Consider the following 144,179-nt stretch of genomic DNA (forward strand, 5'->3'; position numbering starts at 1 on the left):
TGGCAAGTGGGAGGCCTTCAAAAGTGAACTCTTGGAGTACAGAGCATGTATGTTCCTGTAAGAATAAAAGACAAACCTAACGGCTTTAGGGAACCTTCGTTTTGCGAGATATTGAGGCCCTGGTTAAGAAGAAGCAGATGGTGCATAGCGCTTATTTGCAGCAAGTAACAAATGAGGTACTCACTTAAGAGGGAAATCAAGAAAGCTAAAAAAAGGCATGAAGTTTCTCCAGCAGACAAGGTGCAGGAGAATCGCAGGGATGTCTACAGGTATATTAAGGGAAAATGATATCAAAGGACAAAATTGATCCTCTTGAAGATCGGCATAGTCATTTATGCATAGAGCAGTGAGAGATGAGGTAGACCTTAAATGGATCTTTTGTATCTGAATTTACTTGGAAGTAAGGTCATAAACCCCATATATGAATTACAGAGGAGGAGGTACTTGCTGTCTTGAGGCAAATTAGGGTGCAGGAATCCTCAGGACCTGACAAGGTGTCCACTCAGACCTTGTAGGAGACTAGTGCAGAAACTGCAGAGGCTCTAGCGGAGATATTTAAAACATTCTTAGCCATGGGTGAGATGCTGGAGGACTGAAGGTTAGCTATTGCTTTAGAAAGACTCTAAGAATAAGCCAGGAAATTGTAGTCCAGTGAGCCCGGCATTAGTTGTTGGGCATATTATTGGTAGGTATTTGATTTATAAGTATTAGGATAGATAGGGACCGATTGGGGATAGGCAACATGGTTTTGTGAATATCAGGTCTGTCTATATCCAATCTTATAGAGTTTTTTGAGGAGGTTACTCAGAACGTTGATAGGGAAAAGCAGTTGATGATGGCTACATGGACTTTATCAAGGCCTTTGACAAGATCCCAGTTGGGAGGTTGGTCAAGTAAGTTCAGTCGCTCAGCATTCAGGATGAGGTAGTAAATTGGATTTGACATTAATGCATGACAGAAGCTAGTGAGTGGTCATAGATAGTTGCCTTTCTGAATGGAGGCCTGTGAGTACTGGCGTGCTGCAATGATTGGTACTGGGTCTGTTGTTGTTTGTCATATATAGTAATGGGTTGGTTGATAATGTGGTAAACTGGATGAGCAAATTTGAGGATGTGTCTTGATGGGGAAAATGTGGAGAGAATGTGGGAGAATCTACAAGCAGGTGTTGGAAATCAAAGATTCCAAATGCTTAAATCTGAAAGAAAATCAGAAAATGATGGAAATACTGAATGGGACACAGCATTAGAAACTGATGAAATATCATCAATCTGGATAGCAACTCTGTTTCTTTCTCCACGGAGACTGTCTGATTTGCTGGGTATTTCCAACACTCACTGTTTCCTGAGTTAGGGCTCACTGCTTAAAAACAAGGACCTTGCATTTAAGACAGAGAAGAACGATTTTACTTTTCTCTCAATAGGTTATGAGCCTTTGTAAATGTGCTTTTTAAGGGGCATGGAAAGAGAGTCTTTGAATATTTTTAAGGCAGAGGTCAAAAGATACTTGATGAACAATAGAGTAAAAGAATCACAGAGTCACATACCATGTAAACAAGACCTGACTGATCAAACTCTCATTCACACTCCCTTTTTATTCTCCCCACATGCCCATCAATTCAGTGCCAAATACCACCACTCCATTACACAGTCGGAGCAGTTTACAGTTACCAATTAGATGACCAACCCACTGATGTTTGGGACATGGGAGGAAATCACAGCAGCCGGAGGTCACGAAGAGAATGTGCAAACTCCACACGAACAGCAACCAAGGTCAGGATTGATCCTGGGTTCCTGGAGCCGTGAAGCAGCAGCTCTCCAATTGTGCCAAGCTGAGTCTACAGTTAAATCTGCCAAGATCTTATTGAATGATCCAACAAGGTTGAGAGACTAAGTTGTCTCCTCATATTTGTTATTCAAATGTTCATGCATGAATACAGTATGTTCATATAACCACTTCATAGTAATCAATCAATCTTTGACTATCATCATCTTATGGATGTGATCACACACTGGCTGGACATTAAGTGAAATCCCTTAGAATTTCTGAACATTTTATAAGATTGCTTAAGGGAGCCCTAAAACAATACAGGACAATTGCTTGACAATTAACAATTCCAGGGCTTACTCCATTGTGGGCTGTTTGCAATCCTCATGGATCTGCAGACTTCGATTGCCTGTTGCAAAGAGATACAAAATAAAATAATTTCTTTTGGAGCATAGAATCTGAAAATCTTCTAATGCAGCTATATGGTGCAAATTCTAATATGGTATACAGTGTAGAGCAAGCCAAATTACAAAATAAGCATGCGTGCATTGTGAATAACAATTTCAGCCAGTCAGTAGTCCTTGTACCCAATCAATGGACATTACAATTTGGCACTTAAAATGTTCTTTTCCTCTGAAAAATGTGATAAGGTCCTTGGCTCTATTTGTAGATTATCTCATTGAAATCTACTGCCAGTAACATATTGTTCTTACAATAATGGAAGTTTAATGATAGATTATAGTTCCTCCAGAAGTAGATTTTGAATTGTCTTTTGAAGTTATAACAACCTTGTCCATTGCATAAATTGTGAAGCATCTGTATTCTTACTTGTCACTCTTTGCTCTGTCTGCAGATGGCTATGCTCACTAAACTATTCCATATTTATAATTCACCTTTGAGATACTACTTAAAATTTGCTCTTTGATCAAGATTTGCTTGATTTCTTAATAGCTCTGACATTGCTTTGATGTTTCCAACTTTAAGTGGTCTCTGTGAAGTGCCATGAGCATTTTAATCCTATCCTAAGGGGATGGGGGGACATACTTGAATGTTGTGAAGCAAAAGCAATACAATTTATTTTAATATTTTTCATTTTGTCCCAACACAGCAGTGTTACTGTCCAATCTGTAAAACAACTGCTGCAAAATCTGTCTAATAGCACATCTCTTTAGAAAACCAAATTAATAATTTTTGGACTGGAACTATAGTTATCGTGAGAAGGAATTGTATTTGGTTCTCACTGTGATGTGCTCCGGCACAAAACCAAATCATTACACAGTGTTTTCTGCAAAATAGCAAAATAAGTAATGAAAGTTGATAATTTAAATCATTTGTGTGTGTTATTCTGTATTTAATATTTCAATAATATTGGAATCACCAGAATCAGAATCAGGTCTATTATTACCGGCATGTGTCATGAAATTTGTTAATTTAGCAGCTGCAGTTTAATGCAATACCTAATATAGAAGAATAAATAAATAAATAAATTCCTTCATTCAGTCATCCATTCATTATAGTATATGTATATTGAATAGAATAAAACTAGTGCCAAAACAGAAATGATACATATTTTTAAAAAGTGAGATAGTGTTCATTGGTTCAATGTCCATTCAAAAATCAGATGGCAGAGGGGAAGAAGCTGTTCCTGAATCACAGAGTGTGTACCTTCAGGCTTCTGTGCCTCCTACCTGATGTTAGCAGTGAGAAGAGGGCATGCCCTGGGTTCTGGGGGTCCTTAATAATGGATGCTGAATTTCTGAGACACCTCTCTTTGAAGATGACCTGGGTACTTTGTAGGCTAGTACCCAAGATGGAGCCAACTAAATTTATGACCCTCTGCAGCTTCTTTCGGTCCTGTGCAGTAGCCCCCTCCCCCCCCATACCAGACAGTGATGCAGCCTGTCAGAATGCTCTCCACGGTACGACTATAGAGGTTTTTGAGTGTTTTTGTTGACATACCAAATCTCTTCAAACTCCTAAAGAAGTATAGTCGCTGTCTTGCCTTCTTTATAGCTGCATCGATATGTTGGGACCAGGTTAGATCCTCATAGATCTTGAAACCCAGAAACTTGAAACTTCTATATGATTCATTTGACTAAGTATTATTGCTCATTTAGATGCTTAATTATGGGCTATATGTCAAAATGTGTTAATTACATATGTCATCGTGGTACCATGTGATATATGCACACCTCGCCTAAAGTAAAAACAAAGTTACATCCGCATTCTTCGAACTCCTGAATTTCCTTTGGATTAGTTTAATGTTTTGAAGTTACAAAACAACATTGGTGACAAGGTATTTTTAAAGTGAACCAGAGGCGGCTATTGATCTGTTAAAGCAGAGCAAGATGTTCAAACTAAAAAAAAAAGGTCAAGTTTTTTTTAAAAAGCAGCCTACCGTGTGGAGATGGTCTGAGTTTTAATACTGAGCTATTGGAACAATATTTTGAAGCCAAAGAAATACCCAATGAGAAGCAAGTTCATTCTATTTAAAGGGATACATTTTTTTTTCAAGTTTGACTGCTCCAACCAAGCCATCATAAATGAGCTTTGCTACTATTGTAAAAGTAATGCAGGAACACTTAGAACCAAAACCATTGTCGACTGCAGAACACTTCAGGTTTCATAAGATGAATCAAAAAGAAGGGGAGTCCATTTCAGTGTATGTGGCTGAATTGAAGAGATTATCTGAGCAACACTTACAAAATTCTGGAGGAACTCAGCAGGCCAGACAGCATCTATGGAAAACAGTTAATGTTTTGGGCCGAGACCCTTCACCAGGACTGGAAAAAAAGATGATAAAAGATGAGAAGTTTACCTGAGCATTGTCAGCTCGGTAATAGTCTTAGTGATGCAATAAGAGATCATTTGGTTTATGGAATCTTAAAAAAAAAATCAGAAATGGGTCCTAACTGAAGCACAGATTACATTCAAAATGAGCAGTGGAAATTGCTGTTTCAATGGAAACTAGAGACTGAGATGCAACTGAGTTGCTGTCAGGAATGAAAGTGAGCGTGAACAAAATTGCATCATCTTCCAAACAGAAACTGACCCAGCTGAACAAATTGTGCTATTGGTGTGGCAGGGGCTCACATATGCCAAATAAATACAGGTTTGTAGGTGAAACTTGCAAAAATATCCAACAAAGTAGAATTGGACCCTGGCTCAACCATTTCAGCCATTCTACAAAGTGAGTTTGAACAGCATTTCAAAGATACAAAAATGAAGCTTGCAGATATTCAAGTAAGAACTTACACTGGAGAAAAGATAACTCATTTGAGAATGATATTGGTGACAGTGAAATACAACAACCAACAAGACACATTGGGCTTGTATATGGTAAAAACAGAAGGAGCAGCATTGTGGGGCTGTGATTGGCTTAGACAACTGCAACTTTATTGGAGATCCATCCACAATGTGCATGCCACATCCTCTACAATGTAGTCAACTGAAAGTGAATTAAGAAAGGTATTGGATGATGCCACAACTGTCTCATGGAGTTTGGCAAACAGAGGGAAAACAGGTGTTGGTGCCAACCTCTATGCTTCTGGTTGGAAACCGTATTGGACCCTGGAGGAACCATGCTACTCAGAAGAATTGTGAAACTGATGGAAACAGTGAACCAACTACCACAGTTTTTGTGGGCAACGTATCTGAGAAAGCTTCTGATATGTTAATCAGGTAATTACTTGTGAAATGTGGCTTGGTTTTAAGCTGGAGGAGAGTTCATCAAGCTTCAGGAAAGTTGCAAGCATTCAACTTTTGTGAGTATAAAGAAGCAGAATCTACTCTGTGTGCATTTAGGTTATTGCATGAACGTCAAGTGGGTGACATAAAGCTTCTTGTGAAGGTAGATGCAAGAATATAGGTGATAAGTCAACTATAAGTCACATATCAGTAGCTAATACACTCAATTTTGTTTCTAACAGGGTTTATCTAACAAATTTAAAATTAAACACAGTGCATATTTTCCTCGCATGAATATAGTGATAGGTCAATTATAAGTCATAAGGGGGTTCCTTTTGTCCAGTCTATTCCGCAATTAAGTTTTCATTGCATTCATTGCCAAAAACTCTGCTTCGCAGCGATATGATGTTGGAAATGGAAGCAACGTTGATCCAGCCTTGACTTTGATCCAGAATGCCGGCAGAGGTGTTATATCAAACATACTTTTCAGCCCACCGTCATTTGCAAGCTCGAGGAGTTGATCTTCTTCCCGCGCTGACATGGATGATTCACCAAGGACATTCACAAATGGGTCACGGACCCATTCCTTTGCACGTCTTGGGTCATTTGCGGTTGGGAAGTAACGCTCAAACTCTGTCAACAGCGAAGATAGTTGTTCGTGCACCAGCTGTGAGCCTCAGTCTCTCCCAAATTCCCAGCTAATATTGGGAACATCTCAAATATGCCCCTGTACACTCGCTGTCCCCACAGTTCCAGTCTGGCTTTGAAAGCAGACACTTTATCTGCCAACTTGAAGACAGTTGTCATTCTCCCCTGAAGTGACAAATTGAGTTCATTAATCAGGCTGAAGATGTCACACAGATAAGCAAGTTTTGTTATCCACGCCTCGTCACTGAAGTGTGCTGCCAGTGGTGACTTTTTTCCTGAAAGAAATCTCTGTAGCTGCTCTCTTATCTCAAAAACCCTGGCCAGGGCTCTCCCCCTTGATAGCCACCTGACTTCAGTGTCTAAGAGAAGACGCTTGTGCTCCGCATCCATTTCCTCACAAAGCTGCTCAAACAGACGTGAGTTAAGGGCTTTTGCTTTGATGTGATTGATAACTTCAACAATGTCACTCAATACGCTGTTAAGATCAGGTGACATTTTCCGGCTAGCCAGCATTTCCCTGTGTGTGACACAGTGTGTAGAATCGCACTCGGGAGCAACCTCTTTGACTCGGGTAGTGAAACCAGACTCGTTAAGCCATTCCAACAGTTGTGCTTCGATGTCCTCTGCTATGTCATCGATTCTCCTTGAATCTGTGGTAACTGAAAGAGAAACCTGTGCCATCTTGTTAGCTGCAGCTTCTCCCAACAGTTCACGGCACACGTCCTTGGCAGCAAGCGGAATCAATTCTTCGCCAACAGTGAAAGGCTTCTTAGCCTTACCAACACGCTGGTCACTAAGTACGACGCTCTCAGAGCAGCAGCATTTGTGCAGGTGGTGGCTCTCAGCACTTGCTTCTGTCCCGCTTGCTCACGTTTTTTCCACTCAAAAAACTCAATGGGTTTGTGTCTAGTGCAGGGTACTTGGAATCAAGGTGCCAAAGCAGATTTGAGGGCTTCATTGCCTCATTAGACAGCTTGTCTCTACATATCACACACCGGTTGCAATAAAGCCATATTTTATGTACGACTCATCATATTTTCTGTTGAAGGAGACTTTCTTTTTTTTGCAGTCTCGGCCTCAGCTGTCTCTGCGTTTTCATCACCGTTAGGCCTTTTATGTCCCCTACCATCTCTTCCAAAGAAACTCTCAAGCAGCATTTGTTTTTTACTCATTGAGTGGTTGTAGGTTAATGACCCACTGATGTCCTCACGTGGATAACGATCTCGAGTGCGTTCAAGTTCAACAGTGCGTGACAGGGAATGAGGAAAGGTGCAGTTGACTCATATTGTTTCCTCGTGGCCCGGTAGCACATGCTTTGCGGCCTGGTGGTTGGGGACCGCTGTTATATAGAATACTGTGTATATAGTTAAACATGTGTTCTATTGAGTTGAAGTTTATAGCTAAGCAGGGAGAAGTGTTGTGTATTTAATATTTCAATAATATTTCAGTAATCTTGTATATGTTTGATTAAGCATTTCTGTTTGTTTAGATGGTTAATTACGAGTTATACATAAAATATGTTAATTGCATACATTACCATGCTACTAAGTAATACGCGCAGGCCTCACTTAAAGTAAAGACAAAGTTGCACCCACATTCTTCAGTCTCCCATGTTTCCTTTGAATTAGTTTAAAGTTATGAAGTTACAAACGTAACATATATTAACCAAATAAAATTCGTATTGGAAGCATAAGTTCTTTTTAATTAACATGGTAACCAGTTGTCTACAGACTAAAGCAATAGAAGGTAGTATTTGGTCAAAATAATTTCAAGTCTATGGAGAAAATGCTGATCTAGGTATCTGTAGTGATAGCGAGAGGGCATGGGAAAGATGGGCCAAGTGATTTCCTTCTGTGCTGTAAGTATTCCATGATTCAACAATACTTTCTGCTACTAACCCAACATGGAACATTGAGTCCAAAGACTAATTGAAACTGAGTTTTACTTGAATGACTGAGAGAAACTGGCAATACCTTTCAAATGTCCAAAGATATCTTGCCTACTTCGAGTAGTACAAATGATCACTAGCCCTCAGACACATGCAGAATAGGAGCCATTGATGCTGAAGAGAATGAGACGGAGGTTATCAACAGTCAACAATTGCCCTGAGGAGTGCAGAGCAATGAGGAGTACCTGTTTACCCCTCAAAGGCTGAAAGAATATTCAACCTCAACCCTATTAATTCTCCATAAAGAGCAAAGGGAGCATTGCTGGGACTCTCATCTTCTGAAGAGTATATGAGTTAGAACTCTGCCATAATGTCAGATTTTAGATATTCCATCCTTGAATAAGCAATGGCCCTGGAAGTTTTTGTAAACTACCAGGAAAGAAAAGAAAGAATGAGAAAAAAAGTCATTTTTATAGAGATGATAGGGACAATAATTGGAGAGAGAAAGAGAAAAAGAGAGAGAGATTGAGAGAAAAAGAGAAAGAGAGAAAGAGCAAGAGAAAGAGAGAAAGAGAGCAAAAGAAAGGGAAAGACAGAGAGAGGGAGAGAATGTGATTCTGAGTGATTGTGAGTGATTGTGTGTCTGTGTGTGTGTGTGTGTGTGTGTGTGTGTGTGTGTGTGTGTTTGTGTGTGTGTGTGCACTTGTACAGATACAGCTCCTTTACTTGGATTAAGACAGATCACCATGCCTAAAAGTAAGGGAAGAAGGGAGGACTCAAAGCCACTATAAAGTGATGGTTTCTGAAAATTCCACTACGCAGTATCTTGTGCTGGATAACAAGACTGAGGACCTAAGGACAAGATTGTCATATCATAGGGAAATGAGGAATTGCTGTGTTCTGTGTTTCTCAGATATATAACTCACTCAGGATATGCCAGATATGTTGGTAAGACTGAAGGGCTTCCAGTACATAGGATGGACCAGACTGCAGATTCAGAGAAGGCAAAAGGTGAGGATGTGTGTTTCATGATAAACTTTTTGTTGTAATGCAGTGGTCTTGTTGCATTCTTGTTCCTCTGATCTGAAACATCTAATGATTAAGTGCCAACCATTCTATTTACCAAGAGAGTTCTTCTCCGTGATCCTGACCACAGTTTACATACCACCAAGGGCCAGTGGTAAGCATGCACTTGAGGTACTGAGTGCTGTCATCAGCCTACCCTGATACCTTTCAAATTATTCAGGCTTTTTTGGAGAAATATCTGCCCAATTATCATCAACCTATCACCTGCAGCGCCAGTGTTCCCAACACATTCAACAACTGCTAGTCTTTGATTAGGAATCCCTGTCATTCCATGCCTAAACCACATTTTGGGAAATCTGATCTCTTCGCTGTCCTCCTCCTACCTGCATATAGACAAAGGCTAAAGAGCAAGGCTCCAAAAGTAAGGACAGCAAAGAGGTGGTCATTAGAGGCAGAACAGTGGCTACAGAATTGCTTTGAATTGGTGGACTAGGCTGTGTTCAAGGACTCATCAGAGGATTTGAACCAGTACGTTCTGGTTGTCATGGACTTCATAGAAGCAGTTGTAAATGTCTATGTTCCCACAAAATCATTCAGTTTTTGCCAAACAGAAACACTTCATGAACAGTGAGATCTGCAATCTGCTGAGGACTTTCTCCTCCTACAAAGTGAAACCAAGCAACAGACGAGGTACCTGGACAAGTACGAATGCCCTATGATGGTCAGTTGGCTGGAGTGTTCACCAATATCTTTAACCTCTCGCTTTAGCTGTCCAAGATACACACCTGCTTCAATTATACAGGTGCCTAAGAAGAACATGGTAACCTGCCTCAATTACTATTGTCCAATAGCACTTATATCCACTGTGATGAAGTGTTTTGGGAGATTGGTGATGAAATACATCCTACCTGAGAAGTGATTTGGATTTACCTATCGTCACAACAGGTTAACAGTATATGCCATTTCAGCCCTGGAATATCTGGACAGTGAAGATGCGTACATCAGGATTGCCTTTGTTGACTACAGCTTGGCATTAAATATGATCATCGCCTCAAAACTAAATAATAAACTCCAAGAACTTGGCCACAATAACTCTTTGTGCAACAGGATCCAAAATTTCCTCACTTTCAGACCCCAGGCAGTTCGGATTTGCAACAACATCTCCTTCACAATCTCCACAAAGCCGTGTGCTTACCCCATACTCTGCTCACTTCATGGTTATGATTGTGAGGTTAAGTAGAGGTCCAATGCGATATTTAAGTTTGTTGACGACACCACTGCTGTTAGCCAAATCAAAGGTGGTAGTGAATCAACATATAGGAAGGAGATTGAAAATCTAGCTGAGTAGTGCCATAACAACAAGCTTTCACTCAATGGCAGCACTCTTGTTCCTCCGATCTGGAACATCTAATGATTAAGTGCCATCTCAGGTAAATTCTTCCCACCATTGAGCACATCTACTCTGAGCGCTGTCGCAGGAAAGCAGCATCCATCATCAGGGACCCCCACCATCCAGGCCATGCTCTCTTCTTGCTGCTGGAAAAGAAAGAAGGTACTGGACACTCAGGACTCACACCACCAGGTTCAAGAACAGTTATTACCCCACAACCATCAACTAGAAGGGATAACTTCACTCGCCCCATCAATGAAGTGTTCCCATGACCTATGGACTCACTTCCTTATTTATTGCATATTTATTTACATGTATTATTTTGTTTTTATTTTCTTATTTTGTACTGTATTTGCAAGTTGCCTTTTGCACATTGGTTGTTGTCTATCCTATGGGGGCAGTCTTTCATTGATTCTATTGTGTTTCTTACATATACTGTGAATGCCCCCAAGAAATTAATCTCAGGGTTGTGTATGGTGTCATTTATTTATTTTGAACTTTGAACTTTGATATCTGTTAAACAAACCATTAAAGTGCATTGAGAGGTAAAGAAATAGCAGGAAAAATAAACAGTTGAAGACAGGACATCAACAACTGTAGCATGTAATTACAGCTGATTGGGAAGGATAGAGAAGGATTTATGATATTTGGGCTAATGTATTGATATCAATAAAAGCATGTTTAAATAGCACAGCTAAATATCTATCCATAAGCTTGATTTATGCCATTACTTGTTGTATTCAATCTGCCATTTGACTTGTTTACTTCGTAGCAGCTGCTGTGGTCTCAAACAATAACTTGCAATGACACCTTCAGCAGCTGAAGGCAAGGATGAACATTTTAAAGTGTTGAACTGCAAGGGAACAAACAGCTGAAATGCAAAGATTATTGGTCAAGAGAATTTACTGTAATTTAAATTTTGCAGGACTACTTGTACCTCACTGTTTTAGATATTAGAAGATATTGGTGAGTGAGCTTTATATCAGAGGTAGAAAAATTATTGGCAAAATTCCTAAGAGATAAGATTTTATGTACATCTACAGTGCAGGGTTTGATATGGGAGAGACAGTATAGCTTTATGTGGGGGACATCCTGCCTTAAAGACGCTTTTGAGGAGCAACTAAGAAGACTGAAGAAGGTAAGGCAGTAGATTTTATCTATATGGACTTTACAGAAGGCATTTGACAAGTTCCTAACATGGTAAACTGGTTAAAGAATATGGGATCTGAGGCAAGCTGATTAATTGGATCCAAAGAGGGCTGTGGTGGAAGGATAGAAGTGATCAATAGTGTTCTGCAGAGATCAGTGCTGGGATGCTTGTGTGACGGCATGGATGTGAAGGTAGCAGTTATGATTAGTAAGTTTGCAGAATACATGATGCTGTAGTTGGCAAGGTGAGTTGTCCAAGGCTACAGCAGGACATAGATCAGATGGAAAGTTGGGTGGAACATTGGCAGGTGTAATTTAACCCAGACAAATGTGAGGGGAAGTATTAAAGGGTAGGTGAGTTAAACAGAGGTTTGACATGCAGAGTAAATAGTGGAGCACGAAGGACTGTTGATGTGCAGAGGGACTTGGGGATTCAAGTCTATTGGACCCAGAAAGTAGTAATACAGAAAGAGGACTTATGGCAGGCTTGCCTTTGTAGGCAGGGGCATTGAATATAAAAGTTGGGATGGTATGTTGTCACTTTACAAAACACTAGTTAGATTGCACTTGGAATGTTGTGTGCAGTTTTCTTTGCCTCACTATAGCAAGAATATAGTTGTACTGGAGAGAGTGCAGAGCAGATTGACCAGAATTCTGATCAATGTTCTCCAATTCCCTGTATTGGAGAACTTTAGTTATAGGGAGGGATTTTCAATAGAGTGGACTTGTATTCCCTGGAGTGAGAGAAGCTTAAGAAGTGATCTGTATATAAAAGCCATAGAAAGGACAGATAGTCAGAATATTTCCCCTGTGAAGGGGGTATCAAAACAAGAGAATGAGGGGACAGAACTTTAAAGGGGATTTGAAGGGAAGTGCTTCCTCAAAGAGTACCTGATATCTGAAATGCACTGCCAGAAGAGTTGATGGAATCAGAAACAATCACAATATGTAAAAGAATTTAGACAGATATTTAATAGAAAATGCGTGGAAGGATATAGACCTACTGTAGACCATTTGGATCAGTGTAGACAGTGCAAAAGGTCTACATGTATGTGATGGGCCAACGAGCCTGTTCCAGCTCTGTGATACTATGTGAGAAAAACACTGAATTAATTGCAGAGCAATTAAAATAAGGTTTTGAGGTTACTACGACTTAAACCTAGACTTTACAGAGAAAAGCCACGATCTTTATATTGTTATGTTGGCTAAGTAGAAATATTGTCCTATTGAATCTGTACTAAATAGACTAGCTGTCTAGCCCAGTTGCAAACTCCATTCTAAAGTCACTGACTCCTTCCCCTTCACAAGAAACACTTCGTAACATAATCAAACTGTTCACAATTTTGGATTTACTTTCTAGCCCCAAAAGAGCTTCAGACCACAAACGTACTGAGATGTGCATCAACTGTTGCTGATAAGCAATAAACTTAATGAAAGATGATCATTTGGTGAACCCTGAAACTTGCTGGGTTTCCATTGTAACAAGTGCCCTGTGTTTGAATACTGGCATTTTTCAAGGGGCATGAGAGATGCACTGTTCTCAGTATGCTTACATAAGACTTAGGACCCTCTTGTCATGGGACACTGAGGGGCTGAAACCTATGTGAAAACTCTTGGGCTCATCACTCACTCTTGTTGTTGATATTTTATGTGCAATTCTGGATGCCAATCTATCTTTGTAGAGGATGTGATTTGTAAAAAAAAAATGAGTGAATGTCTGACAAGTCAATGACAACTTAACTCTTTCTGACCTTGTAGCATGTGGGGTCTGTTAACTTCTGTAGAATATTTGTTAGTGAATAAACACTGAGAAGGTCTGTCAAGTGGTTTGATAGTTGGATTAATGGGCTGTTTGTGGATTCAGGCTTATTGCTTATACTTGTAAACTTTAATGTACTTTGTAAGCCCAAGGAACGTTGAGTAAATTGCTTTGTGGATAGAAACCTGAGGGCAGTCCAGACCAACTTGCCCACCTCTTGCACTGCAGTCGGATTGAAAACTTGCATATGAGAATATGAGATAACGAGGACTGACCATCAAAATGTCTAATTGGTCTTTGAAGTTATGTCAAATGCTGTGTTAATGGACACATGTTGTTTGAATGGAAGAAACCAGACTGTGTTAATGGGTGAGAGTAAAGTGTTTGTCTGTCCTGTGGTTGCTCTGTACTTGTGAAGCTTGTGGATATATTTGGCTGTTTTTTCAGTTTTCTTTGAACTCCAGCTGGGACTGGAATTCCCATCAGTGCTTGGGACCAATGAATGATTTCATGAGCTGGAAATTGAAGCTCCCCTGGCAGCAACAAATAAGTGGTGACTAAGAATCTTGAGCCCAGAAATCTTTGTGACTTGCAATGTAATATTTTGCATGGTTTATTTATGCTACCTAAATTAGGCTTAAGTTATTTCATTGTGCTTGTATATTTATTATCACATCTCCTGGACCCTTGAATAGTTGGGTCTGAGTAACAGAGCTCATTGCAATTCTTCAACTTAAAACTTCTGTACCAGATTCTTAAAGCTTCACAATGGTTAAACTGAGGTCTATGTGAACATCTTACACAGGCACTTTTCTTCTTGGTCTCCAGTGTAATTATGTGCTTCCTCGAATGTGGCAATCAGAAATGTACAAAGGATTCATTTTGTTGACTCACACACAGTTTATAATCATAACCTCCTTTCCTTTATATTATATGCCTCTGTTAAAAATCTTGCATGCATTGTGAAGGACAATGAGTAACCATTTTATAAGATGTCACTTGCTGCGGTTCTCAATCTGACTGCAGTGCAAGAGGCAGGCAGGTTGGTCTGGACTGCCCTCCGGTTTCTGTCCACAAAAGCAATTTATTGAATCAGTGGCTCTGGTAAAATTAGACTCGGAGAAGATGGCTGTTCAAGTGACCATAGTATCTGATTCTAGGTTCTCTGTGTGGAAATCCTCCTGGCACGTTAGTTATGATTAATCTGCAGGGTTATTGGGTTATTTTAGGGCCAGGCTACTGTTGACTCCTCCAGAGGTCTCATGCTTTGCGGCAACTCACGCAACTGAATTTTAATGAGAGTAAATTCAGATCTACTTTGCCGGTTTCAATTTTCAGAATGTCAAAGTGATGATGAATAGCTGAAGATTAAAAAGCCAAGTGAGGATTTTCCAATTTGCTTTCATTTTACAAACTTGCAGAACAAAAGCTTGTCTGCGGACTGCTGCCAGAAATTCCTTGCCATTTATTAATGCTGGTGAATAGCATAAAAAGCATGAAATCATTCTGAACTTGAACAAGAATTGTGATTACTAATGGTGGTGCTGTTAATGAATTTAAGCTTCCAGGAAACAATGGAGTGAGATGTATTTTTCTGGCACATTCACCTCACTTTCAACTTCTCTGACAATTTTTCTCCATTATCTCTTCTCTGCTGATAATTCAAGCAGGGCATTACCACATTTATCAGTCTACTGGACTTGACCTTTCCCAGAGGCAGAGGGCTGAACAAGTTGGTCCTCCCCACCTAATTGACTAGGAAAGCAATATAAGAAAAAAAAAGTCTTGCCTTTTACAACATCAGGATGACTGTCTTTGGTCAGTAGTTGTCATGGTCCAGTTCGTGAAGTCCGCATTCCAGTTCACGGTCTGGTCCGTGGATTCCGTACTCCGGTTATTCCTTTTTTCCCTTGTTCCGTTTGGTGCCTTAATTGAGGCACCTGATTCTCATTTTGGGCTGGCAACATAAATAGCTCTGGGGTCCAGTGATTCCTTGCTGGATCGTCCTCGGCAGTAACCTTGACAGTAACCGCAGCAGTATCCTCGGCAGTAAACTTGGCAGTAACCTCATCAGTAACTTTGTCAGTAACCTCATCAGAATCCCCGTCAAGTTAACCTGCTGGAGTAAGTCAAGAACTGCTGTCTGTAGTTCCGGGGCCTAGTTGGGAGCTCGCCGCTACTTGGAGCCACTTCATGCCAAGATAAAAGAACTGTCTATCGTTGTGTGGTTTTGTCTCTTCGTGTCCTCATCTACGCTGGGTAGGCCCCGCTGTTTGCCACTACCTTGAGTTGGGAACTGTCTCCATGTTCTGTCCTCTGCTGGATAGGTCCGGCCATTTGCCGCAACCCTGTGGGGGAGCGGTCTCAGTATTTTGTGCCCTGTTTATAAGAAGAGTCCCGGCTCTATGTCCTGTGTTCAAGGAGGAGCCCCGGCTCAGTGTTCTGTGTCCTGTGTCTAAGTCAAGTCTGATCCTAGTCCAAGTCAAGAGTCAAGTTCCAAGTCCAAGCCGAGAGTCAAGTTCCAAGACTGGTCCAAGTCAAGTCCAAGCCAGCTCTGAGTCAAGTCCGAGTCCAAGTCCAAGCCAAGAGCCAAGTCTAAACCCAGGTGCCGAGTCCCAGCCAAGACCCGAGTTCCAAGTCATGAGCTGAGTTCCCTGTTGAGTTCAAGTCCCAAGTTCAAGTCCAGTATTGAAAGGCCTAGATAGAGTGGGCATGTCGAAAGTGTTTTCAATAGTGGGAATATCTAGTAGTAGTACGTAGTAGTGAATTCACTCAAATCAGGTATGATCTTCTCTTACGGGGTTGTCTATTGGTGGGTCCTCAAGAGGCTGTAGAGTCTGATCCAAGGTTTGCATATTGTGGTGCAGTGTGGACAAGAATAAGTGGTGGCTATGGTTAGTGGTTAGGTCTTTTGGTTGTTTAGACTCTCCTTTTGCAGCTGAATCTAGCACCAGAAGGCACAATATCAGAATAAAAGGACTTCCCCTTAGGACAGACACGGCGTTTCCATTTCTTAATACTGACTCAACCTGCAAGTTAACCTTTAGGGAATCCTGCACTAGGACTTCCAAGTCCCTTTGCACCTCCAATTTCTGAATTTGTTCCACATTAAGAAAATGATGTATGTCCCTATTCTTTCTACCAAAGTGCATGACCATAAACACTGCATTTCAACTGTTTCTCCTTTTCCCATTCTCCTAATCTGTCCAACCCCTTTTGCATAGTCCCTGCTTTGTCAACACTGCCTGTCTCTCCACCATCTTTGTCCACAAACTTGACCACAAAGATATCAATTCTGTCATCCAGATCATTGTCACATATCCTGAAAAGAAGCGAGCCCCCGTGAATGAAGGAGATACAATAGGTAATGGACATATACAGTAATGTAGGCATAATGGTCATGAAATGAACTGCACTTCATACCCAGGGAAATGCAGGGATCAGCACCAGTCGTGATATATGACCTTCTTTGACATCAAAAAACTCTGATTCTGCCAACTGAAGTCTGATCAGAGAAGAAATCCTTTAACGTTTGGCTGCCTCGGAAATTTGTCTCCATTCTATATGTGTTTCATGGTGACAGGTAAGCATCCTAGCATTCTGTCTAGATGCATCACCCTTTGGTGTAGCAACTGCTCTGCCCAAGACTGCAAGCAATTAGAGGGAGGTGTGCACGCAGTCCAGTCTATCATGAAAACCAGTCTCCACTTTATTGATTCATTCTACACATCTCACTGCCTTGGGAAAGCAATCAGTATAATCAAAGACCTTTACCCCTCTGGTCATTCTCTCTTTCGCCCCCTTCTATTGACTAGACAACACAAAAGCCTGAAAGGATGTACCACCAGGCGCAAGAAAAACTTATATCCCTCTGTTACCAGACTCATCAATGGACCTCCTGTGTGATAAAGATGAACTATTGGTCTGTCAATCTACCTCCTAATGGGCCTTTGTTTACCTGCAATGCACTTTTCTCTGTAACATCATATTCTAAATTATTTTATTGCTTTTCCTGTTTGTACTACCTCAATATATTTATGTTTAGAATGATCTGTCCGGATAGCATGTGAATAAAGCTTTTCACTGCATCTTAGTACATGTGACAACAGTAAATCAATTACTAGTTACCAAGTACTACTAAACCAATAGTCCTACAAAAGCCCTAATCACAATGCAGAGTGATATCAAACACACCAATATCATTATCCAACAATTTCCTTAATAATTCTCAAGGCATTAATGGACTTCAACTCAATAAGGCTTCAGGCTGGAGCAATGCTAATCTGCAGAACAAGGAATAGCAATGTTGAACAATGATCACCCAGCTTTGGTCATCAGTCTGCACAGGACACATGCTTATATGCAAGTCTGGAAGCCAAGCTCCAAATCATCACCAACTTGTTCACTATAACTTGTAAGAGAACATGTCCTAAACATGTCAAGATTCCTCTGTCATCTAACTCCAATGTATAACACTTCTCTAGACAATAAAGGCTCAGGACTAAACCCTGGAAAATAGAGACAGCTCTCCATATCTTGGGAGCCACTTCTTGGCAAAGGCAGATGTTGATGATGGAATTCATCAGTGCTTTCTATGCATCAGCACAAACTTTGGTCATCTGAAGCAAAAAAAAAGATTTTGAAATCAAAACCGCAACCCCAACACAATGCTCATGATATACTGTACAGAAAGATCCTTGTCCTCCAGTTTGCTGGAAAGTAAATAAAGTCTATAATTTGTCCTGATAATTTCTCAAATCACCAAGATTCACAGAGAATTCTCCAATTGTAGTATTGAAATAAATGCCCAGTTTATAGCAGGAATGGCAAGTGTCTTGTGAAGCAAAGAATAGAATATAATTATTATTTATTTTTAATTCATTTTCAGGATCTTGACATCACTGGCAAAGGAAACATTTATTACACATCTCTAATTGCCCCGTGAAGTTTGCAGTGAGCCACTTTCTTGAAATGCTGCACTCTTTTTAGTGAAGATGCTCCTTACAATGTTGTTGGTCTAAACCGGAGGTTCCCAACTTTATTTTATGCCATAGACCCTTACTATTAACCAAGGGGCTGTGGACCCCAAGTTGGGAACTGCCTGTTAATTCCTGAAACTCCAGTTCCAGGATTTAGACACATTGATAATGAAGGAATTAGAGATATATTCCAAAGCAAGATAGTATGCAACTTAAAAGGAAACACAGTGGTGTTGCTGGTGTTTCCATGCGTGGGTTTGGGAGTTGATAAGTTGCTTTCATTTAAATGAAAAATAATTACACAGTTATGTTAGATCATTAAACACAGGGCTGTCCAAAAGCATGCAAGCAATTATAGAAACATAGAAACATAGAAAATAGGTGCAGGAGTAGGCCATTCAGCCCTTCGAGCCTGCACCGCCATTTATTATGATCATGGCTGATCATCCAACTCAGAACCCAGCCTTCCCTCCATACCCCCTGACCCCTGTAGCCACAAGGGCCATATCTAACTTCCTTTTAAACATAGCTAATGAACTGGCCTCAACAGTTTGCTGTGGCAGAGAATTCCACAGATTCACCACTCTCTGTGTGAAGAAGTTTTTCCTAATCTCGGTCCTAAAAGGCTTCCCCTCTATCCTCAAACTGTGACCCCTCGTTCTGGACCTCCCCAACATCGGGAACAATCTTCCCGCATCCAGCCTGTCCAATCCCTTTAGGATCTTATACGTTTCAATCAGATCCCCCCTCAATCTTCTAAATTCCAACGAGTACAAGCCCAGTTCATCCAGTCTTTCTTCATATGAAAGACCTGCCATCCCAGGAATCAATCTGGTGAACCTTCTTTGTACTCCCTCTATGGCAAAGATGTCTTTCCTCAGATTAGGGGACCAAAACTGCACACAATACTCCAGGTGTGGTCTCACCAAGGCCTTGTACAACTGCAGTAGTACCTCCCTGCTCCTGTACTCGAATCCTCTCACTATAAATGCCAGCATACCATTCGCCTTTTTCACCGCCTGCTGTACCTGCATGCCCACTTTCAATGACTGGTGTATAATGACACCCAGGTCTCGTTGCACCTCCCCTTTTCCTAATCGGCCACCATTCAGATAATAGTCTGTTTTCCTATTTTTGCCACCAAAGTGGATAACTTCACATTTATCCACATTAAATTGCATCTGCCATGAGTTTGCCCACTCACCCAACCTATCCAAGTCACCCTGCATCCTCTTAGCATCCTCCTCACTGCTAACACTGCCACCCAGCTTCGTGTCATCCGCAAACTTGGAGATGCTGCATTTAATTCCCTCATCCAAGTCATTAATATATATTGTAAACAACTGGGGTCCCAGCACTGAGCCTTGCGGTACCCCACTAGTCACCGCCTGCCATTCTGAAAAGGTCCCGTTTATTCCCACTCTTTGCTTCCTGTCTGCTAACCAATTCTCCACCCACACCAATACCTTATATAAAAATTAATTGGTATTTAAATGTACTGAAGACATAGAGCATAAAAGAGAGGGAGATAATTAGGAATAGTGGTATGGTAAGATAACTGGATAAATCTTAAGCCACAATAAGGTGGTTCAGTAAGAAAAAAGTGGAATTATATACTGGCACACTTAAAAAAAGACAGTGTGAGACTGAGAGTCAGGAACGGAATCAACAATATTGTTAAATGGTTGTTGAAAAGCAGAAAACCACAAGTGCTGGAAATCTGAGAGAAAAACAGGAACTGCTAGAGCTGCACGGCAATACTGAGTTCATGACATCATGTAGGACACAGATAAGGTGAAAAGCCTAAGTCCATTCCTCTGGTCCAAAACTTAGAGGGCTTAGGTGAGGGGGTGCAGCAAAACTTAAAGAGGCACAATGGGCAAGTTTTTCCACACACAGAGAGTATTGCATATACAGAAGGGGCTGGCAAAGGAAGTGGTAAGGGAGGAGAGTCCAATTATGGCATTTAAAAGGCATGTGGACAACTACTAGGTTTAGAGGGATATGGACCCGACGCAGGCATTTGGGGGTAGCCCAGTTAAGCAATCTGGTGTCACGGATGTGGCTGAAGGGCCTGATTTCATGCTGTATAACTCTGTGACTCTGGGTCAAACAGCATCTGTGGAGAGAGAAACATAGTAAACATTTCTGGTTTAGAGGGCTGTTGATCCAAGACATTAACTCTGCTTCTCTTTCTAAAGATATGCCTTGCCTAGCCTAATCTGTACTCCCACTCTTTGCTATTGCTACTAGAGACTTTCTAGACAGAGTAGGGAATTTGCATAATGGTACCTAGAAAAGGTTGAGCAAGTATAGGATACAATTTTCATTCTTGACAGAATAAAACTAAGAAAGATTCAGGAGATCCCAGAATTATGTAACAACAAACTTAAATGATGATATATGTATATAAACCATGATCAATGATCATTGAACAATATAAATGTTGATAGAATCTTTCCTGGTTGATTGGAGATTATAGATTGTGATACATCACTGCCATATGTTTGCAGAGGTTGCATAGTTTTTGTGTTAAGGCTCAGACTGTTTTCACATGTGGAACTGGGACATGCACATTCCATCAAGGTATGACTGCCAATGTTCTGAATGGGCATCCATTCGATGTATCAATGAATCAAGCCACAGTATTAATGTTAAACACCATGTTTGGCTAACAACCTGTAACTGCAAAATATTTGTGAGGAGTTGTTCAATAGACATTGTTTTCCATGTAAACAAAATGTTTTAGAGATGTGTGGAAGAGATGAGTGTAATGTCATCTCCGATACAGGATCATCCAATATTGAATGTCAATAACTTACTACTGTGAGCAGAAATCAAGGATAAATTTCAAAATGAGTAGTTGGAGAGCACAAAATTACTGCTGTTATAGTGTCTTATGAAGAAGAGTAAAAGTTCTTTTTACTCTGAATATCTTGTACATCTTGATATTGTCATAGTGAGTTTTCATATTGTTTTAATAGTCTGAAATGCAATGGGACCCAGGGTATATTTACCCTTCTTTTCAAATCATCAAATTATAACATCTTGTAATTGTGTACAGAGGAAGGACTATCTGTATAGCATTGCCTTTATCTGAATGTGGGACTAGCCAGGACAACCCTAATAGAGAATATGAAGTTGAATTGCAGATAAGGACAAAGAACCTAAACCCAGAGAGAACATCTGTGGTAAAAAGTTTGGTAAAATGTTACGTTCTTACCCAGTTTCCAATGTATATGCGTACCATTGACAAGGCTGGCATATTGCCAATTTCTAATCACTCCCTGAGGAATGTGGTGATGAGCTGCCTTCCTGAACAGCTACAGTCCTGCTTGTCACAGTGGTGTTGAAGAGTGAGTTCCAAGATTTAGATATACTGATGACAAAAGACTCATAGTTTATTTCTAAGTCTGGACGAAGTGTGACTTGGATAGGATCCTGCAGATAGTGTGGTGCCCATCCACCTGGTACCCTTGTCCTTCTTGTTTTTGCTGTTTTGGGAGGTGTCGTCGAACTAGCCTTCACAAGCAAGGATAATACATATTTCAATGGTATACACTGCAGCAGAGTATGTGTGTGGTCACTAACCATAAGATATCCAGTTTCTGACCTGCTCTTGTCTTAGTGGGGTCTCAACAATGCTAGTGCCTTTGGATGGTAGAGAAGTGGTTGGATTCTCTCCTATCGGAGAGATTATTAACTGCTTCTTTTCTGGAATTAATGTTATATGTCACATAACAGTACATCCTGAATGTTGCCCAATTCTGGGTCTTCACTTCTCACCTTATGATTGAAGAAGAGTCTCAGGTGACGTAGTTGAAGAAGGTAACGTCTAGGACACTATCCTACCACCTGAGGCTGGGAGGGTCTATAATAAGCTGAGGCTGAGAGGACCGACCTCTGACAACCGCAGATGACTTCCTTCGTGTGAAGTATTAGTCAACACTGGAATATTTTTCCTTTGATTCCCTTGAATTGAGTTTCAGCAAGGCTCTTCGACTCACTGAAATGGTGCGTTGGTGTCAAACATGTCAAACCCTTACCTCACTGCCGAAATTCAGATATTTGGCCGATGTCAGCATGGCTAACATGGTAACATGGGCTGTGTTGAGGTCATGAGCTAAGAGTTCTTGACAAAACACAAACTGCACATCACAGATCTAGGTGCCACTTGTTAGCATTGTTGACAACCATTTCCATAAATTAGCTGATGATTGGGAGTAAACAAGATGGAAGATAATTATCCAGATTGAATTTGTCCTTTTATTGTGAACAGAATATACAGTCTGTAAAGTATTCTACTGGATAACAATATGACTGACAAATATAGGACAAAACAAATTGAACTTTGAGGCAGTGTAAAATAATTTACATATATTTTTAAATTCCGTGAGTCAGTCCAGATGCTTCATAATGAATAAAGATTGTTAAATAGATGAGTTTATCAGAAGGAAAATCTCTAACACAGATTATTCAACTTCACGAAGGAACAAATTAAAGAATGAGTTCAATAAATGACAGCCAATAAACGGAAAATGTAAACCCATGTTTTTAACTGAACAGTAATTGGTATGGAACAAGCAAGAAACTAAACCAGGAAGCAGGCCATGAATGGAGCTGGCACATTATCATGCTTGGAAAATGTGTGAAGATTTATTAAAACTGTGAAGGTGCCATCGGAGTATAGGAAGATGATAATTAATGACTATGTTGCATTAGTTAGGACATTCTATAGAATGAAAAGGACTAGCAAAGGTGCCATAAAGAGATCCTGATTAAACTTGATCCACGTATATTGCCTACAGATATGGTAACCTGATCACTGAAAGCTTTTAGTGTCGCCCAAAAGGCTACACACCTGAATGAACAAAGTGATTTTCCATTTTAAGAAAAATAAAAGAAGTTGGATAAGGGATAATGTTGAAGTTGCAGGTTTATGGATGGAACTGACAAAATTATTTGCAATAAGGATTCAGTTTGTAGGATGATATGTGAGTATTAGAAATATGCAATTAAGATTGGGGTAGAACATTTATGCTCACAATTATCATTTACCATACAAGTTAGCTAAGTGCCATTCAAACCAGCTGAACAAATAGAAGTACATCTGATTCTGATGTCAGTCCGTGAGCTTGATACTTGTACATTTAATGCACTCATTAAAATGCAGTTCTTCTACAAATGGCATGGTGCCATCTGTACAGTGCTGCTCATAATATAAAGGAGTGTAGTTAATGTGCTGTTTAATGTACACTCGTTCCAGCCTAGGTTTCATTTTAATTAAGCACTTTGGGTATAAGATATAACATAAAGCACAGAGTCATAGAGCACTACAGATCAGAAACAGGCTTTTGGCAGGCTGAATACTTATTTTGCCTTGTCCTGTCAACCCACTCCTGGACCATAGCCCTCCATACCCCTCTCATCCATGTACTTATCCAAATCTCTCTTAAATGTTGAAATCACACCCGCACCCACCACTTCTGCTGGCAGCTCCTTCCAGACTCTCACCACTCTTTGAGTGAAGATCGCTCTCACATTCTGCTTAAACATTTTACCTTTCACCCTTAACCTACAGTATGACCTCTCATTCTAGTCTCACTCACCCTCATACCTCTATCAAATTATACAGCTCATTTTCCTATGCTCCGGAGAATAAAGTCCTAAGCTATTCAGCCTTTCTCGATAGCTTAGGTCCTCAAGTCCCAGCAACATCCTTGTAAATTTGCTCTATACTCTTTTAATACTATTGATATTTTTCCTGTAGGGAGGTGACTAGAACTGCATACAATACTCTATATTGGCCTCACCAATGCCTTATATAACTTCAACATAGCATTCCAACTACTGCCTTCAATACTCTGATTTATGAAGGCCAATGTGCCAAAAGCTCTCCTTCCAAACCTTTCTATCTGTGATCCCAATTTCAATGAATAACGGATCTGTATTTCAGATCCCAAGTCCCTTAATGCTGTTATAGCTGGGTGGTTGTGGGGATAAGCTCCCACTATCTAATAAATGCTCCCCATGGCATGCATCTCTAATAGCCTCTGATAACTGTCCATCTCTTCACCTTCATGTTTGGCTCAGCTTAGTAGCCTGGAAGAACCGTTTCTACTGACAGGAGAAGGTGCAACGGCAGGTTACCGGTGCCTTAAAGCCAGCTGCTTCGGGCAGGTGGGGCTCATCAGCTGTGGTTAGCAGCTCATCTAGGAGAAGGAAAACTCTGGTCTCAAACGTCTGCTACCTTGTGGCTAAATCCACTCATGCGGACAGTTTTAGGAGCTGGGGTAAGTAATGCAGTCTTACTTTGACTTCATCACTGACTGGCAATTCCTGAAATGCCACTGGTGCCAAACTGCATCGGTCTCTGCCATTCCTTTGGATTCAACAGCTTCGTGGAGAGGGTGAGCCTGCAACATGGGCAACAGCTTGTTCTCCATATTGTACTATTCTGGCTTGCAGATCATATGGACAGCCGAGACAATAGCCACTGTCAACCCCAAACAACAGAGGGCCTCTTTCCAGATCCTTTTGTTCTACCACACTCCCCGGTGCCCTACCGTTCACTGTGTATGTGCTACCCTGGTTTGTTCTCCCAAAGTGCGAACCCTCACAATTGTCTGCATTAAATTCATTCTGCAATTTTTCAACCCATTTTTCCAACATGCCCAGATCTCGCAGCAAGCTTTGACAACCTTCCTTGCTGTCTACCATACCCCCAATCTTGGTGTCATTCACAAATTTGCTGATACAGTTCACCACATTATCAGAGTTTAGCACATTATTGTCCAACTTATTAATATAGTGAGATGCTAGTAAACTGTGATATCTAGAAGAATTTGGGCAAAAAGCAGAAATGTTTTAGAATAAGATTGGAAAATTGGTAAATAGGTATTGTACCACGTTCTCAGGTACAGTGAAAATTCTACCTTGCATACTGTTGACATAGATCAATTCATCATAACAATGCATTGAGGTAATAAAGGGAAAAAATAACCAAGTACAGTATATAAAGTGTTACAGTTGCAGAGAAAGTGCAATGCAGACAGACAATAAGGTACAAAGTCAGGACAAAGTAGATCGTAAGGTCAAAATTCTATCTTATGGTACAAGGGGACTATTCAATAGTCTTAGACAGTGGGATAGAAGCTGCCCTTGAGCCTGGTAGGAAGTGCTTTCAGGCTTTTGTATCTTCTGCCCAATTGGGATGGAAAGGGTGGGGGGAAAGGGTGGGGTGGGTTCTGATGGAGGAAAAAATGTCCTCGACTAGGTTCACTGTTTTACAGAGCAAACGAGAGGTGTAGGCAGTCCCTAAGGGGAAGCTGTTAGATAATGTATTCAAGACTGAGATGAATTGATCTTAAGGAACAAAAGAAATGGAGATCAGGCTGAAAAGTGGATGAAGTAAAGGGTCAGTCATAACAGGAGAGTGGGACAAACAACTCAAGCGTCTATTTCTAATTATCTTATCACTTAATTATGTGATCTATTTAATTCAATATGATATTAATGACACTTTGCAGAAGCATCATCAAACCAACTCTGACACTGAGCCATGGGAGATGAAAGTCTGATCAAAACATTGAAAGAAGAGAAGCACATAGTCATAGACATTCAGACAGTTAACCTGGCAGCAGAAAACACAGCTCTGAAGATGATCCAGAGGCCAAAATCAGAGGAATTCAGATCCCTTTGATATTCAACAAGAGGAAGCAAAAGACATTGGAAAGACATGATGGGATTGAAAACAAGAACGGGAATCTTAAAACTGAAGTGTTTTGCTACTGCCTTTGTAGTGCATGTATACAAAGCTATTCAGTGAGTTAAACATCTAGGCAAAAATCACCCGAGGCAGAAGCTTTCTTCAAGGTTTTTAATGAGATCTTACTTGTGAAACTGCAAAAAGTTAAGTAAAATACATATTAAATTCAATACAGAATCATTGCGCATCTGAATATGCTAATACTGTTGGTTATTCTCATAATCCGTGTTAACCAAGGTAATACACACACACACACACGCACACACACACACACACACACACACACACACACACACACACACAATATTCCATAATGGTGCCATGTATACAGGAGTAAACTTGTGTTGCAACAATAACTTACTAAATGATAAACATAATAATTCTTTCAAAGTATATCTACTAAATATTTACCAATGTGAGGAAAAACTTAAAACTCTCAGATATTGCTGCTTCAAGGGTAAATAAAGAGAGAATGGAGATGGATGTCTTTCCACCATGAGCTTCAAACTGAATCCAAATTATCCCATACAGGAAATGATATGAAGAACAGCTTATGTGCATACAAAAGGAGCTGTGCCTCCAGAGACCAGAAATCTCCTCCTTGCATTCATAGGATGTCAGGCTTAACTGTTGAAACTAAAAGTCAAGTGACCACTTCATTAAGTCTTTAGTAAAAGAAGGCTAGTCTTAGAGACTGGTTTTGAAAACAATCTTACTACACAATCTTTAATGGTTCTCACTTTGAAAGTACCGGCCTTGATGACGTTCCTGGGCTAGTTAACCATGAGGAGAGGGTGAGCTGATTAGCTTGCAGCCCTCTTGTGGTATGATCAACCGGGTTGAGATCAGGAGTTCATAATTCCATTGGCTCCTTAGAGTTGATCACCTAACACGTCGGGTCCTTTTCTATATAGAAGCATAGAATCTTCTTGTTTCATTAAGTAAATAATCAAGCACAACCTTGCTGTTGGTAAAGAGCTTGATATCATCTAGATCCGTGTCCAGCTCATTTGGTTTGCTTACGTGCAATCTTCTCTTTCATACAGATTCTGCCATTACATGCTCTGAAACGAGTTGGGCACCCATTCTCCAGGACATTCATCCTGAATGTGCTGACATGAGCCGGTGAGCACCATGGAGCTGACTTCAACAAGTATGGCCCAACTCAGGTCCAGTTGTTGGGGATAAGGTGCATTGTGCCACTGTTCACATACCTTATGTGCGGGGACAGTGTCTCTGCCAGGCAAAAGGAGAATCTCAGCAGAAGTGGGAAGATCTTGTCAGTGTAGCTTTAAGATGTGAGTGACTGTGCACAGCTTCAGGAGTTGGGATTTCATCCCTGTTGTTGGGAATGTGGTCACAGTCTCAATGAGGGTTGGAAATGGTAAGCAGATCTCCCCTCCTACTGACTCCACGACAAATCCACTGGCTCTCTTTCCAACAACTTCTGATGCTGCAGAGCATGTACAGCAAAACCAAACTGAAAATGTCAAAGAATGACACATTGCTCTGATCATCTAATAACAAAGTTTAAAGTACATTTATTATCAAAGTATGTATACTATATACAACCTTGAGATTCATCTCCTTACAGGCAGCCACAAAACAAAAAATTTCAAAAGAACCCATTTAAAAAAGACTGACGACACCTGATGTGCAGAGAGAAGAAAAAATAAATTGTGCAAGCAATGAAAGTAAGCAAACAGGATTAGCACAAAAATGAGTCCACAGACACGAAGCCCGGAACAGCCAGAACAGGCCGCAGCCTCAGTTCAGCACGTAACAGAGCCTGGAGCAGCCAGAACAGGCACACCCTCACCCTCAGCCTAAGCCTCAGCTCAGCACATAACAGGGCCTGGAGCTGTCACAATGGCGGGGGCATTGGGAGCAAGGGTGGACTCAAATGCAAGACACATCTTGTGAGGTTACTTGGATTTAGTTTATTGTTCGATACCAGGAGAGCTAGGCAGGAGCAGGAGTAGCAAACTGAACAGGGACTCAGGACTACTACTAGGCTGGGACTAGGGGTCTGGGCTAGGACTGGGAATTGGATCCCAGAACTAGAGGAGACATGAAGAGGCTAGGGTATGGACTCCGAGCCAGAGACTGGACAAGGACCCAATACCTGGGTCTTGGGTACTGGGTCCTTGCCTAGTCTCTGGCTCGGAGTCCATACCCTAGCCTCTTCATGTCTCGGACCCCAGAACCAGGCAAGGACATGACATGGGCTAGGGAGAGGAGGAACATGGGAACACCGAGCCTCGGTCTCGGGAGAGCAGGTACATGTAACCATGGACACATACACAGAACACAAAGCCGGGACCCCTCCTTGGGAACAGGACATAGGGCCGGGACTCATGACTCCTGCGGGGCAACGGCAAGATGGCCTGACTTACCCAACGGAGGCGAGGACAAGGCAACACAAACACCAAAGAACCAACACAGTTCCTATCTAGCTCCAGCGATAGAACTAGACCAAGGTGCAGGCAAGGGCTAGAGGCGGGAGGGGCAGAGAAGGGATTCAGACGGGGGGGTAGGACACGAATCACAAACCGCCAGGGCCAGGACTTCAATTGGTACTCAGATGCCGCCAGGGCCAGGACTTACTTGGTACTCGGATGCTGCCAGGACCAGGACTTGACTTGGTACTCGGATGCCACCAGGACCAGGACTTGGACTTGGATGTGGTACTTGGATGCTGCTGGAGGCAGGACATGGTACTTGGAACCTCCGGGTAGTGGCGAGCTCTAGACTCGGCCCAGGAATAGTAGACAGTGGCTCCTGATTCTCTCCGGCGGGTTAACTGACAGACCCACCTTGATGAGGAAACTTTGCAGGCTCGCTTTGGCGAGGTAACTGGACAGGGTTGCTCTGGTGAGGAAAGGCGAATCACCGGCACTCGCTTCGGGTGGAGACAAGGCTTGCTCCGATCAGATGACACTGGCACACCGTGATTTTGCAGACGCTTTCGCACCGAATGGCTGAAAGCCGGAGACTATAAACTACCGGTTCAGCCGAGTGTTAATTGCCTCTAATCACCAAAGCCGAGGGACATGGGAAAACAGGAAATCAACGGTCCGGATCGTAACATAAACAAGGTAAATTTAAAGGGACCCCGATCCGGACCAGGACAGGAGAAGCCGGAACAGGCCACAGCCTCAGTTCAGCACATAGTGTAAATGTCTCAGAGCTCGCTGACATGGAGCCTAAAGCAGCTGAACAGGCCACAGCTTCAGCCTCAGTGCAACAAAAAACAGAGTAAACGATACAGAGCAGCCAGTAGAACCAGCTCGACACTTGCCTCCGGTGCTGACACCCTGTCTTTTCAATCCATCTAACCAGTTGTTTAAATAGTTCAAACAGCGGGTCGTTCCTCGCTTTAGGACCCTGCTGGAGTGCTATGGTCCTGGTGCAGGTCGATGGGAGTGGGCAGCTTAAACAGTTTTGGCATGGACTCCATGGGCCAAAAGGCTTGCTTTTAAGCTGTATTTCTCTATGACTCTCTGATACGCTCAGGCCCTGAACCCCACTGCCACGTTTCGGCCCATACCCGGCCCCTCACATACGCCTGTAGTCACGTGCAAACAAGCTGCTAAAGAAACACACGGAGGCAGAGAGAGCTGAACTCAGAATGCCTTTACTGATCAAAATCGCGCACTTAAATCTCCCCTCCCATGGGCCCCTGCGACTCGCGGGGCGGATGTGATGTCAGACTGTCCCCGGAAGGTCCGCCCGGAGCGGGTAGTTCCAAATGCGCTACCGCGTGTCTGCCCGCGGCTCCTGATGGCGGTGAGGATGTCATTTTGGGTAGATGTTGACTGGACATATCTTAGAGCAGGAATTGTATTGGAATCCTTTGCTGCATATCTCTGAGCATGAAGAAGTAGCTACATCTGATGGAGGCTCAGCCGACTCCCTGCTGTGCTTTGCAGCAGGTGTGCAGGAACCAGCAGTAGCCCAAGGTGCTGTCCCTGAATGAAATGCTGATAATATATTCGGGTCTCTATTGAACTCTGTGCAGAATATGATAGCTTTGCAGCTTTTTGCCTGGTGTGCTGTTAAAGCACAAAGTTTGAAACGTTTAGTTATCGTTGAGAAATCAGCTTCGGACTGCAGGTGTTTTTTCTCTGAATCTTCTGCAGTTCCTTAAGGGGTGAGGTTTCCTCTGGGCAGGGCGTTGTCCATCAGGGTTCATGACTGAGTTTACTGCTTCAGTTTTGCTGACTGTGATAGGGGTTCTGGTTTTCTATGCTTTTTGCTGGAGACAGCTCTTTGAAAGACATTTCACTGGAAGATAAGAGCATAAAATTAGGGTCATTTCACATTTCTGCATGGTGGCAAACAAATTCTGCAAAGAATGAAAATGATGGACAGGGGATATGATGTTTCATTCTATACTTGAAACCACTATTTTTGGATATTGGTCAGCAGATTCTCCATTACAGTGTTTATTCCTCTTGCTGTCTCCAAGTAACTCAGCCCTGGTAGTAACTCATGTTTTTTTGCGGCTTGCTGTTCCAGCAACAGATCTACAAACTCCTGTAGCTTCTGTGGATCTTTGTGTGAGAGTTTTGGAAAATTATCGGGTCTGCTGAAGAGAGATTCTTCAATTGTCTCTAGAGAGCCATAGTATTGTTAGATAACAAGCCAAGCCAAGTTTAATGCACATGGAGCTCCTGTGCAGACTGGTTTGCCAAATGTGTGCCCTGGGATGGATGGAGGTTCAGTCTGTCCATGTCTGTGCAGATGGAGCTGGCAACAGCAGCAACATTTGAGTGAGGCCTTTGCTGTGATGGAACTGCAAAGAGTGTGTTGTGGGTTTTTGCTGACTTAGGTCTTAAATGTGAATAGCTGGACTGTATGAAAGGTAGGCTGGCTGTGTGGTATGGGCAACTTCTCCTTGGAGAGCTGGATGACTGTCTTTTTATAACAAAAATGCATTTGGACATATTCTTTAGTAAGATGCATTGGCTGTTGTGATGGAAAAGCATAACTAATTCTGGTTATGAACACACCACTGTCCAAGTCCGCTGCTGCTTCACACGACTTTACGTCTGCTGAGGCAGCTTCAGCTTTACGTTCTTCCTTGAGCACACCTAATGTAGACTCTACACTTGCTCCCTCCATGTCCATACATGCTTTCTCCATAGTCTCTATGGTGGTGTTGGTGGTGTTGTAGTTAGTGTAGAGGATTGTCGAAGATTGCAGAGAGATTGATAGGATGCAGAAGTGGGCCGAGAAGTGGCAGATGGAGTTCAACCCGGAGAAGTGTGAGGTGGTACACTTTGGAAGGACAAACTCCAAGGCAGAGTACAAAGTAAATGGTAGGATACTTGGTGGTGTGGAGGAACAGAGGGACCTGGGGGAACATGTCCACAGATCCCTGAAAGTTGCCTCACAGGTGGATAGGATAGTTAAGAAAGCTTATGGGATGTTAGCTTTCATAAGTCGAGGGGTAGATTTTAAGAGTCGCGATGTAATGATGCAGCTCTATAAAACTCTGGTTAGGCCACACTTGGAATACTGTGTCCAACTCTGGTCACCTCACTATAGGAAGGATGTGGAAGCATTGGAAAGAGTACAGAGGAGATTTACCTGGATGCTGCCTGGTTTAGAGAGTATGAATTATGATCAGAGATTAAGGGAGCTAGGGCTTTACTCTTTGGAGAGAAGGAGGATGAGAGGAGAAATGATAGAGGTGTACAAGATAATAAGAGGAATAGATAGAGTGGATAGCTAGCACTTCTTCCCCAGGGCACCACTGCTCAATTCAAGAGGACATGGCTTTAAGGTAAGGGGTGGGAAGTTCAAGGGGGATATTAGAGGAAGGTTTTTTACTCAGAGAGTGGTTGGTGCGTGGAATGCACTGCCTGAGTCAGTAGTGGAGGCAGATACACTAGGGAAGTTTAAGAGACTACTAGACAGGTATATGGAGGAATTTAAAGTGGGAGCTTATGTGGGAGGCAGGGTTTGAGGGTTGGCACAACATTGTGGGCCAAAGGGCCTGTACTGTGCTGTACTATTCTATGTTCTATGTTTGTTTATATCTATGTGAGCGTCTCGACTTTGTGCTTTGCGTAAGCAATTCTCATTCTGCCACTTTGGCTCTGGTGCAGGTCCGTGCTGCTGTAATGCTAATTGTCCATTCTTTTGAGCATCACAAAGACATGACAAATGCACCACATTCTGACCTCACTTCCAGGTCTTTGCGATTGACATTTCTCAGGTCAGAAACATTTTCATCGATGGTGTTCAAATGCATCTCTCATCCACGGGCAATGCCTTGGAAGATGAGTCATCTTTTCAGTCTACTGCCCTCACAGTGTGTACGTACAAAGCTATGCAACAACTTAAACACCTTCTCAAAAATCACCCGAGGCAGAAGATTTCCTCAGGATTTTTAATGAGGTCTTTCCTGTGAAAAGATATTGCTGTTGCAAGTGCAAATAAAGAGAGAATGGAGATAGATGCCTTTCCACTGTGTGCTTCGAATTGAATCCAAATTAACCCGTATGGGAAATTATGTCAAAAGCAGCTTATGTACAGGAAGTGATGTTCATACAAAATGTACCGTGCCTTTAGAGGCCAGAACAGTTGTTGAAACAGAAGTCAATGTGGATGAATGACCATGTGAATCGGGTCCATTACAGGTTAGTACACATGCACTAAAGACTGGACACAAAGGCCCAAATGTAGGAGCCTGACAAGTACTGGAATCAAGCTGGCATTAGGTGCCAGAAGCATGGAAAAGGGCTTCACAACAGATAATCTGAATTGAAGAGGTCATTGGACAAGGTAACAGGAGTAGAATGAAAGTAGCAATAGTATTACTACATAGTTCAAAATGTAAATCAAGGTCAAATGTCAAAGTGCAAAGAAGCTGGTTCAGCTTCACACTGGGAGAAAGATGAAGTCAATAGCTAGGTAACAGAATCTGTGTGGATGCAACAAAAAGGTAAACCATCAGGCAAAGCTTTTCATGTCATGTCTAAGCATGGGAGTACCGTTCCTGCCAGCTGAATTTCTCCAGCAATTACCAGGCTGCTGTCTGCTGTTAAACTCCACATGGAATTGAGAAAACCTGCACAAACATTATAATTCTTCAGCAATAACAGTGGAAAACATGCCTGATGAATCTGCTGTAGATTAACAAACCCTTTGATTTAAATGGACAGAAGAGACTGAGGAAGCAAATGAATTAACTTAGTTGAATTGGTTGAGTAGCATTTTTTTTATATTTGCTTAGATATGTTACTTGGTGGTTTTAAGTGATTTACTTCTTGTCTTAATTTCCAAAATATGTTACAATTTTTGATTGATTAATTAGTTCTCCCCAATGTCTGAATAAAAGAGACATGATGCAAATTTCATAGACTTTTTGAATTTTGACAGCAGTCGTAGCTGGAATTGTGGTTTTGCCACCTATACAAGGGGTTATTCTCAGCTCCTGCATGTGACGGGATTTGGTTATGTATTGTCCTGCCACTGGTCACTTTGGATTGGGAATGCACTCAGCATCAGTAGATTGAAGAAAATAAAGTCCATGGTTTCATTAAAATGCAAGAGGTAAATGCAAACGGGGGAAAACTCTGCAGATGGTGGCAAATATAAGTTGTGAACTGAAAGTTGGATGAACGGCATTAGAAGATACAGTAAGTTGTGTGGAGATATAGGGATATAGGTTGCTTAAGTGAGTTATCAAAAGGATCCCAAATGGAGTATAATGAATAACATTAAGAATAGTAAATCAGCATAGTTCTTAAATGTACAAGGTGTACAGTACTTTGGTAAAACCCTAGCTGGAGTACTGAAGGCAGTTTGGTTTAATGTGAAGAAGGATGTAATTTCTTTACACTGAAGTAATTGAATTGACTTTATTACTTACTGTACATCCTTCATATACATGAGTAAAAATCTTTACATTACATCTCTTTCTAAATGTGCAATGCACAATTTATAGTAATTTGTAAAAAATAGTATGTACAACAGGAGAGAGAATATAACATAGAAATACAATTGTATCAGCATGAATTAATCAGTCTGATGGCCTGGTGGAAGAAGCTGTCCCAGAGCCTGTTGGTAGCAGCTGGAACAGTTTGTGGTTGAGGTGGCTCAGCTCACCAATGATCCTTCAGGCCCTTTTTACACACCTGTCTTTGTAAAAGTCCAGGATAGTGGGAAGTTCACATCTACAGATGCACTAGGCTGGTCCGCACCACTCCCTGCAGAGTCCAGTGATTGAGGGAAGTACAGTTCCCATACCAGGCAGTGATGCAGCCAGTTAGGATACTCTCATTTGTGCCCTTGTAGAAAGTCCTTAGGATTTGGGGATTCATGCCAAACTTCTTCAACCATCTGAGGTGAAAGTGGTGCTGTTGTACTTTTTCACCACACAGCCAGTATGTGCAGATCACGTGAGATTCTTGGTGATGTGTATGCCGAGGAACTTAAAGCTGTTCACCCTCTCAACCTCAGATCCATTGATGTCAACTGCAGTTAGCCTGTATCCATTCCGCCTGTAGTCCATAACCAACTCCTTTGTTTTTGTGTCATTGAGGGAGAGGTTGTTTTCTTGACACCACTATGTCAGGGTGATGACTTCTTCTCTGTAGGCTGAAAGAAGTTTCACATCAATATTTTATTCCAGAGGACTAGAAAGGACCTCAAAGCAAGTAATCTCAGGATCACTTAAAATTCCATGTGCTAATAAGCACAGAAATAAGCCAATAGAATCATAGTCATATAGCCTGGTCCAAAAGGTCCACACTAACCACAATTCCCACCTATGCTGTCCTCTTTGTCCATATTTAGCCCATATCCTTCTAAATCATTCTTATCCATGTACCTGTGCAAGTACCTTTTAAATGTTGTCGAGGTACCGGCATCAACCACTTCATCTGGCAGCTCATTCCATATACCTCTGTCCCCTCTCACTTTAGTTCTTAATTCCCCAACCCTGGGAACAAAACTGTGTGCATTCACCCCATCTATGCCCCTCATAATTTTATACACCTCTACAGGATCATTTCTCGTTCTTCTATGCTCCACCCTGCCCAACATCTCTCTGTAACTTTGTCCATTGAGTCCTGATAATGTCCTCAGAACCCTCCACTGCACCCTTTCCAGTTTAGTGACATATTTTCAATAGCAAGGTGACCAAACCTAAACACAAAATGTTATATGTGGCTTTACCAATATCTGATGCAACTGAAACACAGCAAACCGATTTCTGTGCTTACTGACCTGATTGAGGAAGGCCAGTGTGTCACAGCCATCTTCCCTATCTTGTCTACCTACAAAGAGGGGTGGCAATTTATAGAGCTGATGGACGTGTTAGATTTCAGGGGAGTTGGAACCATTTCTGAGGAAGGTGGGACCTGTGCAAATAGGAAGGATTATATCTCAGCAGGACAGGGACACATGCCCTGTGAGAGGAAGGCGATGAGTGGGGATGCGTTCCTTGGGCATCTGAGGAAAGTTTAAGATTGCTTTTTTCCCCAGAGTTAAGGATAAGCAAATCGATGTCAGTGATCTTTACCTGACCAACATTCCGAATATCGAGGTCAACCAGATAGGCCTGGTCATGTTGTTTACATGGCCAACACCAGATATTTCATTTCAGGAGACTGTCAGACAGAGATAAAAGTTTAACAATGTGCTAATGCTTTCTTTAAGTGCCACATCTCTACCAACACCTAAGAATTTCCAGCACATGATTACCCAAAGTAGGGGAGGAGGAGGATTCGAAATGGTATTGAGAATCACAAGGTCATCTTCAGGAACACAGAATTTCTAAGGCATGAAAAGAGTACACCACCTCACAGATGATCCATTCAGCCCATCAGCCATCTCCTATCTCATCTGAGGAAGAGTCTAGAGTTCACACATTCAGTCATCTTAGAACCTGCAAAACCTGAGTGGAGGCAAATCATCTTTGATCACAAACAAATTTCTGAGAATAATTAAGAGAAGAAACTACCTTAGCAAGGGATAGGATTCTTAGAGAATTCAGGAAGGATAGAAACAAATCAGGAAGTGGAAGAAAAGTAAGAAGTGAAATAAATAGGTAGAAGAAATAACGACAAGCAGCAAAGGTGCTCAAGTTACTGTCAAAAGTTCAAATTCAAAGGAAATTTATGATCTAACTACATATATGTCACCATATACAACCCTGAGAGCCACATATGATATTCTTGTGGGCATTCTCAATAAATCCATAATAGAATAATAACCATAATGGAATCAATGAAAGACTTTCCAAACTTGAGCTTTCAACCAATGTGCAAAAGACAACAAACTGTGCAAATACAAAAAGAAAGGAATGATATTAATAAATAAATAAATAAATAAGGAATAAATATTGCGAACAGGAGATGAAGAGTTCATGAATGTGAAACCATAGATTGTGGGAACAGTTGAGTAGTGGGGTAAGTAAGTTATCCCCTCTGGTTCAAGAGCCTGATAGTTGAGGGGTAACAACTGTTCCTGAACTTGGTGTATTAGTCCTGAGGCTCCTGTACCTTCTTCCTGATGGCTCAGCAACACAAGAGCATGACCTGGGTGGTAGGGGTCCCTAATGATGGATGCAATTTTCCTGCAACAACGCACCATGTAGATGTGCTCACTGGTGGGAAGGTCTTCACCCACGATGGACTGGACTGTATCCACTACTTTTTGTAGGATTTTCTGTTCAAAGGCATTGGTATTTCCATATCAGGCTGTGATGCAGCCAATCAGTAAACTTTCCACCACATCCATAGAGGTTTTACAAAGTGTTAGATGTCACGCTTAATCTTCGCAAACTTCTAAGGGATTAGAGGCCCTTGCATGCTTTCTTCATAATTGCACTTAGGTGCTGGGCTCAGTATATGATCTGTGAAATAATAACACCAAGGAATTTTAAAGTTGCTGATCCTCTCCACCTCTGATTCCCCAATGAGGACTGGCTCATGATTCTTCGGTTTCCTATTCCTGAGTCAATAATCAGCTCTTTGGTCTTGCTGAAATTGAGTGAGAGGTTGTTGTTGTGGCACCACTCGGCCAAATTTTCAGCTCCCTCTTATATGCTGATTCGTCACCAACTTTGATTCAGCCTATGACAGTGGTGTCATCAGTAAATTTGAATACGGCATTGGATCGTATAAAGTGAGTAGAGCTGGGAGCTAACCACACAGCCTTGTGGTGCACCAGTGCAGATGGAGACTGTGGAGGAGATGTAGCCTTCTAATCTGAATTGACTGCGGTCTACAAGAGAAGAAATTCAGGAAGCAATTGTGTAAAGAGGTATTGAAGCCAAGGTCTTAAAGGGCAAGATTAAAGGTACACCAACCAAATTCATGCACCATTCAAAGCAATGCAAATAAATGAGATGCGCAAATTGAAGTAAACGAGTGTGATCTCATTCCAGTTCTGGTTATGAAGCTGCAAGTGACCAATGCTTGGAGGGGAATGTTAAAAGATATCGGACATATAACAAGGATAGCAATAAGGGTCAGTAAAAGAGGTTGTGCTATAAATAAGGAATACAGCCAGGCCTGTAGTGAGAAGTCATCCTGGCTTGACAGATCATGGTGTAAAATTAAAACCTTTTTGAGTGGTGCTATGAAGCAGAAAAATGAACTAAAATCATGGGTGAGAATTATTTACAGGCCATCAGCGAGAAGCTGCAACATTAACCAAATCAATAAATTAAAGATTAATATAATAGAATAGTACAATAATAATGAGGGGCCTTAATCTACGTATGGACTGAACGAGTCAAATTAGCAGTAATACAATGAAGTATAAAATTCATGCACTATATTTGGAATAATTTTCATGATCATTTATGTTGAAGAATGAACTCAATAAAATACAATTTTAGATCTTGTATTACACAATAAGAAAGAATTATTATGAAGGGGCCTTTGGAATACAACATGATAGAATTGAACATTGAGTTGAAAATTACACAGTTTAATTCAAAACTATACTCTTAAATTGGATCAAATGAAGGTATGAGCATTGAGTTGGCTGTAGTTGATCAGGAAATTGCATTAAAATCATAAGACCGTAAGACCATAAATACTGTATAGGAGCAGAATTAGGCCATTTGGCCCATCAGGTTTGCTCCACCATCTCATCATGGCTGATCCATTTCCCTTCAGATCCAATCTCATGCCTTCTCCTCATATCCTTTTATGCCCAAACAGTCAAGAATCTATCAAACTCTGCCTTAAATATACCCAATGGCTTGGCCTCCACAGCTGTCTGAGGCAATGAATTTCACAGATTGCCCGCTCTCTGGCTAAAGAAGATCCTCCTTAGCTCTGTTCTAAATGGACATCCCTCTATTCTGAGGCTGTGTTCTCTGGTCTTAGAATCCCGCACCATAAGAAACATCCTTTCCCCATCCACTCTGTTGGTTTTATGTCCTAGTTCTCATGAAATTAATGCTAACATTGCATTTACCTTCCTCACTACCAACTCGACCCACAAATTAACCTTTATTGAATCCTATGTGAGCACTTCCAAATCCCTTTGCACCTCACATTTTTGAATTTTCTCTCCATTTAGAAAATAGTCTACACTTTTATTTCTTTTGCCAAAGTCAATGGCAACACACTTCCCAACATTGTATTCCATCTGCCACTTCTTTGCCAATTCTCCTAATCTGTCTAAATCCTTCTGTAAACTCTCTGCTTCCTTAAAACTATCTGCCCTCCACCTATCTGCGTATTGTCTGCACACTTGGCCACAAAGCCATCAATTTTATTATCCAACCAACATACATCAAAGTTGCTGGTGAACGCAGCAGGCCAAGCAGCATCTATAGGAAGAGGCGCAGTCGACGTTTCAGGCCGAGACCCTTCGTCAGGACTAACTAAGGTTAGTCCTGACGACTGCACCTCTTCCTATAGATGCTGCTTGGCCTGCTGCGTTCACCAGCAACTTTGATGTATGTTGCTTGAATTTCCAGCATCTGCAGAATTCCTGTTGTTTGCGTTTAAATTTTATTATCCAAATTATTAACATATAGCATAAAAATAAACAATCCCAACACAGATCCCTGTGGAATACCACTGGTCACTGGAAGTCAACCAGAAAAGGCTCCCTTTATTCCATCTATTTGCCACCTGCCAATCAGCCAATGCACTATCCATGCTAGAATCTTTCCTATGATACCATGGGCTCTTAACTTGTTAAGCAGCATCACGTGGCATCCTGTCAAAGGCGTTCTGAAAATCGAAGTACGCAACATCCACCAATACTCCTTTGTCTATCCTGCTTGTTATTTCCTCAAAGATTTCCAACAGATTTGTCGGGCAAGATTTCCGCTTAAGGAAACCATGCTGACTACAGCCTATTTTATCATGTGCCTCAAAGTACCCCAAAACTACATTCTTAACAATCAACTTCAACTACTGAGGTCAAACGAATTGGCCTATAATTTCCTTTCTTCTGCCTCTCTCCTTTTTTGAAGAGTGGAATGACATTTTCAATTTTCCAGTCCTCTGGAACTATGCCAGAATTCATTGATTCTTGAGAGATCATTACTAATGCCTCCACAATCTCTTCAGTCATCTCTTTCAGAATCCTGGGGGGTAGACCAGCTGGTCCAGGTGACCTATGTATCTTCAGACCTTTCGATTTCCTAAGTACCTTGTCCCTAATAATGGCAACTTCACACACTTCTGCTCCCTGACACTCTAGAACTTCTGCATACTGTTAGTGTATTTCACAATGAAGACTTATGCAAAATACTTATTCAGTTCATCCACCATTTCCTTGTTCCCCATTACTACCACACCATCATCATTTTCCAGCGGTTGAATATCTACTCTTGCCTCTTTTTCACATTTTATATATCTGAAGAAACTTTTTGTATCTCTTTAATATTATTAGCTTGTTTACCTCCATATTCCACCTTTTCCTTCTTTATGACGTTTTAGTTGCTTTCGGTTGGTTTTTAAAAGCTTCCCAATCCTCTACCTTCCCACTAATTTAAAAAAGTCTGATGGAGAACAATCAATAGCTGTTATTTAAAGAAATCCTGTGTGGTCTGCAAAAAAAATTATATTCCTTTAAGACACCAAAAAAAAAACAGAAGGAAAGATGACCCATTCATGGCTAAAAGATAAAATTAAGAAGTATATTAAAACAATGCAAAAAGCTTATAAATTTGACAAAAAGCACCAGATCTGATAAGTGGAAGCAGTTTAGAAGCTTAGCAAAGGAAGGTCAAGAAATTTATTAAAAACAGGAAAAAGAATATGGAAGTAAACTGGAGAGTTATGCAGAAATGGACTGTAAGAACTTTCACTGGTCTTTTTTAAAAAAAGGAAGACTACCAGGAACAAATGTGAGACCTCACAGGCAGAGACAGAATAATACATTACAGGAAAAAGAAAATGCCAAAGAAATATAGGTCCTCTATGTCCATCTTCAGAAAAGAATGTGCAAATTCTAGAAAACTAGGTGAGAATAAGGAATTAAGGGAAATTGTCATTAGTTAAAAATAAAATACTAGAGAAGTTTATGAGATTGAAAGCAAATAAATATAATGGACCCAATGCTCTACATCCCAGAGTTTTGAAAGCTATAGAAATAATGGGTGTTTTAGTTAGCTTCTTCCAATGTTCCACAGATTCTGGAATTTCATAACCTTTCCTTCCCACATAGCCCTCCATTTTTCTATCATCCATGTGCCTATCCAAGAGTTTCATAAATGACCCTAATGTATCTGTGCCTACCAACAGCTGTGCCAGGCAGTATGGAAGGCAGTACAGATCTCAGAGTAGCCTTTGTGAACTGAACACTGCTGGCTCATGTAGTGATCACTCAATTTGTGTTTCTTTTCTCACCAATATGGAGAAGCCCATATTGTGAAACCTAATGCAGTACACTCGACTGGAAGGAGTGGATTTTTTTTTTAAATTTTGGTTTACCTGGAAAACCTGTTTTGATCACTGGATGGATGAAAGGGAAGTGTCATAAGGGGGGCGCTGGGAGCAGACCCAAATGCAAGACACAGACACTGAAGTACTAGGAAAAGGACTCGGAGTGTCAAGAAAGCAAGGGAAGTGGGGAAGAAAGGACATTGACGCAGGGCCTGGGCTAGGACATGGACAAGAAACACGGAACCCAGACAAGGAACTAGGAACAAGGAGCCCGGACTAATGACACGGAACTCCAGTCCTAGAACCTGGATCTTGGTTGGGACTCGGAACCGGAACCCGGGTCTAGGTTAGGACTCAGGACTAAGATCTTGGCAAGGACAGGATGTGGCTACAGGACAGGACGTGGAACTCCTGCACAGGACGAGGCACATGGACAGGACGGGAACACAAAGCCTTGACTTGGACAGGACGAGTTTCTAGGACGTAGCTTGGACAGGACGAGGGTCTTGGACGTGGCTTGGACAGGACAAGGGAACCCCAGCAACAGGCTGTGCAAGGTACTCCTGGGCTGGGCGAGGCATATGGACAGGACAAGACAAGAAGCCTTGACTTGGTCGAGGGAGACAGGAACGCAGAGCCTTCGTCATGAGAGAACAGGAACACAGAGCCTTGATCATGAGAGAACAGGAACGCAGAGTCTACACAGCGGAGGCAAGGGCACAAAGAGACGGTTCCCAACACAAGGTAGCGGCAAATGGCTGGACCTGCCTAGCAAAGGCGTGGACACAGAGACAGTTCCCAACTCAAGGTAGCAGCAAACAGCCGGACCTACCTAGCGAAGGTGAGGACACAAAGAGACAGTTCCAAACAATGAAAGACAGTTCCTTATCTTGACACAGCAAGGCCCCGGTCTTGCTCCGGCAGTTGAGCTTGACGGTGTTATGGGCAAGGACGCAGGTGAAGTTGCTCTCATGGTCCTGTCCATGATGTCCCCATTCCGATTCACGGTCCGGTCTGTGGACTCTGGACTCCGGGTCTTCCAGCTGACCCTTGTTTGAGTTAATCATAGGCACCTGATTCCCATCTTTGGGCTTGCAATATAAGTAGCCTTGGGGTTGAGCGTGGGTGGCTGTTTTTTTTCGTCAGTCCTCCTTGGAGCAACCTGCTGATGGAAGGCTAGAAAAACCATTTGTGATCTCTAGACCTGGTGGAGGACCACTGCTTCATGGAGCCTTGTTGCCACTCATTGGCGTAGTCTTTGCGGTATGAATTTGGCTGTTTCCCGGGCCAGCCAAGTGGCTGCCAGCCACTCCAAGCTAGGTAGGGATCTGGCTGTTTCTGTAGCCAGCTGAGGTTGCTGGCTGAACTGAGACTTGGAGCTACCCCGGAGCAGAGATGGAACTGTCTGTTGTTCATTGGTGTTTGTCTCTTCTTGTCCTCACCTCTGTGGGGGAAGCCAGGCTGTTTTGCTGTTGCCCTGTGGGGGGTCCTGTCTTGTCTTGTCTTGTCTTCGCCTCTGTGGGGTAAGTCAGGCTGTTTTGTAGTTGCCATGTGGGGGGATCTGTCTTGTCTTGTCCTTGCCTCTGTTGGGTAAGTCTGGCTGTTCTGCCATTACCTGACGGAGAGACCTGTCCCACCTTGGTGTGGAGAAGTTGAGTCCCGGCTTGTCTTAGGATAAGTCCTGGCTCTATGTTTATGTTCTGTCCTGTCTCATGTTAGTGCCGTATTAATGATGAGTCCCGGCTTTTCAAAGGACAAGTCCTGGCTCTCTGCTAATCTTCAGTTCCCATTCAGTCTCTCAGCTCCAGCCTCTGAGTTATCAGCCTCTGCATTTCAAGACAAGGATCCCGCAGCCAAGCTCCAAGAACCCAAGCTTCGAGGATTCCACAGCCAAGCTCCAACAACCCAAGCCTCGAGGATCCCGCAGCCAAGCTCAAGAACCAAGACCCCAGCCTCAAGGATCCTGCAGCCAAGCTCAAGACCCAAGACTCCAGCCTCAAGCCAAGCTCAAGACCCAAGCCCCCAGCCTCAAGCCAAGCTCAAGACCCAAGACCCCAGACAGCCTCAAGCCAAGCTCAAGACCCAAGACCCCAGACCCCAGCCTCAAGCCAAGCTCAAGAACCAAGACCCCAGACCCCAGCCTCAAGCCAAGCTCAAGACCCAAGACCCCAGCCTCAAGCCAAGCTCAAGACCCAAGATCCCAGCTGGCAGCCAAGTCATGTCCTTGCCTGGTTCTGGGGTCCGAGCCCAAAGCAAGACCCAGGTTCTGGGTCCTTGTCCAGTCTCGGGCTCGGAGTCCAAGCCTTGTCTCCTAGTCCATGGTTCTTAGTCCTGGTTCTGCTTTCCCTAGCCCAAGTCTGCGCTCTTGTCCCTGCTCCTTGCCTGAATCCTGTCACGTCCTTACTCTAGTCAAGTCCTGTTCCTTGTACTTCAGTGTCTGTGTCTTGCATTTGGTTCCTTTCCCAGCACCTCCATTGTGACAGTTGTAGGCAGGGCTTCAGGCGGAAGAGGAGGGAACAGTCAGCAACTGAAGCCGAATGCAGGAGCTATTTATGTAGTCAGCACAAAATGAGAAATCATGTGCCTCAATTAAGGCACACAACAGGACAAGGAAAAACCAGAAAACCTGGAATAAGGGTCAATGGAATAGACCGTGAACCGGAATGCAGACTTCACTGAACGGACCATGACTGGAAGAGGTAAAAGAACAGGCCTTGGGTTTCTTGTGACTGCATGGGAAATTTCCATTCAATGGGGAGAGCTTGGAGGGAAACGGTCTTTTGAGGATAGGGACTTTATTATCTATCTATCTATCTATCTAGTATCTGTTTGCAGCCATTGGCAGTACAGCAGGGACACAAAAGGACAGATTGTACTATGAGTAAAGCAATTATAAAATTAGCAGCAGAAGTATTTATTTCTAAATTCTGTAGAGTGTGGGAAGAGTCAGCAACCTTTCACCTTTCTAACCTGCAGAGCTCCTCTGCCCGCTTTGCCCATCCCTGAGATCGGTCTAATAAGATTTCTCAGAACTAGTGTTAACACCCTTCATCAAGCTGGGAATCAAGTACTGTACACAGTATTTCAGATGCGCACTGACTAATGCCGCATGTAACTGATGCATCACATCTTAACTGCAATAAATGGCGACATTCAGTCGATTTGCTGATCACCTGCGATGCCTGCGTTACCAAATAGCGTTCTAATTTCAGAACTAAGTTAAACATTGGAAGAAATTGGGAAAGGGGGGGAATAGTGAAGCACTTCAAAAAAAAAGAGACGCAAGAGATTGCACCTCCTGGAATTCGGATGAATACACAAAACGCCGGTATTGCTCAGCGGGCTCTGAGGAGTAAGATGACACTGAACGCTTCGGGTCGAATTCCAAACTGAGGGAAGATACTGTCCACTTTCCTCTCACGAATGCTGCCTGACCAGCTGAACTCCTCTAGCATTTCGTGTGATGCTTCAAACTTAAACACGACGCTGGAAATCTGACATAATGAATTAAGTTCCTTCTGATGACAGGTCGTCAACCTGAATCATCAACTCCGCCTCGCCTTCCCGCGGGCGGGCACTGGTTGCACCGCTGAGCGGTTCTAGTGTTGTTGTGTCCTTGGGTTTCCGGCATTGCGCTCACTGACCAGTTACAAGCGAGTGAGTGGGAGAGGGGTGGAGGATTTCTCCAGCAGGTGGCCGTGTTCCGTGCGTTCGCCGTAGTAGATGCTGCAAAACCAGCACATCCGTGCAACCACGGTGAAGTAACGCCAAGTGCTAGAGAGGCAAGACGCACGCGGAGAGCTCACACTTTAAATCTTGCCGCGGCCAAGGCAGGTCGCGCAGCAGAAGGGGAAGCAGCGGGACCACAGGACTCGGGGGAAGGGAGCGGGGAGGGAGGGAAAGGGAAACCTGCTTTAAAATCCAGAGCCGCCCCACATAGGTCAGGAGAGGTGGCTGAACGTTAAAGTCCAGGGCACAATGAGTGCGGAGGACTTCTCCCAGTCGGACTGGGGGTGGCTGGATTTTAACCAGTCCCTCAACGAGAGTGGGCAGGCGGTCGATCTCGAAGCCCAAGGGGTCCTGTTCCTCTACGCTATCCCGGCCATCTACGGGCTCATCATCCTGGTGGGGCTGATCGGCAACGTGACCCTCATCAAGATCTTCTGCACCGTGAAGTCCATGAGGAACGTGCCTAATATCTTCATCACTAGCTTGGCGCTGGGCGACCTGCTGTTGCTACTGACCTGCGCCCCGGTAGACGCCAGCAAGTACATCACCAACGAGTGGCTGTTCGGTCGGGTCGGCTGCAAACTTATCGCCTTCATCCAGCTGACATCGGTCGGGGTCTCCGTCTTCACGCTGACTGCGCTCAGTGCGGACAGGTGAGTTTCGGCAGGCTATCTCCCCCATACACCCTTTCCTACTGTGGAATGATGCTTCAGAACGGGGCAAGCCAAGCCCCAGAAAATGTTCCACAGAACAGCATGACAACTGGCCCTTCAAGCGAAACTATATCTCTTCTGTCTGTTCGTGAACTGTATCCCTCCATACTCTGCTAGTTCGTGCGACTGTTTAAACCTCTCGTAAACGCCACTATCCCATCTGCTTCCACAGGTACTCCCGACAGCCCGTTCCAGGCACCCGTCAGTCTCTGTGTGAAAAAAATCTTGTCCTGCACATCTGCTTTAAACTATCCCCTTTTCGTCTTAAACGGATGCCCTCTAGCATCTGGCTTTTCCAACCTGGGAAAAAGATTCTACTCCGTCAGTGCATCTCTTAGTTTTATAAACCTCGGTAAGGTTCCTTGCGCAGCTCAGACCCGCGTTCAGTTCCGGGTTCCTACTGCAGATTATCCCCTCTGCTTCGTACTTCCTACCACCTCTAATGCGTGTTTCGGTTCTTTCGAAAATACATATTGCTAAAGTACTTCTCCCACTGTGATGTAAGGGAGAGGTTGCTGAGAAACTTGTTGGCAATACCAAAACTCCATAAAATCTTATAGGAAGCCTCGGCGGTGCCATGGTGGCGTGTGAGGACAGGGGATGTTGCTTTTGAGGGGTAGATGTGTCCCAAAGATCGCAGCAATACTCGTGACAGAGGCCAGGGGCAGTGGGGGCAACAGGTATTTGCCTCGCTTTTTATTACAACCCACTGTCAGAGCAGTGTGCTCAGATATCAGAAGCAGATCGGAGACGCTGTTAAACAAACTAAGTTTTGGAATCAGTCCTGGTGTCTGAGTTCTGTTTCAAGCTGCTTGAGTCTATACCCAGTCCTATTATGGAGGTCTTTTTAAGGAATCGTGCACTCCCAGCCTGTAGCCCAGAATATGGACCAAGCGAAGTGCCATAGATGAAACACGTCGCCCTATTTGTTGCGTTGATATAAAAAATAATAACGCCAGTCTGCCGGCCTGCCTGCTCGCTTTACTTAGCATTGACTTGTTCCCGGACCCTCTGCCTCTTTACGCCGTCAGTGAACAAACAGAAATCATGGCCCCAGTCTGCGAGACACCGTGAAACCACAGTCCCAATTCGATCAATTTAGATTTGACCTCTTGAAATGTCAAGTTTTTCTTAACTCTGGGATGTGGATTATCTCTTTGAGTGAGATTTGTGAGAACATCATACTTTGTGGCCGCGGAACACACTCCTGCGCTCCAACTAATGTTTTGATTTCGTCACCGAACCTTGCAGTACAAGAATTACCGGAGAATCCCATCTGTTCGCCATCTGCCAACAGATGGGGAAGTGGCCTTTCGTGAAGCGTTCCTGTCGTGATACTGGTGGCTTAGCGGTGGGTGTAGGAACTTGCTCATGTTGGGCTATCTATGAAACCCAGTTAAGATAGTAAGATAGTGTAGTTACAATATAAGGTGCCAGTGGAAGTTATGAAGAGTATCTTCGTTAGGACCCTCTCCAGATATTTAGCCCTCTTTCCGGCTGAAAACGATGAGGTAAACGTGCTAAATGTGACGATTAATGACTAGTGCAAGTAGCCAAGGGGTGTTCTGCGATCTACAGACTCGCTTTCAAAGCTGCTTACATCTCATGTTCTCAGTATTATGTTTCATTTGCACAATTACTCTTCCTTTGCACATCCCTTGTTTGCCAGTCTTTGCTTATGTATGTTTTTCCATGTAAATTCTATTGCATTTCTTATACCTGCAAGGAAATGCATCTCAAGGTAGTATATGGTAGCATATACGTACTTTGATAATAAATTTAACTTCAACTTTGAACTCTCATATTTCAAAAAAATACATCAGCAAGAACGTTTAACTGCGGGGCAACTTCTGTGAAGAGTTCTCTGTAACCGAATATTGTTCATGTCTAACACAGTTAGAAATTTATAAACACGAGAAAGTCTGCAGATGCTGGAAATCCAAAGCAACGCACACAAAATGCTGGAGGAACTCAGCAGGTCAGGTAGCATCTGTGGAAATGAATACTGTAGTCCTTCTTCTGGGCTGAAGAAGGGTCTCCGCCAGAAACGGCGACTGCCTATTTCCACAGAAGCTGCTTGACCTACTGAGTTCCTCCAGCACTTTGTGTGATCAATAGAAATTTAAGTGCGGCAGGTGTGAAACTTATCACCGTCTGTCAAAGATCAGACTTACGCCTAACGTCTAGTGTGGAAAACAGAACACGCGTGGTGTCCAATTTCCCTGCCATAAAGCGCCGTGTTCATTTTGATTTGTTAGCTTGTTCATTTTCTTGTCCTAACAATTCATAGCTATTCACGTTCGCGTGCGAAAGTTTGCATAGGACACGCAAGGTTCCTCTCTGGCTAGTCGCATTTAGGTTTTGATAGAACACCTGCGTAATTTTCACAAAATCCGCAGTTTGAAATAAAATTTTGCAAAAAAAATGTCTTAGCCCAAAGAAACGAACTACAAAAGTATTGAAGCATCGCCCATCTCAACTCTCCGTCGGGATTATTATTCTCGCTTTGAAGCGGTGGTAGAATCCTAAACCGTGCACTTCTAATGACATTTCACGGAGTTAAGTCGGTATCTATCTAAAGGCAGATCTCCTCTCTTGCTCTAAGTCTATTCAGAGTGTAAATTGAGAATGAACACGGCCATACACCAATGAAAAAGGTTTTCAGATGTGTGCCAAGTGAAACGCACACTGGTAGTCCACTCCCCTCAGACTGAGGTGCATACCTCAACTTTAAGCCAATTGTTAACAGATTTGAAAGTACTGGAGGAACTCAGCAGTTCAAGCAGCATCTATGGAAATGAATACACATTCGACATTTCGGACTAAGTCTCTGCTCGAAATGCCGACAGTTTATTAATTTCCGTAGATGTTGTCTGACCTGCTGAGTTCCTCCAGCATCTTCAGCATCTCTTCCTATTATGAAAGCACCGAATTTACTATCAATGTTCTTACTGTTGGAAAACGGGTCACTGCCATCTGTGGTCTTAAAGTAACGCTGAAAGGAACGCTGTATGTGTTTCTATGCCTGCTTGCAACAAACTCCCAGCTATTCGCTCAGCCCGGGAGGTAGTGAGTTGAACATTGTTCTGAGGCCAACATTATATTTTTTTCCGAACTACAAACAGAAAATGCTGGAAGGGTTCAGCGAGTTTCAGATGTCCAATGTTTAAAGTACTTTGAAGTCTGGAACGGAGGAGCCACTGCATAGGCTCGCAAAAGTTTGCAGAAAGTTGTAAACTCAGCCAGCTCCATCATGGACACCAGCCTCCGCAGCATCCAGGACACCTTCAAAAGGCAACGTCTCAAAAAGGCGGCATCTATCATTAAGGACCTCCATCACCCAGGACATGCTCTCTTCTATATCCTAGTACCAGAGACTGAAGGCACATACTTAACGTAACAGGAAGAGCTTCTTACCCTCCGCCATCAGATTTTTGAACGGACGCTGAATCCATATGCATATCTCGTTTTTTATTGCTCTCTTTTTGTGCTACTTATTTAATTTAGTTTATATACATATTTCTTATTATAATTTAAAGTTTTTTAAAGATTTTGTATTGCAATGTACTGCTGCCGCAAAACAACAAAATTTCATGACATATGGCAGTGTACGAAAGCTGATTCTGATTCTGAAATTTCTGAATGAACAATGAGCCAACCCATGAACACTATCTCCCTATTTTTGCTTTCGTTTCGCTCTAATTAAAATTGTATACTTCATTCTTGTTGTATGCGTATGTTCAGCTGCCAGAAAGCAATGAATTTCATGCCATACCTGTATGTCAGTGACATTAAATCTGATTCTGAGTTGAAGTTGCTTTGACGTGGCATGGTTGAGCTTATGAGTTCATTGCGTTGCTTGTTTGGATCAAATAGCAGAACTGCGCGGCTATGGAATTATTACACTGACCATGTTTATAGACCTAGAATACAGGATGTTTAAAACAGAAGCATGTTAAAACATCGCATGCAAGATGCTGTTTTTTTGTGCTTGCTCAGATGCTCAGCCGACATAAGCAACAGATGTGCAATGACTCTGTGCTGGCTGATCTGAAACTACTCGGAGTATGAAATGACACCAATACTGCATAACCCCAGTACACTGGACGTCTTGCAACCAATATTTCAGTGCTTCAATCAACCTTAAGTAAGATTAAAGATCAGTTCTTTGAGAGACACTGTGAAACTCAGTCAGCAAGACAATTTGCTTCATCTGACAGAGTAGCATATTTCTCATGGTTTAGGAGACCTAAACTGGCCCTTTTTTGAGTTCGTTTTCTTTCCCTTGAAAGTGAAATACAATCTATAGGTAGATCAGGCCAGATTTTTAGATTCATATGCCCGTCACGTCAAATTGTTGCCCCTTAAAGCACATTGAGCCTGACATTGCCCAGTTCTCAGATATTTTCCTTATGTTGGTTATCTTATTTATTGAACTTATTCTGGAGATAACTGGGGGCCAAGTTTATAGTTTGTTATAAAGACGAATGTTAGCTTATTGATTGAATAACCCACAGCTCCTTCATGCATATAACCAGAGCAAACCAATTCCAAATAAACATCATACATCAAAGTTGCTGGTGAACGCAGCAGGCCAAGCAGCATCTATAGGAAGAGGCACAGTCGACGTTTCAGGCCGAGACCCTTCGTCAGGACTAACTGAAGGAAGAGTGAGTAAGGGATTTGAAAGCTGGAGGGGGAGGGGGAGATGCAAAATGATAGGAGAAGACAGGAGGGGGAGGGATAGAGCCGAGAGCTGGACAGGTGATAGGCAAAAGGGGATACGAGAGGATCATGGGACAGAAGGTCCGGGAAGAAAGACAAGGGGGGGGGGGTGACCCAGAGGATGGGCAAGAGGGACAGAGGGAGAAAAAGGAGAGTGAGAGAAAGAATGTGTGCATAAAAATGAGTAACAGATGGGGTACGAGGGGGAGGTGGGGCCTAGCGGAAGTTAGAGAAGTCAATGTTCATGCCATCAGGTTGGAGGCTACCCAGACAGAATATAAGGTGTTGTTCCTCCAACCTGAGTGTGGCTTCATCTTTACAGTAGAGGAGGCCGTGGATAGACATGTCAGAATGGGAATGGGATGTGGAATTAAAATGTGTGGCCACTGGGAGATCCTGCTTTCTCTGGCGGACAGAGCATAGATGTTCAGCAAAGCGGTCTCCCAGTCTGCGTCGGGTCTCACCAATATATAAAAGGCCACATCGGGAGCACCGGACGCAGTATATCACCCCGGTCGACTCACAGGTGAAGTGATGCCTCACCTGGAAGGACTGTTTGGGGCCCTGAATGGTGGTAAGGGAGGAAGTGTAAGGGCATGTGTAGCACTTGTTCCGCTTACACGGATAAGTGCCAGGAGGGAGATCAGTGGGGAGGGATGGGGGGGACGAATGGACAAGGGAGTTGTGTAGGGAGCGATCCCTGCGGAATGCAGAGAGAGGGGGGGTGGGAAAGATGTGCTTAGTGGTGGGATCCCGTTGGAGGTGGCGGAAGTTACGGAGAATAATATGTTGGACCCGGAGGCTGGTGGGGTGGTAGGTGAGGACCAGGGGAACCCTATTCCTAGTGGGGTGGTGGGAGGATGGAGTGAGAGCAGATGTACGTGAAATGGGGGAGATGCGTTTAAGAGCAGAGTTGATAGTGGAGGAAGGGAAGCCCCTTTCTTTAAAAAATGAAGACATCTCCCTCGTCCTAGAATGAAAAGCCTCATCCTGAGAGCAGTTGCGGCGGAGACGGAGGAATTGCGAGAAGGGGATGGCGTTTTTGCAAGAGACAGGGTGAGAAGAGGAATAGTCCAGATAGCTGTGAGAGTCAGTAGGCTTATAGTAGACATCAGTGGATAAGCTGTCTCCAGAGACAGAGACAGAAAGATCTAGAAAGGGGAGGGAGGTTTCGGAAATGGACCAGGTAAACTTGAGGGCAGGGTGAAAGTTGGAGGCAAAGTTAATAAAGTCAACGAGTTCTGCATGCGTGCAGGAAGCAGCGCCAATGCAGTCGTCGATGTAGCGAAGGAAAAGTGTGGGACAGATACCAGAATAGGCACGGAACATAGATTGTTCCACAAACCCAACAAAAAGGCAGGCATAGCTAGGACCCATACGGGTGCCCATAGCTACACCTTTAGTTTGGAGGAAATGGGAGGAGCAAAAGGAGAAATTATTAAGAGTAAGGACTAATTCCGCTAGACGGAGCAGAGTGGTGGTAGAGGAGAACTGATTAGGTCTGGAATCCAAAAAGAAGCGTAGAGCTTTGAGACCTTCCTGATGGGGGATGGAAGTATATAAGGACTGGACATCCATGGTGAAAATAAAGCGGTGGGGGCCAGGGAACTTAAAATCATCGAAAAGTTTAAGAGCGTGAGAAGTGTCACGAACATAGGTCGGAAGGGATTGAACAAGGGGTGATAAAACAGTGTCAAGGTATGTCCAAATAAGCATTCTTTAAAACATGTATGCTTCATTCGTACATTTGAGAAGCAGCTATGCAAAGAAACATCCTTGTGGAGCTATAGCCACTGATAAATATAAGATATTGCAATTCTCCTTTGTTTTGAATCCCAAAGCGCTCTGAGTTCAGTGTCATAGAGATGCAACCTTAACCCTGTCTGTTGTTCTGGATTCAAGACTGCTTACGGTGGGACGGAGATTGTTAGTTGCAGCTCTTCAGCTACATTGTAATGTCCTTTGGAGATCAGACTAAATCGAGTTCAGATCTCTGATAAATGTAAGTGCCCCCTTGGTACCCTACACTGAAACTTCCTGTCTTAAAGAAGAGCAGTGAGTCATAGAGCTGTAACACATTGAAACAAGCCCTTTGGCCCATTGAGTACATGTCAGTTATCACACACCAATTTAGACTAAACTATATTATTCCCATATTTTAGTTTTCCTTATACTTTCTGCACTTACCTACTCTAAAGATACCACTTTACCTACACTAGAGATAGTTCATAATGGCCAGTGATCCTATCAGTTCCACATCACTGTGATATGAGAGAAAGCTGGAAGCTTAGAGGGAACCACATGGTCATAGAGAGAATATGCATACCCTGGACAGACACCACGGAGATCAGGATTGAACGTGGCACTCTGAATTATTGACTCTACCAGCTGTGCAACTGTGCTGCTCTCACTTTTATCCCAGTCCCCAGTCCTGATTGAAATTTATCCCCGAACTAAAATTGGAAGCAAAGTACCTGATCTTTTATCAGGAGCTGTCCGGGGGAACTTGCTATGTAAAGTTGACAACTAAATTTCCTACATCAGCACTGTGGCTATACATTAAAAGTTAACCATCTGCCAGTGGATGCTTCAGAACATCCTGAGGTAGTGAAAGGCATGACATAAATGGGCAATATAGAACATGGCCAATTCAGTGGGAGTCGGTGGGAAATGTGCCCAGTACCTGTAAGATCATTGTGGTTGATAGGCAGTAAAATAGCCCAGCTTGTAGAGATGCTCCCTCATAGCTCCAGTGATCTGGATACGTTCCCAGCTTCCCCTGTGAGCTTTCTGCCTTTCTTCCCAACGTCAAAATGTCTAATATTAGAGCGCAAGTGTTTTAGATGAGAGGAGGGAAGTTCAAAGGAGATGTGCGGGACAAGTTTTTTATGCAGAGCAGTGGGTGCCTGGAATGTATTGACAAGGGTAAAAGTGGAAGCAAATTCAAATGAGGCATTTAAGAGTCTCTTAGATAGACACATGAATGTGCAGAGATTGAGGGGATATGGACATTGTGTAGGCAGAAAGGGATTAATTTAGTTGGGCATTTCATTACTAGGTTAATTAGTTCCACAGAACATTGTGGGCAGTAGGAATTGTTCCTGTACTGTATTGTTTGATGTTCTATGAGATTGTGCTTTCTTCCATGTGCTCTGCTTTCCTCCACATCTCAAAAATATGTTGGTTAATAAGCTATTTCAAATTGCCTCTAGAGTGAGTGTAAAGATGCTGTTCCCTTTTCTCAGCTCCTTTGCCTCTGCTACATCTGTTCCCAAGATGCGGCTTTTCATTCCAGGACATCAGAGATGTCCTTTTTCTTCAGTGAAATGTGTTTCCTTTCCTCCACCATTGATGCTGCCTTCACCCACATCTCCTCCATTTCTCGAACATCTGCGCTCACCGCATCTCCCTGCTGCCTTAGCAGTGATAGAGTTCCACTTGTCCTTACTTACCACCCGATGAGCTTCTGCATCCAACACTTCACCCTCTGCAACTTCCGCCATCTCCAGAGGGAACCTACCACTAAGCCCCTCCCCCCCCCCACCAGCTATGCGCTTTATGCAGGGATTGCCCCCTTTGTGATTCCCTTGTCCATTCATCCTTCCTCACTAATCTCCTTCCCGCCCTTCTGGCACTTATCCCTACAAGTGGCCTAAATGCTACACCTGCCCATACACCTCCTCCCTCACCTCCACTCAGGGCCCCAAACAGTCCTTCCAGGTGAGGCATCACTTCACTTGCAAATCTGCTGGGTTTGCCTATTGTGTCCAGTGCTCCTGATTTGGCCTTCTCTACATTGGTGAGACCTGTCATAAATTGGGGGACCACTTCATCGAGCACCTGCCAAAAACAGAACCTCCCAAAGGCCAAACATTTTAATTCTGATTCCCATTCCCATTCCCATTCCCATTCCAACCTGTTGGTGTTATATCCTGTACATTTCCTGGCCTGTGTTTCCTCTTGAACCTGCATTGTGGTTCATTGAGACACCTGCAATTACCCTTCCATTGGCAGCACCTGCTGGAGACTGCTTAGAAACAAGGCCACTCCCACTCCCTCTCTCCCATTCTGCAGTCAGCACTACCACACCACACATTAGCCTTTTCCCCCTTTACTTTAATTTTAATTTAATAAGTATCTTTTGTTTGTAATTCCTGTTGTAGCCTGACTCCTTTGTGTAACACTCGTCTATGGCCTCCTCTTCTGCTAAGATGGAGCCACCCTCAAAGTAAAGGAGCAATACCGTATTGTCCATCTGGATAGCCTCCAACCTGATGGCATGAATATTGATTTCTCCTGAGGGAAAAAAATCCCTTCCCCTCCTCTCTTCCTCTAATCCTCACTCTGGCCTTTTACCTCTTTTCATCTGCCCATTACTTCTCTCTGGGTCCCCTCCTCCTTCTCTTTCTCCCATGGTCCACTCTCCTCCCTATTAGATTCATTCTTGACCTTTCCCACCTACCTGGCTTCACCTATCACTTTCCAGCTAGCATCCTTCCCCTCCTCCCACCTTTTTATTCTGACCTCTTCCCCCTTCTGTCCCAGTCCTGAAGAAGGGTCTCAGCCTGAAACGTTGCCTGTTTATTCATCTCCACAGATGCTGTCTGACCTGAGTTCCTTCAGCATTTTGTGCATGCTGCTTTGGGCTTCCAACAGCTGCTGACTTTCTTCTGTTTGTGAGTGGTAGGATCTGGGAGGAATTAGTGGGCAGAATAAAAATGGGATGAGTGTAAATGGGTGTTTGATGGTTCACATGAGTTAGTAGTCGAAAGGACTTGTTTCCTTATATCATCTCCATCTCAATGGTAGGACACAGCTAAAAGAGTTCCTCTGGGGAGTGGCATTTTCCAGCTATCTTCAACTATTTGATTTCTGTATTACCTTCCCTCTGTCAGAAAAGCACAGCTAGTTACTTAATCACAGTGTTATCTGTCTCTTCTTTATATAGTTGGGCCATAGTGGATCCAATCACAGTGTGCCTTGCCAGCTGCCCTCATTTCCTGAGAATAGATAAAGAATGACAAATGGGATAAGTTGACATGTTGCACAATACCATTAGAATGTTAAGTGTACTTTCCGTCAAATGGAGCTTTTATCATGACTAATTCTTGATCAAAGAGTAAACATGACAATAAATTAGATAAATTGTCTCCTCCAAGTACTTTGAGCAAATTCAGTTGAAAACACTTCAGAGAGCAGATCCTGCTGTCTCAGCCTATAATAACTGGCATAATTTATCTCTGGCGTAATTGCAATGTGACAACATTTCTAACCTATAAAACAGGAGTGAGGTGAAGGTAACAATTTATTCATTTGTTTCAAATAGTATTGATATATTGTTTTGGTCTTTCATGCTCTATGACATGAGCCTTTAACTGAAAAATATGTGCTGTCTTGTTCCCAGCACTTGTCTGGTCTGCAGGGTCTAATACTTGTGAAAAGATAAAGTTGCCAAATGACCATTCAAAGGCAGTACATCGTTACACTCAGTTTGAAATTTGTTAAATGCTGTCTGTGACCATTAACCATCTTGACTTCCTCAGTACTGAGCAAAAGACTTATTTGTTTTAATTACCTGTCATCTGCCTGTTTTGTATGGAATTATAACATAATGCAGCTTAGAGTGGGGGAGAAATTAATGATGTCAAAACAACCAGCATTAGAACAATGCATGCAATTCCTGTTTATATTGACGCTTACCTTAATAGGGAAAGAAATGTAATATGGATGTGTGCTAATATTGTACAGTGTGGCCCCAGGACTGACAGTGTCTACTGAGAAAAATACACCAATCACTATAAGAGAAAGGAAGCATGAATGAGAATAGATGGCAATTTTGCTATCATTTTATGAAACACAATGAGCAATATAGGAACAGGAGGAGGCTGCTGAACCCCTTATCTGTCCTGTCACTCAGTGGCTGATCTGTGACCTCATTGTCCAGCCTTCCCTGGTGCCTTTTGCTAACAAAAATAAATGCAGTTCCACCGTTACTTCATTCTGTTCTCTGCTTGTTTGAAAATTACTGTTTATTTTCTTATTTTTCATTGAGTTCTCACGCAATGCTATCTTTTCAAAGCAATTATTTCCTGTTGTCACTAACTAGCTGCCTCATTACCATCTATTATGTTAATCCCGTTCCTTAGCAGTGGGCTGATTTGGAGAAATTTAAAATACTGTATGTGAAACATGACCTTTAAACACGGTTTCATTTTACTTATAAAGTTGCTTAATCAATTAGTCAAAGCTATCTGATGTTTCAAGATCTTTAAACTGTATTTACAAATCCTCTCCCTCTCCCTCTTTCCCCTTTCCTCATTAACCTAATCAACCAATAGCTTCATCTTCACTTTATCACCATGGCAAGCCTGGTCTCACCCAATGGGAGAAATTCCCTTTATTCTATTCATCCCTCCCTTTCTGCAAATTAAAACAAACTTGTTTTCTCTTTCTCAGTTCTGCTGAAGCGATTTCAACCAGAAACATTAACCCTGTTTTTAGTTCAGCAGTTGCTGCGTGGCCCACTAAGTGCTTTCAGTATTTTCTGATTTCTGTTATCTGCAGGTTTTTGATTTTTTCACTTTCAAGATCTTGCTAGGTAAACCTAAACAAAATCACCAAGAAGATGGGCTATATGTGAATAGGAGAAGTCCAATGATGTACATGAACCTTTAGAAATCTGCTTACATTGTGGGATCTTAATTGTGTGGGTACAGAAATGATATTTCCTCACATGGGAGAATCTAGATTTAGGAGTTGCTGTTTAAAAATAAATATATTGTTCACTTAAGACCATCAGACTATTAGTAGAGAGGGAATGTTTGACATGGAAGAATAAGTGTTGAAATATTTAATTCTTTTGATAGATTATGTTCACATAACATGGTAAAACTGGGATGGCCATGGGATAAACTTTAAACAAGGTTATCTAGTCAGTGAGGGAACAGGGGCAGTTACAGAGTGAGAACATTGACAAAAGAATGCAGGAATGGTGAAATGCAGAACAGGAGAACAAATCCAATAAGCTCAGGCTGGGCATGTCTTTCCCTCTCAGAGAGAGAAGGAAGGAAACATTTAAAAACTGAGTTAATCTCACTGACAGACAGACTGGGAAATCAAGTTGCCTGAAGTATTCCATACTGAGTCCAGAAGGATTGCCGTGTGCCCAACCAACATCTGAGGTGCTGGCGTTGGACCTCACTGTGGCAGTACAGGTGGACAATGGGTCAGAGGGGGAGTGGGAAGGAGAAATAAACTGGCAAGAAGTGCAAAGCTCAGGGTCACCACTGCAGACTGTATACAAGTGTTTCACAAAGTGATCTGTGTATGATTTCTCCAGTATAGTCTCCTATAGCTTTCAGTTCTGAAGAAAAGTTGCCGAACTGAAATATTGACTGTTTCTCTTCCCACAGTTGTGGCTTGACCAGCCGAGGATTTCCAGCATTCTCTACTCTAATTTTGTTATTTATTGCCTTGATTCTTGCCCTCTCAAATATCCAAGCCTTACAGTGGTAGTATTGAATTGATTGCACATTTAATAGATTCTGCGGTACATTACTCAAATGTGGTTGAGGATTGTAGGATAGTTTTTTTATGTTAATGATATCTCATTGAGAAAATTGTAACATTTAGATGTTTGATTTATAATGTCTGTATATTATAATAATGGCGAGTGCTGAAATGGGGAATAATACCATTTACATTATTCATTTTACGATATGGAATGCAAATAGTTTTCCTTTCTGACTCTCCAGTGTTTTGAGTCTCTGGCAGTTCTGATGCTGTGGATGGATAACAGAATGTACAATATTCCCATGCTAATCTTTCAGAACAGTGATTAGTCATGGGCAACATTCTCTCTAATAGATTAGGTACAGAAGTTGAAGCTTTATTAAATCTTTCCACGGTAAGACAAATCAATATGAGTATCTTGTTCTGCAGAGAGTTTTCGTGCAATCAGTATCTCTGCTGATTGCTATTAAAGAACAGTTGTTATTAGTGACAAGTATTTGTGGTTTATAGTAATCCATGCATTTATTTCATTGCTTCTTTAGTGTGCTGTCCATTTTAAATTGATGTGATCAATAGTTGTGGCTCCATTATAGATCCCTCAGAATATTTGGCAGATTCACATAGCACCAAACCAAGCTATTTAGCCCAATCAACCTGTGTTGATTCATTACATTTAATGGCCAATTTTAGGCTGATCAAACAAAATTTGCATTAATATTGTGGAAGATGAATATGTATGCAATGGATTTAGACTACTATGTTGAAGAGCCAGCTGGGGTTTTGGCTGTACAATAATGGGTACTGTGTAATGGGGTGGATTATTTGATGGTTTTGTTATTTGTGGTCCTTTAGGGAAGAGTGCTTGTGACAGGAGGGAATTCTTTATTAAGAAGAAAACTGAAGTATGTCTAAGATTATGGTTAAAAATCTTAACCAAGGAAATTATGAAGGGGTGTTGGCTCAGTTGGATTGGGTATTATTGAATGGTACTACAGTGGCAATGGCTAACATTTAAGGAACGAATGGAGAGAAAGCAACAATTATGCATTCCTTCCTGATGCTAAAATCCAAAAGGAAAAATAATCAAGCAAAATAATTTAAGCATTGTATTAAATCAAAGAGCAGTCATGCAAAGCTTTTTTTAAAAAGTAGCACATTTATGGATTGGGAGCAATTTAGAGTTCAGCAAACATGGGCCAAGAGATTGATTAAGGGAGCAGAATTAAATAGAGGAGTAAACTTGCAAAAACATAAGAAGAGACTATATCGTAAACAAAAAAAAACAATGTATATAGTCAGAAACAGAAGAGCAATTAAACAAATACCTTGGTACAGTATAGCCTTCCTGAAAGAGGACACAAGTGGCTAACCAGAAATATTGCAGAACCAAGAATCTAATGAAATACATGAATAAAAAGAAATAGTTTTTAAAGAAAAAAATATTTAAGAAACTAATAGCACCAAGCTGATAAAGTGCTAGGGGCTTATAACCTGAACTGCAGGCAGTACAACAGACAGACATGGAAACAGAGGATGCATTGGTTGTCATCTTCCAAAGTTCAATAGATTATGGCCGTGGTTCTATAAGAAGGGGTTGCTGTATCAAGGTATGGGGTAGGGCACTTGGAACAATGATGAGGAGAAGTTTCTTCCCTCAGGGTCTGATGATCATATGGAACTCTTTTTATTGACTGTTGTGGGCGTCACGTTGCTGAATGTATTGAAGAAAAAGAGAGAGTGGAAATATGAAGTAGCTGAAGTAAAAAGATTATCCGTGATCATGTTTACTCCTATTCCTACTTTTTTTTTGTTTCTGTGCTTCTATTGCAAGAGCTATTCAATTACCCGGCTGATTTGTTCTACCTCTTCAGTATTTTCCCCATCAAGTCTTTGTCTAATGACCTTCTGATGGTCAGTTTTTGGTATATTTCCCTCATTCTTTCTGGCAGACTACTCCAGATCATAACATCTCATGATGCAAGGGAAAATCTCTTCTCTTCCTATCTACGTCTGGAACTAATTACCTTAGATATGTAATATGAGAGATTCCCAGATGCTGGAAATCCAGAGCAACACACACAAAATGCTGGAGGAACTCAGCAGGTCAAGCATCATCTGTGAAGGATAATAAACAGTTGATGTTTCAGGCAGAAACCCTTCACCATAACCTTAGATCTGTGCTCTCTGATTATCAAGACTCTTGCCAGTGGAACAGATTCTTCCTATTTACCTTATCAAAGTTCCATATAAGTTTACATCTCCTCCCCCCTCTCTACCCAGTCATCTCCCCTTTGAAAACAATTCTAGTTTTCTAATCTGTCCATGTAACTTCCTTTTTTTTTGGCGTGTGCCTGTGTGTGCAAATCGGTGCATGCGCGTCTGTGCATGTGCGTGCATCCGTGATGATGTCTTTTTCATGACTTTTTTGACAAGGCGTGGAGCGACAGAGAGACTGTGTGGTGCAACACTCCTCACACAGACATTTTCGCAGTATTTTCCCTTTATTGTGTGAGGCCGAGTTGCGATCTTGACACTCAACCCAGCACGGATAGGAAAGTGTACTCGGGAGCAGACCCGACCAGTTTTGAACCTGGGAACCTCCGCTCCTAGGTCTGGTGCTGATGTCATTGTGCTACCAGCCGGCCCCCATGTGACTTCCTAATTCCAGTGTCAGTGTGGTACAGAGTAAAAGTGATGTTAGAGCCACATAAGACTGAACCAACAGCCCTGTAGCCAACAACACTGCGTGCGCCGTGCAGACATTGGCAGAGGACAATATCTGGAATCAAACTGGCAGGTAGACTGGAGGAGAAGGAACAGTGATATGCAGCTTCAGAGATTACATTGCAGCTGAAGCCAGACTCTGCAGTACCTTGTGCAGTGTGCTGAAAATATTGGGGATGGGATGGGGCGGGGGGTGCAGAGGAAAAGGGATTTAGAGAGGGAATTCCAGCAGACTGGTGCCAAAGTCACACAGATACAGCACTGAAGTAAAGAGCAAACAAGAGGAAGTCTGCAGGTGCTGGAAATTCAAGCAACATACAAAAACCGCTGGAGGAACTCAGCAGGCCAGGCAGCATCTTTGGAAAAGAGTAAACAGTTCACATTTCGAGCTGAGACCCTTCATCAGGACTCGTGCAAACAGGTAGCAGGATAGTAGTCCTGATGAAAGGTCTCGGCCCAAAACATCAACTGTTTCCTCTTTTCCATAGATATTGCCTGGCCTGCTGAATTCCTCCAGCATTTACTGTGTGTTGACTGAAGTAAAGGGATTGCCTAAGTCTCTGGGCAATTGGTATACACATATTCTAGCAGTATTCTCAGAACATAACACATATTTCTTTCTTTCTTTGCTTCTTTACATTTGTGTTAAACCATCTGCAGCAATTTTCTGTAGTTCTGCTGCGAATTGTGCTTTCTGCTCAACCAGAGCAGTCAGATTTATTCACCATTCATGTAAATTCCAATTAGCCAATGCTTCACAAATGGTCAGTGTAATTATTACCCGTGTTTTAATAGGTTAATCAGTCTTTAGGGAGCATAAAACTTCTAGCGGTCAAAGGATTACATTCTTGCAGCATTGTGATAACTTTATGTACAAATATAATGGTGTTCCGATTATGTTAGTTGACTGATGTTTCAGTTGTAACATGAGAACGTTAATACTGCTGGAGAGAACCTCTTATCGTGTTCGTATCAGTAATGCATCAATGCCAAAGCACAGCAGGCCCTTTTATAAGGCTGTCTTCAAAAGTTGTGGAAAATATGCCACTGTTAATGTTTGAATTCCCCTCACCATGTGTTTATGAGTCGTAGAATCATAAATTATACATGACAGATCTTACAACAATAAGTGCTGTGCGTTAAAACGGTAAGCATCAGGCCAGTGCTCGTGGAGATTGCACTTTTCTGCACACATTGTTGGTCTCAGAGAATTGCATTGCATTGCATTGTCGGGTCAGCTTCCTTGGTGCTTTTCTTATTGTTAGGATATCCAGGATTTAAAGGAGCAGCTGATGGAATGACGGTACTGAAGGAGTTCGGAAGGAATCCTTTCGGCATTAGGTGAACGGATCACTGCATATGCTTTCCATGATTCCTCCTGGGAGTAATAAATATTATAATTTGTTTCTAATTCAGATGAGGAATGAGGGTATAGGCAGTAATTATTGAACTCTTGCTGAGAAGCCTGAGAAGTTCCTTTTCTCCTTTAACTATTTAACCTGGTGAAACACTGACCACCTGTGAACTGAATGCATTGTGATCTATTTCTTTGCAACCATTATGATTTGTCAGGCACCATTTAGAATCTTGTTACATGTTGTTCATTTGTTCTTTTTGCAGGTATAAAGCTATAGTCAGACCAATGGACATCCAAACTACCAATGCTCTGATGAAGATCTGTGTGAAAGCTGCATTCATCTGGGTGTTTTCAATGCTGCTGGCTGTTCCCGATGCCGTTTATTCCGACCTGCATTCTTTCAATAACTCCAATATCAATAAAACTTTTAAAGCTTGTGCTCCGTATCCACATGGCAATGACTTGCATCCTAAAATCCACTCCATGGCATCCTTCCTGATTTTCTACATCATCCCTCTCTTCATCATCTCTGTGTACTACTTTCACATTGCCAAGAACTTGATCAGGAGTGCTTACAACATTCCAGCAGAGGGCAACCAGCACATATTGAGACAGGTAAGCCCACAGATTTCAGGTTGCTCAGTTCCAGATGGGATGCCATTGTATCTTTACATAATGAGGGCCACTTTCAGTTGGCACTGACAGTGTGAATCAATCAGTTCACTTGGACAAATCAATTTCTATTCACTTCAAAGATCACAGTAAGTACAGATGCTGCTTGCAATTAACACTTTGCACTATACTGTCGGCTTAGGTTCTTTGTGTGACCTGTAAGAGCTCTCATTCTCCTGAAAATGTCTCCAATGTTTTCTGCTGTTCATTCAGTTTGGTACAGCTGGCTGTGATTGTCAGCCTCTTTACTTGCAGACATCAAGGGGGAGATGCCTGGAAGACACATACCGCTACCCATTTCTATTGGAGAGTGCTGTGTGCATGGAAAATGGCACGTGTCCATGTGCTTAGAGAGAAGCTCCCAGGGAGTTTCTGGCACTTCTTGTGAGCCAGGCAAAGTCACATCTTCTCTTGACTAATGGCTGAGTAGTGACTGTCGCCTGATGCTTCAAGGTAATAGGCAAGATCTCTTTTGATTGAAGTGAGCCTGTGAAAGTACATAACAATGAGCATTCTCATTAGCTAACCCCAACTGGGTCTGTAAGCTATTAGTAAAGACTTCACTTATCTTGGGGAAAATAGCCTAGATTTAACAGATAAAAGCATAAGTAGGTTATTTAATAGCGTTTATAATAAGATCTTTTACTTCAGTGTTGTCTTCCTGCGGTAAATGCTACACTTGCCCATACACCTCCTCCCTCAACTCCATTCAGGGCCCCAAACAGTCCTTCCAGGTGAGGTAACACTTCAGCTGCAAAACTGCTGGAGTCGTCTATGGTGTCGAATGCTCCCAATGCATCGACAAGATTCATCATAAATTCGGGGATTACTCTGTTGAGCATCTCCGCTCCATTCACCACAAGCAGGACTTCATGATGGCTAACTATTTCATTTCCAATTCCCATGATGTGCCAAGATGAAGCCACCCACAGGGTGGAGGAGCAACACCTTATATTTTGTCTGGGTAGCCTCCAACCTGATGGCATGAATATCGATTTCTCCATCTGGTAAACAAATTTGTCCCTGCCCCCACACTTCTGTTTCCCATTCTGACCTTTTACCTCTTCTCACCTTCCTATTACTTCCCCCTGGGTTCCCTCCTTCTTCCCTTTCAACTATAGTCCACTCTCCTCTCCTATCAGATTCCTTCTTCTCCAGCCGTTGACCTTTCCCACCCACCTGGGTTCACCTATCACCTTCCAGCCAGCTTCCTTCCCCTCTCTCTACCTTTTTATTCTGGCACTTTCCCCCTTTCTTCTCAGTCCTGAACATGGTCCTTGGCCCAAAAAGCCAGCTATCTACTCATTTCCATAGATGCTGCTTGACCTGCTAAGTTCCTGCAGCATTTTGTTTGTGGTGCAGTAACTCTATATCCTTTGATGCCCTTTGCATTCTCAAACCTTGTGTGGAAGTTCTTATAGACAATTTGCTTCATCTCTGGTCACAAGTGAGTTTCTGGAAGACTAGAGAGTGGCTAATGTGGTACCACTGTTTAGAAGGGGTAGCAAAAACAAGCCAGAAAGCTGGGGACATGAGTAACAAAGAGAGGTTGCATCGGCTAAGGCTTTATTCCCTGGAGGGCAACCTGATAGAGGCATATAAGATCATGAGGGGCATAGAACAGGGTTAAAAGCACACAGACTTTTTCCCTGGAAGTGGATGCTAAAAACAAGAGAGTGTAGATTGAAGATCAAATTTAAAACAAAACATCAGGGGCAACATCTTGATACAAAGGATGTTGCGTATTTGGACTGAGCTGCCAGAGTTAGTAACAAAGGAGAACACATGAGCAACATTTAAAAGCCTTTCAGATAAGTGTATGGGTAGGAGAGTTTAGAGGGCTAAGGGCCAAATACAGGCAGATAGGACTTGCTAGCTGGGCAATATAGTTGGCATGGACATGCAGGCTGAAGGACACATTTACATGCTATATGACTCTGTGACTCTATTGTCTAAAAATCCATCAATCTCTGTCTTGAATAAAGTCAGTGACTGAGCCTCTGCTATCGTCTTGGGGAAGGATTTACCACCCGCTGGGTGAAGAATTTTCTTCTTCTCTCAATCCTGAATAGCTAGCCTCTAACTCTGAGACTGCTGCTTCAAGATGGCCCAGCTAGTGACAACATCATTTACCCTATTAAGCCCTGTAACCATTTTGAGTATGAAAATGAGATCAGCTCTAACTTTGCTAAACAGAGTACAAGCCTTGTCTGCCTAATCACTTATGTGATAAACCAAGCAACACACACAAAATTCCGAAGGAGCTCAGCAGGCCAGGCAGCATCTATGGAAAAGAGTAAACAGTTGATGTTTCAGACTGACAACCTTCCTGGTCCTGATGAAGGGTCTTAGCCCGAAACATTGACCTTTCACTCTTTTTCCACGGATGCTGCCTGGCCTGCTGAGTTCCTCCAGTATTTTGTGTGTGTTGCTTGGATTTGCAGCATCTGCAGATTTTCTTGTGTTTGTGATAAACCTGCCAGGAATCAGTCTGGTGAACCTTTGCTGTGGTGTTTCTAGTTTGCAGGGAACTACTGTGTTCTGCTACTTGTTAACTCATAGCATACCTCTTTCAAAATGGTGGTGCATCCAGTTGTAACTGTTATGTTTGTTCTTAATAAAGACATCTTAATGTGGGTTTAATGATACAACATTTTATTTACAGAATGACTTCAGCTCAACAGTGAGTTTGTGTGACCAGCTCGTCATCATCATTTCTGGTTCTGTAGTGAACCAACTACATTGCCCACTGTGAAATTAAGTTCTTTTTGTGCACACACATAATAGCCCATCTTCCTCCTTTAAAGAAAAACAAACAAAGGACTGGTTGGCATCTATCTGTCTCAAGGGGCAATGGGTGATGATCATCATCACAAGCCTGGGCAGAAGGTATGGAGATCCTGAGATGCCCTGTCATCAAGATCCCCTCTCAGCCTCACTAGTGTAGTCCAAAGGAAAGGTTTAGAAGCAATATCTTTGGCACCAGCTTGGCTGCAGGAGCTGCTGGAAGGATATTCAATGACGTCCAGCTGCCTTACGGGCTCCACTCCAGACTTGCTGTCTGGGTTTATTTCCGTAGCCTTCATCTTTCCCGAGGCTGCCCACAAGGCAAAGGGGCTATTAACCCTTAGCTGAGGGTCTGTTTCACGAGAACCAGGGCGTGTCCACACACCTGTGGGCTAGCGTGCTATGTTTGCAAGGGCTAGACTTCCTCCCTGCCCTCTCTAGTTCAGCCTGAGTTCAAAAGGAGTTCAGTTTCCTTGTGTCACCAGTGAGGAGGCACTACATGAGGCTTGCTGTTGGATAAGCTTATGTACTGGAAGGGGGAGATGTACACATTCAGTGCTCCTTTTTGAAAGACTGCTAGCCAGTGGAAGCTGAAAGTGAGAGCGATAAGCACTACCCACTGCACTACCATACTAGACACATCGCAACAACCATTTTGACACAAAAGACTTTGTCCTTCTAAACCTTAAAGGAACAATAATCCTTTCCAGCAAAGATACATGTATCTGCATTAACTTCAATCGTAATGAGCAAATTCAGTCCCTTATTCACTCGAGAGCTTTCAATCAGTCTCTGAGGTGGTTTGATGATCCATTTTGGTCTGCTATTTGTTTTCACAGATGTACTGAATTAATATTAGTGTCTTTCTGAGAACTCTTATCAACGTGTTCATTTTTTTCACATCCTTCTGACAAGATCCTGTCCATTCATCTCTCATTCTTGCTGTGTGACCATAATTTGTTCCATATGGGGACCAGACGGCATCCATATGATCAGTGAGTCTTTGTACAAGTTCTAACTGATTCTGTCTCAATTCACAAAGCTCCTTCTGTTGATTGTATATCATAGATAGCAACTCTTCCTGCTGGTTTGTGTTGAACTGTTGGTATTGTTGTGTCTTTAGGAACTGTCTGATCTCCTCATCTTTTTATTCTTCCTTTTTAACTTCAGAGAGAATCATGGAGATATTTTTGATTTCCAGGGTTTAATTGGAAGTTAATCAGAGACAGATTTTGAAGAGAAGAATGCATAACTGGGGTGGTGGGGGTCCCTGATGATGGATGCTACTTTCCTGCAACAATACTACACATAGATGTGCTCAATGATGGGGAGGGCTTTACCCGTGGTGGACTGGGCCGTCTCTGCTATTTTGTTTTGGAGGACTTTCTGTTCAAGGGAAATGGTGTTTCCATGCCAGGCTGTGATGCAGTCGGTCAATATAGTCTCCATCACACATCTATAGAAGTTTGTCAAAGTTTTAGATGTCTTGCTGAATCTTCGCAAACTCTTGAGGAATTAAAGAGTCTGTGGTATATTCTTTATGTGTTAGGCCCAGGACAGGTCCTCTGAAATAATAACACTGAGGAATTTAAAGTTGCTTACCCGCTCCACCTCTGATCTTTTGATAAGGACTGGCTTATGGACCTCTGGTTTCCTCATCCTGAAGTCAGTAATCAGCTCCTTGGTCTTGCTGACATTGAGTAAGATGTTGTGTTGTTGTGGCACCACTCAGCCAGATTTTTGATCTTCCTATATGCTGATTTGGCACTGCTTTTGATTTGGCTTACAACAGTGGTGTCATCAGAAAACTTGAATATTACATTGGAGCTGTGTTTAGCCTCACAGCCATAAGTGTAAAGCAAGTAGAGCAGGGGGCTAAGCACACAGTCTTGTCTGTACCTGTGCTGCTTGAGATTGTGGAGGAGATGCTGCTACCAATCCAAACTGACTGGGTCTGCAGCTGAGGAAATCGAGGATCTAATTGTAGGAGGAGGTATGGAGGCCAAGGTCTTGAAACTTATTGATTAATTTTAAGGGGATAATGGTATTGAATACTGAGCTGTAGTCAATAAAGAGCATCCTGTTCAGATGTTCCAGGTTTGAGTGAAGAGCCAATGAAATGACATCTGCTGTGATATGTTTCATTACCAGCCTTTCAAAACACTCATCACTGTGGACGTACATTCTACTGGACAACAGTCATTGAGGCAGGTTTTCACATTCTTCTTCAGTACCTGTATAATTGAAGACTGCTTGAAGCAGGTGGGTACTTCAGACTGCCAAAGTGAGAGGTTAAAGGTCTCAGTGAACACTCCAGCCTGTTGCTCAGCACACATCATTAGTACTTGGCCATGTACTCTCTCTCCTGAACGCTTTTCATGGCTTCACCCTCCAGAAGGCTGCTTGCACGTCGGTCTCACTGACTGGAATCACGGGACCATCAGGGGCTGAGGGAGCTTATGATGATTCCTCTATGTTTTTCTGGTCAAATCAAGCTTAGAAGGCATAGACAATGCTGGAGGAACTCATCAAGTCAGTCAGCATTTATGGAAAAGTGTAAACAGTTGATATTTTGGGCCAAGACCCTTCATCAGGATCTGTTTACTCTTTTCCAAAGATGCTGCCTGTCATGCTGAGCTGCCCCAGCATTTTGTTTGTGGTGCTTTGGATTTCCAGCATCTGCAGATTTTCCTGTGTTTGTGTTTTAAGGCATAGAGCTCATCTGGAAGTGAAGGCCTATTGTCGTCTATGTTGCTTGATTTCACTTTGTGAGAGTTGATAGCATGTACTGTAAATCCTGCCACAAATGTTGAGCGTCCTTCATTGATTCATGTTTAATATGGAATTGCCACTTCGCCCATGAGATGGCTTTTCAGAGAACGTACCTGGACCTTTTATAACTTTCTTGGTCACCAGACTTGAATGTCTCTGATCTGGGCCTTAGCAGGTTGTGGATCTCATGGTTCATTCAGGGCTTCTGGATGAGGAAGACGGAATAATTTTTTGGGAACATGCTAATCTGCACTAGTTTTGGTAAACTTCAATAAATTCACTGACCACTGTTATGCTAATTCCTGCATACCAGCCACGATTAAACAAAGGGACATAAAGACCTGGCTAGAAGGAGCAACCTCAACTTTGTGGGACTGTTTTGAAAACATGGACTAGAATATGTTGCGGCAGGTGGCTACCTACGACCATCACATTACCATCGATGAATATGTCTGATCTGTGACTGGTTGTATAGATGTGTATTGCAACCATCACAGTTATGTGAAGGCATATCAGAAGCCATGGCTGACTGCAGAGGTCTGGGGTCAGCTGAGAGATCAGGGTGCTGCCTTCAGATCAAGGGATGAGACACCTCTCAGGTTAGTATGAGCTATGCTTTCCCATGCCATCAAGATGGCAAAATTAGATTACTCACGGAGAATATACAGCCATATCTGTGAAACCAGATACATGAGACATATGTGGCAGGGCTTCCAGACTATAACAGACTACAAGTCTACCCTGCACATCAACGAGAGTGACACATCTCTTCCTGATAAGCTGATAGTTTTTTTAATGCTCAGTTTGATGTATGGAATGATTTGCCAGTGAGGAAGTCCTCCCCCTCCTCCCCACCCCAAGGAACAGTCACTCATTTTGGCCGGAGCTGATGTGAGGAATCAACACATAGAAACATAGAAACATAGAAAATCTACAGCACAATACAGGCACTTCGGCCCACAAAGCTGTGCTGAACATGTCCTTACCTTAGAACTACCTAGGCTTACCCATAGCCCTCTATTTTTCCAAGCTCCATGTACCTATCCAGGAGTCTCTTAAAACACCCTATCATTTCCGCCTCCACCACCACCGCCGGCAGCCCATTCCACACACTCACCACTCTCTGCATAAAAAACTTACCCCTAACATCTCCTCTGTACCAGCTTCCAAGCACCTTAAAACTATGCCCTCTCATGTTAGCCATCTCAGCCTTGGGAAAAAGCCTATGACTATCCACATGATCAATGCCTCTCATTATCTTGTACACCTCTATCAGGTCACCTCTCATCTACCGTCGCTCCAAGGAGAAAAGGCCGAGTTCACTCAACCTATTCTCATAAGGCATGCTCCCCAATCCAGGCAACATCCTTGTAAATCTCCTCTGCACCCTTTCTATAGTTTACACATCCTTCCTGTAGTGAGGCAACCAGAACTGAGCACAGTACTCCAAGTGGAGTCTTACCAGGGTCCTATATAGCTGCAATATTACCTCTCGGTTCTTAAACTCAGTCCCACGATTGATGAAGGCCAATGCACCATATGCGTTCTTAACCATAGAGTCAACCTGCAAAGCAGCTTTGAGTGTCCTATGGACTTGGAACCAAAGATCCCTCTGATCCTCCACACTGCCAAGAGTCTTACCATTAATGCTATATTCTGCCATCATATTTGACATACCAAAATGAACCACCTCACACTTATCTGGATTGAACTCCATCTGCCACTTCTCAGCCCAGTTTTGCATCCTATCAATGTCCCACTGTAACCTCTGACAGCCCTCCACACTGTCCAAAACATCCCCAACTTTTGTGTCATCAGCAAACTTACTAACCCATCCCTCCACTTCCTCATCCAGGTCATTTATAAAAGCCATGAAGCGTAGGGGTCCCAGAATAGATCCCTGAGGCACACTACTGCCTCCATGCAGAATATGACCCATCTACAAACACTCTTTGCCTTCTCTGGGCAAGCCAGTTCTGGATCCGCAAAGCAATGTCCCCTTGGATCCCATGCCTCCTTACTTTCTCAATAAGCCTTGCATGGGGTACCTTATCAAATGCCTTGCTGAAATCCATATACACTACATGCATAGCTCTACCTTCATCAATGTGTTTAGTCACATCCTCAAAAAATTCAATCAGGCTCGTAAGGCACGATCTGCCTTTGACAAAGCCATACTGACTATTCCTAATCATATTATGCCTCTCCAAATGTTCATAAATCCTGCCTTTCAGGATCTTCTCCATTAAATTACCAACCACTGAAGTAAGAATACAGTTAGATCTAAACTAACTAAACTGGATGGCAGTGAGGGAGCAGTCTGTTGGGGTCATTTACTGTGTTTGGACCTCCTCCCTCACTACCATCCAGGACGCCAAACAGTCCTTCTAGGTGAGGCAACACTTCACTTGTGAGTCTATTGGGGTCATTTACGGTGTTTGGTGCTCCTGGTTTGGCCTCCTGTACATTGGTGAGACCCGATGTAGATTGAGAGACCGCTTCACCGAGCATCTATGCTCCATCCGCCAGAACAAGCAGGATCTCCCAGTGGCCACCCATTTTAATTCCACATCCTATTCCCATTCTGATATGTCTATCCATGGCCTCCTCCGCTGTCGTGATGTGGCTACACTCAGGTTGGAGGAGCAGCACCTTATATTCTGTTTGGGTAGCCTCCAACCTGATGGCATGAACATTGATTTCTCAAAATGCCAGTAATGCCCCCCCTCCACCATTTTACATCCCCTTTGCACTCTCTCACTTCATTTCACCAGTTAACTTCCCAGCTCCTTGCTTCATCCCTCTCCCTCCAGGTTTCACCTATCACCTGGTGGTTCTTGCTCCCCTCTCGGCACCTTTTAAATCTACTCCTCAGTTTTTTTCTCTAGCCCTGCCGAAGGGTTTCGGCCCGAAACATCGCCTGTACTTTTTTCCATAGATGCTGCCTGGCCTGCTGAGTTCCTCCAGCATTTTGTGTGTGTTGCTAGGATTTCCAGCTTCTGCAGATTTCCTCTTGTTCGTACTTCCAATCCAAGCTTGATAGTCACTCTTGCCATCCTGTTCTGATACCCTCTCCTTCTGATCTGTAACCACTACTCGCCTGCTCCACCAACCCCAGGCATCTCACACCTCAGTCTTCTACACAGGCTAGGAAGAATTCTACTGATTCTCTTCCTGTAATTCAGAAGTGGAGACTGTTGCAAACTCCCAGCATTAACAAACACTAAAGTCACTGACACAAAGATATTTATTAGCTCGTTACCAGAACCCAAAGTAAATAGTCAAGTTAAAACGAAATCCCAAAGATGACCATGGTAGGAGCCATGTTGTGAAATGCAGGCACAGAAATGTGTTTATATGGAAGTGTTCTGCTTGTTGTGAAGATAAAACTTTGCACTGTTTATAATGAGTGGGCTCATGCTGTTGTTAAAATAGCCTTGCTAAGAAACTTTGTAGGCTTTTTAATATTTTCCGAGCAACACCCAATGCATTTCCACCCCCTATGGTTGTGTGAAAGCACTTTTGAGACAATCACATTAAGTAACAGCCGAGTTTCAATGAAACTTTCTGCTCCTATATAAATCAGATGGAAACAAAATTCCAATCAAACAATCTTTGTATTTATACTATTTGTCTTTTTTGCACATTGGTTGTTTATTAGTGTGTGTTTATGTTTAGCTTTTCAGTTCTATTGTATTGCTTTATTTTCCCGTAAAATCCTGCACAAAAATGAATGTCAGCGTAGTAAACATTGATATATATGCACTTCAACAATAAATTTATTTTGATTTTGATCTGAACCACTTTCAGAGCATTCCTGCTTCCAAGCTAGTAACTGGAATATGTCATTTAAAGTGAAAAGTTCAACATTAAACTTTAAGTGGATTCTTATTATGACATCGCAGGTTTAGGCTCAGCTAGTTAGAATTGTCAGGAGTTATGTTCAGCCATGTGTCTGGGATAGTACAACTGCGACTGACCTAGCTGATGGTGACATGAAGACTTGTTTATCACATGCAATAAAACAAACCAAATGTTCTTACATTTTGTCTCTGAGTCATGACTACAGCTGTTTTATTATATCAAAAATGTTATAGTGCAACAATTAACCTAATGCTTAACAGGCCTCAGCCATGGACAAGCATAATAGTCCTTAAAAATATCCAGCATTATTGTATCACATGTATGCTGTACGGTTTAGGCTAATTACCTCAGGAAATACCTTTAATGATCCTATTTGCTGTGTTAGAAAACTTAGTGCACTGAGAATTACAATAATCCACAATCCAGTGTACAAAGGGCAGGGAACTAACGAATTTGTGAATTTGGAATTTTCTAAGCAGAGTTTGCTCACCTAAAGGAAGTCATCCACATTAACTTGTACATGGTCCAGAAGCAGCAGGAAGTCATGACAGTCTGCTCACCGCTCTCTTCCAGCTCTCTGTCTTGTTACAGCAAATCCACATCAGTCAATCTCTTCCGTTGGGACTTTGGATTCCGGTGCCCGAACGCCTTGATGGATTCCCAACCCGATTCCACAGCTTCCTGTCCCAGTGTGTCTTGCACTCTGAGCCGCAGCCAACTCTGTGTTCTATGGACTGAACCAAGATTGCCTTCATCATCTCTCTCTTGACTGGGCAAACTCTGATCTGGCCCACGCTAACTGGGAAATAAAACTACCACCTACAAGAAACATGTGGAACTCACCATTGCGATGTGCTAGATTTTGGACCATCCCAGGTGGATCGGGTATTTTGCCTGCATCAAGTCTCATGCTTGGTGCTGAGTTACACCATGGAATTCAGGACCCTCGTGGCAGAGTGTATCTGCAATGTGGAAGCATTGCTAGCCATGGCCTCCCGGAGCACTTGAAAGGTGAGCTGTTTACCCAGGATATGCCCACCAACATCGAAAGCCGCATCACACCCTCCAAATTGACAAACACCTTATGGGACAACCCTCTATATCACCAGCCAGAACCCCAGTTGCATTCTCAAAATCGTTTCAGGTTGTAGGACCTTTATCAGTAATGCCTCTAGAACCCATGCAGATAAGGAGACTCCCTGAACCCCCCCACCCCCACCCAAAGAGCATAAGTGTCAGTGAAGAAACACCTCGGACACTTTACTGTGGAGCAGCTGATCAGCCACGCATCAAACGGCCCCTGCATCCCAGAAAACGGAACAACCAGGTAGAGACAAGGCCCCTTCTATCTAGTAAGCTTCCGCCCCCCACCCCCCCAGATCCTCGTTCCAGCACCATAGCCCAACTCACTTCTTCTGCCCTCCTCCACACCTCGACAGCTTTATGTGCATAGGAGGCTCCGGTAGATTCGGACGCTGCAGGCAACTTTTTGGATCAGACTCTGTGTATGCAGCTTGGACTCTCTACCAAGTCTACCTCGCGCTCCATCTGCATCGCAGCTACTGAGAGACATCCCTTGAGATTTGAGATGGTCAGAGTGTACAAAGAGTCTGTGCATGTGAGCATTGGAGAGCACGAGTCCATCCAATTCCTCCTGATTGACTCACCCAACACTCCTCCCATCTTAGGTTACTCCTGGCTCTCCACTCACGACCCTCATTTCACCTGGTCATCCAATTCATTACTGAGTTGGGGACCCACCGGTCGGCAACCTCAGGTAACTAACTTCACCCTGTAAATCCGTAGAGGCTGGGGAAACCCTTGACTTCACCAATCTCCTGCAGGAATTCCAGGATTTAGCCATTGCCTTCAGTAAAAGGGAAGAGAGAACCCCGCAACCTCACAGACCACATGAATGCGTGATTGATCTCCTCCCAGGCACCACACCTGCCCAAGGTCGTGTTCTCCCTCTCCCCTCCTGAAACCAAAGCCATGACTGACTACATCACCGAAGTGCTACATTATGCCTTCATTCGACCATCCCAATCCTCAATCTGTGCAAGGTTCTTTATTGTCAAAAAGAAAGACGGAGGTCTTTGTCCCTGCATCTACTATTGCGGACTCAACAATTGTGCTACCCTTTCTCCTTGATGGACAGTGCATTCAAAATTTCAGAATTTCCAACAGTCCAGCCTTTTTCCAAGCCTTCATTCTTCTGAGATGTGCTACACACATACGTGTTTGTCTACCTCAACGAAATCCACATTTTCTCCAAGTCCCCAAAGACCACGGCTGTCATGTACGTTTATTGGCTGATCGAAAACACTGAGCTCTTCCTGATTTGAATTGATCACCAGAACCTAATGTCCATACAACAGACCCGCCAGCCCAACTCACATCAGACTCACCGAACACTCTTCTTCAAGCAATGGAACTTCACCATCTCTTAATGAACTGGGTCCAAGAACACGAAGGCAGATGCCCTGTCACAACAGTTCAAGCCAGTTGAAATGGAGGTCAATCATCGGCCCATCATACCATCCTTGCAAGTCCTCGCCCTGATCAACTGGGATCTTAAGAACCTGATCAGCCTCTGACCAACCTGTGTATATGCTAGTGGCCATTCACTCTGAGGCAGTTCAGTGGGCCCACTCTTCATCCTTCTCTGACCATCCAGGCATATGACAGACCCTGGATTTTCTGCGATGTCAGTTCAGCTGGCCCACCATGATCACAGATATAACTCAGTTCATCGCTGCCTGCCCAGTTCAATTACTCCAGAGACCCTCTGGGCTCTTGCGGCCTCTACTGGTACCTCAGCATCTGTGGTCACACATTGCTATGGATTTCATCGCGGGCTTGCCACCTTCTGATGGGGTCATGGTGATCATGACTGTGGTGGACTTGTTCTCCAAGGCAGCCCATTTCATTGCCCTCCCCAAACTTCCGTCAGCTGTTGAGACGGTAGATCTGGTTCTTCAATATGTAGCTCATCACCGAGGCTTCCCTGAGGACCAGGGCTCACAATTTAGCAACTGCTTCAGTCAAGCCTCCTGTTCTGTCCTCCACAACTCAGTGAGTTTGTCCTCTGGCTATCATTTGCAGACCAGTGGGCAGTCAGAAAGAGTCAATCAGCAACTGGAGAAATTTCTGCAATTCTTTGCCACCTCTAAACCTTCCACATGGAAGAAGTATCCACTCTGGGCCAAAGTGTCCCAAACTCTACATACCTCCTCTATAATGTTCTTCTCACCCTTTGAAGTGTTTCACAGCTACCTACCCCTGTTGTTCCCCATGGAGGAGCTAATGGTGGAGGTACCATCAACCAGGGCCCTGGTTTGCCACTGTCAGGAGGCTTGGAAGAGGCACGGAGGACCATCCTAGTTGCCAGTTCAACTTCCAGTGGTACCCAGCCAGAGTACTTCAGTCTAGGGACCGTGTCTGGCTGTCCACCTGAGATCTGCCCATGTGCACCGGCTCTCAGCCTGGTCTATCATTCAGAATCACACCTACCTTCCACATGTCGTGCCTCAAGCTCATTGTCTGTGGACCACACAACCCATCTGAGCCTGCACTCTGGAACCTAAGATGATGGAAGGTGATCCAGTGTACACAGTTCACCACTTGATGGGTGGGGTGCACAATACCTTGTCAACCTGGAAGGTTATGATGTGAAGGAGAGACATTGGATACCATTCTGTTTCATCTTGGATCCATCGCTCATCAAGAAGTCCCACTGGATCCATCCAGATCATCCTGGGCCATTGTATGCCTGCCATGGGGTGGAGTGGGAGCTGGTTCCTGTCAGGCCTGCACAGGCAGGCACCTCCCAGTCTCCACCCAGCTAACCGCAATCATCCACCATTCATTTCAATCTCATCACCTGCAGCCTATTTAAACCCAGCTCTCATCCACAGTTGTTGTTCACCACCGAACCAGCTAGCCTGAACTAGTTGCTCCTAGTCTTCAGTTACCTTGTTGTGTTAAGTGTCTGTTTTCTCGTGGCTTGTTATTTTGCAGTTTAAAGTGATCCATCACTGCTATATCATCTCTGCTGCTATGTGTTTGGGTCAAGTCTCCTCTACATTTCCTAATAGATTCATTGTAGGGGGTTAGCCTAGTGCTGACATTTTGTCCACCTCATCTGCCTCTTCAGGTGCACAAAATGTTATCACCAGGCCAACCCCTATGATTTTATATGCAGCAATTAAATCTTCCTTCAGTCTCTTCTGCTTCAAAGAAAACAAACCCAGCTTATCCAGTCTTTCCTAACTACAGATTTCGAGTCCTGGCAACATCCTCATAAATTGCCTCTCCAGTGCTGCAATGAGTAAAACTGATGCCTCAGCTTTCCAGCCACCTGGGCAGTGTGGAACTTGCTCATTCGCCATGTTACTGGTGGGTTTCCCAGCATGCTCCATTTCCCTCTCACATGCAGGTTGTAAAGTTAATTGGCCACTGAGATTGCTCCTAGTGTATTGGTTAGTGATGGAATCTAGGGAGAGTTTGTGAGAAGAAGGGGAAAGTAAAATGGGATTAGAGTAGGACTGGTAGAAGTGAGTGCTTAATTGACAGTACAGATGTGCTAAAGGTCTTGTTCTCATTCTGGGTAAGTTTATTATTCAATTCCACCACAGCTTTCTTATATTGTAGTGACCAAATTGATATGTAGCTCTGGAGTATTTCATTTTTTCGGTACACCTATGGTGAATGGAAGGAAAACACATGGAGCTCTCTTCAGAACAAAAAACTCTTCATCTATTTCTAATTTCTTCCCGGTCATCTTGTTGAGTGCCACCAGTGAGGCCAACATTTGCCTTGTGTTCATGTTGGTATTACGTCATCTACCTCTCCTCTGTTGTATGTTAAATGGATGGCTGGTCAGAAGTAACACCCCGGCAGGATGTCTCGGATCGGGTCCTGAATATTCTAAAGGGGGAAGGTGAACAGCCAGTTGTCTTGGTACATGTTGGTACCAATGACATAGGTAGGACAAGGGAGGAGGTCCTGAAGAGAGATTTCCAGGAGTTAGGAAGGAAGCTGAGAAGCAGGACCTCCAGGGTAGTAATCTCGGGATTGCTACCTGTGCCACGTGCTAGCGAGGGCAAGAGTAGTAGGATCAGGCAGATGAATGCGTGGCTGAGAGACTGGTGCAGGGGGCCGGGCTTCAGGTTCTTGGATAATTGGGATCTCTTCTGGGGGAAGTATGACTGGTTCAAAATGGACAGGTTACACCTGAACCCGAAGGGGACCAATATCCTGGCGGGAAGGTTTAAACTAATTTGGCAGGGGGTTGGGAACCGGAATGATAGAGCGGAGGAAGGGGAAAACAGAAATAAATCTAAGATAGTGAGCAGTAAAGATGTCAGGAAAGACAGGCAGGTGATGGGGCAAATGTGTAGCCATTGGGATGAGTTGAAGTGCAATAAAGTTGCAGTGAAATCGAAGTATCAAATACTGGTCTTAAGGTGTTATACTTAAATGCACGCAGCATAAGGAATAAGGTGGATGATCTTGTTGTACAGCTACAGATTGGCAGGTATGATATTGTGGCCATCACTGAGACCTGGCTAAAGGATGCACGTCTCTGGGAGCTGAATGTCCAAGGATACACGGTGTATCATAAGGATAGGAAGGTAGGCAGAGGGGGAGGCGTGGCTTTATTGGTAAGAAATGATATTAAATCATTAGAAAGAGGTGATATAGGATCGGAAGGTGCAGAATCTTTATGAGTTGAGCTAAGGAATAGCAGGGGTAAAAGGACCCTGATGACAGTTATTTATAGGCCTCCAAACAGCTGCAGGGATGTGGACTACAAATTACAACTGGAAATAGAAAAGGCTTGTCAGAAGGGCAGTGTTATGATAATTGTGGGGGATTTTAACATGCGCGTAGATTGGAAAAATCAGGTCGGCACTGGATCTCAAGAGAGAGAATTTGTAGAATGTCTGCAAAATGGCTTTTTAGAACAGCTTGTTGTTGAGCCCACTAGGGGATCGGCTGTACTGGATTCGGTATTGTGTAATGAACCGGAGGTGATTGGGGAGATTGAGGTGAAGGAACCCTTAGGATTGAGTTCACTGTGAAATTAGAAAAAGAGAAGCCGAAATCTGATGTGTCGGTGTTTCAGTGGAGTAAAGGAAATTACAGTGGCATGAGAGAGGAACTGGCCAAAGTTGACTGGAAAGAGACACTGGCAGGAAAGACGGCAGAGCAGCAGTGGCTGGAGTTTATGCAAAAAATGAGAAATGTGCAAGACAGGTATATTCCAAAAAAGAAGAAATTTTCGAGTGGAAAAAGGATGCAACTGTGGTTGACAAGAGAAGTCAAAGCCAAAGTTAAAGCAAAGGAGAGGGCATACAAGGAAGCAAACATTAGTGGGAAGACAGAGGATTGGGAAGTTTTTAAAACCTTACAAAAGGAAACCAAGAAGGTCATTAAGAGAGAAAAGATTAACTATGAAAGGAAACTAGCAAATAATATCAAAGAGGATACTAAAAGCTGTTTCAAGTATATAAAGAGTAAAAGACAGGTGAGAGTAGATATAGGACCGATAGAAAATTATACTGGAGAAATTGTAATGGGAGATGAGGAGATAGCAGAGGAACTGAACAAGTATTTTGCATCAGTCTTCACTGAGGAAGACAGCAGGATACCGGACACTCAAAGGTGGCAGGGAAGAGAAGTGTGCGCAGTCATAATTACGACAGAGAAAGTACTCAGGAAGCTGAATAGGCTAAAGGTCGATATATCTCCTGGACCAGATGGAATGCACCCTCGTGTTCTGAAGGAAGTAGCTATGGAGATTGCGGAGGCATTAGCGATGATATTTCAAAAGTCGATAGATTCTGGCATGGTTCTGGAAGACTGGAAGACTGCAAATGTCACTCCGCTATTTAAGAAGGGGGCAAGGAAGCAAAAAGGAAATTATAGACCTGTTAGCTTGACATCGGTGGTTGGGAAGTTGTTGGAGTCGATTGTCAAGGATGAGGTTACAGAGTACCTGGAGGCATATGACAAGATAGGCAGAACTCAGCATGGATTCCTTAAAGGAAAATCCTGCCTGACAAACCTATTACAATTTTTTGAGGAAATTACCAGTAGGCTAGACAAGGGAGATGCAGTGGATGTTGTATATTTGGATTTTCAGAAGGCCTTTGACAAGGTGCCACACATGAGGCTACTTAACAAGATAAGAGCCCATGGAATTACAGGAAAGTTACATATGTGGATAGAGTGTTGACTGATTGGCAGGAATCAGGAGTGGGAATAAAGGGATCCTATTCTGGTTGGCTGCCAGTTACCAGTGGTTTTCCACAGGGATCAGTGTTGGGGCTGCTTCTTTTTACATTTTACATCAACGATCTGGATTATGGAATAGATGGCTTTGTGGCTAAGTTTGCTGACGATACGAAGATAGGTGGAGGGGCCGGTAGTGCTGAGGAAACAGAGAGTCTGCAGAGAGACTTGGAAAAAAAAACATCTTAACTGCATTAATACGACCAATCAAAGTTAAATATAAGGGAAACCATTTAGATGAAAGTTGAGTAATATGGTCTATTAATGGTAAAAAGTTAGTCTTAAATAAATCTTTATGTTTACAAGTAATTTTAATCCCAAGATATGAAAAGTAATTATTAATCAATTTAAATGGAAATTTATAATATAAGGGAAGATGTTTATTAATCGGAAAAAGTTCACTCTTACTAAGATTTAATTTATAACCTGAGAAAAGACCAAATTGTGCTAATAACTCTAAAACAGCAGGAATGGATCTCTCAGGATTAGAAATATATAAAAGTAAATCATCAGCATAGAGTGATAATTTATGGGATTTTTATATGTGTTTCAGGCATTACCAATTTTCGTTCCTAAATCTTTTTTTGATAAAGTTGACTCTAAAATTTCTTCATTTATTTGGCAGAACAAGAATCCGAGACTGGGTAAAATACATTTACAGAAAGCTAAGAGAGATGGAGGTTTAGCATTACCTAACTTTAGATTTTATTATTGGGCTATTAATATTCGACATATGAAATTTTGGTTACTTGACCGGGACATACTATTTATTCCTAAATGGGTAGCATTGGAATTACAATCTGTTCAGGGTTATACACTTGGTTCTATTTTAGGTTCCTCTCTTCCTTTTGATTCGAAACGTCTTAAGCAGGTCTCTAACCCGATAGTTAAATATGCTTTGCGCATTTGGTTTCAATTCAGAAAATTTTTTGATCTTAATCAATTCGGGTTAGCGATTCCTATTTTAGGTAACATATTTTTTCCTCCCTCTTTTACGGATCGCGCTTTTCAAACTTGGAAGACTAAGGGTATTTTACGGTTTTTGGATTTATTTTTAGATGGTTCCCTTATGTCTTTTGAACAATTATCTAATAAATATAACTTATCAAGAATACATTTTTTTAGATATTTACAAGTTAGAAATTTCCTAAGTACTATACTTACTTCCTTTCCAATGCTTCCTCCTATATATATTTTAGATTCGATAATTAACCTTAATCCATGTCAGAAAGGTGCATCGGTTATGATTTATAATATTATTATGAAACTTAGGAAAGCTCCATTTGATAAGATTAGGGTAGATTGGGAACAGGAATTGGGGCTTACCATTTCTGTGGATGATTGGGGGCAGATTTTACAATTAGTTAATACTTCCTCTATTTGTGCTAAACATTCCCTAATTCAATTTAAAGTGGTTCATAGAGCACATATGTCCAAAGATAAGTTAGCGCGTTTTTACTCGCATATTAATCCTTTCTGTGATAGATGTTCGGGGCAGATAGCCTCTTTAACTCATATGTTTTGGTCTTGCCCTACTTTGGAAACTTTTTGGAGAGATATTTTCAATATTATTTCTAAGGTATTAAATATAGATATCTCTCCTCACCCTATTACTGCTATCTTTGGACTACCTAAAATTTCTAGTAATCTTTCCCCTTCAGCCCGTAGAATGATTGCATTTCTTACTTTAATGGCGAAAAGATGTATTTTACAACATTGGAAAGAGCTTAATGCTCCAACTACCTTTTTTTGGTTTTCTCAGACGATTTTATGTTTGAATCTGGAGAAAATTAGAAGTAACCTTTATGATTCTTCATTTAAATTTGAACAGATTTGGGGACCTTTTATTCGATATTTTCATTTAATGTAATATTTACCCTTCTTGTTTTTTCTTCACTGTTTTAATGGAGGTCGGGATTGAGGACGTGATTTTAAGTTTAACTCTGTTTAGTTTCAAGTTAGCCCATTGCTTTGCTTTGCTTTTAGTTAGTTGCACGGTGGGTTTTTTTTTTGGGGTTTTTTTTTTCTTTTTTTTCCATTGATATATATAAAATCTAGTATACTATTATGTTATCTTGGTTTCTTATGCTTAAATTACATTGTTTGTAGTATTTTCTTTTTGGTATTGTTATCTTTTGGAATTTTATTATACTTTAACATTGTATTAATGTTTATATGGCTTACCTTTTTTGTATACTTACTCAATAAAAAGATTTAAAAAGAAAGAAAGAAAGAGACTTGGATAGATTGGAAGAATGGGCAGAGAAGTGGCAAATGAAGTCAATGTTGGAAAGTGTATGGTTGTGCACTTTGGTAGAAAAAATAAATGGGCAGACTATTATTTAAATGGGGAAAGAATTCAAAGTTCTGAGATGCAATGGGACTTGGGAGTCCTCGTACAGAATTCCCTTGAAGTTAACCTCCAGGTTGAGTCAGTAGTGAAGAAGGCGAATGCAATGTTGGCATTCATTTCTAGAGGAATAGAGTATAGGAGCAGGGATGTGATGTTGAGGCTCAAAAAGGCGCTGGTGAGACCTCACTTGGAGTACTGTGGGCAGTTTTGGTCTCCTTATTTAAGGAAGGATGTGCTGACGTTGGAGAGGGTACAGAGAAGATTCACGAGAATGATTCCGGGAATGAGAGGGTTAACATATGAGGAACGTTTGTCCGCTCTTAGACTGTATTCCTTGAAGTTTAGAAGAATGAGGGGCGACCTCATAGAAACATTGCGAATGTTAAAAGGCATGGACAGAGTGGATGTGGCAAAGTTGTTTCCCATGATGGGGGAGTCTAGTACGAGAGGGCATGACTTCAGGATTGAAGGGCGCCCTTTCAGAACAGAAATGCGAAGAAATTTTTTTAGTCAGAGGGTGGTGAATCTATGGAATTTGTTGCCACGGGCAGCACTGGAGGCCAAGTCATTGGGTGTATTTAAGGCAGAGATTGATAGGTATCTGAGTAGCCAGGGCATCAAAGGTTATGGTGAGAAGGCGGGGCAGTGGGACTAAATAGGATAAAATGGATCAGCTCATGATAAAGTGGCGGAGCAGACTCGATGGGCTGAATGGCCTACTTCTGCTCCTTTGTCTTATGGTCTTATGGATACTGTCGGTTTAATCCACAGGTGTCATAACAGTGCTGCAGGTAGTGCTGCTGTCCCACAGCTCTCCCAGAACTCTTTGGAATATGAAGTAACCCTAACAAAATTTGTGAGTGACAATGCGCTAGGCCTGTTTCCTGCAGTTACAAATGGGTTTGAAGTTGTTTTGCAGACTGCTGTCCTAAAACCAGCTCAGAGTTACAATCATGCTGTTGTTTCTTTAAATAAGCTGATTAAAATGAGGGAGCTTAAGTGAACAGAAATATTTCTGGCAGCGCGAGTATGAAATCATGTAGTGGAACTCTGATCCCATGATGTGAAATGTTGCTCTGCCCTTTATTTCGACTTGTGCCTGCCTTCTGCATGATCCACAACAGTGTACAGCCAGACCCATTCGATGGTTCGCTTCACAGTGGCAGCACACTTTGATACAAACCTGGGCAAAAGCATTCTATGGGACTCCAGGTCAATCCCGAGGAACATACCTCCCGGTGGCAAATCAAGGCACAGTACTGACACATAGCACAGAAACAGGCCCTTTGTTCCCATCAACCCCCCATTTGCACTGATCCGACATTAGTCCTACATGAAGGGACTAGACACAGAGGCCGCCCGGCCTGCTGAATTCCTCCTACAGTTCTATTTTTGTTACATAAACCCTGTCTTAGTTATTCCTTCACCCCTGCCCCACCTGACTCCCTGATTCGCATCACCTCTCCCAGAGTCTTCCTCTCATCTACACATATTTACAATGGCCAATCCACTCATCTTTAGGATGTGGGAGGTAACTGAAACCTGCAAAGGAAAAACACTTGGTCATATGGAACATGTGAACCACAGTTGGCTCCTCTGACTAAAGGCAGAAGGGGTTAACTCTGGCCTCAGCATTTAGAGGGCAGAAACAATTCAGCAATTTACTTAATTTGCACTTGATCATGTGTTGATTAGCAGCTAGTATGCTGTAACCTTTATATTAAAATGTTATTAAAAAGCACCAAGGTTAAGGTTATCACTGTATAAATATTGGAAGCTATTTACACTCGAATGAGGGTTGAATATTATAAATGCAGATGGATTCAATTGCTATGAAATCCCTTTGTGGAAAACAGATGGAAAATCAGTACCTTGGAGGGGTAAACACAGCATTCTCAATGTTAAATACAAACGGAAAATGATAAAGTAACTCAGCAAGTCAACAGCTTACCGATGATTTGACTTCAGACTTCCTGTATTTGCAACTTTGTTTTGATTTTTCACTCCCAAGGTTAAGTTGCACATGAAGAGTGGCAATTTTAGTTGTAGGTTCTGAACCCCTTATACCAACTTGAAGGTTCAAACTTGAGAGGACTGAATTCACTGTCAGTATTCCGAGACTGGAGATTAAGGGGAATCTGCAGGGCTCGTCCTGCCTTTAATAGGTTGAGTTTCCTCTGTTTGGACTCATCTTTTTTTGTGACAGTCCATTCCTGTGTACCCCGTGAAGCTACAGAGCACTGAGCAGGCTGACCCTCGCCACCCGCCCAACAGGCAAAGGGGGAGAAATCTCTGAGTGGTGAGGGGTTATATACGAGACTCTGTCCTGTGTGAGCTTGTAGGACTAGATGATTCAATTTCTTTGATAAGCAGATCCTAACTCAGGTCATAGTATAGAGATCTTGAGCTGGGGCTTGGTGGGTCGCAAATGCTTCCCAGGGGTCATCAAGTGGGCACTCCCCGCTTTAGATATTTTGTCAGTTTAAGCCCACTACATCTCCCGAGGGATCAACAGTGCAACCCGGCATCCCAGGTGCACCCCCCTTCACACCTGGCCATCCATGGGTCACTTTAGGGCCCAGGTGCCGTCACCCCTCTTCATCCATAAACAGTGGCTACTTCGTTCGGTTACCTCTGAGAGTTCTTTTATAGCTTGCTGCTGGCCCTGGCCTCAGACTCCCAATCCCTTCAGCAATCTGACCACGGAAGTAGCCACAAATCTGCACCTTCCATCCACACCAGCTCAGCGTATCTTACACGTTTCCGTTCATATGGCTCGCAGACTGCACCTTCCCAGGGCACTGTGAGCTCTGAGATTACTACAGCCTTCAGACTGCTGGACCACAGCACCAAGTTTGGTCTGAGTGTTGTAGTGGCTATCTCTGGGGGAAATATTAACCTTTTGCCAAAATCGACAGGCATGTCCCAGTCATGAGTAGGCTCCAGTATGCCTGACACCAACCGTGTCACTGAGGGTGGCACTGACTGCTCTTGACAGACAAAGGTGATGGTGGTTCTTCCAGTCATATGGGGGTTAGAGTTGTGGTTCAGCCTTTGCTTCTCCACAATGGATGCCAAACATCTGAGGACCTGGTTGTGTCTCCATGTGTACCTTCTTTGAGTGAAGTCTACTTTGCAAGATGAGAGGATGTGCTTGAGGTTTGCTGTTCTTCCACATAGTGTACAAGCTGGGTCTTCACCGGGCCATTGGTTTAGATTTTTGGGAGTTGAGAGAACATCATAAACAGCTCTTACAAGGAGCTAATCCTTCTTCCTTCCTTTTCCCTTAAGTCTTTCCAGCTGAACCCTCTTTTCTCTTTTTTCTCTTTTCCCAGCTTGTCCACTGTCCCTGTTTTGCCTGAAACACTGCTCTTGCATACCTCGTCAGCTCCCCCTGTCGCTGCACTTCTTCCACCACCATAGGTCGCCTTTGCTTTTGTGTTGTGCCAAGACCCCTTCTTCCAGATTGGACCTGGCCCACCATGTCTGCAAACCCGAGTGCTGCTCTTGCCTGTTTTATTGACTCTGCTGGACACCACTTTCTCCCTGCTAAGGTCCTGAATGTAGTATCCTGGACAACACTGTCATGAGATTTACCCTCACCTCAGCACACTTGAAATCTTCGGTCAGCCCCATGACAGGCAACTCCAGAGCTCCTTTGCCATACAGGTAGTTGTTACTTAGCGATCTGGGTAGGCCCACCCATTTCTTAATGAAGGAACTAACTGACCTCTCCATCATTTCAACATGAGTGATGGGAACCTCATACAGAGTCAGTGGCCACAGCACCCGAGGGAGCAATCAAAAACTGAAGGCACCAGAGCTTGAGGTTTCCTACCAGCAAGGTGTTATCGATAGCTTTAAGCCCTTTGATTATTTCTTCTCTCAGCAGTTTCACTTGATTTGTATCACTGAGGTTTATGGCATACCAATGTCCCAAGCTTTTAACTGGCATTTCTGAGGCAGTAGGAATTACTTTCCCATCCTCATGGAACTTATAGTCAACCAGCCTTCCCTATAGAAATGCTTCTTGACTTCTTGGTTTTAATCATCATTCGGACCCATCTGATGTTTGAATGGAGCTTCTGAAGCAGCTGTTTGGTACATGGGAAGATAGTTATCAGGATGGTTAAATCATCCATAAATGCCCGGATTGGTGGTAGGTGTAGTCCTGACCTCAGTCGTTCTCCTCCTACTACCCATTTAGAAGCTCTAATGATTATTTCCATTGCCAGAGTAAAGGCCAGTGGAGAAATGGTGCAGCCTGCCATCATGCCCATCTCCACAGTCTCCAGACTGTGTTGTACTCTGTGGTTATCAATGAGAACCAGAGATCTCGAAAGAAGGCTTTGACCAGGGTTGTAACACATTCTGGTACACAGAAAAATTCAAATGAAGACCACAGGAGGTTATTTGAGACTGACCCAAAGGCATTGGCTAGGTCTAAGAACAAGACATGGAGGTCCCTGCTTTCCCTTTTGGCAGATTGTATTTGCTGCCAGATTACACTTGTGTGTTTCAAGCAGCCAGAGAAACCCGGCGTCCCTGCCTTCTGCACATGTACGTCAATTGCATTGTTTTTCTCCAGGTACGAAGACAACCTTTGTGCTATGACACTGAAAAATATTTGCCCTTCAAAATTTAATAGATTTATTTGTTGAAGCTGTCCAAGTTCTGAGGAATATTTTCCTTTAGGAATTAGAATTCCACCTGCTTGCCGCCATGCTCTAGAAATAAGTTTATTCTTCCAAATCGCCTTCATTTGCTTCCATAAGAATTTCAGAACTCATGGTGCATTTTTATAGAGTTTATATGGAACTCCATTTGGCCCTGGTGCTGAAGCAGCCCTTGTCCACTTTACTGCTTTTATCATCTCATTATATCTGGGGGGGGGGGGGGTGTTGGGACTGATGTGGAGGGTGGATGGGTGGCATATCTGAAGGCATGGAGATGTGTTCGGCTCTCAGGCTGTCTGAGTATATCAATCAGCTTCAGGCGATCTTCCAACTCTTCCTTCTACATCTTAGCAGTTCCATTCTTCTGCTTTGTGAAAATGCTTCCCGCGAACTTTTAAGGGTCCTTGGGGGTGTTGTGGATAGCGTCGAGGTCTGTCAGAGGTTACAGCAGGACATCGATAGGATACAAAACTGGGCTGAGAAGTGGCAGATGGAGTTCAACGCAAGTAAGTGTGAGGTTGTTCACTTTGGTACGTCAAATATGATGGCAGAATATAGTATTAATGGTAAGACTCTTGGCAGTGTGGAGGATCAGAGGGATCTTGGGGTTCAAGTTTATAGGACACTCAAAGCTGCTGCACAGGTTGACTCTGTGGTTGAGAAAGCATATGATACATTGGCCTTCATCAATTGTGGGATTGAGTTTAGGAGCCAAGAGGTAATGCTACATCTATGTAGGACCCTGATCAGATCCCACTTGGAGTACTGTGCTCAGCTCTGGTCACCTCACTACAGGAAGGATTTGGAAACTATAGAAAAGGTGTTGGCTGGATTGGGGAACATGCCTTATGAGAATAGGCTGAGTGAACTTGGCCTTTTCTCCTTCGAGTAATGGAGGATGAGAGGTGACCTGATAGAAGTGTATAAGATGGTGAGAGGCATTGATCATGTGGATAGTCAAAGGCTTTTCCCCAGGGCTGAAGTGGCTAGCACGAGAGGACACTATTTTAAGGTGCCTGGAAGTAGGTACAGAGGAGATGTCAGGGGTAAGTTTTTTATGCAGAGAGTGGTGAGTGCGTGGAATGGGCTGCTGGCGAAGGTGGTGGCGGTGGAAACGATAGGGTCTTTTAAGAGACTCCTAGATAGGTACATGGAGCTTAGAAAATTAGAGGGCTATGGGTAACCCTAGGTAATTTCTAAAGTAAGGACATGTTCGGCACAGCATTGTGGGCTGAAGAGCCTGTATTATGCTGTAGGTTTTCTATGTTTCTATGTAGAATCATGTCCGGGTGCATTCCCTGACAACTCACTCACTGTCGAATGGTTCTGAATTGTTCATAAAGCTAGTCATAGCAATTTAATAGTGGTCAGATTTGAAGCGGATGGTCAGGCAGATCCCTGAAAATCATCACCTGTCAGACAGCACAATTATGGCAAATAAGTAAAATGTTTAATCTCATGATGAGACTACTTGATCACTGACTTCAGAAAAAGTATCTTAATTGTCTAGGTGGCTTAATTTTATTCCTTCTGTTTTTTTTTTGCAGTGTGTGATTTATTATTTACAATGCTTAGCAACTGTATTTCCTTGGCAATACCAAGATCTCCTTCCAACAATAAACCTACGTTTTCTTTCCTTCTTGCTCTGAGATGCTGTGAAATGTAATTCATGTGTATCTTGTCATATGTAAGGGTCCGATGCGTACTAGTACGCCACAGTAGTGTAGAGGTTGGCATGACACTATTATAGCTCTGGGCATCGGAGTTCAGGGTACAAATTCAATGCTGTCTACAAGGAGTTTGTTCGTTTTCCCCATGACTGAATGGGTTTCCTCCAGGTGCTCTGGTTTCCTCCTATATTCCAAAGACATATTGATTAATAGGTTATTGTAAATTGTGATTAGGCTAATGTTAACATAGCAAACATAGAAACATAGAAAATAGGTGCAGGAGTAGGCCATTCAGCCCTTTGAGCCTGCACCGCCATTCAGTATGATCTTGGCTGATCATCCAACTCAGAACCGTGTTCTAGCCTTCCCTCCATACCCCCTGATCTCTTTAGCCACCAGGGCCATATCTAACTCCCTCTTAAATATAGCCAATGAACTGGCCTCAACTGTTTCCTGTGGCAGAGAATTCCACAGACTCACCACTCTCTGTGTGAAGAATTTTTTCCTAATCTCGGTCCGAAAAGGCTTCCCCTTTATCCTCAAACTGTGACCCCTCGTTCTGGACTTCCCCAACATTGGGAACAATCTTCCTGCATCTAGCCTGTCCAATCCCTTTAGGATTTTATACGTTTCAATAAGATCCCCCCTCAATCTTCTAAATTCCAACGAGTATAAGCCTAGTCGATCCAGTCTTTCATCACATGAAAGTCCTGCCATCCCAGGATTCAATCTGGTGAACCTTCTTTGTACTCCCTCTATGGCAAGAATGTCTTTCCTCAGATTAGGGGACCAAAACTGCACACAATACTCCAGGTGTGGTCTCACCAAGGCCTCGTACAACTGCAGTAGTACCTCCCTGCTCCTGTACTCGAATCCTCTCGCTATAAATGCCAGCATACCATTCGCCTTTTTCACCGCCTGCCGTACCTGCATGCCCACTTTCAATGACTGGTGTATAATGACACCCAGGTCTCATTACACCTTCCCTTTTCCTAATTGGCCACCATTCAGATAATAATCTGTTTTACTGTTTTTGCCACCAAAGTGGATAACTTCACATTTATCCACATTAAATTGCATCTGCCATGAATTTGCCCACTCACCCAACCTATCCAAGTCACCCTGCATCCTCTTAGCATCCTGCTCACAGCTAACACTGCCACCCAGCTTCGTGTCATCTGCAAACTTGGAGAAGCTGCATTTAATTCCCTCATCTAAGTCATTAATATATATTGTAAACAACTGGGGTCCCAGCACGGAGCCTTGCGGTACCCCACTAGTCACTGCCTGCCATTCTGAAAAGGTCCCGTTTATTCCCACTCTTTGCTTCCTGTCTGCCAACCAATTCTCTATCCAGATCAGTACCTTATCCCCAATACCATGTGCTTTAAGTTTGCACACTCACCTCCTGTGTGGGACCTTGTCAAAAGCCTTTTGAAAATCCAAATATACCACATCCACTGGTTCTCCCCTATCCACTCTACTAGTTACATCCTCAAAAAATTCTGTGAGATTCGTTAGACATGATTTTCCTTTCACAAATCCATGCTGACTTTGTCCGATGATTTCACCACTTTCCAAATGTGCTGTTATCACATCTTTGATAACTGACTCTAGCATTTTCCCCACCACCGATGTTAGGCTAACCGGTCTATAATTCCCCAGTTTCTCTCTCCCTCCTTTTTTAAAAAGTGGGGTTACATTAGCCACCCTCCAATCCTCAGGAACTAGTCCAGAATCTAAAGAGTTTTGAAAAATTATCACTAATGCATCCACTATTTCTTGTGCTACTTCCTTAAGCACTCTGGGATGCAGACTATATGGCCCTGGGGATTTATCTGCCTTTAATCCCTTCAATTTACCTAACACCACTTCCCTACTAACATGTATTTCCCTCACTTCCTCCATCTCACTGGACCCTCTGTCCCCTACTATTTCCGGAAGATTATTTATGTCCTCCGTAGTGAAGACAGAACCAAAGTAGTTATTCAATTGGTCTGCCATATCCTTGCTTCCCATAATCAATTCACCTGTTTCTATCTGTAGGGGACCTACATTTGTCTTAACCAATTTTTTTCTTTTCACATATCTATAAAAGCTTTTACAGTCAGTTTTTATGTTCCCTGCCAGTTTTCTCTTAAAATCTTTTTTCCCCTTCCTAATTAAGCCATTTGTGCTCCTCTGCTGGACTCTGAATTTCTCCCAATCCTCAGGTGAGCCACTTTTTCTGGCTAACTTGTATGTTTCTTCTTTGGAATTGATACTATCCCTAATTTCCCTTGTCAGCCACGGGTGCACTACCTTCCTTGATTTATTCTTTTGCCAAACTGGGATGAACAATTGTTGTAGTTCATCCATGCGATCTTTAAATGCTTGCCATTGCATATCCACCGTCAACCCTATAAGTGTCATTTGCCAGTCTATCTTAGCTAATTCACATCTCATACCTTCAAAGTTACCCTTCTTTAAGTTCAGAACCTTTGTTTCTGAATTAACTATGTCATTCTCCATCTTAATGAAGAATTCCACCATATTATGGTCACTCTTACCCAAGGGGCCTCTCATGACAAGATTGCTAATTGACCCTTCCTGATTGCTCAATACCCAGTCTAGAATAGCCTGCTCTCTAGTTGGTTCCTTGACATGTTGGTTCAAAAAACCATCTCGCATACATTCCAAGAAATCCTCTTCCTCAGCACCCTTACCAATTTGGTTCACCCAATCTATATGTAGATTGAAGTCACCCATTATAACTGCTGTTCCTTTATTGCACACATTTCTAATTTCCTTTTTAATACCATCCCCAACCTCACTACTACCTTTAGGTGGCCTGTACACAACTCCCACCAGCATTTTCTGCCCCTTAGTGTTACGCAGCTCTACCCATATTGATTCCACATCCTCCTGGCTAATGTCCTTCCTTTCTATTGCGTTAATTTCCTCTCTAACCAGGAATGCTACCCCACCTCCTTTTCTTTCATGTCTATCCCTCCTGAATATTGAATATCCCTGAATGTTGAGCTCCCATCCTTGGTCATCCTGGAGCCATGTCTCTGTGATCCCAACTATATCATATTCATTAATAACAATCTGCACTTTTAATTCATCCACCTTGTTATGAATGCTCCTTGCATTGACACACAAAGCCTTCAGGCTCTCTTTTACAACACTCTTAGCCCTTACACAATTATACTGAAAAGTGGCCCTTTTTGATTTTTGCCCTGGATTTGTCGGCCTGCCACTTTTACTTTTCACCTTACTACTTTTTGCTTCTACCCTCATTTTACACCCCTCTGTCTCTCTGCACTGGTTCCCGTCCCCCCACTGTGAACTAACCTCCTCTCTCCTAGTCTCTTTAATTTGATTCCCACCCCCCAACCATTCTAGTTTAAAGTCACCTCAGTAGCCCTCGCAAATCTCCCCGCCAGGATATTGGTCCCCCTAGGATTCAAGTGTAACCCGTCCTTTTTGTACAGGTCACGCCTGCGCCAAAAGAGGTCCCAATGATCCAAAAACTTGAATCCCTGCCCCCTACTCCAATCCCTCAGCCACGCATTTATCCTCCACCTCATTGCATTCCTACTCTCACTGTCGCGTGGCACAGGCAGTAATCCTGAGATTACTACCTTTGCGGTCCTTTTTCTCAACTCCCTTCCTAACTCCCTATATTGTCCTTTCAGGACCTCTTCCCTTTTCCTACCTATGTTATTGGTACCTATATGTACCACGACCTCTGTCTCCTCACCCTCCCACTTCAGGATATCTTGGACACGATCAGAAATATCCCGGACCCTGGCACCAGGGAGGCAAACTACCATCCGGGTCTCTGGACTGCATCCACAGAATTGCCTATCTGACCCCCTTACTATCGAGTCCCCTATTACAACTGCCCTCCTCTTCCTTTCCCTACCTTTCTGAGCTACAGGGCCAGAATCTGTGCCAGAGGCACGGCCACTGTCGCTTCCCCCGGGTAAGCTGTCCCCCCCAACAGTACTCAAACAGGAGTACCTATTGTCAAGGGGCACAGCCACCGGGGTACTCTCTATTACCTGGCACTTCCCCTTCTCCCTCCTAACCATGACCCACTTGTCTACCTCCTGTGGCCCCAGTGTGACCACCTGCCTGTAACTCCTCTCTATCAACTCCTCACTCTCCCTGACCAGACGAAGGTCATCGAGTTGCAGCTCCAGTTCCCTAATGTGGTCCCTTAGGAGTTGCATCTCGGCGCATCTGGCGCAGATGTGGACGTCCGGGAGGCTTGGAGACTCCAGGGCCTCCCATATTCGGCACCGAGAACAACAAACTGCCCTCACACTCATACTGCCCCTCTCCTCAAATAACAAAAAAATGAATACCAAACCTTCCTCGCCTCGCCCGTTTCCGCCTAAGCCTGTTGAGCCGAAGGCCTTAAGCCTTCACTCTGCTCCCGGCTCACTCCGCCGCCCGCAAACTACGCTGCCCGCTGTATGAGGCTCTGTTCCTTTTAAATTTTCCGCTCTTCACTGCCCGACATCACACGCCTGCACAGTCCTGCCTCTCTGAACGCCGATGGGAAAAAAACCGAAAAATTCTAAAATAGCTTCCTCCGCACTCCCGCTCCGATTCTCAGACTTCCTTCTTCGAATTAAACCCGAAGCAGGATTTCTGTCCTTTTAAATCTTCCACGCTTCACTGCCCGCCATCACACGCCTGCGCAATCCCATCTCTCTGAACGCCGATGGAAAAAAAACGGAAAAATTCAGAAATGACTTCCTCCGCACTCTTACTCCGATTCTCAGACTTCCTTCTTCGAATTAAATAAGTGGGTTGCCGGGCAGCAGAGCTTGCTGGGTGGGAAGCACCTGTCCTGTGCTGTATCTTTAAATAAAACAAATAATGAATATAATGCAGAGGGTCTTGTCTAATACAAAGTACTGGAGTAGAATCTATTGCACGAAAGTTCCAGTTTAGTTTAGGATGGAGAATGAGTGGGATTCCCCAGGTTCCCCCATTTCCTCCCACATTACAAAGACTTGTATGCTGTTAGATGAATTTGCCACTTTAAATTTCCCCTAATATGTGGGCAAGTGAGAGAATCTGGGGCAGTTGAAAGGTTAGCTTTATTTGTCACATTTACATTGAAACCTACAGTGAAGTGCATCATTCGTGTCAAATCAAATCAGCGAGGAGTATGCTGGTCAGCCTGTGAGTGTTGCCACTCTTCCACAGCTAACGTAGCGTGCCCACACCTCACTAACCCTAACCGTGCATCTTTGGAATGTGGCAGAAAACTGGAGCACCCAGAGGAAACCTATGTGGTCACAGCGAAAATATGCAAACTCTTTCCTTGCTATGTCACTCTATAATTTGCCTTCCGACACAACCAACTGACAGATGACACAATAGCCACAGCTCTACACACCACCTTTACGCATTTTGAGAAAAGGATGCTTATGTGAGAACGCAAACAACAGGAATTCTGCAGATGCTGGAAATTCAAGCAACACACATCAAAGTTGCTGGTGAACGCAGCAGGCCAGGCAGCATCTCTAGGAAGAGGTACAGTCGACGTTTCAGGCCGAGACCCTTCGTCAGGACTAATTGAAGGACGAGTTAGTAAGAGATTTGAAAGTGGGAGGGAGAGGGGGAGATCCAAAATGATAGGAGAAGACAGGAGGGAGAGGGATGGAGCCAAGAGCTGGACAGGTGATCGGCAAAGGGGATATGAGAGGATCATGGGACAGGAGGTCCGGGGAGAAAGACAAGGGGGGGCTGGAACCCAGAGTATGGGCAAGGGGTATAGTCAGAGGGACAGAGGGAGAAAAAGGAGAGTGAGAGAAAGAATGTGTGTATAAAAATAAATAACAGATGGGGTACGAGGGGGAGGTGGGTCATTAGCGGAAGTTAGAGAAGTCAATGTTCATGCCATCAGGTTGGAGGCTACCCAGACGGAATATAAGGTGTTGTTCCTCCAGCCTGAGTGTGGCTTCATTTTTACAGTAGAGGAGGCCGTGGATAGACATGTCAGAATGGGAATGGGATGTGGAATTAAAATGTGTGGCCACTGGGAGACCCTGTTTTCTCTGGCGGACAGAGCATAGGTGTTCAGCAAAGCGGTCTCCCAGGCTGCATCGGGTCTCGCCAATATGTGTGAGAAGGCTGTTCTTGGACTACAGTTCAGCATTCAACACCATATTTCCCTCCAGTAAGCTCAGAGACCTCGACCTTCACCCTGCCTTGTGCAGCTGGATCCTAGACTTCCTGTCAGATCGCCAGCAGATGGTAAGAGTGGACTCCCTCACCTCTGCCCCTCTGACTCTCAATACAGGAAGCCCTCAGGGCTCTGACCTAAGCCCCCTCCTTTACTCTCTGTATACCCATGACTGTTTCGCCACCCACAGCTCCAATCTGCTAATTAAATTTGCTGATGATATTAGATTGATTGGCCTACATTGATTATCTCAAATAATAACAAGGCAGCCTACAGAGAAGAAACTGTGACCCTGACACAGTGGTGTGAAGAAAACAACTTCTCCCTCAGTGTCTCAGAAACAAAGGAGCTGGTTGAGGACTATAGGGGGAATGGAGACAGGCTAGCTCCTATTGACATCAGTGGACTTGGGATTCATTTCTATTTTTATGCTCTTTTAACTGTCCTGTTGCACATACTATTTATTGCAAACTACTATAAATTGCACATTGCACATTTAGACGGAGATGTAACATAAAGATTTTTACTCCTCATGTATGTGAAGGACGTAAGAAATAAAGTCAATTGAATTCAATTCAAACTATGATACTATAGTAAACACAAAATACTCTGCAGATGCTCGGATCAAAGCAACACTCACAACACGCTGGGGGAACTCAGCAGATCGGGCAGCATCCGTGGAAACGATGAGTCGACATTTTGGGCCGGAACCTGACGAAGGGTTCCGGCCCGAAACGTCAACTCATTGTTTCCACGGATGCTGCCCGACCTGCTGAGTTCCTCCAGCGAGTTGTGAGTGTTGCTATGATACTATAGTACTTGATCCAAGCTCCACCCCAACAAATTTTTGCTGAGGAGTTTGACTACCACTTAAACTTGTACAACTATTTTTGTTCAATTGCTGCTGGAAGCTTGAAGGGAAATTGTGAAAAATATTGGGGTATTTTCTGTCCCTAATTGGGATACAATTCATTGTCAAGAGCCAACCATCCTATTAACACTTATTTCAGAAATTTTCAGAAAATGTCAATAAAATGTATTACTCCTGGCGTGCTCTATATTACATTATAGAATAAAACCAGAAAAACCAAGATTGTGCTGAATCATTGTTTGAGTACTAAACCTATGTGTGTCTGTGTTTGCATCTCTAGCCAAGCTCGTTCTTATTAGCCCCACACCATTCAGCATCAGGTTAGACCATTTCAGCAAATATCCACTTCTCCATTCTCCCGCATTCTTTCCTATAAGTAGATACTTGATCTACAATTTCACTTCTGCAAAGTGTGAAAATGCATAATGACATGTATTTACAGATTTGTACACCATTAGGAAGCAGCAAAAGTTTCCAGAATTTTCTCCCACTCCTTGCTAAATGATCCTGAGGGCTTTTGCAAAATTCTATCACCACTTTTGCTAAAGGCAGCTGACAAGAGGTGCTTTGCTTTATATAGCTTGATAACTCAGTGGTTTGGGATTTATACATTCGCAAATCAGAGTTTAAGTAGCACCTATCTATTTCTTATTTGTCACATTAAAAGAAAAGCTTGATGTCTTTCACAAACACAGTGCCTTAGGCTTATAGCCAATTAGGTAATTTTTAAAAAATGTAACTGCACTGTAATGAGGAAACATAAAAGCTCATTTTTATGCAACTGGATCTGTAAGATATATTGATCTATAGAAGACTAGAATTTTGGCACAACACTGCGATTTGAAAATAATTACAACAGCAGTCTGTGCCAGAGATGTCTGGGACACCAGCAGAAAAACAGGTGGAAACAAGTAAAAGGTTTGCATGTTCACACCATTGGCTTTTCAAGGCATATTTCTATCTCTCTGAAGTACATATGTTCCCTGCCTTTGAAGTTTATATTGACATGATCCATATAGGTATTTTGAAATAAAAGTTCACATTGAACATTAAAATTTAAGGATTTGATGTTCAGCAGGGGATGTGGGTTTCAAGAAATGCCAAATGTGCGGCAAAAACAAAGAAGAAAGATGGGAATTAAATGAGAGATTGTCAACAGGTCAGGTACCACCAAGTTAATCTTTCAGTCTGAAAGATTAACTCTGCGCCCCTCTCCACAGGCACTTCTAGGCCTCCTGAGTATTTCAAGCATTTACTGGTTTGATTTCAAATAGAGATAGGATAATTTTAGCTGTCAGCCCAAAGCCAAGGCTTGAGTAATCTGCCCAGGACTGACTGGAGCAATTTAAATAAGTTTTGTCAGGAAAGATAGAGAACAGCAAACATTCTGTACTGGTAGTGCAAATTTAATATTGAATCATCCCTTCACTTAATGAAACCAAATGCATTGATGAAAGGCTAAAAGGGTATACGGATTTACAGCAGGAAAAATGTTTCTTTCAGAAGCTGTTATTTGCTGGTAGAGGGAATCTACTAAAGCAGAAAAATATATTGTGACATTTCTGACAGAATTATTCACATTGGGTAAAGAATCAAGCTCATGAAAAAACTCTTCTCAAGCTTCCAGCTGGGTACAGATATTATTTATAACTGATGTTTCGATGACCAACATTGCCATCGGAACGTCGGTTAAAATCAATACCTCTACCCTGCCGGAAGCCTGAGAAGAGTTTATTTGTCAGATATGCTGGGAAAGCACTAGATTATTTTCAATCAAGCCCACAGTTAGCAAATAGCTATAGAAAGTGTTTATTTCTACATAAATTAAGTTTTTAAATAGGAACTGAATATATTGGAAGCACTCAGCAGGTCAGACAAGACCCAGGGAGAGGGATAAGTAACCTTTCAGGTCCAGGACTGGGTCCCAGGCCTGAAGTGTTTTACTTTTTTACCACAAATGCTGTCTGACATCTTGAGTCTTCTTCTTGGGCCCTCAGCTCCCAGTGGAGCTTAGACCATTGATGACCTCCCGTCTCCATCATCCAAAGTTGATGGTGCAGTTGGAGTTCATCAGTGTCTCTGGAACCCATTGGATCCATTGTACAGGGTACTGGCCTATACAGCTTCAGTAGAGCCCTGTTGACCGGCCTTACCCATTCCCACCTCTCGTGATGGGGACATAGAGTTGGACTTTGAGAGGCGACATGTTGAGTGCTTCAAGCCTTTTCTATGTTTTATTTCAGATTTCCATCATCTGCAGGTTTTTAATTTTGATTCTAAATTGTTATGTCAGAACCAAAGTTTGCAGAATAGAAATGCACAAATTTTAACAAGTGGTAGGGCAGCTGATAAGATGATGAAATACTGTATACCTGGCTTTCTAAAGAAGGGTCCTCCCAGCAAAATAGGGAAATAATAGTACAGATCCCCAACTCACTGGTGAGACCTCCACAGGACATCTGACTTTGAGAAAGATGTTGTAGTCTTGGGCAGGCCACGGTGATATCCATTAGAGATCCAAGGGATGCAGGAGTTTGTCTCAATATGTAAAGCTCAGCGAGTTACAGTAAAGTTATAAAAAAAATCACAGAGCAAGGTGCTTAGGGGCACCTGAGAAGGAACAGGAGACGAAATGAAGCATAAACCATAGCCAACAACCAGATTATGTAGAAGTTATCTCTTTGTTGCATGCCATACTGTCTGCAAATTAATAACTGTCTTTGCTTTATTACAAATGTATCTGCAAACTATTTAATGTTTTATTGACTGCAGTATGCTTTTGGAATGTCCTTAGTTTCAAAATTTGTTACATGTTTACATGTTATTTCATTATTAAAAATAAATGGTTGGAGCCAAGTATGATAGGCTATTGTGTGTATGGCTATCTTATCTGTAGCTATCAAGGCCTGTTATGTAGATCTTTTAGATTTATGCTTCAATATGAAATATTTGTGTGAATTTTCCAAGTCAGTATTTGTGGCATATACAGTAACTGTGAATTCTTGAGAATTGCCCTTGAGAAGAATGTGGTGAGTGCCTTTCTTGAAGCAATACAATCTATCATTAGGTAGGGAGTTCCATGCCTTTGACCCAGTCACATTGAAGAACATGGACATATTTCTAAGTCAGAATCATACAGGATATGAATGACAATGGCTAAGAGAAAGTAATCCCTTGCATTTACTGTCCTTAATCTTCTGAGCCGTTGAAGTTACAGGTCTGTCAGGTGCTGTCAAAGAAAGCTTGGCAAATTACTGCAGTGGATTTTGTAGATGGCATACAATAGTGGTGTGCTAGTAGTGAAATGAGTGAATGCTCTACCTGCTGCCTGGAATGCCAGTCAAATGGATCGCTTGGCCTTAGATAATGTAAAGTCGCTTGAATTAAATTTACTTTGCAGCCTCTGTGCCAAGTTTAGATTAAAGCTAGAACATTATTACATGTGACCCTGTTCATCAATATTAACTTTGTAAAACTCTGTGCCAAGAGGATCAGTGAGAGTTTGTAGCAACTGAAATTCCAGTACCCAGTCAGTAGCACTAACTGCATTGTACAGAAGAGGCAGTGTATAGTATGTAGCCCCATAAGTCATTTCCATTGGCTTTAGTTGCTGGCAACATTGAGATGAGGGTGCATGTATTTCTGAGTGAAGAAGACAGTGAAGCAATAAATTAAGATTTCTTCACACAGCAGGATAAGAAAGATAACATCCCTCAGGCATCTGCATTCAGTGTTTAGTTTTTCCTCTTCTTGTATGGATGAATTCCATGTCTAAAGCTGCACAGAGGAATTAGGATTAATAGGATAAGGAAGTATCAAAAGACAATAGAAAGATTAATTGAGTGGGTAAATGGAGGTAAATATGGATATTCATGAACCCATTCACTTTGAATAAGAAAATATTTACTTCAGATGAGAAATCAGAAGCTCAAAGTTCAAAGTAAATTTATTATCAAAGTACATATACATCACCAGGGTATACTACTCTGAGATTGGATGCTAAACTGTGTGAAAACAGAATTAAATGTACTGTACAAAATGCTGGAGGAACCCAGCAGGTTAGGCAGCATCTGTGGAAATGAATAAACAGTTATTTTACTCATAAAAGTTTCAGGCCAAGACCTTTCATCAGGACTGGAAAGGAAGTGGGAAGTTGCTAGAGTAAGAAGGTGGGGGGAGGGGAAGGAGTACAAGCTAGAAGGAGTTAGGTAAAGCCAGGTGGGTGGGGGAGGGTTTGAAGTGAGAGGCTGGGAGGTGATAGGTGGAAAAGGTAAATGGCTGAAGAAGAAGGAACCTGATAGGAGAGGAGAGAGGACCATGGGAGAAAAGGAAAGAGGAGGGCCACCAGGGAGAGGTGAGAGCCATGTGAGGAGCAGAGATGAGAGTGGGACTAGAGTGGGGAATTGAAGACGAGTGAAGGGAAAGGAGAAAAAAAATGAGAAGTTAGATAAATTGATGTTCATTCCATCAGATTGGATGGCTACCTAGATGAAATATGAGATGTTGCTCCTTCAGTCTAAGATTGGCCTCATCATGGCAGATGATGTAGGAATAGGAATGGGGATTTGAACTAAAATAGTTGGACACTGGGCAATCTTGCTTTCTGCAGATGGAGTGGAGGTGCTTGACAAAGTGGTCCCTCAATCTACATTGGGTCTCACTGATATAGAGGAGTTTCATTGGGAGCACTGGATACAATAGATGACCCCATTAAATTCGCAGATGAAGTGGAGGGAATTTGTGCAGATTTGTTGGAACATTCAGTGGCTTGAGATATAAACATGTAATAGTTGTATTAAGTCTATGCGGCAAGCAGATACTTTATATAGTTCTCATCTTCCTTACTGATACGCATGACTGCATAACTTCCATGACTGGTAATACTGACCTGTACTTGGCAGTGCAGAATTTTGCAATATGTATCACATTTTGATATTTAAAAGATTAATCTGCATAGATCCGTAAGTTTACTACTAACTACATCAGTTACTGTTTAAATAGGTAACGTAGAGGCATAGAGACTCATCCTATTATTTACTTCAGTCACAGTTAACCTCTCCATCAAGACCATGAATTCACCTTTGCTCTTATTCCCTAATGTACATAGCCTATGGTTAGTCTCAGCCATACCCTTTTCAGTGGCGCTTTCTATTATTTTTTAATGTCTATGAAGTTTTCATGATTCTTATAGTGCCAGTGGGGTTGTTTGTGGATGGGGAAAAATCTTAGAAGTCAATTTAGCCCGTATGCTAAGGGATGGAAGGTGGGAACACAGGACTTAAGATCAGCACCTGAACATTCATTCCCTTGAACATGTTCTCGTCCAACTCAATTTCCACTTACTAGGTTACATCTAATTTCCCTTCTGACCCATAAGCAAATGGGTCTATCAGTCTTGGTTTGGAAAATAGCAAATATTTCATTGTCCCAAGGAGCAATTTTTTCACAAAGAAGATGGTGAGTATATCGAACAGCTACCAGAGGAAGTGGTAGCGACAGGTACAATTACAGCATTTAAAAGTTATTTGGATGGTTACATGGATAGGAAGGATTTAGAGGGATCTGGGCCAACTGTAGGCAAATTGAATAAGCTCGTTTATGTATCATATTACAAAGCACACAGTAATATCTACCTTAAATACAGTATACCAGCTACATATACACAGCATTTACACATCCCCAATAGTAAAGAAATGGAATATTCTGCCATATACTGAGGGAAAGGCGAACCCTCGTGTGTGTGTGTGTGTGTGTGTGTGTGTGTGTGTGTGTGTGTGTGTGTATGTGTGTGTGTGTGTGTGTAAATGTGCACGCATACAGAGTATGCTTACCAAGCACTCTCTGGCGCTCTCTCACAGTGTCCATGACATCGGGACTTGTTTTAGAGTCACAGAATTGTACAATACTTCAGCCCACCACCCCCATTCTGATTTTTTAGTCTATCTGTGCTAATCCCATTTGCCTGCATGAGGACCATATCACTCTTGAAGGCTGCTACTTTCCATTGTCAGTACCTATAGTTTATTGAGTCAGTTTGAAAGTACTCGTATGAAAGTAGTTACTTCTGATCTTTTCCCCCTTAAGGCTGTGTTAAAGTAATCTCTGTTGTCTCTTGATCCTGCCATTTATGGTTAATTTACTTGCTGCCTTCTCAATTCAGCCTTCTTTTGAATCCCATGCAGAACGTTTGGATATGGCCCAAGTGCGAAGAGAAAGAGAGAGAGACTGAAGTGGGTGGACAGTTCACTGTCTTTAATGAGAACTGTTGCAGAATTTAAAGGAAAAGTAAAGCAATAAACTCTAGGCCAACAGGGCTGTTAACTGAAACTCTCAAACTGAAAGTAAAATGCTAACACCGCGACTGAAAGCGGGACCTAAATGCAAAATGAATACTGCTCCTTTCCAGCGTCAGTTAAAGTGGTAGTTCTCTTTCCCAGACAAGGATGAAAGTAAGTGAAGAGTGTAACATTGCTATGTTTTTGGTCAAGTCTTGACAAGCCTACAACGAAAAGAAGGGAGTTAAAATACCGCCATAATTAAACACTAATTAGCTGGAACTTGCGTGCTCACGAGCGCAATTGCCAAGCCTGTTGCGGGACGCGTAGACACCCGCAGCAGAGTCCGTGGCTGTGACATTGGTAAAATCGCAGTTGGACACTGCTGACAACTTTGATTTCCTTACCCAGAAACAATATGTTAGCTCTTGTGCAAGTGCAGAAAATATTCACCAGACTGGTTTCTGGGATGTGGTATCTGTCAGACTGAGCATTTGCCTGCCTGAGTACCTTTTATTGTGATCATATGACATTCTTCAAAACTTCGCTGGAGTGCAGAAGAATGAGAGGTGACCTCATCGAAAATTGCAAAATTGCTCGAGGTTCAACTGAGCACATGAATATCAACTAGTCTATTGTAAAATTTTATTATTTTCTATTTTATTGAATATTTATATTTTGGTATGCCAAAGTGTATATAGACATGAAAACATATTTCAACAAATTGAAACTAAATCCTTGATCTTGGTGGTTGCTGTCTCAAAGGGTTAGGACATTTAAATTTGAAATAATGAAGCATTTCTTCTTTTGCTTCTTTGAACTGTCCTAGCCTGGAGGGTTTTGAAGGCTAAGTCACTGACTACATTCATAACATATTGATTGATTTGGACATTGGAAGAAGCGGGGGAAAAGTGCTGATGCAGATGATCTTGTTGAACAAGGGAGAAAGTTCATGGAACAGAATGGTTTATCCTGGCTCCTACTTCTTACTTTCTTCATTTATAATAACCTGTGAGAGCAAATGCATGTAGAAGATTGATCTTGTGTTGGGAACTAAACATTCAATTTTCCAGCTGTAGATGGAAACTTGATCTACTCAAAATTCCACTGTCAACCAATATACCTAGAGCTCTTCAATTCTGGGGGTGAGGGAAGGTCGCTTGCTGTTATTCCTCCTGGGGATTCTTTAGTATAAAATCTTGTCTTATAATCAATTCTGCAGAGCATCTGGGGATGTTGCAATTCAATACTCAACCTGTGCATTTAAGGTTTTGTTCATGCTCAAAGAAAGGATTTTTATCCCGACTATGATTTGTCTTGGAAATAATTTGCCTTGGAGATAATTTGCTTTCATCTGGCAAGGGCATCATGTGTTCTAAGCTTGGTTCAAAGAGTTGAATTCAACTTAAAGTATTTTTCTGTCCTTTTTTAAACATTCACTTGTAGGATTTTGTGAGAGTCAGTTTATGTGCTTAATAAAAGCCACAGCCCTTTACTTCCATTACGAGCAAAACAAAAGCAGTTGCCTTACACTGACATCATTACGTCAGACATAGTCTATTAAAGTGAACACAACAACTGAATGATGGTGTTTGTGAATTATGGAGAACAGTTTCTATTATCAGCAATGTGTATCATCTGTCATCCATTATATTACCCTACAACTTTCATCCTGAGTTAAGAACATGCTCCATTAGGTCATTATTTCATTTCCCAAAGCAGCTGTTTCTGTCTTTTTGAATCAATTAGCCAAATTAGTGCAATTAGTATGAAAATGTAAGCATTTTTAAGTCATAAAGTCCACACCACATAGTACTCTGATTGCCTTAGTTCAATTCATGCAGCATCCTTAACTGTGAAATTTACAACGTGCTGATCTGTGCTGCATTTTAACCTGACTCTCAAACTCCAGCCCCCTTGCCACATTAGAGCAGCCTTCTCAGTGACAGCCTCACATTATGGAGAACCACTTCTGGTTAGTTGCCATAAGAAAGTTTCTGCTCTCCATTGTACTGTTAGAGCTGGGTGAAAAACAGCTCTCATGGACCTAGCGATTAATGACCTCCACCTAGGAGCTATTTTTACCAGAAGATTAAGTGGGCAAAGTACAGTCAAGGTGAAGCTCACGATGAGTGCTTTGTGGAGATTTTTGGTCTGGCTTATTTTTCTGGACTATTTTCTGACTCTGAGAGTCAGAAAGTTCATTTGACAAAGCTCGCTGGAGTTCATTACTTCATAACACAGATGTCATTTTGGGTCTAGTCTACAAATGTAATCTAAAATTGACTGATGGGAGATAACATTCCACAGCTGCCCCAGTAAGAGTTATTAGTAAACCTTGGTTTAGTTGATACTTTAAGAATTAGTATTCCTATCACAGATTTTTCATTGACAGCAGCATCTTTAGGGGATTCAATTAAAAAGATCAGTGTATCTGATTCACAGCCAATCTTATTTGTTTCATCTATTCATTTTAATGAGGACAGCATGTGCACTGTGATTGAATGTGCTGAACATGGGACCCAGCGACAAGCCTCCCAGCCCTGTCAGTCTATTCCACTGTTCACTTAGATCAGTTTACCTGTAATTCAGCATCAATTATCTTCCTTTGGCCCATGTTCCTCAGTGTTAAAATTCTCCGTGTTGAAATTCCAAATTCTTGCTGCAGTCACAGTCTTCAGTAAAGAGACAGTTAAAAATCTTGTGTGAAAATTTGTTTCCTGAATCCACGCATGAATAGGCTAATGTCCTCATTTTAATTATGTTGTATCTCATTCCTGAAACCCTTAGTGGAGGGAAATGTCTACCCTACTGAATCCTTGTAATGTTTTAAACACTGAACTAATCACTCTACTTTCTTATACTTAAATAGACAACAACACAAGTTTATGCAGACTATTTATCTACTCTGCATTTCATGTAGATGAATTAACATGAAACAGGAACAGAGACTATTAGGATATAGTGCTTCTGGCACAGAATTTAGATTGCCAGCAGCATTCATTAGCAGATGCTGCATCTTTCTTTTATATTCATTTTCAGGATGAATAAAAATCAGCAAGACCAGTGTATTTCCATTTTTACAACCATGTTTTTTCCAATTTTCCATTTTTATTCTTCCAACTATTGCATTACCACCAGGAACATCTAATCTCTCTCCAATACCAAGATGACTTGAGAAAACTGAAAGAATTAATGTGGCGGTTAAGTAGTAGGTTAAGGTCTGTTACCCGTAAAATGTGCCACTGAGGGTAATATAGGATATTCAAGAAGGCCAGAGTACACAAAAAGAAACTGAGGCAAAAAGCTCCGGATAAAGGGTCTTAGACTGAAACATTAACTATTTACTCTTTTCTGTAGATGCTGCCTGGCCTGCTGAGTTCCTCCAGCATTTTGTGTGTGTTGCTGAGCCAAAAAGGTGACAGGCAAAATGACAGAACGAGAGAGTGGAGACACTAGGGACTTAAGCCAAAAACAACTAACTGGAGAAACCCAGATGGTCAGGCAGCATCTGTGGACCGCTGGAGGACCTGGAGGTTGTAATGTCCTCAGATTCTTTATCTATTTAATTCTTTTACCTTGCAGTTTCTCCCCCTTTTATTTTTTTTTTCTGCATTACAGGACTTGCGAGAAATTCCCATTCACATTGACCTTTCCTTCAATACTCTCTCCACATAAAACTTCTCTGTCTCTGAGCTTATACAACTCTGAAAAAGCATATTGACCTGGAATGTTAACTCTATTCCTCTCTGTGTAAAGACTGTCTGGCCTGCTGAATATCTTCAGCAACTTCCTGCATTTATTTAAGATATCCAACAAGCTGAAATTGCTTTTTTTAAAAATTAACTTATAACTTATAAGTTAAATACCCAATTGATGAAGGTTGAATAAGATATAGGAGCAGAATTAGGCCATTTGGCCCATCAAATGGTTGGCCACTTTATTATGGCTGATCCATTTTCCCTCTCAGCCCCGATCTCCTTCTTCCGTATCCCTTCATGCCCTGACTAATCAAGAATCGATCAACCTCTGCATTAAATATACCCAACGACTTAGCCTCCACAGCCACCGGTGGCAATGAATTGCACAGATTCACCACTCTCTAGCTAAAGAAATTTATCCTTATCTCCATTCTAAAAGCACTCCTCTCTATTCTGAGACTGTTGTTATGAGATGCTCCCAACCACACCAGCTTCTGGGATATAGACACTTTAATTCTCCGGAGTATGGATAGCTAGCAAGGTCCCTTAAAGGATTCAGGATGTGCCCCTGCTAACTGGCAATCATGTTTTGGGCTCCAAGAATTGAGTATTTAAAGAGCACCTGAACTGAGGTTCGGTGCTCAATCGTAAGCCTTACTCATGATTCCATCTAGCATTTGTTTTGTGCTCAGTCCTCCATCCAGTTTGATACTGTGTCTCGATCCTGGCTTTGGATACTCCAGCATTTGGGGCCAAACCAAGGACTATTGTCACAGTCCATTAAGCCAGTATGGAGCCAGAGGAATATCAGAGGCTTTCGCCTGCTGTGGCCAACCACAGTGAGAGAATTTCCAGACAGAGCCTGGAGATTCATGACCTGCAGGTAGACTTCTGTCAACTTTTGCAAGAAGGATGTCAGAGTCACTCAGGAGAGCCAGTCAGTCTCTCTGCGGAGCCAGTACGTTGAAGAGATTTGACAGTGACTGGAATTCTTGCCGTAGCTTCCTTATCCAATGCTTATTAGTGTTTGAATTCCAGCTGTCCCAGTTCCCTTTGGAGAGCAGAAAATTGGCCTTCATTATCTCACTTCTGTATGGGAGCGCCCTGGCCTGGGCCACTGCACATTGGAAACGTAGGTCAGAGATTTGCTCGGAATCGGAGGAATTCTTGGCCGCCATGAGGAAGGCATTCCATCACTCTGCAGTAATCAGCCAAGCATCAGACTGCCTGATTCAACAGGGTGGATGGTCAGTGCTAACTACGTGATCGAACTTCGGACCTTGGCCCAAGAGAGTGGCTGGAACAGGGAGGCCTTGGGCACTCAACACTGCCACAGACTCCGAGATGAGTTGAAGGTTGCCCGTGCCTTGGGCGAGCCAGTAGAGAACTTAGAGGTCCTGGTCGATCAGTCCATTCATCTCAATAATTGCCTGGCAGAGTGAGAGTGGGACTGCTGCAGCTGGCCGAAGAGAGCTGGTCCAAGTCCTGTTGAAGTGCATCGCAGTTCCACTCACTAACTGTGGACTATGACCAGCCTGTCTCCTACTCAAGATCTGTCGAGCCTATGCAGTTTGGTTGCACTAGACTCACCACCAATGAGAGGTCCTGGCATCGGAATCAAGGTAGCTGCTTTTAACATGGGGAAGTGTGAATGTCCCAGGCTGCATCCACTGGGAAAACTGCTAAGACCATCCTGTGTCAGGAGGTCTATGACAGTATCAGCCACTATGCCCAATCCCACTGATTCTGGTTTCATGCTGAAGGCAGAGTTCACCTCAGGTAAGAACCCTTGGCAGGTGAAGGCTTTTGTGGACTCTGGGGCAGCAGGTAATTACCTGGACTTAGGAACCGCATCTTGGCTTGACATTCTGCTGTGAGAGTTGAGCTAGTCCATGCCTGCAACTGTGTTGGACGGCCGCCTGCCAGTTTCGAGGCAGATCCAGCAACAGACTGGGGTTTTGTAGATGACGATAGGGGATCATGTGGAGGACATTAGTTTCTACACCATTGACTCACCACTAATACCCCTGATCCTCGGGTATGCTTGGCTATCTCAGCATAAACCATCCATGGACTGGAGGGAGGGGAAAATCATTGTTTGGTCCAGTCATTGGAAGAGGTTTGTTTGCGGGGTGGTGTCGGCCCCCCCAGACTCTCCCGAGACCGATAACCAACAAGGGGCCAACCTTCAGTGCGAGGTAACCTGGGGCCTTCTGGAGACCTAGTCCTTCCCTCAGGAACAGAAAAGCCAGTCCCAGCAACGGGACTGTGCATGTCCCATCCCAGTCTAGTCAGGATCAGATGGAAACTAGAGAGAGGGAATCTCTAGTTGAGCAGAGGACCGAACCGAGGAGATGCCTGAGCAGTCTCGGAAAGTTGCAGCTAAGCCTGAGGAATCCAACGACTCAGTCTCGAGGAAAGGAAAGGTTCTGATATGCAGATCCTTGAAGCCTATTCCCAGGGGAACTGAGACCATCTGTCTGCCTCAGTGCTATCACCTGAGGATACAAACAGGGATTTGGTCTCTGATTTGGCCATTGTTTCTGTGAAAGTGTTTTGAGAACCTAGGGAGGGAACTCAGAGGTCTGTTGAATTACCTCCGCTACCTAAGAAGCCTCAGGAGTTGTCCTCAATGGAAGGTCCGGACGAGACTGCAGAACCCAAATCAGTCGAAATTCCTTCTGCCTGGAAGGACTTGGAGGAAATCTTCAGTAAGGGAAAGGCCTCGACTCTTCCACCGCACCGATCCAGCAACTGTCCTATAGACCCACTGCCTGGTACTTGTCCTCCATAGGGTCAGTTATAAATGCTCTCAGGCCCAGAGAGAAGCTCAAAGGGAGAGTATATAAAGGATACTCTTACCATGGGCTTCATTTAGCCCTCCAACTCAGCAGCCGATGCAGGCTTCTTCTCCATACAAAAGAAAGATGGAAGCCTATGGCCATGCATTGATTATTGGGCGGGGGGGTGGGGTTGAACTGCATAATGGCCAAGAATCATTACCCCCTTTTACTAGTGAATAGGGCCTTCAAGATGCTCCAAGGAGCAAGGGTATTCATGAAGCTAGACCTGCAGAGTGCATAAAATCTGGTTTGTATGAAGGAGGATGATAAGTGGAAAACAGCATTCAATACACCAAGGGGACACTATGAGTACTTGGTTATGCCCTTCAGTCTTGTGAACACTCCAGCAGTCTTTCAAGCCTTTATAAATTTCGTGTTCCAGGATACGCTCCATAAGTATGCCTTTGATCACTTGGATGATATCCTAATCTTCTCGAAGTTCATGGAGAAGCATGTCACTTACGTCAGAGTTACCTTAAAGAGCTCTATCATGGAATTTATGTTAAGCTGGAGAAGTCCAAATTTCACGTGACGACCTTTTTATTTTTGGGTTTCATTATCTCCGATGGCAATCTCAAGATACGCCTTACTAAGACCCAGGCAGTTAGAGACTGGCGTCAAACATCCAGTGTCAAACAAGTCCAACGATTCATGGGGTTTGAAAACTTCTACTGGAAGCTCATCAGGAACTTTTGCTTGGTGGCAGCTCCACTGACAGCACTAACTAAGAGATCCGCGGGTCCTATTATCTGGACTGCTGAAGTGGAGGTTGCCTGTGCAGAGCTTAAGCAATGGTTCCCATCAGCTCCCATTTTGGTTTCTCCTAAACCGGACCTTCCATTCCTTGTGGTGTTGGACACTTCAGACATCGGAGTAGGTGCCATCTTGTCTCAACAATCACCTTCAGACTGTAAACTATACCATTGTGCGTTCTTCTCCAGGTGGCTATCCCTGGCAGAGAGAAACTTGACATCAGGAATTGGGAGCTTCCTGCAGTTGTTAGCCTTGGTGGGATGGTGTCACTGGCTAGAGGGGGTTAAGAACAGTCTTCCGCATCAGCTGTTCATCCGTCTCAGATACTCCAGTGGGGACATTCATTGAGGATGACCACTTACCCAGAGATTGCCAGGACCCTTGAGTTTATCAAGAGGAGGTATTGGTGGCCTGGAATGATGAAAAGGTTTCGGCAGTACGAGCAGGCATGTTAAATGTGAGCCTGGAACAAGGAGCCCCCTATCCAACCTCAAGGGCTCCTCCACCCCCTACCTGTTCTGGAAAGACCAAGGGTGCACGTCTCTATGGACTTTGTCACGGGTCTTCTGCCATCTAAGGGGAAGTCGGTCATCATGGTAGTTGTCGATCAATGTTCAAAAGCCTGCAAGTTCATTGCCTTTGAGAAGCTACCATCTGTGGCAGAGATAAGAATCCATTGATTCCCAGTGGACATTGTCTCAGATCGTGGTCCACAATTCACATCATATTTCTGGCTGATTGGGGCCACAGCAATCTTTCCTCTGGGTTTCACCCACAGTCCAACGGCCGGAGGAGCAGACCAACCACGATTTGGAATGTACCCTAAGATGCCAGGCCTCAGAAAGACCTGATGAGTGGAGCGACCATTTGATGTGGGCAGAGGTTACCCACAACCCCTTGCAGCATTCAGGGCATGAGGTATCGCCGTCCGAGTGCCAGTTTGGTTATCCTCTGCCTCTCTTTCTGGAAGAGGAGGCTGAGGTTGGGGTCGGTCTGGACAAAGTCTCTTCCAACACTGCAAACAAAAATGGATTAGGGCAAGGGAGATTTTGCTGGCCTCTACTTGGAAGGCAGAGACCAAGGTAGGCCAAAGGAGAAGACAAGAATTTGCTTTGCAGCCGGAGCAACAGGTCTGGCCGTCCACTCATGATTTGCCTTCTCGGGAGGAGTCTAGAAAGTTGGCATCCAAGTTCATTGGACCCTTCAAAGTCCTGAGGAAGATAAAGTCAGTGGCTTGCACATTGCAGCTCCCCAAGACCCTAAAGATCAATCCCACCTTCCACATCTCTAAATTAAAACCTGTCTGCACCAGCCCCTTAGCCCCAACACCATCAGCCCTGCCACCTCCCAAGTTTATTTATGGTGAACAGGCCTTCACAGTGGACTCGCATACTGTTTGGGATGCTCAACAATACCTCATAGACTGGGAAAGATCCAGACCCAAGGAGAGATGCTGGGTGCCTGAAAGAGACACCTTGGATCCAGCTCTCATCAACGACTACCATCACCGCCCCTCCAAGCAGCCAGCGCCGTCAGCAGTCAGCTGTAGGGATGAGGGTCCTGTTATGAGATGCTCCCAACTGCACCAGAATCAGAATCAGGTTTATTATCACCGGCATGTGACGTGAAATTTGTTAATTTAACAGCAGCAGTTCAATGCAATACATAATCTAGCAGAGAGAGAGAAAAAAAAATAAATAAATAAATAAATAAATTACATGTATTGAATAGATTTTTTAAAATGTGCATAATCAGAAATACTGTATATTAAACAAAAGTGAGATAGTGTCCAAAGCTTCAATGTCCATTTAGGAATCGGATGGCAGAGGGGAAGAAGCTGTTCCTGAATTGCTGAGTTTATCCCTTCAGGTTTCTGTATCTCCTACCTGATGGTAACAGTGAGAAAAGGGTATGCCCTGGGTTCTGGAGCTCCTTAATAATGGACACTGTCTTTCTGAGACACCGCTCCCTAAAGATGTCCTGGGTACTTTGTAGGCTAGTGTCCAAGATGGAGCAACTAGAATTATAACTTCTGCAGCTTCTTTCGGTCCTGCACAGTAGCCTCACCATACCAGACAGTGATGCAGCCTGTCAGAATGCTCTCCACGGTACAACTATAGAACTTTTTGAGTGTATTTGTGGACATGCCAAATCTCTTCAAACTCCTAATAAAGTACAGCCGCTGTCTTGCCTTCTTTATGACTACATCGATATGTTGGGACCAGGTTAGATCCCCAGAGATCTTGACACCGAGCAACTTGAAGCTGCTCACTCTCTCCACTTCTGATCCCTCTATGAGGATCGGTATGTGTTCCTTCATCTTACCCTTCCTGAAGTCCACAATCAGTTCTATTGTCCGCTGGAATTCAGATGCTCGAACTTTCTGGAGTATGGATGGCTGGCGCTGTCCCTTTAAGGGTTCAGGACGGACCCGCTAATTGGCAATCATATTTCAGACACCAAAAATTGAGAATTTAAAGAGCACCTGAGCTGAGGTCGGTGCTCAATCGTAGGCCCTACTAGTGATATCATCTAGCGTTTGTTTTGTGCTCAGCTCTCGATCCAGTTTGATACCATATCTCGATCCTTACTTCGGACACTGCAGCATTTGGGTCCAAGCCATCTCCTTCAAGGACTCTTCTCACAGCTGTGTCCTCTGGTCTTAGACTCCCCCACCACAGGGAGCATCCTCTCTACATCCACTCTATCGAGGCCTTTCAACATTTGACGGGTTTCAGTGAAATAAGCCCTCGTTCTTCAGAATTCCAGTGCAGGCCCAGAGGCTATTATATGCCTTCCTTTTCAAACAATCATTGCATTTCTTCTTAAAAGCACAATTAAATCTTTAGCTTTGGCCTCTGATATTCTCTTTTTTTATGTGGCTGCCCAAGAGCATGTAAGTGTGTGTTCAGTAATTTTGCTTACTCCCCAGTAATGCGATATTATTTAAAATCTACCACATCTTCTTAAAAGCATTGTGTTTCTATTACAGAGCAAATACTGTATTCATGGGTTGTGCACAGGCCTTATAATGAATAATAATTATCACAAACATGAACTAAAATATTACAAAATTGTGATGAAACGTCTTTTGTTCAGCCACAGTACTGAGCCTTATTCTACATCATAGTGACTGACATTGCAACATGGTTCTATCAAAGTATACCTGCATGTGTGTAGTACTGTGGAAAAGCTTCTATCCTAGATTTCTGAGATCAGTGTTCAAAATATTCACGTTTTGTGGGATTGGAGTTAAGGCAAAAGGTCAGCCTAATCTCTTAACAACTTGATGGATTATTTTCAATGCACTAATACACTAAAGCATTAATTCAAAATTTAAGTTTCTTTTGCTAGTGGATTGACAGAGAACATAGAACATAGAAGTGTACATCACAGGAACAGGTCATTTGGCCCTCAGTGTTGTGCTGAACCAGCTAAAAAGCAAATCAAAAACACTTAAACACTGATCCCTCCTAATTTACACAATGCCCATATCCCTCCATCTTCTTTACATCCATGTGCCTATCCAAGCATGTCTTCAAAGCTTCAAATGTATTTGCCTCTACCACCATACCAGGCAGCGCATTCCAGGCCTCCACAACCCTCTGAGTGAAACCCTTACCCCTCACATCCCCCTAGAACCTACACCCTCTCACTTTCAATGAAAGCCCTCTGGTATTAGACATTTCAACCCTGGGAAACAGGTAGTTTCTGTCCACTCTATCTTTGCCTCTCAAAATCTTTTAAACCTCAATCAGATGTCCCCTCAGTCACTCCAGAGAAAACAACCCATGTTTATCCGGCCTCTCGTGATAGCACACCCCTCTAAACCAGGCAGCATCCTGGTCAACCTCTGCAGCACTCTCTCCAAAGCCTCAACATCATTCGTGTAATGGGGTGACCAGAGCTGTACACAATATTCCAGATGTGGCCTAACCAGAGTTTTATAAAGTGGCAACATAACCTCAGGAGTTTTTCAATTCAATGCCTTAATTAATAAAAGCAAGCATTCCATAAGCTTTCTGAACTACCCTATCGAACTTTATGGCCACTTTCAAGGACCTGTGAACTTGAATCCTAAGATCTCTGTGCTCAGCAATAATGTTGAGACATTGTTCTTAACAGTATACCATCTCTTTGCATTTGCCCTACCAGCATCTCACATTTATCTGGGTTAAACTCCATCCGCCATTTCTCAGTCCATAACTGCAAGTGATCTATATCGCGTGTATTCTTTGCCAGTCTTCTACACTATCCACAACTCCACCAATCTTGGTTACATCTGCTGTTTTACTAACCCACCCATCTATGTTTTCATTCAGTTCATTTATATACATCGCATACAGCGAAAGTCCCAGCACAATCCCTGCAGAACACCTCTTATTAAAGACCACCAGCTTGAATAAGTCCCTTCCATCACTACCTTCTGACTTCTATGCACTTCTATTCAGAGCTCATACATTACGGGACAAATAGATCCTACAGCACTTTACAAGAATACTAAGTAACAACAAAGAATTTGAGCCAGGGAAATGTTACACAGGTTGGGGATTCTGATATGGGAATAGAAAATGTGATATGAGCCAAGGATTTGAGATGGGAATGGTGATATTGACACAGAAAAAAAAAGGAATAGGAATTAAGATATTTCCTGGGATGTGGAAATGGAAATTGTGACAGACAGAATAGAGGGACTGGAATCACTGTGCCCTTTCTGGTGCTGGAAATGTACTATTTGTTTTATAACAGTCATAAGGAGTGAGTGCTGAGACATTGGATGGTGGAAATGAACAGAAAGTGTTACAACAAGAGTGGAAACATTAGGAGAAAGTATGACCAATCAAGAACATATGAACATCTGCCACATTCTCAGGATATCCTTGGAGCCAGTGAAGTACTTTTGAAATAAGTTGATCTTGTGCAATGCTGTATGGGCAGTCTATGGATTAATGTGCAGGGAGACAGATATGACTGCACTGTGTCAGCGAGAAAGCATTGCTTCCTATTTTGAAATACTTTCTACAAATGCTAACCCATATCATAGCAACTGAGAACAGTAGTTGGATGCAGCTGAGTATGTCATATAAATCAGAAACCGACAGACAAGTCTAGAGTAGCAGGATGCTGTCCCTTCCTCTCCTGCGGAATATCACACACTGTGTTAATTGTTCAATATGAATCACTTTGATTTGTTAATTCAAATGGAGTTATTACTTAATTACATTATTAATCAAGAAGTTATGAGCTGTGGGATTTCATGTTGACTTAGTCCTGGTTCTGCTGCTGTGTCTGCATTCTTCATGCTAGGAGTGTTTAATGGTATAATCCAGGTTGAATGTTATCTCCTGAACCACTGCCGTCTGCCTCGAGTCCATGTCAGTAGCAAGCTTCCTGCACTCCCAGCACTACAAAGCAAACTGCTGGAGGATCTCTGCATGCTTGAGACTATGTATCAGTCCTGATGCAGGATCTCGACCCGAAACATCATTCATCCGTTTGTCTCCCCATATGATGCTGGACGCATTGAGTTCTTCCAGTGGTTTCAATCCCTGGAGATCTCTAGAAAAAATGTAAAACTAGTAGAAACAAACCATAAACAGTCAGGAAGGTAAGAAGTGGAAAAAATTGCCTAATTTGGGGCTACAGATACTCAACATCAAACAACCACAGGCAGCAGCTAAGAATAAAGCTCTTTTCACATTCCTTCTAGCTACAGTATATTGTGATTACCCTGTTATACTTACCATGCCATGTGGCAGACCTCCTTGATGTCCAGTTAATATTTAACTCTGAAGAATGGATTTTTCATTCATTTTGTTTTTACTGCTATGTGTAGAACTTGTGAATACAAGCCCAGAGCCAACAGACTCTCTACATATGAAAAGCTGTTCAACCCTGGAATCATTTGCGTGAATTTCCTTTCCACCTTCTCACATCCTTCACATCCTTTATAAGATAAAGAGACCAAAGTTGCTCACAAAACTCCAAGTGAAGCCTCGCCAATGCTTTATAAAGCCTCAACATTACATCCTTGTTTTTATATTCCAGACCTCTTGAAATGAATGCTAACATCACATTTGCTTCCCTCACCACAGACTCAAACAGCAAATCGACCTTTAGGGAATCCTGCACAAGGAATTCCAAGACCCTTTGCGCCTTTTTGAATTTTCTGTCCATTAACAAAATAGTCAATCCTTTCACTTCTTCTACCAAGGTGCATGACCATAAACTTCCTGACACTGTATTCCATCTGCCAGTTCTTTGCCCATTCTCCTAATCTGTCTAAGACCTTCTGTAGCCTCAGTACTTCCTCAAATGACCTGCCCCTCCACCTATCTTTGTATCATCTGCATACTTTGCAACAAACCTATCAATTTCAATATCCAAGCCATTGACATATAACGTAAAAAGAAGTGGTCTTTAGCAATTGATACCAACATCTTTCCAACCACTGAGGTCAGACAAACTGGCTTATAATTGTCTTTCTTTTGTCCCTCTTCCTTCTTGAAGAGTGGAGTGGCATTTGTAATTTTCCAGTCTCCTGGAAACATTCCAGAATCTTGAAATTCTTGAGAGATGATTACTAATGCCTCCACAATCACTTCAGTGCATCTCTTTCAGAACCCTAAGGTCTAAACCATCTGAGCTATGGGTTATCTACCTTCAGACCTTTCAGTTTCCCAAGAACCTCCTCCCTAGTAACGGCAACCTCACACACTTCTAACCCCTGACACTCTAGAACTTCTAGTCTCTTCTACGGTGAAGAGTGATGTAAGATACTTATTCAGTTTGTCCACCATTTCCTTATTCCCCCATTACTACCTCTCCAGCATTATTTTCCAGTTTTCTTGTATGCACTGTCATCTCTCTTTTACACTTTATATATCAGAAGAAACTTGTGGTATCCTCTTTAATATTATTGGCTAGCTTACTTTCATATTCCATCCTCCTTCTTAATGACTTTTTTTGTGGCCTTCTGTTGGTGTTCAAAAACTTCCCAATGGTCTAACTTCCCTCTATTTTTGATTTCATTATATGCCCTCTCTTTGGTTTTTATGTCGGTTTTGACATCTCTTGTCAGACGCATTCTGTCGCCTTGCCTTTAGAATACGTCTTCCTTTTTGGGATGTATGTATCCTGTGCCTTCCGAATTGCTTTCAGAAATTTCAGCCATTGCTGCTCTGCTATCATCCCTGCCAGTGTTCTTTTCTAATCAGTTTTGGCCAACTCCTCTCTCATGGCACTGTCTTATGGATACATCCAACTTTACCTTCTCCTTCTCAGATTTCAGGGTGAATTCAATCATATTATGATCACTTGCCCCTAAAAGTCTTTTACCATAAGTTCTCTAATTAATTCTGGTTCATTGCACACCACCCAATCCAGAATAGCTGATCCCCTTGTGGGCTCAACCACGAGCTGCTCTAAAGGCCATCTCATAGGCATTCTAGAAAATCCCCCTCTTGGGATTCAGCACCAACCTGATTTTCCCAATCTAGCTGCATATTGAAATCCCCCATGACTATTGTAACACTGGCCTTCTGACATGCATTTTCTATCTCCCATTGTAATTTGTAGACCATATCCTCACTACTGTTTGGTGGTGGGAATATAACTCCCATCAGGGTCTTTTTACCAATACAGTTCCTTAGTTTACCCATGACAATTCAATACTTTCCAACCCTATTTCACCTCTTTCTAATGATTTGATTTCATTTTTACCAACAGAGCAACAACACCCCTTCTGCCTTCCTGCCTGTCCTTTCAATACAATGTGTATCCTTGGACATTAAGCTCCCAGCTATAATATTCTTTCAGCTATGATTCAGTGATGCCTGCAACATCATACATACCTATCTGTAACTGTGCTACAAGTTCATCTACCTTATTCCATATGGTGTGCATGTTGTGAAAGAAAAACTAAATGTCGCATTGAAGTATTTCCTGTAGATACCAGTAAGTTATTTATTGCAAATTAAAGCTGAGCATTTTGGGGTTCTCCATTTTGTCTAATTGGATTCTTGGATACCAATTAAATCACTGATTCCAATAACTGGATGCTTTGTAGTTAGCCTTAATTATATGTAAGAACTCTTTGTAATTGAATTCTCTTTTCTAGAAGTTAGGAGAGTATCATATTTTTCATTTAGTTTCAATTCTATGGATTAGTACAGTGTCAAAGAGATCATTTCTCACTTCTTGCCTTGGAAAAAAAAACAATATAATCAAAAATCCCTTCCATTACAGATATTCTCTCTTCTTTCCACTCCTGTCTTTCCTTGCTCAATGTAGATCAACCCAAGCTTCTGCACTCCATCCTTCTTAGCATAAACTCTCATCACCAGCTTGTGATGCAACCTCCAATTATTGTTTTATTTGCACAGTTTTCATTTGCATGCTCTTCCTTACTTCAGGATTAATATCTGCTTAAATATTTCAGTTTGAGCAATGAGAATTTTGATTCTTTAGGGGTCACCTCAGCTTGACTCTCTGTAGCAGTTGCCAACCAATAGTCCATTGCACTGGAAACTGCTGCTCAGCTGACTGATTTCTTCACTTTTCTTCTGATTTATTTCAGGTCTGTGTTTATAGGAGAGTTTGACTCAAAGGGACTCTACAACCTGAAGCATAAGTCCAGTCTAGATGAGAAGCAATCAGGGATACAAAAATTCACAGACTATCCTCTGCATACTTGCTTGGCCCAATGTCAACGGAGTGATCAAAAGCTGCTTGTCCCACTCCTTGTTCTCCGAGTCCAGATGAAGGATCTCAACCTCAGACATTGACTGTCGATTTCCCTCTACTAATGTTGCAGGACCTACAGAGTTCCTCCAGCATTTTGTCTGTTGCTTCCTAGTCTACAAACTGCTCAAAGGAAAACTATGGAGTCATAAGCAGAGAAACAGGCCAATCAGATCACCAAGTCTGCGTTGACAATCAAACACTGATACTGCACAAATCATATTCTATCCTCCCCACATTTCCATCAATTGCCTTCAGCTTCAACCAGTCGCCCACAAGATGTACCACTGTCCATTAGCCTATTGGTCTGCATGTCTTTAGGATGTTGGAGGGAACCCACGTAGACAGGGAGGGTCAGCCCCACACAGACAGCATCAGGGGTCAGAATCGAACCCAGAGTTTTTGAGCAATGTGGCAGCAGCTCTTCTGGACCGGCACATTGTTTGATGAATCAATAACCCACCGCTACCAGTTCCTTATGCTGTTAAAAGATCTATCAGAAACTGTCCCATGAATTCAAAGGTTATAATTCAGTGGTCTGTTGAAAGATTGTGTTTAACCTCTTGTCTCTTTAGTTTCTTCTTGGTATTGTTCCTAATTTAGTTTTCTTATGCAACTCTAATCAGTAGAATCATGCTGAGTGTTCATTACAGTCTTAATTTTTCCACAAATTTCTCATGCATTGGAAAGTCTCAGTCTTTCTGTTTCATTTCATTCACAGATGGAATCCAGGAAAAGACTTGCAAAGACGGTGCTGGTATTTGTGGGTTTCTTTGCTGTAAGCTGGCTCCCCAGTCATATCATCTACCTGTACCGCTCCTACCATTACAGGCAGGTGGACACTTCCTTAGCACACTTGGTTGGCAGCATTTGTGCAAGGATTCTGGCCTTCAGCAACTCCTGCATCAACCCCTTCGCCCTCTACCTGCTAAGCAAGACCTTCAGAAAACAATTCAACAACAATCTGTTTTGCTGCAGGAGCCATCTGCTCATTCGATCGGCCAGCATGGGCAAGAGCACCACGGCTTCACGCATGACATCCCTCAAGAGCACCAACCATTCAATTGGAAGCTTCAGTCTAATCAACGGGAACTTTGCTCATCAAGAAGGTTATGTATAGGGCTGCCAGGCAGCACCATTAGAAGATGCACATCTGGACTTTCAATCATAGCATGCCCAGTGAAAGCCAGTCTCAGTGAAGAGAATGTGAAAAGAATCTTTGGGCCAGGTGGAGAATGTTGGGACTTAGAACAAAGTTGGGTTTTTGACAGAGTAAAGGATGTAATTTAGATTAAAGCAGTTTACTTTGAAATGCCAGGAATAGTCTTGATATGCAGTGGGCCCTCCCTATTAATGGGAAAGCCATCAGGGAGCTAAAGGTTTACCAAAGATAAGCCACAGAAGTAGTGGTTTGCCAGACTCTCTCTCAGGGCGAGTTGCGGGAGGCAATAAATAATATTGTTACCTTGTTACAGAAGGACCATTTTGGTATTCTTTCAAAGCGTGGACATTTATTAATATAAGTGTAAAGCAAGGCATTTGTTTAAATGTTAGATGGATACATGACATCTAATGCTGAGGTATATCAAGCATGTTTATCATATTGAAAGGTACAATGGATATGGGATGTGTATCCACACAGAGTTCCTAATTTGTACTGTGTAGAAATCAGGTAGAAATTTGTTCTCATTGAATGTGCATTGTAGTAGGTTATGTACTTGTCTGTTTCAGAAATTCCATCGCCATCGATAGAATCAAATTTCACAAATGACGTGCAGCACAACCATATTGTGCTTTTACTGCACCAGAAAAAGGACAGCTTTCTATTCCTAAATGTTTCCCCCAATGAACAAGAATGAGGTGGAATGTCTTTGGTTGTAGTGTACTAGGGTGATAATTTCCCTAAAGAACTGGATGAGAAGGGCGAAAATAACACTATCAAATGTGATTTTGTGGACTCAGTTTCAAAAGAAACCATTTTATTGTGCATGTGGCTGGAATATAGGCAGCACTTGTTCACTATCTAGTTACCTCTGTGGGAAAGTGACCTTGCATGGACCCCAAGGAAGGAAAGGGCTCAATCTTGATGTCGCCATCATCAAAACCACATTGACTATCATAGTTTTTCAGCTGTGCAGGATGAGATATCAGCTAGGTAGCAGTCTTAAAATAATATCAGACAAGATTTTCTGATTTCATGAGAGAAGCAATGAAAAAACTGGAAGAAAATGGAATGGATCATGGTCATTTGAAGACTTTCTTTAACCTCAAGGATTGGAACTCCAAGGAGATGTGCAGTCCTGAAGGTTAGGGAGCAGCATACAGTCTTTCACTGAGGAGCTCCTGTCGTTTGTCTCCACAGGTGTCAAACTTATAACAAGGTAAACTGAATTAAAAAACAAAACTGAATGTTAAATGTGGATCTGCATTCAGTCATGAGCAAGCAGGATATACTCCTTGGTATTAGAGGAGGACTTGCCCTTTTGAGTTGGGAGGCTCACCAAGTTGATAAGGTTATGGGCAGGAATGTTAAGAAAACATATTTTTAAAAGAAAGAGCTGGATTTTACCACTGGCAGTAAACAGAACATGTATACAGTATAGTTATTGACACAGATACTTTTCACTTTCAGTATGAAACCATTCTTTGTTTCATACAAAGAAAGGATAATACATTCAGTGGCCACTTTATTAGGTACACCGGTGCACCTGCTTGTTAATGCAAATACATAATCAGCTAATCATGTGGCAGCAACTTGGTGCATTAAAGCATGCAGACGTGCAGTCAAGAGGTTCTGCTGTTGTTCAGACCAAACATCAGAATGAGGAATAAATGTGATCTAAATGACTTGGACCGTAGAATGATTGTGGCTGCCAGATAAGGTGATTTGAATATTTCAGAAATTGCTGACTTCCTGGGATTTTCATGCACAGCAGTTTTTCTAATTTATAGAGAATGGTGTGTAAAATGAAAGCAAAACATCCAGTGAGTGTCAGTTCTATGGGCGCAAACACCTTGTTGATGAGAGGAGTTAGAGGGGTTCAAGCTGACTGAAAGGTGACAGGAACTCACATAATGGTGTTTTACAGCAGTGGTGAACAGGAGAGCATCTCTGAATATACAACACATCGAACTTTGAAGTAGGTGGGCTACAGCAGCAGAAGACCGTGAACATATGCTTAGTGACCACTTTATTAGGGACAGGAGGTATCTAACAGTGTGGCCACTGAGTGTGTGTATTCTGTTAAGGTTAATGCACTGCTTCCTATAGTAGAGAGAAGTATTCTGCCAAAGCAGGAGAACAGAATCACTACATGATAAACAATTTTAAAACATATTGTAAGGGTAACATTTCAGAGGTGCTTATTTGGGACTATGAGTATCTTGGTAGGTTCAACAAAAGGCAATCCAGTTTCTGCCATATCAACCTGTAGATAATGACTTCAGGACCAGGTCAGTCCTAAATCTATCTTATTCTGTACACCTGGACAGAAGTGCAGTCATGTTTTCATATAGGGGACACTGTCAGTATCAACAAAAACTCATTGTAGTGAAATCAAAAACCCAAATGGATTCTCAATGCTAAATGAAAATCTAGTGGATCATTGCCAGAATTTGGGACCCCTGTTGATTTCAATTCAATCTAATGATATATCCAGTTTCGAACCTGGAGATGATCCTTACTTATTTTAAACAGGTAAATGTTCCAGTAAATTACCAGAACAAAGAATTATCTTCTGCCTGCTACTTTCCCACAGCAGGCTTGCAGGGACAATGAGCAAACTTGCATTCACATCTGCTCACATTGCTGCTCACTGCTTTGAATGCTGCTTGCAAATATTTGAATTTTCCCACAGTCCCAATGACGTCATCGCAATTTAAATTTGCTCAACCAGTGATCTGAATGAAATCAGCTTTAGTTAAATAGATGGAAATATTAGTAGAAAAAGAATCAAACCCAGACTGAACTTGACACTTAAATTAGCATTTTTTCATTGATTAGGTGCCTATCGAAATATACCGGGGAAAGCTTTTTCATAAAATAAGATCTACTCTGAGGAGTGTGTGGGGTCATTCCATTCTCTGCTGTTGTTGGGTTATCCTCAATGCTGAGTGTCACATTAAAATAAAATCAGGATAAACTTAGCTGTAAAAAGGATGTTAAGCAATTAATAAGCACCACTCTTAAATATAGATAGCTCAAAGGGACATACACAGCTTTTAGGGTAGTTATTGAAATCACCGGAAAGAAATTAAAAATTAAAGATAGCAATATTTCCCAAGCATTTATTGGTGGAAGATATAAATTTGGATGTCGTGTCACTCCAAGTAAACTTTACATTGTCATGAATTTATGAACTCCAAAACCAAGCCTGCTAGAGTCCTAGTTTTTAAATATATCTGTTTTCTTGATAACTTAGCTCTTCTAAATGCACAATGTCGGGGAATGGTATTGTAGGGGAATTAAAGGTTAACAAGGAAAAGGCAGGTTGGTGGAGATGAGTCCATGGCCAGCTCAGCCATGATTTTATTGAATGGCGCAGCAGGCTCGATGGGCCAGATAGCCTGCTCCTGTTCCTATTTCTTATGCTCTTATGTTCAATGCAAGCATGCTGTGCATGAGTGATAAAATGGGAATGAAACCTATAGTTTCCACCCCATTTCTGTGACTCCGAAATTTTCAAAGGTTTTCTGCCCAATTAGTGCAAAAGTGTTGTAATTCATGTAAAGGCTCATCAATGGATTACAATCCTGTAACATGTAATATAATTCGTCATTTACCTTTAATATTAAACCACTAACTTACAGTTAACACAAGAGATTCTGCAGATGCTGGAAGTCTTGAGCAACACACAATGCTGGAGGAACTCAGCCGGTCAGACAGCATCTATGGAAGGGAATGAACAGCCTACATTCTGGGCTGATTTCCTTCATCAGGACTGGAAAGGAAGGGAGAAGAAGCCAGAGTAAGAAGGTGGCAGAAAGGGAAGGAATACATGCTGGCAAGTGATAGGTGAAACCAGGTCAGAGGGAAAGAGGGAATTCTGATTCCCCTCTCTTCCCTTCTCTTCCCCTCACCTACCCATCACCTGTCTCTGGTGATCTCCTCCTTACCCTTCTTCCATAGTCCTGTGTCTTAGCCTATCAGATTCCTTCTTCTTCAACCTGTCACCTCCCCCACCCCACCCCCACCCCCACCCCCACCCCCACCCCCACCCCCACCCATCCAACTTCCTCTTCACCTGGTTTCACCTAAGACAAAGCAGTTTGTATTCTTACCCCTCCCCCCAGCTTCTTATTCTTTTTTCTTCCCTCTTCCATTCTGGTTCTGATGAAAGGTCTCAGCCCAAAACATCAACTGTTTATTCCCCTCCATAGATACTGCCTGACTTGCTCATTTCCTCCGGCACTTTAAGTGTGTTACTTATAGTTAAGGCATTGTGTTTAAAATTCTCATTAAAGATCTAGTCTGGAAATCCAGTAGTTTCCAATCTTGTTCACTTTCAGGACTCAAAATAACTGACAGTCATATATGTGAGAAGAATCTCACACAGCATAAAATGAGCATCACAGCTGCAAAGTTCATTCAAGATTTAAAGCACAGAAACAGGTTTTCTGTCTCTTCTGAGATATTTTGTAAGGGCCATGTGCAATGGAAAAATGTAGTGCCTTAGTGAAGAATCCCTTCAGGATTCCTTTGTGAAGAAGCCCTTCATAACTTTCTTGTGTCTTTGTGCTTTGCAAGTACTAGAGATTCTCTGGTCACTTTGGGAAATAAAATATAAATTCCTCTATTCTTCAACTTGTTTGGATGATTTTGCATTGGGAAAACCACAAATCCATTGTTGCTCATTACACATTTTCAGTATTTAGCAAATCAATTAATGTTAAATCTGATACTTTGTGTTTTTGATAGAATACTCTGTTATTGATGCTGTCATTTTAATTTTGATTTTCAAACTTGAGCCTGATCAAGTGCATTGTCCCCTGTATGAAAGCCTCAACAGTGTGCAAAGAAAATGATCAGCATATTCACTTCTCTAAAACCTCTAATTTGTTAGCTTAAATGTATGACAATCTATACAGTATGTTTGTTACATATAACTAATATAGTAATTGTAAATAAATGATGCATACTTTACTGAAATACCTTTAGGAAATGATGCATTAATAGAGTTTGTGATGTCAATGCCTGTACTTTTGGTTTTGCCAGACCTAGCAATCACTAGCAACCAAAACTAGCTGTCATTGTCTCTTTGAATCTCTGAATTTCGTAGAAAGGTGCAATGATGAAGGGAACTGTGAACTCCACCATTTCCCATAGATCTGAAGAATGCATGACCTGCATGTATTTTGACATAGAAAATGCAAATCATGGTTGTAATTTGAGCACTTTTCCAGAGTAAACCAGGAGGTGTGGATGATACAATATATTGTGCATTCCTCTCTCTGAATGATGAGACGATGTGTTCCAGTTATCACAATGGGTCCTTAATGAAATGAGTTAAGCCATCCTTAGTCCCAGGTAGCACCAAGACCATTCGCTAGATTCATTCGTCCTTCATGCATATCTCTAACTCTATCCAACTTGCATTTAAAAACGGTGCACCATAGGACTTGACTTCAACATCTGCATACCTTTGTTTCATCACTCCTTCCTCCGCTTACAATTGGAGCATATCTGTTCCAACCTTTATTAAGCCTGGGTGACATCACTTTCCACTGGATCCCATTGCAAGCATACATGTTTTATAGTTTTATCACATTGAATCAAAGTGGATTTAATTTGGCCTTTTAGACACTGATCAACAAGAAAAGACTCTTTCATGTCAAAGTGAAACCAGATCTCTACGAAGTGATCTAAATTAATTATAGATATAAAAACACAAAATAATTGATTTCATTAAGTATTCACCCCCTTTAATATGACAGACCAAATCATCACTGGTGCAGCCAACTGATTTTGGAAGTCACATAATTAGTTAAATGGAGATCACCTGTGTGCAGTTGAGGTGCTTCAATTGATTGTAGTTAAAAATACATCAGTATCCTGGCAAAAACTACATTATGAAGACAAAAGAACATTCTCAGCAACTCTGTAAAAAGGATATTGAAAAACATAAGTCAGGAGATGAATACAAGAAAATTTCCAAGTCACTGAATATCCCTTGGAGTACAGTTAAGACAATCATCAAGAAATGGAAAGAATATGGCACAGCTGTAAATCTGCCTAGAGCAGGCCGTCCTCAAAAACTGAGTGACTGTACAAGGAGAGGACCAGTAAGAGGACTACTAAGAGACCTAAGACAACCCTGGAGGAGTTACAAGCTTTAGTGGCTGAGATGAGAGAGACTGTACATACAATAACTGTTGCCCAGGTGCTTCACCAATCACAGCTTTATGGGAGAGTGGCAAAGAGAAAGTCAACTGTTGAAAAAAAAACTCTCATGAAATCTGGGCTACAGTTTGCCAGAAGGCACGTGGGAGACTCCGAAGTCAGTTGGAGGGAGGTTTTATAGTCTGATGAAACCAAAATTGAGTTTTTTGGCCATCAGACTAAAGGCTATGTTTGGCATAAGCCAATCACCACATATCATCAGAAATATACCATCCCTATGGTGAAGCATGAGTGGGGATCCAGAATCAGCCATAATGGAATGAAGAAGTAGAATTGATGGGCTGAATGGTCTAATTCTGCTCCCAGATCTTATGGCAGCATCATGCTGTGGGGATGCTTCATTGAAACAGGCCCTGGAAAGCTTTGTGAAGGTAGAGGGCAAAATGAATACATGAAAATACAGGGAGGTCCTGGAAGAAAACTTGATGCAGTCCACAAGAGAACTGCAACTTGGGAGAAGGTTTGTTTTCCAGCAAGACAATGACCCTAAACATAAAGCCAAAACTGCACAGGAATGGCTTAAAAACAGCAAAATTAATGTCCTGGTGTGGTCAAGTCAGAATCTAAACCTCAATCCAATTGAGAAGTGGTTGCACTTGAAAAGGACTGTTCACTCATGATCCCCATGCAATCTGACAGAGTTTGAGCAGTTTTGTAAAGAAGAATGTGGAAAGATAGTAGTGTCCAGATGTGCAAAGCTGATAGAGACCTATCCACACAGACTCAAGGCTGTAATTGTTACCAAAGGTGCATCTACGAGGGGTGATTAATAAGTTTGTGGCCTAAGTTAGAAGGAGTCAATTTTAGAAAACCTAGCACATTTATTTTTCAACATAGTCGCCTCCTACATGTATGCACATAGTCCAGCAGTCGTGGAGCATACGGATCCCTTCTTTGTAGAAGTGATCCACAGCAGGGATGATTGATAAGTTTGTAGCCGAAGGTAGAAGGAGATGAGTTATTAATTTCAAACTTTCTGCATTATCACTCAAAGGGTTGAAGTGCACGTAATGAGAGCACCTTGAACCACCAGGTGGTCCACAGTAGGGGTGATTGATAAGTTCGTGGCCTAAGGTAGATGGAAATGAGTTATACAGCTCTCATTACACATACGTGCAGTTCAACTCTTTGAGTGAAAATGCAGAAAGTTTGAAGTGAATAACTCATCTCCTTCTACCTTGGCCACGAACTTATCAATCACCCCTACTGTGGACCGCTTCTGGAGGTCTAAGATGCCGACTTCTACAAAGAAGGGATTTGTATGCTCCACGATCGCTGGACAAAGTGTGTAAATGTAGGAAAAATAAATGTGCTAGGTTTTCTAAAATTGACTCCTTTAACCTTAGGCCACGAACTTATCAATCACCCCTCGTATTAAATACCAACTTGAAGGGGGTGATTAATTATGCAATCAATTATTTTGTTTTAAATAATTGTAATAAATTTAGACCAATTTGTAGAAATTTGCTTTCTGTTGATCAGTGTCAAAAAAGCCAAATTAAATCCACTGTAATTCAATGTTGTAAAAGGATAAAGCATGAAAACTTCCAGAGGGAGGGGTGAATACTTTTTATAGGCACTATAGCTTTGAGTACCACTTCACCTCACTCTCTCAATCTCCAATTACTCTTTTCTCCTTTAATCGGCTCTCCTCTCCCACCTCCTCTCTTTCTTGCTACTCAATCATATACTTTGCCTCCCCAAATCCCTACCCTAACTTTTCAATGTGGGACAATTGGACAGAATGGATTATTTTCTAAAAGTGTGAGAAGCAGGAAATAATAGCGTTCCAAAGAGGTTTGGTGGTTGAAGATAAGTATCAGAAATAACCACAAATGCTATTGAAATGCTAGCCTTCGAACCTGGAGAGCTGGTGTATTAGCTATGCTATATCTTTTTTGATAGATTATTGCAAATCAAGATAATAATGGATATGGAGGAACAGAAAAAGTTAGGTGACAGATTAAGCATGACAACACTAAACAGGTTCAAGGGCTAAAGAACTGACTTCATCTCCTATGTTGCCATGTTCCTAACTTCCTGTTCTCCTGTTGCCAACCCCAGGCCTGACTCTGTCTTAACCAAGACTTTGACTTTCTCATTTTACCTCCCAACTTTCTCTGAAGCCATACATTGCCATAGTTACTAACTTCTCCTTCTGAGGCATCTACACTCACATGACGTACTAATAATCCCTCTCATGAGAGGAATATCCCATCCATTGTAAAGATGCCTCCATACACCTCCGATACCCTCTTAGTCCATTTGCTACTGAAACCAACATTTAGAAAGCAGAATGTGGAACACAGACCAGTAAAGCACAGGAACAAGCTATTAGGATTTAAAGTGTTACATTTGTGCAAGAATATGGACATTAAGTCTGTGGTGATGCATTACTCTTGAGTTGTGTGAACATATGGAACACAAAAGGACTTTTTATATTTGCCTGCAGTACCTCTTATTCTTTATGGCTTAACACACAGATCAGTGCTTATGATGCTGTGATTGTCCATTTGTCCAGTGGCATGATATGGATGGCAGCCTTGTAGAGCTAAAGCTGCCATCTCCTTCCCTTTATTGCATTTTCCTTCCCAAAGAAGTAAACTTGTAATATGGTAAAGATATTTATTTTTTTCACCAAAATCAAGAATATATCGAGAGACAAGTTACCACTGAACAATTTTATTACTTAGAAAACAATGGCAAAAGTATTTATTGTTTTGTATATCTGTGTACATTTAATAAGTGAAGTGGCAATTGTCATACAATAGTGAATCAGTGGCACTGCATCTGATGTGTGCTTAATACTTTGCAAATGTTTGCACTGAGGTGATGCAGAATACTTGTATGCTTTCTTGTTTACATTGTGCCTGCTGCCCTTTTTTTTCAATAAAACAAATGTCATGTGAACCGGCACTTGTGAGTCAGTTTCATCCTCTTACCTTAGTTTCCTGTTCGAAAGTAGAAAGTAGAATATATAGAAAATCCCAGCATTCCCATTGGTTCTTATTCTTTTCTTCTGGCTATACGTCAGATTTACGATCTCGTTGTTATGATGTGAAATTTGTTGTTTTGTATTAGCAAGTCAGTGCAAAGATATAAAATACTGCATAAATAAATTAGTGCAAGAAAGGAATAATGAGATGGTGTTTGTTCATGGACTGAAATCTGATGGTGGACGGGAAGAACCTGTTCCTGAATTAGTGTTTGGGTCATAGGGCTCCTGTTTTCCCTCCCTGATGATAGTAATGAGAAGAGGGCATATCGTGGATAGTGAGAATCCTTAGTGATGGATGCTGCCACCTTCAGCGATGGGGTACATTGTGCACTTTAATGGAGTTGGCTGAGAATACAACCCTCTGCAGCCTCTTGCAATCCTGTGCACAGAAGCCTCTGTACTGGGCTGTAATGCAAACTGTCAGAATACTGTCTACCATGCATCTGTAGAAATTTACTGTAGAGTCTCTGTTGACATAATGGCGTGTTTTCTTCCTGAAGTCCTCAGTCATTTCCCTGGTCTAGCTGTTGTTGAGTTTCTGCTTGATTTTTGCAACATCAGTCATCCGGCTCACCTATCTCGCTTCTGTAAGCCTCCTCATCGCCATTTGAGATTTTACCAACAACAGTACCATCACCTGTGATATTATAGATGACATGTAAGCTGTGGTTAGCCACAAGTTATTAGCATAGAGAGAGTAGAGCATTGATCTAAACAGACATCCTTGAAATGCACCTGTGTTGACTGTCAGTGAGGAAGAGATGTTATTGATCCACTTCCTGTTTATTTATTTATTTATTGGGATACAGCGCAAAATAGGCCCTCTGGCTCTTTGAGCTGTGCTACCCAGCAATCCCCCAATTTAATCCAGTCAATTTACAATGACCAATTAACCTACCGACCGGTATGTCTTTGGACTGTGGGAGGAAACCAGAGCATCAGGAGGAAACCCAGGTGGTCAGGGGAGAACGTACAAACTCCTTACAGGCAGTGGTGGGAATTGAACCCGTGTCACCTGTACTGTGAAGTGTTGTGCTAACCACTAGGCTACCGAGCTACGTTCACTGGAAGTCAAGGATCCAGTCGCAGAAGGAGATAGGGAGGACCAGGTTTTAAATCTTATTGATCAGTTATGAGGCATTGGTGGTAGTGAATGGTGAGCTGTGATCAATAAACTGCAGCCTGGTGTATGCTTTGTTGTTGTTTAGGTGCTCCAAAGCAGAGGGCAGAGCCAGTGAGATTACATCCACTGGAGACCAGCTGCTGCATTAGGCAAATTGAAGTGGCTTTAGATTCCTGCTCAGGCAAGAGTTAATTCTAACCATCACCAGCCTGTCAAAGTTCTTCATTATGGTGGAACAGAATCAGAATCAGGTTTATTATCACCGGCATGTGTCGTGAAATTTGTTAACTTAGCAGCAGCAGTTCAATGCAATACATAATATATAAGAAAAAAAACAAAATATAATAATAATAACAAATAAATTTCACAGCTTCTGTACCGCCTATCTGATGGTAACAGTGAGAAAAGGGCATACCCTGGATGTTGGAGGTCCTTAATAATGGATGCTGCCTCTCTGAGACACAGTTCCTTGAAGATTTGAAGATGTTCTGGGTACTTTGTAGGCTAGTACCCAAGATGGAGCCAGCTAAATTTACAAACATCTGTCCTGTGCAGTAGGACCTCCCTCCCCACCCCACCCCACCACCAGACAGTGATGCAGCCTGTCAGAATGCTCTCCATGGTACATCTATAGAGGTTTTTGAGTGTATTTGTTGACATACCAGATCTCTTCAATATGAGCGTTACTGTTGGATAGTCTTCTTGTCATTCTGAATTTATCAATTGGAGCACATACTAGGGAATTATAGCCATGGTGAAGTGTGTACATTTGGTAATGTGATCACAATGAAATGTGCCTCTGAACACTTGTACTGTTCAAAATTCCAATGAAATAACTTCAGCCCAGAGCTAAGATACTCTGTTTTTGTTTAGGTACTGAAATAATGACTTGAATTATTGAACTCAACCAACAAATGTCAGCAGAGAAATTATTTCTGCACAGATGTAAAGCCTAATTCTCTATCAAGGTCTGAAGAAAATGCTCTGAAACTTCCCCAGGGATTCTGAAGCATGAGCCATAATACAGGGGCTCCTCAGATGTCATGTCCACATCTGCCACTCATTTTGGTGTCCTTGTGCAAATAGTCAGTTTTAATCCTGTCTGATTTGTGACATCCACAGGAAAAATTGTTTTTCTATGACAGTTAAAACACTGCAACTGATGGGATCGTGGAAAGAATCTGTTAGCAACACTCAGTAGGTGTAAAGTTGAATCAAGTTCACAGTTTTGGTGAGTGAGACAGAAAACACTGACTGCGATTAAGTACATTAATCATTTATTTGCAAACAGTAAAAATTCGGCCAAACATTCATGTTCCCCAAGTTACAGAAACTAGAAAGTTGAACATTCAACTGACACACTTAGCTAAAAGTGAGGAGAGCATACCTTCCCAATGGTTATGTGCACCACTTGCCTTAAACAAAGGAAGAGCGAGAGCAAGCCTCTTCCATGTGTTATTTTATACCTGGGATATTTGAAACTGGACATCAGGCAGCCAGCCAATGGGAAAAGCTGATGCAGTTTCTAAACTAACCAATCATGATGGAAGCAGCTTTCAACAAGCAGAATAAGCCATATGCCCCCACAGGACAAGAGGTCAGTCAGCATCTGTGGAAAGAGAAACAGAGCTAATGTCTCAAATTGAATATCCTTTGCCAGAAATGTGGAAGATCAAAAGGAACATAATTTTAAGTTGTAGATGACATGGAAGGGAGTATGGATCTGATGAAGAGAATATCAGTGATAATGAGGTAAGGTTGTTGTGAGGATGAGCAGTCATTGAGTCAAATGTGTTAATGAGACCAGTTAGAGAGTGATTCCATGGACAAAGAAGCAAAACAAGTTGCCAATAACAGGGCTGTGGGATATACTCAGTGGACCAGCAGAGAGAAATTTTAACTCGCCATCAGATGGATGACTTGCAGCAGAAGTCACCAGTTTTGATACAAAGAATGCAGTTTACCCGAAGTAGGAGAATTTGAGATTGAGCAGTGTTTACAGATACTCAGACAGAGCTATCACTTTTTGGCTTCGATAGAAGTTGGCGCTTTGCTGGACCTACTGAGCCAGGACACCCAATTCTCTCAAATCTGGATCCTTCCAGGGTTCTTTGAGGAGGACATATGTGAGTGGGTTGCACACAAGGGTGAGTAATTGATGTAAACTCCTCTATTCTCTCTGCTGCTTTGGAGGGTGCACTTGGCTTGGTTATCTCCATCAGCAGATGGAGGCAGTTCATTAATTGAGACTGACTTTGATATAAATAAATAAAAAACAGGGTGGATAGAAATAGTGAATTTTTCAGAATAGATGGGCTGAAGGGCCTGTTCCTGTACTGCGGTACTCTGTGACTCTATGAATATATTAACCTTTATTGGAAATAATATAAAACTATCAAATAACCTGACCACTTTAGCTTTTATAGGCCAAGATTTGGATGCTGCATGAGTTTCCACGTGTTGGAAGTGAGTTTGGCACCAAGTTAACCCATTGGCTTCTTGTACACTTCATGCCACCCGCACAACTTGTTCTGCTACTGACAGTCCCTGTGAAGTTATTGTTTGTTTCATTGAACCCATAGAACCCAACTTCCTAATTTGCCTGATATCAATAAGAAGGCAGCTTCTGAGTGGGAAGGACGTAAGTGTTCTGGCACAGCTCAAATGTGAAATGAACAGATTTATAGTCTATAATCTCCTTAATTGTAACAATTAATTTTGTCGCTTGGATTTCATTCCACTGAGATGCAGAGGTGGCACGGTCACAACTGTACTTAGTAGATGAGCATGTAAATAGAAATTGGAAGTGCTCAGCACTGATCTCCAGCAGGGACCATCAGGAAGGTTTAACGACTCTTCCTGAAGTCTGAGAGCTTTCCCCAGCTGGCAATGAATCAGTTGACCTTGGGCTTGGTCAGAGGAAGGGGAAAGAGAGAGAGAGAGAGAGGCAAGAGTGCGGTGTTCAGGACCTGCATTCCTACTAGGATGTGGTTTAGTGATTTAACCAGCTTGAGAAAAGTGAGTATATGTGTCAATTGTAAAGAATCCTGCAGTTTGAGTAGTTCCCATCATGTCATTCCCACTTCACAAATATGCACGTCTCTGTGCAAATCCTTTTGTGAATGTTCTGACCATGCCAGGCCCTCATGGCCTCCTTTAGTCTTTGTCCTCTGAGATGCCATAAAGGCATCGAGCTTGCTTCCCCAGCTGCCTCTGCCAATGTGAGATCCTCTGTTAACAGAAAGTTGTGTGCACACAAGAACTCCCCACAAACCTTTGCCAGAGCAAATTTGGGTACCAATTCAAGGACATTTTATTTATAAGGTGCTGTAAAGTTTTTTTTATGTCTACCTGAACATCCGTGCACACTTATCAGTTCCTTGAAACCACAAAACAAAATTCACTGACAGACAAAATCTAGAATGCTGCTTAAAAGAAAGCAGAAAAGCCTCATTAGTGTCAATTAAGGTTGTTAAATATACTAGCATGTGCTTGCTTGTGTGCCTAAACTCATTAAGTGGTTACAAAGGTTTTTTGCTAACATGCAGATAAAATCAGGAGGTGGGAGTATTGATGGCAGGTTGCATTGATCAAAAAAATTTAAACTTTTAATCTTTTCACCCACACTTGGGATTAAATTTATCTCATGTTTTTTGATTTAAATTTGTTTTTCAGTATCATTGCACCACTGATATCCATTATTGCACTTCAGATATAGCACAGTACAGGCCCTTTGGCTTGTGATGCTGTGCTAACCTTTTAACTTACTCTAAAATTAATCTAACCCTTTCTTCCCACATAGTCCTCCATTTTCCATCCATCATCTTAAATGCCCCTAATGTAGCTGCCTCTACCATCCTTGGCAGGGCACTCCATACACCCAGCACACTCTGCGCAAGAAACTTACCTCTGACATCCCCTACATACTTTCCTCCAATCACCTTAAAATTATGCCCCGTTGTATTCAATAATTCTTCCCTGGCAAAAAAACGTCTCCAACTATCCATTCAACCTATGCCTCTTAACATCTTGTACTCCACCATCCAGTTGCCTCTCATTGTTCCTCACACCAAAAAAAAAGCACTAGTTTGCTCAACCTGTCTTCAAAAGACATAATTTCCTATCCAGGTGGCATCTTGGTCAATCTCCTTTGCACCCTCTAAAGCTTCAATATCCTTCCTATAATAAGGCAACTGGAACTGAGCACAATATCCCAAGTGTGACATAACAGGTCTTTTAACAGCTGCAACATTTCCTTAGAGCTTTTGAACTTAGACCCCTGACTAATGAAAGGCAACACAACATATGTCTTCTTAACAGACCTACGAGCTTGTGCAGCAATTTTCATGGATCTATGGATGTGAACCCCAAGATCCTCCTGTTCCTCCACAGTTAAGGATTCTGCATTAACCCTGAATTATGCCTTCAAATTCGAGCTTCCAAAGTGAATTACCCTACACTTTTCCTGGTTGAACACCATCTGCCATTTCTCTGCATCCTGTCATTGTCTTGTTGCAACCTATGACAACCTTCTACAATATCTGCATCTCCACCAACCTTCATGTCATCTGCAAAGTTACTAACCCATCCATTCACTTCCTCATCCAAGTCATTTATAAAAATCAAAACACCTGTGGTTGCAGAGTAGATCCCTACAAAACACCACTGGTCACCAACCTCCAGGCGGAACATGTTCCATCTACAGCCACTTTCTTTCTTCAATGTACAAGCCAATTCTGAATCTACGTGGCCAAACTTCCCCAGATCCTGTCATGGTTCCAACAGAACAACAGCAGGAATCGAAGTTACGACACTCCAATTCCCTGGAGTATGGTTACCCGCTCCTGTCTCTTTAATTCTAAAATTTCAAAAGCTCCAGCACAACTTCTTTCTCTTTCATGTTGAAATGTTCTGGAATATCAGTTTGCTTTATGCCATCCTCACAAACATCAAGGTCCATCTCACTGGTGACTAGTTCAGGTTGAAGCTTAATTACTATTCAACCATACATGAATGTAGCCAGTTAAGCACATTACCAACAGCACACTACACATAGCACAAATAGCACATATAGTTGTGATTGCAGAAAAGCATACAAAGAAGTGAATGTATAGCCCAAGTCCCTGAGTGGCATGACGAAACTGATGGTAAGTTGTCCTAGCCCAGCTTGTTCTTCCCACTAGCTCACTGAGGAGGGCAGCACTGAGCGGGGGGGGGGGGGGGGTTGTGGGTGCACAGTCCTCAACCCAGTGCAGATTCTTGTGCGATACTGAAGCAAGGTATTTATTAAGGACTTTCCCTACCTCCTCGGTCTCTAGGCACATGTTTCTTCTTCGATCCCTCATTGGTCCTGCCCTCACTCTAGTCATCCTTCTGTTCTTCACACACATGTTGCACCCCTTGGGGTTTCCTTAGTCCTATTCATCAAGGTCTTCTCACGCCCCCTTCTAGCTCTCTTAAGTCCATTTTTCAGCTCCTTCCTGGCTACCTTTTAACTCTCTAGATCCCTGTCTGATCATCACTTCCTAAAACTTAAGTAAGTTTCTTTCTTTCTCTTTTTTATGTTTCTCATCTCCTGTCAGCAAGAAGACGAAGCTGAGACATCTGCTGAAACTGCTACTGTCCCGTTGAAGGTAAAACTGGGTGGTATAGATCTGGAGAAAGTGATAGGAGATTTAGAGAGGACATGCTGGGGGAGGATTTCCATCCAGAGAGTACTTGGAATACAGTGTCTCAGAGAGTGCTGGCGGCAGAGTATCTGATTGCATTTACAAGGTGTCTAGACAAAGTATTTGAATCATCTAGTCATGGAACAGCATAGATCAACTGATGAAAGATGTGATTAATAACAGATGGGTCAGTATGGACATGGTGGTCAGAATGGCCTGTTTCCATGCCCCATGACTCTATTGTATTCCATGAGTATTCTCAAAGGCTGTTGGGTTGAGAGTTCCAGCATTTTAACCCAGCAATGATGAAGAATCGATGATTATACTGTTGTAAATTAGACTGATGTGCCAATTAGATAGGGACCTGCAGGCAGACGTTTCAGTTTCAATACAGCTTAGAGCAACATCTGACAGTTGTGATAAGGTGTATTCAATATTCTCAAAAGGACATCCAATCTTATCAAACTAAATGAAAATGGATGTGTGAAATTGGATATATTTTTGCTATAATGCTAGTGAAATTATTTTAGTGAGTCAGCGATAAACTAACACAATGTGCAGCATAAGATGAATACTCCTACAATTCAGAAACGCCAAGATCTGCAACCCTACTTTTCACAAATTTCTCAGTTTTCTGCAAAGTGCTCTGATGATTAAAGGAAAGGTTCATCAACTACGTTGTGATGTAATGCTAAGCTTAGTGTACTTTAGTTTATTGCTGAAGATTATTTTCCGGTATATATAAAAATACAATCCTTAATCTGTTATCTCTCTCAGTCTGAAGCCACTGGGATTAATTTCACATCTCATTACCTTTGATATACACGCATAATCTTCCCAAAAGACAGTGACTGGGTCATCTCCTGAAGAGAAACGCATGATCTGTAGAACAGGTAAGAGCTTGAAAAGTATTGGTGTTGGAGTGACTTGGTACACTAAACACTAAAATTAACATGAAGGTACATCAAGCAATCAGCACGTGTGCATGAGTACATGGTTAGCGTCAATGCATGGCATGACAGTGCAACTAGTAGAACGGTCTCACCGCTTCCATGACCCGGTTCAATCCTAACTTTGGGTGCTGTCGATGTGGAGTTTGCACATTCTCCCTGTGTGAGTGTGTGCGTCGGCCTGGTTACTATGGATTCTGTCCACACCCCAAAGACATGTGGATCGATAGGTTACTGGCCATGGAAAGTGTGCGGGTAAGTGGTCGAATCTCAGGAGATTTGATTGGAATGTTAGGGCACTAACAGTATAGGATAGTAGAAATTGGTGCTTGATGACTGACAATGGACTCAGTGTTAACATAACCCAATGGAAAATGTAGAGACATTACTTTGGGAGCTTGCGTGACCTGCTTGCAATAACGCGTACATAGCTGGTATCCCTGCCTAAAGAAAATACACTTTCAATAAAAGGAGTGCAACAAAGGGATGTGTCATATGAGGAAAGGTTAAGCAGATCGGGCCTGTGCTGCTATGTGTAATAGTATCACCGCAACTTTCCACCACCTTAATAGTGATAGGATTCCTCTTGTTCTTATCCACCAACCCATCAGACTCCACATCCAACGCATTGTACTCCACAACTTCTGCCATCTATTCGTTTCGACTACCTATTCATTTCCATAGATGCTGCCTGAGCTGCTGAGTTCCTCCAACGTTTTTTGTGTGCTGCTTTGTAATAGTGAGAGAAGTGAGTACATTAAAATGTATAGAATTCTTATGGGCTTGATGAGATAGATACAGAATGGGGTGTCTGAAACCTGAGATCACAAACACAAAATAAGAAAACTCTTTTTCAGGACAGATATGGCAAGTGGTTTCTTCCTGACCCATTTTTAATGTTCATTTCTTACTTTTTCTTTTAAATATTAATCTTCTCCAGAAAGCAGTGACCAATAACAGTCTCAGTTTGCTTCTAGTTAGTTTGTGGTTTTACAGGTGCTGTATCACAGTTAAGACTTTGTCTGTTCTCATCTCCACCTTCACTGTTTCCTGCACTCACTCTTTGCAAAGGGCTGCCCCCAGGATACATTCTCTAACATACCAAATCAATTTAGACCATCAGAGTTCTCTCTGTCCTTGTCAGTACCTCAGGCTTGTTGATTGCCTTTCTTTATTCATGCTTATGAAACCACTTTTTCACTTTTCCTCTAGAATATAGAACAAGCACAGGTAAGAGCAGGTCTGCACCATCCATGATGTATTTTTAATTATTCCCAACTCCTGTTCCCACCTATTCACTGCCTGTTCATTTGTCACTCTCTTAAATGTGCTATCGTATTTGCTTCCACCATCTCCCCTGGGAGCACACTCCAGGTACCTACCACTCTGTGTAAAAAGACACCTTCATAACTCTTTAAACTCTTTCCCTCTCACCTTAAAGCCATGCAGACTATTCCCAATAAATCCATGCTTTCCACACGTGAGTAAATCCTGATTTTTTTTTCCCCATTAGTTTTCATACCACTGATATAAAGTTGCCTGACCTTTATTTTCCTGGATTATCCCAGTTCTTTCCAAATCGTTTTGATGCATTTCTCTATGGATCATAATTGCTCCCTAACATGACTGAAAGCTCCTAAACAATTGAGTGTGCATCTTCAGGCTCTTGTACCTCTTCCCCAATAGCAGAAATGAGAAGAGGGCATGTCCTGAATGGGGAGGGTACCCAATGATGGATGCCACGTTCTTGAAGCACTTTCTTTTGAATATGCCATTGATGGTGGGGAAGGTTGTGCCCATGATGGAGTGGCTGAATCTACAGTCCTTTACAGTTCTTTTCATGTGCATTGGAGCCTCCATACCAGGTGGTGAGGCAACAGGTCAGAATGGTCTCCCTAGTGTATCAGTAGAACTTTGCTAGTCTATGATGACATTCCAAATCTTCTCAATCACCTAATGAAGTTCAACTGCTGGCATGCCTTCTTCATGATTTCATCAATATGATGGGCCGAGGATAGACCTTCTGAGATGTTGATGCCAAGTAACTTGAAGCTGCTCATTCTTTCCACTGTTAACCTCTCGATGAGGTCCAGTGTGTGTTCTCCTGATTTCCCCTTCCAGAGTGTCCACAATCAATTCTTTGATCTTGCTGGCATTGAGTTGTTGTGATACCACTCAACCCGCTGATCTATCTGACTCCCGTACACATTCTCATTATCATCTTCCAGCAACATGTTAGAATGTACCAAGGGGGAATCGCATTAACACTTTCCTTACAAGACAGAACTGGCAACTCGACATTCAGGGGTTTCATTGCTTTAGACATGATTAAAATGGTGTGAGAGTTACACTACTGACAAGGAAGAATGTTACAACAGTACTCAAAGAATACGCTGGAGGGCTTTTACACAGAGGCTATTTGGATGGAGTTCAGAAATAAATGTGTAATTACACTGAAGAGATTATACTTTAGCCCCCTCCCTGCAATAACTAAAATAGTCTGATTATGGAAAGGTGTAGAAACAACAGGGTTGTCATTCTGAGAGGACATGAGCTTCCCTGGATTGATTGGCACGTCCTTAAATCTGAAGGCTTAGATGGGGCAGGATTTCCTCAAGGCACCTAAGTCTGGCTCTTGAAAGAGTATGTGGAGATTCCAACTAAAGGAGAGAATATAATGGATCTGGTTTTGGGTAGTGAACCAGACCAGATGACAGGCTTGAAAGTGGCTGAGCATTTAGGAAATAGTGACCACAACTCACTATATTTTGAGATAGTTATGAGTAAGTTTAAATTAGATCTTACATGAAAGTACTAAATTGGGGAATGGTGAATTAAGACAGGATGAGGGGGGAGCATTGAGGCGTTGACTGGAAGCAGTGGCTGTCGGACAAGTCCTCGTCTGATGTATGGGAGCTGTTTAAAGATCAACTGATCTGAGTTCAGGATCAGCACGTTTTAGTAGAGTAAGGACAAGGTGGTAAGCTAAGAGAATGTTAGATGACCTGAGAGGTCCAAAATTTAGCCCAAGTGAAAAGAAACATATGTATAGATTAGGAAGCTAAAATCAGACTGGGGCTTTGTGGGATACAGAGAAAACAGGAAAGTGTTCAGGCAAGGAACGCTGGTGGCCATGAAACAGGAAAACCAAGAGGCCATGAAATATCCTTAGTGAGAAGGGTGAAGGAGAATCCCAAGGCATTTTATACTTGTATTTTAAAAAAAAGTGGATGAATTGGCTCAGGTACTAAATAGTTCATAAAACCATAAGACATAGGAGCAGAATTAGGCCATTCAGCACATTGAATCTGCTCTGCCATTCCATCATGGCTGATTTATTAACCCTCTCAATCCCATTCTCCTAATTCTCCCCCTTACCTTTAACACCCTGACTATTAATAATCTATCATCTTCTGCATTGAATGTACCCAATGATATGGCTCCACAGTCATCTGTGGCAATGAATTTCAGAGATTCACTACTCTCTGACTAAAGAAATTCCTCCTCAGCTCTGTTCTAAAGAGACGTCCTTCTACTCTGAGGCTGGACTCCCTCTCCATAGGAAACATCCTCTCCACATCCACTCTATCTAGGCCTTTCAATATTTGATAGGCTTCAATGAGATCCTCCCTCATTCTTTTAAACTCCAGTGAATACAGGCTCAGCCATCAAATGCTATGCATACATAACCCCATTCATTCCCAAAATCATTCTCTTGAACCACCTCAGGATCCTCTCCAATGCCAGCATACCTTTGCTTAGATCAGGGGCCTAAAACTGCTACAGTACTCCGTGCTGCCTGACCAATGCCTTAGAAAGTCTCAGTATTGCATTCTTGCTGTTGTATTATAGTCATGTTGAAATAAGTGTTAACATTGCATTTGCCTTCCTTACCACTGAGTCAGCCTGACATTTGTGCTGTTATAGCCCAAGTGCAGAAGGAAAGAAAAGCAGATGAGCAGTTCACTGACATTTAATATGAACTGTACAGAATTAAGGAAAAACAATAAATGCTCTGTCAACAAGGCTGTTAACTAAAATCCTGACACTGAAAGCTAACACAGACACCGTGTCTAGGAAGCAGTAACTTAATACTAAATTCATACTGCTCTTTTACAGCATCGGTCTAAATAGTGGTCTTCTTTCTCAGAACAAGGACAAAGGTAAGCAGGGAGTGTAGACACTGCTGCGCTTTTCGTCCCATCTCCCCAAGACCAGAATGAGAAGAGAGTTAAGTACCACCACAATGAAACTCTATTTGACTGGAACGTGCTCAGTCATGAGCGAGATTGCTGAACCCTTTCTGCAGCCTCCCTGCGAGGGTGCACCGACACCGCGGCCAAGTCCATGGTTGTGACCAAGATACAAAAAACTTTATTGTCATTCTAACCGTACATCAGCTCTGCAGGGCAGAATGAGACAGCGTTTCCCAGGAGCAGTGCAATCATAACATAACAAAACCAACACTAAATAATAAAAATAACAATAAATAGTAAAACACAATAGCCACATATCAGTTAAAATCAAGTTATAAGTGTCCAGTGCAAGTTAAAAGTGTCCAAAGCAGAGTCAGGTAGAGCAGCTATTTAGCAGTCTGACTGCCTGTGGGAGAAAGCTGTTTAATAACCTTGTAGTTTTAGTTTTGATGCTCCTGTAACATTTGCCTGATGGCAGAAGAATAAACAGTTCATGGAGAGGGTGCGAGGGGTCTTTAATGATGTACCGTATCTCCTGCAGGCATCGACTCTGAAAGAGGTCCTGGACAGAAGGTAGGGAGATCCCAATAACCTTCTCTGCTCCCCTAACCACCCTCTACAAGGCTTTTTTGTCGACAGCACTGCAGCTGGAGTACCAGGTTGTGATGCAAAAGGTCAGCACACTCTCAACCACACCTCTGTAGAATGTAGTTAAGATGTTAGTGGGGAGTGATGCTTGTTTAAGCTTCCTCAGAAAGTGCAATCTCTGCTGGGCCTGTTTCACAATCCCAGTGGTGTTCCTGGACCAGGTGAGATTGTCCGAGATCTGCACCTCAAGGAACTTGATGTTTTCCACTCTCTCCACTGTGGAGCTACTGATGCTGAGGGGTGTGTGCTCAGGCTGAGACTGTCTGAAATCGACGATCATCTCCTTGGTTTTGGCGACATTAAACATCAAGTTATTATCACTGCACCAGCTCTCTAGGTGTTTGACCTCCTCCCTGTACATTGTTCCATCATTTTTAGGACTCCCAAATCCTTCCTAAGTCCATTTGATTTGTTTTTAAATTTTCTCTCCATTTAGAAAATATTCCTTCTACCAAAATGCATGACTATACAATTCCCTACACATATTCCATCTGCCAGTTCATTGCCCATTCTCCCAATCTGTCTAAGTCCTTTAACAGAATCTTGTTTCCTCAACAACACCTGCCCGTCGACCTATGTTCATATTGTCCACAAAACTGGCCAGAAAACCATTAATTCTGTCATCCAAATCATTGACATATAACATGAAAGGAGGCGGTTTCAACATAGACTCCTGCGGGACACCACTTATCACTGCAGCCAAACAGAAAAGAAACCCTCTATTCCCACACTTTTGCCTCCTGCCAGTCTGCCAATCTTTTATCCATGCTGGTATCATCTTTCTCACTTAACCCTTGACCTCTAGTTGTTGTTCCACCCAACCTCAGTGAAACCTTTGTTAAATTTATATACCTCTATCAAATCTCCCCTCAATCTTAGAACCATAGAACCATAGAACAATACAGCACATAAACAGGCCTTTTGGCCCTTCTTGGCTGTGCCAAACCATTTTTCTGCCTAGTCCCACTGACCTGCACCTGGACCATATCCCTCCATACACCTCTCATCTGTGTACCTGTCCAAGTTTTTCTTAAATGTTAGAAGTGAGCCCGCATTTACCACTTCATCTGGCAGCTCATTCCACACTCCCACCACTCTCTGTGTGAAGAAGCCCCACCTAATGCTCCCTTTAAACTTTTCCCCTTTCATCTTTAACCCATGTTCTCTTTTTTTTTCTCCCCTACCCTCAGTGGAAAAAGCCTGTTTGCGTTCACTCTATCTATACCCATCATAATTTTATATACCTCTATCAAATCTCCCCTCATTCTTCTACGCTTCAGGGAATAAAGTCCTAACTTATTCAACCTTTCTCTGTAACTCACTTTCTCAAGTCCCAACAACATCCTTGTAAACCTTTTCTGCACTCTTTCAACCTTATTAATATCCTTCCTGTAATTTGGTGACCAAAACTGCACAGAATACTCCAAATTCGGCCTCACCAATGCCTTCTACAACCTCACCGTAACATTCCAACTCTTATACTCAATACTTTGATTTATAAAAGCCAATGTACCTTAAGCTCTCTTTACGACCCTATCTACCTGTGACACCACTTTTAAGGAATTTTGTATATGTATTCCCAGATCCCTCTGTTCTACTGCACTCCTCAGTGCCCTACCATTTAACTTGTATGTTCTACGTTGGTTTGTCCTTCCAAAGTGCAATACCTCATACTTACCTGTATTAAACTCCATCTGCCATTTTTCAGCCCATTTTTCCAGCTGGTCCAAATCTCTCTGCAAGCTTTAAAAACCTTCCTCACTGTCCACTACACCTGCAATTGTGGTATCATCAGCAAATTTGCTGATCCAGCTTACCACATTATCATCCAGACCATTGATATAGATGACAAATAACAATGGACCCAGCACTGATCCCTGTGGCACACCACTAGTCACAGGCCTCCACTCAGAGAAGCAATCCTCCACTACCACTCTCTGGACTCTTCCATTGAGCCAATGTCTAATCCAATTTACTACCTTTCCATGTACACCTAGCAACTGAATCTTCCTGAGTAACCTCTCATGCGGGACCTTGTCAAAGGCCTTACTGAAGTCCATATAGACAACATCCACTGCCTTCCCTTCATCCACTTTCCTGGTAACCTCCTCGAAAAACTCTAATAGATTTGTTAACCATGACCTACCACGTACAAAGCCATGTTGACTCTCCCTAATAAGTCCCTGTCTATCCAAATACTTGTAGATCCTATCTCTTAGTACTCCTTCCAATAATTAACCTACTACTGACGTCAAACTTACCGGCCTATAATTTCCCGGATTACTTTTAGAGCCTTTTTTAAACAACAGAACTACATGAGCTATCCTCCAATCCTCCGGCACCTCAACACTAGTCTCCTTCAAGGTCCAAGGGAATACCCTGTCAGGTCCTGGGGATTTATCTACTCTGATTTGCCTCAAGATAGCAAGCACCTCCTCCTCTACAGTCTGTATATGTTCCATGACCTCACTACTTGTTTGCCTTATTTCTATTGACTCCATGTCAGTTTCCTTAGTAAATACAGACACTAAAAAAAATTCAAGATCTCCCCCATTTCTTTTGGTTCCGTACATAGCCGACCACTCTGATCTTCAAGAGGACCAATTTTATCCCTTACTATCATTTTGCTCTTAATATACCTGTAGAAGCTCTTTGGATTATCCTTCACCTTGACTGCCAAAGCAACCTCATGTCTTCGTTTAGCCTTCCTGATTTCTTTCTTAAGTATTTTTTTGCACTTTTTATACTCCTCAAGTACATTATTTGCTCCCTGTTTCCTATACATGTCATACATCTCTCTTTCCTTCTTTATCAGAGTTCCAATATCCCTTGAGAACCAAGGTTCCTTATTCTTATTCACTTTACCTTTAATCCTGACAGGAACATACAAACTCTGCACTCTCAAAATTTCTCCTTTGAAGGCCTCCCACTTACCAATCACATCCTTGCCAGAGAACAACCTGTCCCAATCCACACTTTTTAGATCCTTTCTGATTTCTTCAAATTTGGCCTTTTTCCAGTTTAGAACCTCAACCCGAGGACCAGATCTATCTTTATCCATGATCAAGTTGAAACTAATGGTGTTATGATCACTGGAAACAAGGTGTTCCCCTACACACACTTCCGTCACCTGTCTTAACCAGTTTCCTAATAGGGGATCTAATAGTGCATCCTCTCTAGTTGGTACCTCTATATACTGATTTTAAAAACTTTCCTGAACACGTTTTACAAACTCTAACCTGTCTAGACTTTTAACAGTATGGGAATCGCAATCAATATGTGGAAAATTAAAATCCCCTACTATCACAACTTCATGTTTCCTGCAGTTGCCTGCTATCTCTCTGCAGATTTGCTCCTCCAATTCTCACTGACTATTGGGTGGTCTATAATACAACCCCATTAATGTGGTCATACCTTTCCTGTTTCTCAGCTCCACCCATATGGCCTCGGTAGACAAGCCCTCTAATCTGTCCTGCCTGAGTACTGCTGTAACATTTTCCCTGACTAGCAATGCCAACGCCCACCCTTCATTCCTCTGCCTCTATCACGACTGAAACATCGGAACCCTGGAACATTAAGCTGCCAGTCCTGCTCCTCCTGTAGCCAAGTTTCACTAATGGCTATAATGTCATAATTCCATGTGTCAATCCACGCCCTCAGCTCGTCAGCCTTCCCCACAATACTCCTTGCATTGAAATAGACACATCTCAGAAGATCACCACCACACACCACCCTTCTATTTGTGACTTTGCATGAACTTTTAACATCATTTATTTTCACCCCCGCTCCGCTATCTGCTCGGGCACTCTGGTTCCCATCCCCCTGCAAATCTAGTTTAAACCCTCCCCAAAAGCAGTAACAAACCTCCCTGCAAGGATATTGGTCCCCTTACAGTTCAGGTGTAACCCGTCTCTCTTGTACAGGTCCCACCTACTCCAGAAGAGTTTCCAATGATCCTGAAATCTGAAACCCTGCTCCCTACACCAGTTCCTCAGCCACATATTCATCCGCCAGAGCATCCTATTCTTACC

At 42.5% G+C, this 144,179-nt stretch overlaps 1 protein-coding gene across 1 annotated transcript; it reads left to right on the top strand.

Annotated features, from left to right (window-relative positions):
* Positions 1–44,885: 44,885 nt before the first annotated feature.
* Positions 44,886–118,285, top strand: grpr (gastrin-releasing peptide receptor). Its single transcript, XM_063049929.1, has 3 exons — positions 44,886–45,319; positions 61,961–62,312; positions 117,887–118,285. Exons 1-3 carry the CDS (start codon positions 44,916–44,918, stop codon positions 118,283–118,285), a joined length of 1,155 nt encoding a protein of 384 aa, XP_062905999.1. The 5' UTR covers positions 44,886–44,915.
* Positions 118,286–144,179: the final 25,894 nt, after the last annotated feature.

Source organism: Mobula hypostoma, chromosome 6 (genome assembly GCF_963921235.1).
Source record: "Mobula hypostoma chromosome 6, sMobHyp1.1, whole genome shotgun sequence".
In the NCBI taxonomy this organism is placed as follows: Eukaryota; Metazoa; Chordata; class Chondrichthyes; order Myliobatiformes; family Myliobatidae; genus Mobula; species Mobula hypostoma.

Excerpts from the sequence above, each read along its gene's own strand:
- grpr (XM_063049929.1), top strand. The coding sequence starts at position 44,916 with ATGAGTGCGGAGGACTTCTCCCAGTCGGACTGGGGGTGGCTGGATTTT. Across the intron at positions 45,320-61,960 it reads ACTGCGCTCAGTGCGGACAG|GTATAAAGCTATAGTCAGAC; the intron begins GTGAGTTTCGGC and ends TTCTTTTTGCAG. Across the intron at positions 62,313-117,886 it reads ACCAGCACATATTGAGACAG|ATGGAATCCAGGAAAAGACT; the intron begins GTAAGCCCACAG and ends TTTCATTCACAG.